Source organism: Chiloscyllium punctatum, chromosome 2, assembly GCF_047496795.1.
Source record: "Chiloscyllium punctatum isolate Juve2018m chromosome 2, sChiPun1.3, whole genome shotgun sequence".
Taxonomy (NCBI): Eukaryota; Metazoa; Chordata; class Chondrichthyes; order Orectolobiformes; family Hemiscylliidae; genus Chiloscyllium; species Chiloscyllium punctatum.
This window is the reverse complement of record NC_092740.1, coordinates 98,223,613-98,367,791: the sequence shown is the minus strand read 5'-3', so window position 1 is coordinate 98,367,791 and position 144,179 is coordinate 98,223,613. Positions and strand designations below refer to the sequence as shown.

Below are 144,179 nucleotides of genomic sequence, written 5' to 3'. Positions count from 1 at the left end.
ATCATGCAATACTTCATGCCAACAGCAGTTGTGGAGTTTGAACACTGTTAATTTAGAGTTCTAGCCAACAACAAGGTAAAGAAACTGTAGTTTGGTGATGTTGTACGTGAATTTGTTATTTAGCAACAGCGTAAGAAATGCAACAATGAAACTCAAAAATCATTCAATGTCAAGTTTGTAAGGATTGAATGGCAATACTTCTGATAATAGAATTATTCAGGATTGCTGTCAGTTCATAATAATGATGTGGAGGTTTCCTTCCCCAGTAAAAAGCAAAAGCAAAAGACTTAAGAATGTGAAATTTTTTGTCTTTATGTCCTTTCAATTTAATTGAAATTTTTTATGTCTTTTAATTTGATTGAACATCTCCCAATCAACTCCATAATCAAATGCTGGAATTAAGCCATATACATAAGCTAGCTAAGATTAACACCACAGAATTTGGGACACTATAATTAATCCTAACATTAATAGGTCAGGCAAGTGGAAAAATATACAGAAAACCCATCCAATTGATCTGTGCTTGCAAATATGTTTGTGGATGTCATGAGAAAACTATATCAATCCTGGCTACACTGCTCCCAATTTACATAGTACCCAAGAGTGAGGAGAATTCTTGAATGTTGGTTCTTCATAAGTATAAATCATTATGCCAATTTGGCTAACCTAATTTTTAATTATTATTGTTAACTAGATCTTAAATTGATGTTAGTTCTGTGAATAAAGGAGCCAGTTATTCTCTATTGTTATCCTCGTGTCTCTTTTTCATAGAAATGAAAAGGATCTGAAATCTGTATTTGTACTTTGAAACCATTCCTTTTTATTTAGAAATGAGGAATAAAATACTTGTTAAGATAAAAGACTCAGACTAGTTACCACGAACTCCAAACAGCATGCAGACCAAACAGAAATAATGGGTGGAATCTTCCCAGCTCTTGCGTAGTATGGGCAATAGCGAGAAATTTGGGAGAATGCAGCAAGAATTAAATAGAGAGAACCTTGGCATTGACAAAAAGTCTAATTACCCCCTTAAGGTTTCAAAAACTAAATAAGAATCTTACTAGTAACAGGTGAGGACTCCCTTTACGTTCATTAAAATCTCTGTGTTTGTTTATCTCATCTTGTATTGTAAAGCCCATATCATTTTTTAAAAACGTATTTTTCATTGTGAATTGAGGACTGAGGAAGGAATTGCTGTACTTTTAAAATGAAGTTACTAGAACTCATTGTAAGCTGTATTTACATAGTTGCTTTGCAAATTGTGGGGGAAGATGTAAGATGAGACATCCCGGCACTAAGGTGTATGCACAAAGTGAAATCCGGCCGGCATCAGGTTCCTGGGAATAGTGAGGACTGCAGATGCTGGAAGTCAGAATCGATAAAAAGTGGAGCTGGGATGGCACAGCAGGTCAGGCAACATCGGAGGAGAAGGAGAATTGATGTTTCGAATGACCTCAAACATTGACTTTCCTGCTCCTCCGATGCTGCATGACTTGTGGCATTAGGTTCCTGATTGGTTTGTCAAATTGTGAGTAGTCATGGATGCCAAAGGTCCTCAGCCTGGCGGCAACTCTCCGATTGATCCCTGATAGCTGAACAACTTCTGAGAATGAACAATATAATGAGAAACCTTCAGACCGAGGAAAGGGAGGTGATGTGTGAAAATATCTGAAGCTAAAGAAAACAAGTTGATTTCTCCCAACAGCTACAACATATATTTTCTACATCAACCAATTCAGAGATGTCATTACACATGGCTGGAGTGGGTTAGACTTGAACTAAGGCCTCCTGGCTCAAAGGTAGGGACAGTACCACTGTACCATTAGAATCCTTCCAACAGTTGCTGTAAGCTGTTGCTTTTAACCAATAAGTAAGACTTTAAAAATTGTGAACTGGTCACTTTGTACCTCCTATTAAAAAAATGAGAAATGGGGAGAAATTGGGGACAGCGTAGAGAGTAGAGTATAGTAGAACAGAGTAGGGCGACTTTGAGAGGGTGTTCAGATGGAGTGTAGCTATGGACAGCTAAAGTGTTGATTTAGTTGTTAAACAGTGACTAGGGTGATAGAATAAGCTGTATGTGTGAGGCAGTGCCAGCCATATTGAGGTTAGTGTGGCTTTCTGACTGCTGTGCCATTACATTGTCAGTGAACAACAATGCCTGATTCCTAATAATTGTCCAAATACATTTCACCCTTTCAAAGGTGGCACAAGCGTAAGTGATGCTGGTTTATCAGTGGATATCTGATATGTGGTGAGTTGTTCTGGGAATAGCAAATATTAAAATTGTACTAGAATCAGTCATGATGGATGCTAAAGGTGCAGGATTAAATAGGAGCATTTAATAAGATTTGATAAGAAGCCTCACTTGGCCTCACAGCAAGTAACCCTCCAAAAATATTGATGTAACTTTCACTTGTCCAAAAGAAAGTCCATGATATTCAGCCCATGGTACTAGTGTCAAACCATATTGTTGGGATAAAACCCTGAAGAGGTTATTTAAAGCTGAATTCCAGGAAACTGTTATCTGCAGTTCCAGGATATAAGTTAGAGCAATAAGTAGCTTAAACATAGTAAGGTGACTATTGACAACCTATGCATTGCGTACTTATGTTGCAGTGAGAGATAACTTCAGGAAAATCAAAACAAAACAAACTATGATCTATCAAACAAAGTTTCAGTCTGGGATATGACTTGTCCAGAAATAACATAATCTGAAATCATAACAGCACACTCCATGGCTAGTAATCATCGCCACCATTCAGCCATGGAAGTCAACATTAGGAAAACACAAGACTCACTATATGATTATCTCAGACTAACCCAGAAGACATTGCAGTACTTAACTACTACACCTTGGAGTCACCAGCACCTTAAATTGCAATGCCTTTACCAGGTCATTCTGTGCACAGTGACATACACCCATCATATTCATCAGCACAAGATGCATCTCAGGTCTTAAATGGACGGCCACAAACATGCCTTATCTTTTAGCGCTTTGCCATTTCATTCAGCTTTGCCTTTCCTTTTAGGCACTTAAAGAACGTTAGGCACCTTGTCAGGCTTGCACAACACTACATCAATGTCATCCCTACAGAATATGTTATGTCCTGGATTCTAAAGTGTTACTGGAGCTGTACATATCCAAACAAGTGAAGACTATTCCATCAGAATCCTGACTTGTGCTTTGTTGAAGGTGGAAAGGCTTTGGGAAATCAGGAGGTGAGTTACTTATTGCAAGATTTTTAGTTTCTCGCTTACTCCCAAATTGCTGAAGAAACTCAGCATGTCAGGCAGCATTAGTGGAGAGAAAGCAGAGTTAATGTCAGGTGACTTCACATCAGAACCTCCTGTTACCGAACCCCACACTGCCTTCTTACACCAGGACATGACAGCCATCTCTGCTACAGGACCTGACACACCTCTTCCATTCCAGGTCCAGACAACACTCTGCACCACTGCTGGATGGAACATCAAATATACCCCTCCAACTGAACCACACCCCAGACACATTTCCCCCATATCACAGGAACCACACTCCTTTCCCCTTCTTGACCATATACTTCTGACCAAACAATCCATCACATACCTGACACACTTCGCACATTGTGCCCTGGCAGTTCCTCCACATGCCACCTAAACTACCTGCCACCCTACCCACTTGCCACCCTCCCACTCCACATCTGACATCTTACTCAACTGGAACCCTACCAAACTGGCGTCCTACTCAGCTCACACCCTACCCACCTGGCATCTAATTCTCACACTTTCCAGACATACCAGAAACTGTCAAAGTAGTTGTTTGTTCTGCAGGTCATTAAAGTTACAGATTGGCCTGTGAAAAGAGGAAATGGGGGTGGAGATATGACTTGCCTGCTTGTTCACTAGCTGCACGACAGGAAACACTTTCATTTAAAGTGCACTCCACAGGTCTGCAGGATCAGTGACTGGGGTATCCTGCTGGAAATGTGGAGTTCTTTCTTTCAAAAAAATGTAGGAACAGAATGGCAATCTAACTATAATTGATATTCCTTGGAAATCTAGCCAAATTATTATTTTCCTCTCCTACTGCTTTCCCTTCTTGATCGTTCTTCATATTATTTCTGTGTTTCTTGACCCATCCTTAGATCTCATGGGTTAAAGCAGCCAGACTGTTGGCCTTATCATTCACCCAGGTTTGCCATATTCAGCACCTCTGGCACACCGCTATCACCTTGCTCTTCCACCAATTTACTTTCAGCAATTTGAAGGACGTGAGAATAAATCTTACAATCAAGTCACTCCATGAGGTCCCTCTATCCAACAGAATCTGCACTTATTTATAGAAGCTTAACTTTTACGCATTGGCTGCTGAATTTCTTACATGATACCAGTGATTACATTTTAAACATACTTAGTTGTAAAGCACTTTGAAATGTCATAGAGTCATAGAGATGTACAGCATGGAAAGAGACCCTTCGATCCAACCCATCCATGCCGACCACATATCCCAACCCAATCTAGTCCTACCTGCCAGCACCTGGCCCATATCTCTCCAAACCTTTCCTATTCATATACCCATCCAAATGCCTCTTTAATGTTGCAATTGTACCAGCCTCCACTACATCCTCTAGCAGCTCATTCCATACACACACCACCCTCTGTATGCAAAGGTTGCCCCTTAGATCTCTTTTATATCTTTCCCCTCTCACCCTAAACCTATGCCCTCTAGTTCTGGACTCCCTGACCCCAGGGAAAAGACTTTGTCTATTTATCCTATCCATGCCCCTCATAATTTTGTAAACTCTCTAAGGTCAACCCTCAGCCTCCAAAGCTCCAGGGACAACAGCCCCAGCCTGTTCAGCCTCTCCCTGTAGCTCAAATCATCCAACCCTGACAACATCCTTGTAAATCTTTTCTGAACCCTTTCAAGTTTCACAACAGCTTTCCAATAGGAAGGAGACCAGAATTGCACACAATATTCCAACAGTGGCCTAACCAATGACCTGTACAGTGGCAACATGACCTCCCAACTCCTGTACTCAATACTCTGACCAATAAAGGAAAGCATACCAAACGCATTCTTCACTATCCTATATACCTGTGACTCCACTTTCAAGGAGCTATGAACCTGCACTCCAAGGTCTCTTTGTTCAGCAACATTCCCTAGGACCTTGCTATTAAGTATATAAGTCCTGCTAAGATTTGCTTTCCCAAAATGCAGCCCCTCTCATTTATCTGAATTAAACTCCATCTGTCACTTCTCAGCCCATTGGCCCATCTGGTCAAGATCCTGTTGTAACCTGAGGTAACCCTCTTCACTGTCTACTACTCCTCCAATTTTGGTGTCGTCTGAAAACTTACCAACTGTACCTCTTATGCTCGCATCCAAATCATTTGTGTAAATGACAAAAAGTAGAGGACCCAGCACCGATCCTTGTGGCACTCCACTGGTCACAGGCCTCCAATCTGAAAAACAACCCTCCACCATCACCTCTGAGTTCTACCTTTGAGCCAGTTCTGTATCCAAATAGTTAGTTCTCCTTGTATTCTATGAGATCTAACCTTGCTAATCAGTCTCCCATGGGGAACCTGTCCTGTGGTCATGAAAGCTATTATATATAAAATGAGGTTTTTTTTATTAATCATTGCCAGTAATGCAAAAAGGCAAAGATGAACTTATAATTAAACATGATATCCCATTTATACTGATTTTTTTTAAGTTCCAGATCCCTCCACCAAAACAGTCCTCTGTTGATTTTAATCGTTTTCTGGCTAAGGATTTTATCCCCCTCTGCTGGTGTATTAAATATTTTCTTTTTTTAGTGCATTATTTCACATGCATCCTACTAGATCTTGATTTGATATGGTTTGGCATGATGGATGGTAGCTATGATGTCACAAAGGGAAATATGTTATTTGCCACAAGATTTGAATGAGTTGTGTCAATGATACTTCCTAAATTGAGCCCTTTTTATTGATAACATTTAATAAAATTAAATTTGATATTAAGAAGGCAATGTGAGGATAAAGGAATGAATACTTAAAAACTTAATTCTTTTTTAATCTTAGTATTTAAAATTGAACTTAACCAGCTTTACAACTGTTGCAGTAAGACTGAAACAATTGAAAATCCTAAAGTATAAGAAAAACTCTTTCATAAATTGCCTATCACAATTTAGCAACTTGAGGCTGAGAAAGAAAGAACTGCAAATTCTTGGAAACTGAAAGAATAGAAATTCCTGGAGAAGGTCAGCTGGTCAGGAGTATCTCATTTAGTCATAGAGTCACACAGCACTGAAACAGACTCTTCAGTCCAACTCATCCATGCCAACCACATATCCCAAACTTAACTAGTCCCATTTGTCTGCATTTGGTCCAAATCGATCTAAACCTTTCCTATGCATTTACCTGTCCATATGTCTTTTAACTGTTGTAATTGTACCCACCTCTACCACTATTTCTAACAGTTCATTCAATACATGCACAACTCTTCATGTGAAAACGTTGCCCCTCAGGTCTCTTTTATCTTCTGTTGCCCCTTTCATCTTTAAGCTATGGTCTCTCATTTTGGACTCCCCTACCCTTGGGACAAGACCTTGGCTATTCACTTTATCTCTGCCCCTCATGATTTTATGAACCTCTATAAGGTCACACCGTAGCCTCCGATACTCGAGGGGAAAATGTCCCAGCCTATCCAGTCTCTCCTTATAACTCAAACCTTCAGTCCTGGCACCATCCTAGTAAATTTCTTTCTGCACCCATCTAACTTAACAACATCCTTTCTAAAACAGGGTGACCACATTGTACACAGTATTCTAAAATGTGTGCTTACCAATGGCTTGTACAGCGGCAACATAAAGTCCTAACTCCCATTCCAATGTTCTGACAAAGCAGAGTTATTATTTCAGATTGAGTGACCCTTCTTCAGATGCTGGCAGACCTACTGAGTATCTCCAGCATTTTCTGTTTTTGTTTGAACTTGAGGCCAGAATTATTATTTTTAATTCACTCATGGAATATGCGCACTGATGTCTGGTCCAGCATTTATAACCAATCCCTAGTTGCCCTTGAAAAGGTGGTGGTGAGCTGCCTTCTTGAACGGCTGGCGTCCACGTATGGTAGGTAGACCCAAGAAAGGAACTTTCTGTTGGTGGCTTGTCCATGTGCCTGCTCCCTTGTCCTTCTAGATGGTAATGGGTCATGGGTTTGGAAGGTGCTGTTTAAAGAATCCTGGTGAAATTCGGCAGTGTTTATTGTCAATCATTGTTCTGTGTGGTGAAATTTTCTAAGATCAAGATCATTGATGGAGAATTTCACGCAGCAGGAGGCTGAGCATAAAGTCACATCAGCAAAGTGATTTTTACATTGATTGACTTCCGTTTGGGTTGCATGTGAGGGCTTTGAAACACTCACCTCAAAAATTACCTGTAGATGCACTTGAAGAATATGCAGACACCCTCGCCCAAAATATGTAGATAATAATCAATAAGTACATTTAAAGATATAGTAAATGTTATAAAAAGAAATGTATAAAAGTCAAAAAGAATTCTATCAATAAAAATAACATACATGTATACTTTGCCCTCAAAGCAGTAAAATATCACCAGTTGCTTCATAACTGTGCTATCAAGTAAAGTTTGATATTGAGTTTTATAAGGCAAAGGCCTGACAAATTGCAGTATTTTATAATTTTAGCTCTTTTCTTCATTCAATCCCAGATCAGGAGTACCTCTTACATGATCCTTTTCAATATCAGATAAAGAAAGACAGGCCCCAAAAGAACGGAGATACTTCACTTCAGTACCAAATAGATATTGTAGTTAATTGGAAATGTTAACTCTGGGTGGAATCTTCCCAGCCCCTCAGAAGCATGGGCAATGTTGTGAAATTTGGAAGTATATGGCAAGAATGAAAATATTAGATTCTCAATGCTGATTATCCCGTTAAAGTTTCAATGACTAGATATGTACCTTAGCAGTAAACAGTGAGGAACTGGGGTGCAGGGATTTGTACCTCAATATTAGCTAATCTCATCTCACTTCTATGCAGTTTGCAATTCTTTTCAGTACCAGTGAGAAAACAGATGGCACCAATTTCTAACTTAAAAGTTTGAGCACTTATTGTGTGAAAACATGGACCCTTATACTCAATGGTGTGTTTTGTGGCTGATGGGAGGTGTGGGACAAGGAAATAGTTTTCCCAAAACAGTTATGATATCCTAATGTACTTGCATGGCAAGATTTGCACTGCATATCTCTGCCTAAGGTGTAAACCTAAGGGTCCATGGAGGGACATTTCAAGGCCTTCCTTCTGGGAGGCCTCCATACCATACTGTATCACAGTCTATAATACAGCTTCATTTTTGTTTCATACAGCTGCTCATAACTCACATCTAATAAGATGTTCTTTGTCTGAAATTCCCCGCAAAAGCTCATTGCACCCAACCCAAACCCATGGCCACTTCCATCTAGAAGGACAAGGGCAGCAGATATATGGGAGTACCACTACATTCAAGTTCCCCTCCAAGCCACTCACTATCCTGACTTGTAAATATATTGCCTTTCCTTCATTCTTGCTGGGTCAAATTCCTGGAACTCCCTCCCTAATGGCATTGTGGGTCAACTCATAGCAAGTGAACTGCAGCGATTCAAGAAGGCCACCTTCTCAAGAGCAACAAGGGATGACCAATAAATGCTGGACAACCAGCAATGCCCACATCCCACAAATGAATGAGGAAAACAATTCAAATGGAGTCGTAAGAAGACTTCCCGGAGAAACATGAGTTTTAGAAGCGTCACAAGCCCAAGAACAACAGCAACCTCTAGTGGAGATTCAACATGTTCTACATAAAGAAACTGCAGTTGAAGATCCTCTTAGGATCTGGTGGAGGTTAGAAGTCCAAGAGTTTACCAACCTCACTATCACTTCCTCAAGATGATCCAAAGTCAGTTCAGGCACAGACTGAGGATACTCCAGGACAGCATGACAAAACTAATGGAGCAGGTCTTGTGCTCTAAAGAGGTGGCCATCACATCCTGGAGGACAGCAGCACTGCATTCCGAGCATCCACCAGCCACCTGTGTGGAACTCCCCAATCTCCAACCGCAAACATATCGAGAATATTATAAACTCATTTTGTCCAATATCACATCACTTCATCACTTTTCTCTGTGTCAAGATCAATGCTACAGCCTGGGCAGTGGGATTTGCAAACACCATTGGTTTCCCCCAGGCACTATACACTATGCCCATGTCATATTGAGAGTGCTTAAATCTTTTTCTTTGGTGTAGTCAGCAGAACTTGATAGCACAAGCATCATGCCATGGCAGACCAGGCTGAAAAGTGCCTGCAGACGTGGAGTAAATAATGGAGCAGTTGAAACTGGCAATGACTTTAAGAAAGGCTGAAGTTGCTCCAGGATCTGAAGGTTTAGATATTAGCAGAGGAAATGGAACCTTAAGGCCAAAACCAGGCACAGGCTGAAACTGTTTCATGATGCCACACTTCTGGATTCCAGGATCCCAGATTGACCATGAACAGTCCTAAGACCAAGAAAGAAGCTGCCAGCAGGAGGTGACTGTTACCACAGTTGAGTAGACCTGAGGCTGTAGAGGCAAGCGCAACAGGGCACTACACAGCGAGCGCAGATCCATTCTTTGCTGTCCGATCTCCATCGTAAACTTTGCAGCTGATATGCCCTGGGATCGCTCCAAAGAGATGTTAGAATTGGCACAAAACCGGCTATACTAAACAAGACTGCATTCAGCAACCACAGCCATCACTGCTGTCAGGCTCAGAGACTTCATGCAATGCAATGGCTTTTCCTTCTGAACTTACAATAAACTAGGTGGACTCTCACTGAGAGCCAGGAACGGAACAAGGTTTTTTGTTCTATAAGGAGCACAAAATGTGTCAAGGTAGAAGCATTGTGCATAACTGACACAGGAGGGGACGTGAAAACTGTGACTCATCAGTTTTCCATAATCATCTTTCTGAGTGGCGTGAGCTGATTGATATTTCTTTCTGCATCCAGGTCTAAGCTTCGTAGAGGTCAGACATCCCTTATCATAGCTGTATCAAACTCTTTATATTTGTCCTCAATGGAATAGCCTTGGACTTCTGGTAATTTGTGAGCAGCTCAATACCCATGGTGTTGGACCTGAACGTGTTAAGAGATATCTGGACATCCTTGGAAAGCGTATATGGTAATTTCTATGAGCAGGTCATTGGTTAGCACATCGGAGTCAAGGGAGCCTTTGACCTTGTTCTGTATATTTAATGTGCATAAGCCCAAGACTTTAGATTAGAGTGGTGCTGGAAAAGCACAGCGGGTCCGGCAGCATCCGAGGAGCAGGAAAATCGACAGTTCAGGCAAAAGCTCTTCATCAGAATGGAGGCAGGGAGCCTCCAGGGTGGAGAGGTAAATGGTGGGGGGGGGCGGTGGGTAGGCTGGGAAGAAGGTAGCAAAGAGTACAATAGTTGAATGGGTGGGGATGGATGTGATAGGTCAGAGGGGAGGGTGGTGGAAGGTAGCAAAGAGTACAATAGTTGAATGGGTGGGGATGGATGTTATAGGTCAGAGGGGACCTGGAGGAAGGTAGCAAAGAGTACAATAGGTGAATGGGGTGGGGATGGAGGTGATCGGTCAGAGGGGAGGGTGGAGTGGATAGGTAGGAAGGGTGATTAGCAGGTAGGACAAGTCATGAGGACAGTGCTGAGCTGGAAGGTTGGAACTGGGGTAAGGTTGGGGGGAGGGGAAATGAGGAAACTGGTGAAATCCACATTGATGCCCTGGGGTTGAAGTGTTCTTGAGGCAGAAGATAAGGCGTTCTTCCTCCAGGCATTGAGCAGTGAGGGAGCAGTGGTGGACGAGGCTCAGGACCTGCATGTCCTCGGCAGAGTGGGAGGGGGAGTTGAAATGTTGGGCCACAGGTGGTGGGGTTAATTGGTGCGGGTGTCCTGGAAATGTTCCCTAAAGCGCTCTGCGAGGAGGCGTCCAGTCTCCCCAACGTAGAGGAGACCGCATCGGGAGCAACGGATACAATAAATGACATTGGTGGATGTGCAGGTAAAATTTTGATGGATGTGGAAGGCTCCTTTGGGGCCTTCGATGGAGGTGAGGGAGGAGGTGTGGGCACAGGTTTTACAATTCCTGCGGAGTCAGGGGAGGGTGGGTTGTTGGGGGGACGTGGACCTGACCAGGTAGTCACGGAGGGAACGGTCTTTGTGGAAAGCGGAAAGGGATGCGGAGGGAATATATCTGGTGGTGGTGGGGTCTGTTTGGAGGTGGCAGAAATGTCGACGGCTGATGCAGTTAATGCAAAGGTTGGTAGGGTGGAAGGTGAGCACCAGGGGCGTTCTGTCCTTGTTACGGTTGGAGGGGTGGGGTTTGAGGGCAGAGGGGCGGGATGTGATGAGATGCATTGGAGGGCATCTTCAACCATGTGGGAAGGGAAATTGCAGTCTCTAAAGAAGGAGACCATCTGGTGTGTTCTGTGGTGGAACTGGTCCTCCTGGGAGCAGATACGGTGCAGGCGGAGGAATTGGGAATACAAGATGGCATTTTTGCAGGAGGTAGGGTGGGAAGAGGTGTAATCCAGGTAGCTGTGGGAGTCGGTGGGTTTGTAAAAAATGTCAGTGTCAAGTCAGTCATCATTAATGGAGATGGAGAGGTCCAGGAAGGGGAGGGAGGTGTCAGAGATGGTCCAGGTGAATTTAAGGTCGGGGTGGAATGTGTTGGTGAAGTTGATGAACTGCTCAACCTCCTTGCGGGAGCACGAGGTAGCGCCAATGCAGTCATCAATGTAGCGGAGGAAGAGGTGGGAAGTGGTGCCAAAGTAACTACGGAAGATGGACTGTTCTACATAGCCGACAAAGAGACAGGCATAGCTGGGGCCCATACGGGTGCCCATGGCTACCCCTTTGGTCTGGAGGAAATGGGAGGATTCGAAGGAGAAATTGTTAAGGGTGAGGACCAGTTCAGCCAAATGAATGAGAGTGTCAGTGGAAGAGTACTCTTGGGGACGTTGGGAGAGGAAGAAACGGAGGGCTTGGAGGCCCTGGTCATGGTGGATGGAGGTGTAGAGGGATTGGATGCCCATAGTGAAGATGAGGCATTGGGGGCCGGCGAAACAGAAGTCTTGGAGGAGGTGGAGGGCATGGGTGGTGTCTCAAACGTATGTGGAGAGTTCCTGGACTGGGGGGGATAGGATTGTATCGAGGTAGGTGGAGATGAGTTCAGTGGGGTAGGAGCAGGCTGAGACAATGTGTCGACTGGGGTGATCAGGCTTGTGGATCTTGGGAAGGAGGTAGAATCAGGTGGTGCGGGGTTCCTGGACTACGAGGTTGGAAGCTGTGGGTGGGGATCTGCTGAGGTGATGAGGTTGTGTATGGTCTGGGAGATGATGGTTTGGTGATGGGGGATGGGATCATGGTCAAGGGGGCAATAGGAGGAGGTGTCTTTGAGTTGGCGTCTGGCTTCATGTGGCGTAGAGGTCAGTGCGCCAAACTACCACTGCACCGCCTTTATCCACTGATTTGATGGTGAGGTTGGGAGTGGAGTAGAGGGAGTGTAGGGCTGCGCGTTGTGAGGGTGAGAGATTGGAGTGGAGGGGTAGAGGCAGTTTGAGGCAGTTAATGTCGCAGTTGGAGAGATTGAAGCTGGGTAATAGGCCAGTGCGGGGTGTCCAGTTGGATGGAGTGTTTTGGAGGTGAGTGAAGGGGTCCTTGGAAGGTGGCCGGGAGTCCTGATTATAAAAGTAAGCTCACAGGCAGAGGCGGCGGAAGCAGTGTTCGACATCACGACGTATATTAAATTCATTGATGCGTGAGTGGAGTGCGATAAAGGTAAGCCCTTTGCTGAGGACTGATCATTCGTCCTCAATGAGGGGGAGGTCTAGTGGGATGGTGAAAACTCGGCAGGGCTGGGAGCTAGGAACTGGTGTCAGTGTGGAGCTGGGAGTGGGGGTGGAGCCTGTAACTGGAGTCGGCTTGGCGGTTGGGGGAATAGGGGTGGAGCCATGAGCAGAGGTGGTGTTCCCCTCAGGGTTCTGGGGGGCAGGGATGGTGACAGTGGGACCTGTGGGGAGGCGTGTCAGCAGATGCAGGTGAGTGTTGTTGGTGGGGGCAAAAATGGTGGTGAACACAGCAGTGGAGGGGACGGAAGTCTCTGAGCATGTGATGTCAGCGATGACGTGAGGGGCGGAAGTGACGTCACATGTGGCGCATGAGGAATTGTGATTGGCAGAAGTGGCTGTGGAAGTGGCCATGATGGGAGCGGAAGTGATGTCATCGATTGGCATGGGGATGGTAGCTCGGATGCTGCCTGACCTGCTGTGCTTTTCCAGCACCACTCTAATCTAAACTCTAGTTTCCAGCATCTGCAGTCCTCACTTTTGCCTGAGCCCAAGACTGTTTGAATAGCAGGGAATTAGACTGTTCTTTTCTATGGTCACTCCATCACCGTTGTTGAAGGCTCATTCCAGCAGTCTCTAACCGGTCAACATCTAGTTTGCTAAATCATCATGTGTCACATGTAGCTGAGCTCCCACATTCATATCTCTGAGACTCAGCCTCATCAGTTTGGGATAAAAAGGTACATAACTACATAGATTGCCAATTTTAGTGGAAAAGATGTTTATCTCCAAACAAAAGTTCTCAAAAATGTCCATAAACCTCAACCATGTAAATAGTGAACCAACTGGAGGACACATCTCTAACTTGATCTCAAGGATGGACATTAAGAGTTGAAGGAGACCCAGAGGAGGCAGCTTGTTTCTCCTCTCAAAAAAGACAGAACTTTTCAGTATAGCCAGTGTGTGACCTGGTAAATCATAAAATTGCAACTAAAATTACCACTCAATAAAGATTGGTTACAACCAGATCCTATCCTATCACTGGGAAGAAGTCCAGGACTACCAGCAGAAAACTTTAGAGTAAGACATCATCTGAGAGTTTCAAATTCAAACCTGTCCACCATAGTCTTTGTGAGAAAGAAAGACTGAAAGCTGAAGATCTGTGTTGATTATCAGGCAGTTAATGCCAAGACTCCTAAGATGCTGACCCTCTACCTAGGATTGAGGAAACATTGCAAATTCTTAAAGGTACTAACCATTTCTGTGTCTTAATTTGGCCCACAGATATAAACAGCTTTTCAACAATGAGCAAGCACTTTGCAAATACACAAGAATGCTATATGCCACCCTCATAGGCCATTGCTTGTTCTAAATTCTTGTTCCTCCTTGTCTATGTGGATGACATACTCATCTTTGACTCAACATTAGAGAAGACCCTTACAGGACTAGTCATTGTATTCCTGATACTGGATTAGTGGTGCTGGAAGAGCACAGCAGTTCAGACAGCATCCAACGAGCAGCGAAATCGACGTTTCGGGCAAAAGCCCTTCATCAGGAATACAGGCAGTGAGCCTGAAGCATGGAGAGATAAGCTAGAGGAGGGTGGGAGTGGGGAGAGAGTAGCATAGAGTTGCAGTGGGAGAGGGACTCCCTGAGATTCTTGTAGAGAGAGGAGGAAAACTTCTTCAAGGCAGGCATCCTTGCAAGAGGATTCTTGGAGAGAGGAGGAAAACTTCTTCAAGGCAGGCATCCTTGCAAGAGGATTCTTGTGGAGAGAGGAGGAAAACTTCTTCAAGGCAGGCATCCTTGCAAGAGGATTCTTGTAGAGAGAGGATTGTATTCCTGATGAAGGGCTTTTGCCCGAAACGTCGATTTTCCTGCTCCTCTGATGCTGCCTGACCTGCTGTGCTTTTCCAGCACCACCCTAATGTAGACATTGTCTTAGTCTGCTTGTTGCAGTTTAACTTGAAAGTTAAACCTGAGAAGAGTCAACTTGTTTGAACAAAATGACAGTTCCATGGGCACTTTGTTACCAAGTAAGACACTACTCCTGATGAAGAAAAATCAAAGTGGTAGAGGAGTGGCCTCAATTTAAGAGTGAGAGAGAATGCCAAGGGTTCGTTGGTCTGGCCCATTACTGTAGGTGGTACATGCAAGGCTGTACACAGTTCATTGCTCCATTCCACAATTTGTTGAGAAAATCAGAGAATATCACAGTTGAGGTTGGGGAAGGGTGTACAATGTGTGATAATTCATTAAGTATCACAGGACGTTGGACCCCAACAGGTGAAGAATCATTTTACACAGAGGCAGAGATCGCTCTATCAAATTCAACATGACTCGCACTTAGCCAAAAAATGGTAAAATTCTGTTCTCTGTCTTCTACAAGATTTAATAATATCTAATGATTACCTGTGTATGTTGGGCTACAGAGACAAAAGCAAACTTTTAAAATATGTAATGAAATGAAAATAAGACACATGTAGACAAGAGCAATCAACAAATGACACAGATTGTTGAGGATCTTACAATTCTCTTAAAGAAAGGCTGAGACAACAACCCATCATCCTTTTGAGACATTACACTGAATTGCAAGTATAATTTTGGCATATTTGCTAGAATTATTTCTTCATGTTGGTGTAAAGATAAAATTTAAATAGAACTTGAATTTCATATCTGTTTTTAATTACCATATACTCCGTGACATACTACTTGCTACTACCATATAATTAAGAATTGATTCTTATGAGAAGGACTCATGAGTTAGTATTGAAAAGTTGGAATATTGTATTTAATTCCTCAAGAACCCATAAACAGATAACAAGTGCCAGAAAATTACCATTACCAACAAGTATGAATATAACCATCACCCTTTAATATTCTATCACACTGAATCCCCCACTATCATGATCCTGTGGGCTACCATCAATCAGAAATTGAACTGGATGAGCGATATAAATACTATGGTTACAAGAACAGATCAGGACTAGGAATTCTGACAAGTATAACTCATCTTCTATCTGACCAATGCTTGCCCTCCATCTCTAAGGCACAAGTCCAGTCTATTGATGGAATAGTACATGGCAGTTAACACATAGGAACACCACCACCTGCAAGTTCCCTACTAAGCCTGACTTGGAATTATATTATATTTTTTTCACTACTTCTTAGTCAAAATTCTGTAACTCCCTCTCTAATAGCACAATTCATGTAACAAGATTAAATGGGACCACAGCAGATCAGGAAGGCAGCTCAGCACCTCCTTTTCCAAGGCAATTAAGAATGGAAATAAATGGGAAATTAATGCCAACCTAACCAAAAATACCCACATTCCACATCCAATTATCCCTTGTATACGGTTAAGTTCAATGAAGCCTGTTATCTCTGTGTAGATTTGATCTTATGACAGAAACTAGGACCATTGTTGTTATGTAATTATATCCCATACCATGCAGTGTAACTACTACATGAGTCATCAGAGCACCTCTAATTGTATGGCATCTCTGCAAGTGCCATTTAAAAATATTTTTTGAAATAATGTGGCTATGGGGATAGGGTTGGGAGCTGGCTCTGAGTGGAATGTTCTTTAGAGTGTCAGTGCAGACTCGATGCACTGAATGGCCTCATTCCATACTGTAGGGATTCTATGATTCAATGAGTTTCACACCAGTGTGAGGACCGCCTCCATATTTAATAGTGGAGATAAACATTGCTAGAAGAAGCAATGTTTAATTTAATTACTTTAAACTTATAGCAATGCTTAAATTCTGGACTATCATGTAATCATTTCCATGTTCTTCAGTATAATAATAATTTACTCCATTCATTGCCAATGCCATTAACACAGGCATTATGATATGTATTAATTCCAGTGAAAATTGAGTATTACAAATCCCACCATGCATTTCTAGTAATATAAATAGATTTTAGCATTCATATGAACATGAAGGTTTTCCTAGTTTTAACAGCATTCTGCTTTTACATGTTTATTAAGAATGCTTGAATTAATTCACCAAATTCACACGTATGCTTGTATCATGCTCTCAATGCAATTTATAAAAGACGAGCTGAACACTGTTGCAAATTTGAGTGAAAGAATTAAATTTTTGTATTTATTATATCTCAAACTTTCTCATATCCAATCACACAGAAGCAAATTTACAATCTCATACAAGGTTTATAGGAACCTTCTGGAACAGAACAATTAAGTAGGTTAAAAATAAAGGCGATAAGCTGAAGATGTCTGCAGATCTGATTATCAGCTAAATCTACCACCCACTTTACTTTTTAATGACACAGCATTTTCCATTGATTTTCATTGTCACTTAGACAATATATTTAGAAACACAGTCGTCAGTTTTTTTTAATGTATATATTGCAATATGGTTTCAAAGGATAATCTATTCTGCAGCATCAGTTCTGGCAACTATATATGTACTAATCTGAGGTGCTTCCACCCAACTGGATTTGTCCTGGGGCATTTTTATAGTTTAAAAACAATTGCTTAAGATTAACATCCATTCATGAATGTGATTTATGCACATGTATAAGGAGGAGTTCAGCTGCAATGCTTTAATATTACACATTTACAAAGATTTTATTTGTTTTTGTATAGGCCTTTCGGCCCTCCATGTTGAGCCGACCTGTCATACCAATCTGAAGCCCATCTAACCTACACTATTCCATGTCCGTCCATATGCTTGTCCAATGACGACTTAAGTGTACTTAAAGTTGGCTAATCTACTATCGTTGCAGGCAAAGCATTCCATACCCTTACTGCTCTCTGAGTAAAGAAACTACCTCTGACATCTGTCCTATATTTATCACCCCTCAATTTAAAGCTATGCCCCCTCGTGCTCGCCGTCACCATACTTGGAAAAAGGCTCTCCCTGTCCACCCTATCTAACCCTCTGATTGTCTTATATGTCTCTATTAAGTCACCTCTCAACCTTCTTCTCTCCAACGAAAACAGCCTCAAGTCCCTTAGCCTTTCCTCGTAAGACCTTCCCTCCATACCAGGCAACATTCTAGTAAATCTCCTCTGCACCCTTTCCAAAGCTTCCACATCCTTCTTATAATGCAGTGACCAGAACTGTACACAATACTCCAAGTGCAGCCGCACCAGAGTTTTGTACAGCCGTAGCATAACCTCAATGTTCTGGAACTCGATCCCTCTATGAATAAAAGCTAAAATACTGTATGCCTTCTTAACAACCCTGTCAACCTGGGTGGCAACTTTCAAGGATCTGTGTACCTGGAGACAGATCTCTCTGCTCATCTACACTACCAAGAATCTTACCATTAGCCCAGTACTTTGCATTCTGGTTACTCCAATCAAAGTGAATCACCTCACACTTGTCCGCATTAAACTCCATTTGCCAACTCTCAGCCCAGCTCTGCAGCTTATTTATGTTTCTCTGTAACCTACAACATCCTTCGTCACTATCCACAACTCCACCGACCTTAGTATCATCTGCAAATTTACTAACCCCACCCTTCTACGCCTTCATCCAGGTCGTTTATAAAAATGACGAACAGCTGTGGACCCAACACTGACCCTTGCGATACACCACTAGTAACTGGACTCCAGGATTAACATTTCCCATCAACCACCACCCTCTGTCTTCTTTCAGCAAGCCAATTACTGATCCAAACTGCTATATCTCCCACAATCCCATTCTTCCGCATTTTGTACAATAACCTACTGTGGGGAACCTTATCGAACGCCTTGCTGAAATCCATATACACCACATCAACCAGTTTACTCTCATCTACCTGTTTGGTCACCTTCTCAAAGAACTCAATAAGGTTTGTGAGGCACGACCTACCCTTCACAAAACCGTGCTGACTATCCCTAATCAAATTATTCTTTTCAGATGATTATAAATCCTATCTCTTATAACGTTTTCCATCACTTTACCAACAACTGAAGTAAGGCTCACTGGTCTATAATTACCAGGGTTGTCTCTACTTCCCTTCTTGAACAGGGGAACCACAGTTGCTATCCTCCAGTCTTCTGGCACTATTCCTGTAGACAATAGTGATTTAAAGATCAATGCCAAAGGCTTGGCAATCTCCTCCTGGCTTCCCAGAGGATCCTATGATAAATCCCATCCGGCCCTGGGGACTTATCTATGTCATTATGTATTAGTTTTGACTCTTTAAGAATAATGTTGATTGTGGTGAACATTGGCAACTGTGGCATTGAAGTTACAAAAAACCATTGATATATAACTTACAAATCACCAGCCAAAGGCTGGATAGTGACAAGGTCCTGCTTTATGCTAGCGCAGAATCTTTCATTATCAAAAAAGCTGTGACCTTAAGACAGAGGGAAGATATATAATGAAGCAGATAAAGATGCTTGAGTCAAAGACACTTCTGAACAGAAACTTAATTTAAATCAGGAGAGCTGGTGCAGTACATGGAGTCATAGGATCATAGAGCTGTACAGCATGGAAACAGACCCTTCCATCCAATTCATCCATGCTGACCAGAAATTCTGACATAATCTAATCCCATTTGCCAGCATTTGACCCATATCACTCCAAACCTTTCCTATTCATAGACCCATCCAGGTATGAATGGATATATGAATAGCCTGTTGTTGTATTTGTACCAGCCTCCACCACGTCCTCTGAAAGCTCATTCTATGCAGGCACCATCCTCTGTGTCAACAAAGTTACCCTTTAGGACTCTTCTAAATCATTCCTGTCTCACCTTAAACCTATGTGCTCTAGTTCTAGACTCTCCCGCCCTGGGAAAAAGACATTGGCTATTCATCCTATCTATGCCCCTCATTATTTTATAAACTTCTGTAAGGTCACCTCTCAGCCTCTGATGCTTCAGGGAAAGTAGCTTCAGGCTCTTCAGCCTCTGCTACAATTCAAACACTCCAACCCTGGCAATATCCATGTAATTCTTTTCTGAACCCTTTCAAGTTTCACATCATCCTTCCTAGAGCAAGAAGACCAGAATTTGCAGTATTCCAAAAGTGGCCTAACCAAAGTTTTTTACAGCCACAACATGACCTCCTTACTCCTATACTCAATGACCAATAAAGGCAAACATACCAAACTCCACCTTCACTATCCTATCTACCTGGGACTCAACTTTCAAGGAACCTTGAACCTGCACTCCAAGGTCTTTTTGTTCAGCAAATCTCCCCAGGACCTTACCATTAAGTGTGCAAGTCCTTCCATGATTTGCCTTTTCAAAATAAAGCACTTCACATTTATCTAAATTAAATTCCATCTGTCACTCCTCAGCCCATTGACCCATCTGATCAAGGTCCCTTTGTACTCTGAGGTAGCCTTCTTCGCTACTACACGACCAGTTTTGGTGTCATCCGCAAACTTACTAAACATAACCTCTATGTTCACATTCAAATAACTTATATAAATGATGAAAAGCAGTGAACCCAGCACCATCCTTATGGCACACCACTGGTCACAGGTCTCCAGTCTGAAAAGCAAACCTCTACCACCACCCTCTGTCTCCTACCCTCATCTAGTTCTGTATCCAAATGGCTAGTTCTCCCTGCATACTTGCCACCACATTGGATGTGTGCAACACAGAACAATACCCAAAAACCTCAATACCATTGTCACAGTAACAATTACTAAGACTAGCATTGTATTCTAGATGTATTAATGGAATTGAAATTCCACCCACTGCTGTATTAGATTTGGAGCTCATATCCACAGGACATTAGTGTGACTCTTTGGATTACTAGCCCAATAACATTACCACTACACCACTATCTCTCCTGAGATACAGTCCACTACTACAGGACCTGTGCTCAAAGCTGTGTTTGTGCATAAAGATTTCCACAAATAATATGGTATAGTCTAGTTGAATGGAGCATTGCACAACCAAGTGATCAGACTCTTCCTTATCAATGCCAAGGACAAGTAGAGGTTCAGCACCTTATGATACTTGATGTTAGGAGAGAGTTGGTTTACTTTATTATCACTTGTTGGGAATGAGGTCCAAATTGTTTTCCCACTAACGTATCCCTTTGCATTTCGCTCCTCCACTTTTTACATAATATTTGAATCTACTTTTCTTGTCTGCTATCCTTGCCTGAAGGCATTTCCTCCTTATTAGGGTATAACATAATAAGCAACAACTGACTTTTAGTTTCTTTCTGATCATTGATTTTTTACTGCATATTAATAGCAAGCAGTTTAACTGTAGAAAGCATTACAATCAATTCTATTTTAATCCAACATTTTTGCATGTACACTTTCACCCACAGATTGATGGATAACAGTCAGTTAATGGATGATCAAAGAATAGATACAAGTACATTCTAAATGCTGACCATTGTTTACATGATAGAATTCTTTCTTTTCATAAGGTGAAGTTTATGTACTCTTTCTCTATCTTGGCAGGTGTTGGCACAGTATTCCATATTAAGTTCACCTATGTTATTCAATTGCTTGTATATTTCTATAAGACCCACCTTTCATTTACTTCTTTCAAAGGTTAAAGAGCCACAGTTCCTCCAATCTTTCTATACTGTCTTCATTTATTGCGAATGCAGACTTTGGATACAGCAGATTAATCAATTGTTGAATGAATTATCCATAATTAATTTACATTTTATCAAATTAACCATTGATTTCTTAAAAAGTAAGAGATCTATTTGTTCTTGGATTGTTAACAATATTGCCACAACCATTTTTATTCTCAATCACAAGTGACCCTGAGTACTTGTGACGTATTTATCGTGTTGTATTTATTTATTATTGAACATCCAAAATGAAGACTGTTCTACACAGCATCCATGAGATCATATCCAGAGTACTGTGTACAGTTTTGTGCTTATCATTTAGAAAATATATTTGAAGCAGTTCAGAGAAGATTCATTTGACTGTGATGGGAAGACTGACCTGTATCCATTGAAGTTTAGAAGAACATGGGTGATCTTATTGAGCTATGGAAATTCTGAGAAGGTTTCTGGTCAGCATGGACCAAAGGGTCTATTTCCATGCTGTACATCTCTATGACTCTATGACTTGATAAAGTCGATGTTGAATGCATGCTTCTCTTTGTGAGAGACTGAAGCTAGGGGACTCTTGAAAACAAGGGGTGGTCGATTTTGTTTCTCCTCTCAGACGATTATGAGTGTTCGGAATTCTCTTCCCTAGAGTAAAATGTAGCAGAGTCATTGAATATTTTTAAGGCACAAGTAGATATATTCTTGGCTAACTAGGGAGCCAGAGACAATCAGGGTTAGATGAGAATGTGTAGTTGAGACCACACTCAAGTCAGCCAAGATCTTATTGAATAGCAAAATGCGCTCATGAGGAAAATGGCCCACTCTTGCTCCTAATTCAAAAGTTCATGCATATGTTCATATGAAATCTTCCATTCTACATTCTTTAGCATGTATGAAACTCCAGACCCACAGCAATATGATTTATTCATAACAGCTGTCTGAAATCATGCATAATTACCATGTAGTAACAAATGCTTTCCTTGCCAGTAATATCCACAACCTGGGAGTGGGATTTGTCATGGGAAATGCGGGATTTTGGTGATGGGGTGGGTCAGGGTGGGGTGCTTTTTGAAGGATTGGTGACGACTCAATGGGCTGAATGGCCTGCTTCCGCACTGTAGGGATTCTATAATTTCTATAACTCTAAAACTGATGAAAATCTTAACATCACAGAGGCCTTGTGGAAAAAGGAGATAATATTCCTGTCAGATGATTCCCTGAGCAGACTGTCAAAGTCATTTACAAGAATTTTCAAACAATGATGAGAAGTCCTTCCCTGTCAGATCCTTTTTATATGCCTGGAATCTCAACCTCTCTGCATGTTTCCCTTGAGGAGTCTATGGTGAGGACATGATCATTACCCATATCCCTCTGAAATGTATCTTTGCAAAGAAGGTCTGGAGAGATGGGGAAATGGTTTTTGTTGACAATCTGAGCATCTCCTTGATGCAGGACTTTGTGTTTTATAGGCTGTTTCCAGGCCACATAAAAGTAATATTAATTGCAGCTTAAGGATCATCAACTCAGTAAAAGATATTTTTTAGATTGGCAAAAACTTGTTGTATCTTCCAGTGCAAGGAGTCATCCCTGACTACACTCCAAATGTGGTCTGACCCAAGATTTATAGAAATGTAGCATCACTTCCTTGCTTTTACACACTAGTCTATGAATGTGCTAGACTAGCACATTCATAGACTAGTGTGTAAAAGCAAGGAAGTGATGCTACATTTCTATAAATCTTGGGTCAGACCACATTTGGAGTGTAGTGATCAGTTCTGGCCACCTTGTTTAAGGAAGCATGTTAAAGCTGTGGAGAGAGTTTAAAGGAGATTTACTAAAATGATACTAGGAATGAAGGTTTTTCGATCCAAGGTAAGTTAAGAAACATTAGACTTATTCACCTTGGATCACACAAGCTTAAGAGGTGACGTTTTTGCGATGTTCAAAATTATGAAGAACTTTGACAGGATAAAGAGGGATATTCTGTTTCCACCAGTTAGTATATCAATATGTAGGGGGTCACAATTTCAAGATTGTCAGCAAAAGAGCTAGCATTGAGGAGAAATGTCTTTATGCAGAAAATTGTTAAGATTTGGACTATGCTGCCTGGGACAGTGGTGGAGGTGGATTCCATAGGAGTTTTCAAAAAGGAGACCTGGATGCATATTTGAAAGTGATGACATTATGGCTATGGGACAGGGTTGGAGAATTGGACTAGCTGGGTAGCTCTTTTGGGAGTCAGTAAAGACATGATGGGCCCAATGGCCTCTTTCTGTACAAATCATTCTGCTATAATGTGACAGCTGTGTTCCTCTGCGACTTCACACAGCAGAAAATCACGCTATGGAAAACCACCTTGGAAAATCATGCTGTAGAAGATCGCTAAGAAAATTGCTATACCGATTCAGTGGAAAGTTTGCTTTATCCAAACAACATCCACAGCTCATCAGTTTCGTTATAGCAAATTCACACTGATGAAACATGTGTTATAGCAGAACGACCGGTACTGTAAATTTCCACTATTCCAAGGTCCTGATGGACACTTGCTTCAGGCAGCTGTCACAGAGGCACAATAAGAAGGTAACTGTTTAAGACTTTTCAACCATGGTATATCAAGGGGCAGGAAACTGTGGAGAACCCGTTGGTCTATATGCATGAATGAACGTATGAGTGATTTGTAAAAAAGGTTTTGAACAAAAAGTTAAATGTCAGTCAGATGGATCAGATGTGAAAGATGTTATAAACTGCAAGATAGCCTTGGACTTCACCCTCCCTCAACAATAATTTACTTATTTTGTCCTGATATCTATTTCAGAATCATGAATAATTTTTTTCCAATATGAGCATCAGCTGGATTAATTGTATAACAACTGCAAATATAAATCCATTTATCTCTTGAGAATAGACTTGTACTGGTGTGAATAAATTGATTTGAATAAATTTCACTGCACAGATCTAAGATAATAGTTAGTGTATAAATGTTATGAGTGGTTATACCCTTCTACCTGTTGTAAGGACTACATGTTATAATTGCAAATATAACAAGAAAATTGAAGGTTGAATTAGATTCTTTTTTGAAGGATAAGTAGAACTGAGTGATTCTGTCTGGCTTTGATACTTTTGGGATGTGGGATCATGTTCAAATAACAACTGAAATCGGTGAGTGGCAAAAATAGCCTCTTTATTCAGCAATCACAGCACAAGTTGGAGGTGGCAACAGAATCCCAAAATACAGTTCTTATAAAAGCCCCTTGATACACAGTTCTTATATATCATTACTACAGTGTTACATTTTTCACCTATAGTACACAAAAGTTTGAAGGGCTTCTGTCCTGGAAGAAAAATGTGCTAACTGCTGGCTGCTACTTCTGATAGGATGTCAGTCCAGATTGCTCGCATACTTAGAGGTGTTAGTTCTTTTGACTTTAAATTAGTATATGTTAGTTAAAATAGTAGGCCTTTTTCTCTAAATAAGTTAGAAACCATTCTAAAAGAATAAAGAATATTAAACTGATTACTGCAGCTGTGTGGTGAGATTTATTTACTATTTGCCGGTATCACTTTCATTCATTCACGCAAATGCTGCCAAGTCAGTTAGTTTCTTAAAGGGATAATGGCCCATTTAAAAGGTATTTAACAGGTAATGTTTTGTGGACACTTGTTGGGGATGGTACTGTTCTGTATGCTAAGTTAAACACTGTTTGTAAAAGTGGTTAATAAAGTGTGGAAATGCAGTGATGGGTTTGAAAGGATTGTTCTTAAACTTGGATATAACAGAATTGTGGTTTTGTAAATGATTAAAAGAAACTATGTTGTAGTAAATAACGGGTTACTAAAGGGTTATGAATGAATGAATGGGAACCCAGTTATAATGAATATAGCGAGCTGGTGAGTGAGTTAATAAAGATGGCCTATGATACAACATCAGGGCAGTGGGGTGGCTAGCACTGCTACCTCACAGCACCAGGGTCCCAGGTTCAATTCCAGCCTTGAGCAATTGTCTGTGTGAAGTTTGCACATTCGCCCCTTGTCTGCATGGGTTTCCTCCCACAATCCAAAGATGTGCAGGGCAGGTGAATTGGCCATTCTAAATTGTGTGGGTTACTGTGCAGGGCTAGTCGTTCATCTGTTGATGCACTCACTCATGTAAGATAGTTAATCCTTTTTGCTACATTTAAAAGTGGTACAAGCCTCACACAAATTGCTGTTCTGTCAGGTCAGCCAGAAAAGCCTGTTTTTTCAAATTGCATGAACGGAGATCTAAATGGTCATTTTCACAAAGAAACAATTTATCAAGGTTTTGTGTTTCCTTTTTTTTTGCTTTATCCATTCCATAAATTGTATTTGAGTTTCCCCATTAATAACACAGTTTCAGGACAAAAGAAAACTCAGCAATCTTTATTTTAAATTCATTCACAGGGTATGGGAGTTGCTGGTAAGTCCAGCATTTACTGGACATCTCCAATTGCCATCTTCTGGAGTTGCTTCCTCAGCGATATAGAGAAGAGTCAAGATTCAGTCCAGAGTAATAGCTTAAACCTGCATTTAATAATCTGATTTTGCCATGTTAGAAGATAAAGTTGTCATAATAAATAAGTTTTTGTTATTTTTTATTAATGAAACCTGGTGAGTTTCTAATATCTTAGATTGTGGTCGCAGCTAGGCATTAATAATCCAAGAGATTAATTAACTTGGTCATACTTCATATTTGTGACAACTTGTGTAACGGAGCGACTTAATTTCTAGGATACTATTTCACCAGGGAAACACATTACTTTTTCCTTTCAAATATAGATTGCTAGCCTTTGTTTTTTCTTCTTTGAATTTCCAGCACTGCTCTTTTTTTTAAGAAATCTATTATAATAACAGCCGTTCATCTACTCTTAAACAGTTAATGATGTAACTTTTAAAGTGTCGGTTATTTGTAACATATTAGTGACTGTATTTAAAAACAATTAACTTCATGCATGATGATCTGGAATATCCAGAGTGCTTAATGCAGCACTAGAGATTTTCTTTCACTTTATATAACAATTCTTTTGAGGAAAAAATAATCATTCTACATTTGGCATGAAACTAGTTAACACAGATTTTCTTCTCCTGATCTATTCAAGTTTTCAGCAAAGTAATTGTTTCAAGAATCTGCATCGGTACACAAATGTCATGTCATGCCCAGTGGAGCTGGTTTTGAATGGTTACTGGGCATATTTGCTTGGGAGAGGATGCTGTTGTTGAATCACTTTTCTTGCAACAGAATTTCGAGGATTTTGCAAACGCACCATTAATGGTACTACTACATTTTTTAGATCTGCCCGATATAGGTTATTCAAGCATCAAAAGCATGTTGGAGCACAGCGTCACTGCTACTTGGTAAACTACCTGATTTTAGTTCACACCAAACGTTAAGTAGATTGAAGCAATGATGAATTTTACTATGTGTTTGTCTTCACTAACAGTAGACTCACAACATCTGAACAGTGGTTCATGTTCTCCAGGATCTTGCCACTGATCTTAATCCATTTGTTTTTGCTGGGGTTGGATTTTGTTGTAAATACTCTTTACAAAAAGACATGCATTTTCCAGTTGTTTGTGAAAAGCTCACGTTCTTCTTTGATTCAGAAGGAGTTAAAAAAAAGACGTTACTTTGAGTAGACACTTGATTCATTTAACTCAACAGACAAACTTTTGATTTTAATCTTTAAGCCACTTTATTGAACAGTAACATAAAATATACAAAGCAGATAAGTTAGGAACAAGTTCACCTAGTTAAATGGTTATGTCACAATTTATTTCCTTCCATATAATAACAGAAACACTGAACATGCTTACTATCCCCAATGAATGAGTTGACTTGCATTGTAAAGCTGCTCCAATACATTCAGTCAGAAATCACAGCATTTAATTTTTCATCTTAATATAATGCTTTTATGACCTGCCTGCAGAAGATATGATTTTTTTGGTGTGATCTCATGTTTGAATGTCTAAGTCCCTCTTCCACTCTGCTTGCCTCACAAATCAATAAGCAATCAATCAATTGGGTTCCAACACAAAGGAGCTGTCTTTCTGAATGCCAAGGAAATTAAGTTAAGTTTTATATTTAGCATGGGACTTGTACTTTTTGTCAGAGAACATATATTTTAAAAATAAAAGCTTGATAATACACAATTTACAGAGAAACAACTTAAAAGTAACCCTTTTCTAATTTCTTCCTGTGGAAAAAAAATATCAGGCGCTCCAGAAACACTTCACTTAACCTTTCTATTTTCCACTTCGGTTTTCCACATCATATTTATTTGTATTATAAGCTTCAGTTTTGTCATGACTACTTTTAATCTCTACTCATCCTAAAAGTTCATATTTGTGTAGATTATGTTCTAGTTCTACAATCCAATTAAAGATTAGTCAGTATTGTGCCTAACCTTGTACCTCAAAATAGATTAAGATCTGCAATATTCTTGAGTTTGCACACACGTCTTATTCAAAGTTCTGAAAAGAACATTATGACAGCAGATTAAAAGCAGGCCAATTTTAAAATGATAGCGATATACACTACCTTACTATTCAAATCATAGAACCCTTACAAGTGTGGAAACAGGCCATTTGGCCCTATGGATCCACACCGACCCTCCAAAGAGCATCCCACCCAGAGCCATGCCCCTATCCTATCCCTGCATTTCCTATGGCTTCCACCTTGCTTGAATATTATGGGCAATTTAGCATGGTCAATCCACCTAACTTGCACATTTTTGGACTTTGGGAGGAAACTGGAGCACCTAGCAGAAACCCACAGACATGGGGAGAACATGCAAGCTCCGAGGGCAGAATTGAATGCAGTCCCTGGTGCTTGAGGCACCGTGCTGCTGATCATAGAACACAGAACATCACAGCAAAGTACAGGCCCTTCGGCCCTTGATTGTTCCACAGCTCAATCTGAAACCTCTCTATCCTACACTATTCAATTTTCATTCATATGTTTATCCAACGCCCTTAAGGTTGGCGAGTCTACTACTGTTGCAGGCAGTGCATTCCACACCCTACTACTCTGAGTAAAGAAACTACCTCCAACATCTGTCCTATATCCATCACCCCTCAATTTAAAGCTGTTCCCTCGTGCCAACCATTATCATCTGGAAAAAAAGGCTCTCACTGTCCATCCACTGATATATCTTATATGTTACAATTAAGTCACCTCTCAACCTTCTTCTCTCGAACAAAAAAACAGCCTCAAGTCCCTCAAGCCTTTCCCTCCATACCAGGCAACATCCTAGTAAATCTCCTCTGAACCCTTTCCAAAGCTTTCACACACTTCCTATAATGCAGTGACCAGAATTGTACGCAATATTCCAAGTGTGGCCGTACCAGAGTTTTGTACAGCAGCAGAATGACCTTGTGGTTCTAAAACTCTCCTTCTACCAATAAAGCTAACGCACCATACGCCTTCTTAACAACCCTATCAACCTGGGTGACAACTTTCAGGGATCTATGTAAAAGATCTCTCTGCTCATCTATATACCAAGAATCTTACTATTAGCCCAGTACTCTGCATTCCTGTTGCTCCTTCCATCAATTTAACAAAAACTCAAAAACAAAATATTAGGATTAAAATGTCTTTAATTGAAAAAAGGTTACATAGCTATGCAGTACAAATATTTGCCTATTTTTATAATGCATACATTTGAACAGTCTGCAAAATGATTACAATTGCATAGTTTGTTCGATTTGGTTATAGAGCTTTATTTTAAATAAGAATATACATGGAAAGCTAGCGTTTCCCTTTGTTTCAAAACTATGCTTCAACATTAAAAATTACATTCAAATGTCACTAGTATTCACTATAATCTATTTCATGTCAGCTTTCAATCAACTGAAAAGTTTTGGAAAATTTCTGCCACCTCGATCCAGTTCCTGAAGCATGCCATGCCATGATCTCGTATCTGTTTACGACCTTTGTCAGTGATGACATCCCCATTCTGTTTTACAATCACCAGTTTTGGAATAGCTGTTATGCAGTATTTCTTCTTCAATTCTCTGACACAGGGAAAAAAAAATTATCAATTAAGCAGGTAACAAAGCAACCTCTTTATAATTTTCTTTGCTGTCACTTCTACCTTCTAACCTATTTTGAAAACACCACAACTTTTAATTTGTGCTTTCCTTTATGATTGATCAGCCATACTTGAACAGCTCTAAGAAAGCTGTCAAAGAGCTAGTAACATTGAAACAAGATGTCTTTAAGGAGCAAGTACAGAACCAACTGGTTAAGTTGAGGAGATTAAAGAAAAGGTATAATCACACTTCTGAAGACTTCAAATAGTGAATGAGGGATTAAAAGTAAGAGTAACAGATTGAGGCACAGAAAAGTGAAGAAGAAATCTGCAGGGAAATCAGGTGAAATGAAATTTAACAACACTGTTTTGAAAATTTCAATAACCCAGTAGCCACACCTCAACCTGTCTTTAATATTAAGAGTTTGCCTTTTGTCTGGATTCCTTCACCAAATGAGTTTCTTACATTTACCTAACACATCCCTTTATCATTTTGATTAGATCACGCATACTCCATATAATTCCAAAGAATACAAGTCACGTTTGTAACACCTAGGCTTTAAACCTCAATATTCTCTTAGCAATTCAGCATTTAATCCCCTTTAATAGATGCGAGGTGCTTCATTTTGGGAAAGCAAATCTTAGCAGGACTTATACACTGAATGGTAAGGTCCTAGGGAGTGTTGCTGAACACAGAGACCCTGGAGTGCAGGTTCATAGCAGGAAAGTAGAGCCACAGGTAGATTGGAGAGTCAAGGCGACATTTGGTATGCTTTCCTTCATTGGTAAGGAGTATTGTGTAGATGATTGGAAGGCTGTACAGGACATTGGTTAGGCCACTTTTGGAATGGGTATATGAATAGAAAGGGTTTGGAGCGATATGGGCCAGGTGCTGGCAGGTGGAACTAGATTGGGTTGGGATATCTGGTCAGCATGGATGAGTTGAACCGAAGGGTCTGTTTCTGTGCTGTACAGCTCTATACTCTAAGTCTAATACATTTGTCCTGAGGTTTGGTGTAGTACATAGTCTCTCTTTAGTCAATCTAGACAGAGTCTGGCAAAGGCTCTGTCAAACATATATGAAGTGAAACTTAAGCAAAATGTCTTGACGTTTCAGTTTCAACTCCTTACAAAAATGATTAATATTCTACCGGATTTTCAGATTGTTCTTCATGCCTAAGCAAATTGTATTTTCCTGCAGCTCACCATTTGCTTTTATTATCTACCTACATGGATACTCAGATGTTTTTGTTTCTCTAATTTTGTCACCCACTAACTCAAATATATTCATATTCATCTCATTGTGGGTTGCTCATCAGCATTCACAGCAACATTTCATGGGTGGATTTACAACTGGATGGCCATCTTGCTGCTACACTCTCTCATTTATCCCTGCTAAGGCAGGCAACTATACATTGTGTAGGTAGAACAATGCATATACTAGTGACTAGTTTCTCTTGTAGATCTGGAGTGGGACTTAAATGTGATGCCACATGGTCCAGTCAGATGTTCTACCACTCTAGCCACTATACAACAGTCATTACATTAGAAAAGTACTTAATTGGTGTAACGTACTTTAGTCATAAAAGATGCTCTACAAATACAATTATTTTCTTTTTGTACAACCTTCTGTACTTAGTATTATTGGCTAAGTGTCATTTGTAAAATTCAATGTAACTGCCTATTCTTTTATCTAAATTATGAAAAAATATGGTGAAAAGCTACAACTCTGACACAAATCCTCAATAATCAGTACTTGCTATATCGTGCCAAAGAATATTTCCTTTACCCCTACTTCTGTTTTATGCTATTGAACCTCTTGCATGGAATCCTTGTAAATACATTTTGGAAGTTCAGATGGTCATGATCCACAGTCAATTCCTTATGCATTCAACTACTTTAGTCTGACAAGACCTGACCCTTTCATTCCAATTCTTTAATCAGTTCATGCTTTTCCAAGTGCTTAGTTAATGTGTCTTTGCTGATTGTGAGTGGATGTGAATGAATGCTGGGATTGTTCCTTAAAATGTTCAGATTAACTAATTTGGTTACAGGAGATTATCTAAACAAAGTGGGCAATATGTTCTGTCTCCATGTATTACAATAATAATTCAAAAGTAACTTGCTGTAAAATTCTTGCACACACAGTTTGCAGTGTTATAGAATGCTCTAATAAATATTTCTTTTTAGAAGGCAGGTCAAAGGCATTGTAAGATAAAAAAAGACTGAAGTAGTGGCCAGTGATCATCAATTAATTAGTTAATTCCAATAATTAAATAATTATTGAAAGCATGTAGGGAGAGATTGAAATTTAGTTTTTATGTAAAAAGAGTTGCTAGGGTACCTAACACATGACAGTAAAAGCAGTTTGATGAATTACAAATTTTAACGAAAACTGAGTCAATTGTTACCCATGAAAATCAGTACGATAGCAAAATAAGCAAAGGATGATGCAAGGAAATTCTAAGGTCAAGGGAGTGTGTATTTAGTCTCTTTTGTAGACATTCCAGAGGTTGTAACCATACACTGCTTCTTAAGTGTCAGGATTGGGGACATCTGGATTGGACGGAAGAAGCTGCCAGAGATCATGTTATTTTTGGGAACCAATTACATGGTGAGGTAGTTGTAGAACACAATGGTTGCATTCTTGTGCAACCCGTATTACAGAAAAATCCCATTTTAGAAACAGTGCTTAAGTGCTGGTGATGTAATCGCTTTACAGCCAACACACATTTTAAAAGTTCATGCTTTAGAAATAGTGTCCCCAGTTCATCAATCACATTACAGCAAATTTGCATTAAAGAAACGTGCATTACAGCATTACGACCTATACAGATGTAGATCCAATCTATGACACTGATTTCCATTTAATTTCCACGGGGGTGAAAGAAATATTTAAAGATCAGAACTTTAACAGGCAATTAAAAAAGGAGGTTAAGAAAATCCTCAATGTTGCCAGCGGTATTAAGAACAAAACCAATGAATCATTTTTGGTTAGAAAACAGTTTATTTCTTGTCTCAAGTATCTACCATGTCTTAGTGGTAATCCTCATGCCCAACTCAGGTGGTTGTGATTTGAGCACATAATTCCACCTGGCACCTCAGCATAATGCTGAAGGAGTGCTGCACTGATGGAGGTGCCATCTTTCAGATAATTAAATAATTATTGAAAGCATGCAGGGAGAGATTGAGATTCAGTTTTTATGTAAAAAGAGTTGCTAGGGTACCTAACACATGGCAGTAAAAGTAGTTTCCATAAAAGCTTTAAGGATTTGCAAGAAAAAACATTAAATTTTCAGGAAATGAAACTAAGTAGATAGTTCTTTCAGGGGGCTGACAGATGCAATGAACCAAATGCATATTTTTGCACAGTAAGGTCAAAGATCGTAGAAATAACCGAATTATATTCATTTTCTATTATATTAGATTCAAAAACCATTATTGAAATCATCTTATTCATCATTCTCTTTAGAAATAATTTTACTTAAGAGTCAGTGTGGATTGTTAATTGTATAAATTAAGATTAAATGCATGAGCGGGGGAGTGTGCTGCAATCATTGGATAGTATATGAGCACATAAAGATAAATCAGCGGTTGGGTTTAGAGTTAGGAGCTGTACATTTACAATATTTCACTTTGTAAATACATTTATCACTGTGTAAAGATGCACCTGTCTCTTTCACAAATGAGCTGGAAGAAGCTTAATATGGATTACATTAAACCTCACCACCACTGTCAATCACTTATCCATCGAGAAAGTTCACCTGGATTCTTGCCCCCATCAGCAATAAGATAAAACGACAGTTTTTCAAAATTATTAACAAATTACCCCATTTACAGATTTATCATTTCAGGTTTCAGGTGAAAATGGGTTATTGAAATCACTACTCTTGTAGTTTTCTTTCCCCTCTCTGAACTAGTCGCCAATAGTTTGACACGCTTTCTCTCCTGATTTCCTCTCTTATATCAGAGCTATTCAAATGACACTTCACAGCTCTGAAATACAAGATAAACCTAAAGGATAGGAGGAAAAAAGAAGGCAGACTTGCATTTAAGTAGTCCTTTTAATTATCACTGGACATCTCAAAGCACTTTACTGTCATTGTGTACTTTTAAAGTGTAGTTACTGTTGTAATATAGAAAATCAGAAGAATGTAATGCCCTCATGAATAAGTAGGCAGATACAAACATGCAATTGCAACACAACTTAATGTAAGGTATGTAACATGTAAACTTAGAGTGGGTGTGAAATTATGTTAGATAAAATTCAAACTAGAAATTTGATTATTAGAAAATTCAAATTGTATTTCTGTGTCTTGGTTTCTCCTAGCCATCTTTACACCAAGGTGTTGCCACTAAATTCCACCTTTACTTGAGGAAAATCACCTATGCAGTCAATAGTATAGCTGAAATCAAACTCTGCTTATACGAGAAGCCCGCCTCCCTCTCAGTCAATGTATGTTAAGTTACTTAAATACTCAGTATGGCAATTTATCACAGTAAGTGAAAACACTAAATCCAGTGTACTTGTACCTTTCATTACTCTCCTAAAACAATTTTGCTGATAAATGTGTACATGTGTTAAGTGTGAATCAAAAGTTACAAAATAATTTAGAAAGTTACTTGACACAGATTTTAAAATAGTCTTATTAATTAAATCCGAAATGAATGTCAGGATGAAAACACATCTATGAAATACCTTTAGGATAGGCTAGGGTTCTGACTGATACTTCAGGAAAACATTTCTAAAAAATGTAGATTAGAATCAATCTGAACATTATGGCAAGGGCAGTCTCACACAGGGCATCTCACACCTTAAAATTTATTATCTGGGCTGACATGACACCAATTGTTAAAGTTCACTTGAGAATGTAACTTGAACAAAGTTCTGCAATTTACATATGAAAGAATTGAAATCTACATGTTCATTCTAGAAGGCAGCAAACTTCACAAACAATCCAGGTCTTTTTCAATACATAATTTCAGTTACATCACACTGTAAACTTTTGCTACAAATTCTGTGTCTTAGGATCTTATACACCATAACCACTTGATGAAGGAACAGCGCTGCGAAATCTAGTGCTTCCAAATAAACCTGTTGGGTTATAATCTGATGTTTGTGATTTTTAACTTTGCACACCCCAGTCCAACACTGGCATCTCCAAATACAACAAAATTCTTCAGCAGGAATAACCATCTCAATTCTAGATGAAAGAACTGATGTGTATCTGCTTTGTGATATAATTAAGAATTATAAAATAACACTTCAAAAATGCCAAATTCTAATGTGATACCTAATCTCTTAAGCGTAGGAAGATTTGTTTCAATGAAGATCATCAGTCAATAAGAGAAGCAATCCATCTCTGCTTGACCTTCAACAGTGTACTATCACTGAATCTCCCAATATCAATATCGTAGGGTCACCATTGAACTGGACCAGCCACACAAATACAGTAGCTACAATGGTCAGTGACTGGAAATTCTGCAGCAAATAACTCCCCAAAGTTCCCAAAGCCTCTCCACCACCAGAAGGCACAAGTCAGGAGTGTAATGAAATACTTGCCATTGTCTGGATGAGTGCAGCCTCAGCAATACTTAAGGTTGACACCATCAAGAGCAAAGCAGTCCACCTGATAGCTCCCCATCTTCCACATTCAACAATCACTTTATCAACCACTAGTACAAAGAAGCAGCAGTGAATACCATTTTGATGATGTAGCAACTCGCCAAGACTCTTACAGCAGCAGCAGCTTCTAAATTATGACCACTGCTGCCTAAAGAAAAGAACAGCACGTGTATGGGAACACTACCAAATGTAAATTCTTCTCCAAGTCATTCCTTCATGCTGTTCAATCCTAGAACTCCATCCCTTAACAGCACTGTGGTTATACCCGTACCTATGGATTGCAGTGATGCAAGGTGGCAGCTTAGTGTCACCTTCACCGGGACACTTACGGAGAGGCAATAAATTCAGCACTAGCTAGTGATGGCGACATCCTGTGAATAAATTTTAAAAACTCAAAGCTTTCATTTATGTATGTCACAGTACCCTTTCTACAGAAGATTAAATGAATTGTGTGGAGTCCATAATCAAACACATATGATTTGCAATATTATCTATAATATGCATTTGTTGAAGAGTTTTCTAAAGACATTTGTACTTTTAGTAGTTGTGGAAATTTTGTTCCAGAGAAATCTAGCAAAATCTCAAAAAAAAATTATGAGCAATTTAGTTGGTGCTACGAAAATATTTTTTATCGTACTTGGAGCCAAAACAGCTTCAATATCTAGAGATAGAAAGATAATTACCTGGAAACATGCAAATCGCTTCAGAAATCCGGCTGGATTAAGTTAGGGTCAGAGTTTTTCTCGACTTTCGCGATTTACATTGTTGCTTTGTGCTTGCATTGATTGAATAGTGACACAAAGTAATGGAAGAAGTGCATTACTCGCCGGTAGCTCAACACAGATTGCCCATCATGTCTTCAGGTTCGCCATGCCCGTCAAAGAACTACTCTTTCACCAGCTACAGGACAGGCAGAGATACTAAAATACAAGTTCTCTTGATCATCTCTCGACAGAAGCGGCATTGTCAGGGATCTAGTGATATGGGCATTTCCCAGTGACTGCGTGGGGGTGTCTAAGGATGGACATATTTAGGGGTTTTTTCCCCCACATATCTCCCCCCCAACCTCATATATTGCTCCTCCTTTAACATTAACTGTACTTACAGTTTGTACATATCATGCCAGGGCAGTGCCAGCCAGTCTCCGTGCATCGCTCCCATGTAGTTTACCATGTCATCTTCGCTCTTGTCTGAAGACACAAAGACAACCTCGAACTGCGCCGCGGGCTCGCTCTCCTGGACTAGCTCGGTGTAAAACTCACACAGCAGCGGTGTGAAATCACGACACGGTGGACACCAGCCCCCCGAAAAATAGATACCCACAACTTTATTTTTCAAGGCCTCCTCCGGATCCACCTCCTCCCCGTCTTTATTCACCAACGTATGACCCACGAACACCTCCACCATCCCTCCCCGCCGACAAAATATTAAACGCGAACAGCCACCGCAGTCGATCCAACCGCCGCTCTCGAGACCCGCGCGGCTCTGTGGGAAGGCAGGGGCTTCAGATAGCCCCACCCCCTTCTCCGTATTACCCTTGTCCAAAACGTCATCTTGCCCCGCCTCCGGTGCCGCCTAACTGTCGGTCCAGGGATTGCTGCGCGTGAGGTGTTACCGTCTATTGGAGAGCGTTCTTTCTATTGGCTAAGCATCTCAGATCGGAATCGGCGAGGTCCTGTTTATTCCGGTTTCTGTGGTTGATAGCTATTGTCTAATTAGACTATTGGTCTCAACAGATTGTGGAACATTCTGTTCACTCTGAACGCTGGAGATTTGGAATAGAATCAAACAAAAAAATGCTGGAGAAACTCAACATGACTGGCAGCATGTGTCGAAACAAGCGTTAATATGTCAAATTGAAAATTACTCGACTAAAGGGGTCTGGAAAAGTAAACTGTTTTATGTTATAAGAGGGAGGAGGAGGCAGTGATACTGTAGATATAAAAAGGTGCTACAGGAAAAAGCAAACAGATTGTTGATGGTAATTGAAAAGTGATATAGATGCAAAGGTGTTAAGAGGAGAAAATAGGTCAGCCCTGCAATCAAGGCAAGTGGAGGGTTATCAAAATAGAGATCATTTCACTGTAGTTGTTGAAATGACTCCATAAAGGCTGGTATCTGGTCACCAAGTTACCCTCTATTGACACGGGCAAATTAGATTAGATTCCCTACAGTGTGGAAACAGGCCCTTCGGCCCAACAAGTCCACACCGACCCTCCGAAGAGTAACCCACCCAGACCTATTTCCCTCTGACTCATGCATCTAACACTATGGGCAATTTAGCGTGGCCAATTCACCTTACCTGCACATCTTTGAATTGTGGGAGGAAACTGGAGCACCTGGAGAAAACCCACACAGACACAGGGAGAACATGCAAGTTCCACACAGACATGTCGCCCAAGGCTGGAATCGAACCTGGGACCCTGGTGCTGTACATGACACTGATCCAGCTAACTCAGAGTGAACACTACTCCTGTGTATTTTTTTCTCTATTTTACAGAACCTCTGACACTACCGCCCCCATGTTGTGTGTGTGCAGGTGTGAGATACAGTGAAAGACGCAAGGTGCACTAATCTTTATTCAGTTTCCACCACCAGGAAGAAAAGAAACACCCAAGTGGCCTGTGACAAGCAGTGCTCTTCACATCAAAGGGCAATGCTGCGTGATCAAACAGTGAAGGGGAGGGCAGGAATTAAATCAAAACACTCCTTTTTTTTCAGAGTGAACAGAACCTTTGATATGCCTGTTTATTTTTTCTTTTTTCTTCCATTACCTCCACACTACCGCCTAACTGTGGTAGTGCTTATTTTTTCCCCAGCACCCATATGTGTAGCAGGTGTGAGACACAGTGAAAGACACAAGGTGCACAAATCTTTATTCAAATTTCAACCACCAGGAAGAAAGGAAACACCTGATTGGACAGGCCCTTCTCATCAAAGAGCAATGTTGCGTGATCAAACAGTGAAGGGGAGGGCAGGGATTAAATCAAAACACTCATGTTTTTTTTCTCATAGTGAAGATGCCCCAATGTAACAGTGACCGTAATATGAATGAATTTTACATGCGGTTTGAGGGAGAGAGGAATGGGCCCAAAACTATTTGTGTTAATTTAAATAAACGTAATTTTGTGAGGATGAAAGCAATGCTGGCTACAGCTTTTGGCAAATACATTAAAGGAGATGTAAATATAAATGCAGTGGCAGACATTTAAGCTGATATTTCAAAATATACAGAATAAATATATTCTATTAAGTAAGAAAAATTCAAGGAGATGGGCCCAGCATCCATAGTTAACTAGAAATGCTCATGTTAAAAAAATTAAAGGAAAAGTGTACAATTACACAAATATAGGTGGAAGGTCAGAAGATTGAGCAGAAATTCAAAGCAGCAAAGGTTAACAAAAAAAATTAATAACGAGGGGAAAATTGAAATAAAGTGAGGACTGCAGCGGCTGGAGGTCTGAGTCAAAAATGGTGACATTGATAAAGCACAGCAAGTCAAGTAGCGTCTGAGGAGCAGGAGATCAACATTTCAGGTATAAGCCCTTCATCAGAAATGTGGAGGGAGAAAGGGGGCTCAGAGATAAATCGTAGGGTGGGTTTGGGGGTGGGAGAATGGGGAGTAGCTAGAAGATTGATAGGTAGATGCAGGTGGAGGGGTGGAAGTGATAGGTCGGAGTGGAGTGGATAAGTGGGAAGGAAAATGGACAAGGAGGACAGTTCAAGAGGGCAGTGCCAAGTTGAAGGGTTGTATCTGGGATAAGGAGGGGAGATAAAGAAAATTGAAGTATGAAAGAAAGCTAGCCAGGAATATGAAAACAGATAGAGAAGAGTTTCTATACATATTTAAAGAGCGAACAAAGTGAGAATTGGTCTCAATGAAAGTGAGTTTGGAGAATTACTAATGGAAAATAAGGAAATGATGGATGAACTGAACAGCCATTTTGCATTTCCTTTCAATATAAACTGCCAATGCTAGAAGTATATCAGGAAATAGAAGAGAGAGAAATTCAGGAAAATCACAGTAACCAGAAAAAGGATGTTGTGCAAATTATTGAAGCTGTGTGATTTTATGTTCTCGGGGCTTGATGGACTTCAACCTAAGCAGGTAAAGAAAGTGTTGAGTGAGACTGGTAATCCATTAGTTTTTATTTTCCAAAACTCACATGATTTGAGGATGGTCCCATTCGCTTGGAAAATGGCAAATGAAGATCCTTTATTCAAAAAGGGTGTGAGACAGAAAACATGAAACTATAGGTTGAAATAATTCTAGAGTATTCCATCACCAAATCATCCTTTATTTACATGTGGAAAGTACTTGACCTTGATCCAACCCTCCCAGAGCCAGCTCTCAAAGTGAACAGAACCTCTGACACTCTTATTATTTTTTCTTCTTTTCCCTTTTTTCTTTTTTCTCCACACTACTGCCCCACTGCAGTAGTGCTTATTTTTTCCCCAGCACCCATGTAGTGTGTGTGCGGGTGTGAGACACAGTGAAAGACACAAGGTGCACAAATCTTTATTCAAATTAACACCACCAGGAAGAAAGGAAACACCCGAGTGGCCGGTGACAGGCAGTGCCCTTCTCATCAAAGAGCAATGCTGCATGATCAAACAGTGAAGGGGAGGGCAGGGATTAAATCAAAACACTCCTGTTTATTTATTTTTTCTTTACCCCCCTTTTTACCCCCACACTACCGCCTAACTGCAGTAGTGCTTACTTTTCCCCAACATCCATGTTGTGTTTGTGCGGGTGTGAGACACAGTGAAAGACACAAGGTGCACAAATCTTTATTCAAATTAACACCACCAGGAAGAAAGGAAACACCCGAGTGGCCAGTGACAAGCAGTGCCCTTCTCATCAAAGAGCAATGCTGCATGATCAAACAGTGAAGGGGAGGGCAGGGATTAAATCAAAACACTCCTGTTTATTTATTTTTTCTTTACCCCCCTTTTTACCCCCACACTACCGCCTAACTGCAGTAGTGCTTACTTTTCCCCAACACCCATGTTGTGTTTGTGCAGGTGTGAGACACAGTGAAAGACACAAAATGCACGAATCTTTATTCAAATTTCCACCAAGAAAAGAAACACCCGAGTGGCCTGTGACAAGCAGTGCCCTTCACATCAAAGGGCAATGCTGTGTGATCAAACAGTGAAGGGGAGGGCAGGGATTAAATCAAAATAGAGTTGGAGGGGGAAATAATGCACTCCACTCTCTGCAGCACCCACCTCTCCCTGAACAACTCCGGGGATTTGGTGGATACCGCGTGCTCCTTTTCCAGAGACACCCAGACTCGAACGTAACCGCGGAAGAGGGGCAGGCAGTCGGCTCTAACATACTCCTGTTTATAATATTGAGGCAGCTGGGTTTTTCTGACAATCGACGATGGTTTAATTAGATTAGATTAGATTCCCTACAGTTCCCTTCAGGCCAACCAGCTCACAATGACCCTCTGAAGAGTAACCCATCCAGACCCATTTCCCTCTGACTAATGCACCTAACACTATGGGCAATTTAACGTGACCAATTCACCTGACCTGCACATCTTTGGACTGTGGGAGGAAACTGGAGCACCCGGAGGAAATCCACGCAGACATGGGGAGAATGTGCAAACTCCACACAGACAGTCGCCTGAGGCTGGAATCGAACCTGGGTGCCTCATGCTGTGAGGCAGCAGTGCTAACCACTGTGCCACCGTGCTGCCCCTTTTTTTCTTTATTTTCTTTTATTCTTTTTTTTCTTTTTTACCCCCACACTACTGCCTAACTGCAGTAGTGCTTATTTCAGCCCCCATGCTGTGTGTGTGCAGATGTGAGACACAGTGAAAACACAAGGTGCACAAATCTTTATTCAGTTTCCACCACCAGGGAAAAAAGAAACACCCAAGTGGCCAGTGACAAGCAGTGCCCTTCAATGCTGTGTGATCAAACAGCGAAGGGGAGGGCAGGGATTAAATCAAAGTAGAGTTGGAGGGGGAAATAATACACTCCACTCCCTGCGGTGCCCACCTCTCCCTGAACAACTCCAGGGTGTTGGTGTCCACCATGTGCTCCTTTTCCAGAGACACCCGCACTCTAACGTAACCACGGAAGAGGGGCAGGCAGTCGGCCTTAACACACTCCTGTTTATTTTTTTTTCCTTACCACCACACTACTGCCTAACTGCGGTAGTGCTTATTTTTTCCCCAGCACGCATGTTGTGTGTATGTGGGTGTGAGACACAGTGAAAGACACAAGGTGCACAAATCTTTATTCAGTTTCCACAACCAGGAAGAAAGGAAACACCCGAGTGGCCTGTGACAAACAGTGCCCTTCACACCAAAGGGCAATGCTGTGTGATCAAACAGTGAAGGAGGGAAGGGATTAAATCAAAATAGAGTTGGATGTGGAAATAATGCACTCCACTTCCTGCGGCGTCCACCTCTCCCTGAACAACTTCAGGGTGTTGGTGGATACGCGTGTTCCTTCTCCAAGGACACCCGGGCTCTAATGTAACCGCGGAAGAGGGGATGGCCCTAACACACTCCTGTTTATATTTTTCTTTTTCTATGCACACCATGCAGCACCCACGCAGATGTTCAGTCCCTATAGAGGCCTGGTCCTCCACAGAGAAACAGGCCCACTCACAGGAACATAGTACATTGTGAAAGTGCAGTTAACTCAAAGGGGTTTGGTCCACTCCTGAAGGCAGAGTCCACACCACACATGCAGATGTTCAGTCTTCACAGAGGCCTGGTCCATCCACAAAGGACCAAGCCCACTCATGGGAACACAGTACATTTTAAAAGGTGCAGTTAACTCATAGGGGTTTGGTCGACTCTCGAAAGCAGGGTCCACTCCCAAACTCCAGGATGCAGCAAACGCTCACCTCCAAGCACTCACACAGGTGTTCAGCCTTTACAGAGGCCTAGTCACCCACAAAGGGCCAGAACTACCAACAGGAACAAGTCATCTGGGAAGATGTATTTTCTCACAAGGGCTCAGTCCAAAAAAGTGAAAACACATGCAAAAAACAAAGAGAACCAGAGTGCAAGGGCTAAGCCCTGCCACAATATCAGCATAGTCTTTTTCCCAAAGTAAAAGGAAAAAGTAATACACAGGCCATATCCAGTGAAACAACAGTACCCTAATGAGGACAGAATTACAGCTGGAACACACTAACAATGTAGATCAGCCAGTTTAGAAATCAGTCATCAATAAAAAAGAAATACAAGTTATTTTATACAACTGGCTATATATTTCAGGATGCTGGAAAATACTCCTCGGATGCTGCCTGAACTGCTGTGCTTTTCCAGCACCACTAATCCAGAATCTGGTTTCCAGCATCTGCAGTCATTGTTTTTACCTATATATTTCTGGAATCAGGCTCCCCAAAAGAAGACAGAAACCAACAGCAGCAGGACACACTGAATGTGGGCAGCCAGCTCAGAGTCATTCCCCTCCCTAACATAAAATGGAGAGTCCTTCACACTCTTCCAGCTCCCTCAGAGTCAGCTTTTAGAGTGAACAGCACCACTAATACTCCTGTTTAATTTTTTTTTCTTTTTTTCAGGATGATTGACACTCCTCTTTTAAAATTTTTTTTTCTTTTAAAACCGCCACACTACCGCCTAACTGCAGTAGTGCTTATTTTTTTCCCCAGCACCCATGGTGTGTGTGTGCAGGTGTGAGACACAGTGAGAGACACAAGGTGCACAAATCTTTATTCAAATTTCCACCAAGAAAAGAAACACCCGAGTGGCCTGTGACAAGCAGTGCCCTTGACATCAAAGGGCAATGCTGTGTGATCAAACAGTGAGGGGGATGGTAGGGAGTAAATCAAAATAGAGCTGGAGGGTAAAAAATGCACTCCACTCCCTGCGGCACCCACCTCTCCCTGAACAACTCCAGGGTGTTGGTGGAGACCGCGTGCTCCTTCTCCAAGGACACACGGGCTCTAACGTAACCGCAGAAGAGGGGCAGGCAGTCGGCCCTAACACACTCCTGTTTATTTTTTACACTGGTCCAGCTCCGAGTGAACAGAACCTATGATGCACTCCTGTTTATTTTTCTATTTTTACCCCCACACTACCACCTAACTGCGGTAGTACTTATTTATTTGCCAGCACCAATGTTGTGTGCATGCAAGTGTGAGAGACAGTGAAAAGTCCGGTTTAATTTTTTTTCTTTTCTTTCTATTATTTTATCCCCACACTACCACCTAACAGCAGTAATGCTTATTCTCCCTTGTGTGTGTGCAGGTGACACACCTGTTTTTTTTTAAAACCCCCACACTACCACCTAACTGTGGTAGTGCTTATTTTATCCCCAGCACCCATGGCGTGTGTGTGTAGGTGTGAGACACAGTGCGAGACACAAAGTGCACGAATCTTTATTCAATTTCCACCACCAGGAAGATAGGAAAACACCGAATGGCCAGTGACAAGCAGACACTCCTGTTTAAATTTTTTCATTTTTTAAAGTTTTTATTTTTTTTTCTTTCTTTGTGGCCAGTGACAAGCACTGCCCCAAAAGTCCTGTTTATTTCTTTTTTTTAACCCCCATACTACCACCTAACTGCGGTAGTGCTTATTTTTTCCCCAGCACCCATGGTGTGTGTGTGTAGATGTGAGACACAGTGAAAGACACAAAGTGCACGAATGTTTATTCAATTGCCACCACCAGCAAGATAGGAAAACACCCAAGTGGCCAGTGACAAGCAGACACTCCTGTTTATTTTTTTTTTAGGCCCCAAACCTTTCTGACCCTGTTCTTTTTTTCACCCGAGTGGCCAGTGACAAGCACTGCCCTTTCTCTTTCTTATTTTTTTTTCTTTTTGTACACTACCGCCTAACTGCGGTAGTGCTTATATTTGTCCCAGCACCCATGGTGTGTGTGTGCAGGTGCGAGACACAGTGAGAGACACAAAGTGCACGAATCTTTATTCAATTTCCACCACCAGGAAGATAGGAAAACACCCGAGTGGCCAGTGACAAGCACTGCCCTTCACATCAAAGGGCAATTTGATGGACATCAAATGTCCATCAAAGGACATCAACAGGCTACTGACCCTGTTTTTTTTTCTTTTTTACTGACAGTAACACACTGACTATAACACCAAAACTCCCCTTTTTAAAAAAATTAACCCCCACACTACCACCTAACTGCGGTAGTGCTTATTTTTTCCCCCAGCATCCATGGTGTGTGTGTAGGTGTGAGACACAGTGAAAAGACACAAAGTGCACGAATCTTTATTCAATTGCCACCACCAGCAAGATAGGAAAACACCCGAGTGGCCAGTGACGAGCAGACACTCATGTTTAATTTTTTTTTTGCTGTGTGATCAATCACTCCTGTTTTTTTTTTCCTTTTTCTCCTTAACCCCAATACTACCGCCTAACTGCAGTAGTGCTTATTTTTTCCCCAGCACCCATGGTGTGTGTGTGTGTGCAGGTGTGAAACACAGTGAAAGACACAAAGTGCTTTATTCAATTGCCACCACCAGGAAAATAGGAAAACACCCGAGTGGCCAGTGACAAGCAGACACTCCTGTTTAAATCTGTCAGCCAGGACTTCCTGATCGGATCAGATTAACAGCCCCATTCAGGGAGCTCATATTTTATAATGGTTACTTGGCTGATCTCATATGGATCATTTTACACCTTCCCCTCAAAGGCTTGGGATGTAAGCTTTTTTCCTTGTCGCTTGTCTTGGAGCCTTTTTGCACCAAGTCTAGTTCCTCTGACTCTGTGTCAGATATGGGTGGTGCGTAAGCCATCTCTTACACCTGGAACATCTTCAAATTTCATCTTCAGGTGGCAATGGCATCAAGGGTGCAATATCTGCTCAGGTTTCTTCAATGCTTGGAAGAGGGGGAGAACACGAGTTCAGCCAGCTTTACTGGATGTTCTGAGGGGCTGGTTATGATTTGCTCCTGTCCCATTAGCAATGTTGCAGTTTCGTGAAGGACACCCCACACCATTTTTATGTATAAGTCCTCTATGCAAGGGACTGGGTATATTACCAGCTGCAAAAAGCATTTTTCCTTTTGGATGAAATCTCCACAAATGCAAACTGACCCATTCCACAAACTGTGCTGGTTTGAGGATTCCTTCACCTTCCAGCCTCCTGCTTTCTGTGTGTACTTTTGCACATAAGATAAACAGCACTTACAGATTCATGACATTGCTTCTTGGCCTCTTTGACAGTCCCTGTACTTTCCTGAAAAACTTCTGGGTATTTAATTAAAACTTCACTCAGCCAGCCTTTTTCCATTGAAAAATGTTAAGTCAGTCAAGTTGAATCCTTCTCAATCAATTTCATCCCAGCAAGCTTGGGCTCAAGCATTTTACTACATCAGTGGTAACTAAACCAGCAGCTTCTCATTAGAGACCAGAACTGAAGTTGTACACTCCAGCTGTAGGGGTTCCCTGGTATAGGTTCGCAGCCTGGCCAAGACCTTATTCAAATTGAATGGTTGGAGTCCAGAGTGAATTTTGATGTAAAGACTGGTTCTGCAATCGCTGATACAGACCTCCATTTAACCAGACGTTGATTTTGATTGGTTCTGATTTGGATGATGTTAATCAATTTACCTGTTCAACTGTTTGCCCTCTCCTGGGTACCAGCCTATGAGTTGTCTTACTTAATTCAGGCCTAGTGGGACTCTTTTGCTATCTTGACTCCACATGACAGCAGCAACTACAATGGCCTACCGGCCCGGATCCTCGAGACAATTTCAACTGTTTAGCCTATGCTTGGCTTTGCTTTGAGGTTTTGCTGTGGGCTGACGTAGAGTCCCTCTGTTTATGATATTAGATTAGATTAGTTTAGATTACTTACAGTATGGAAATAGGCCCTTCGGCCCAACAAGTCCACACCAACCCGCCAAAGCGCAACCCACCCAGACGCATTCCCCTACATTTACCCCTGTCCCTAACACTACGGGCAATTTAGCATGGCCAATTCACATAACCTGCACATTTTTGGACTGTGGGAGGAAACCGGAGCACCCGGAGGAAACCCACGAAGACATGGGGAGAATGTGAAAACTCCACACATATCAGCATATGGGATTATATCTTGCTTCTTTTCTGACGATACCAAAGCAAGTTATGATCTGTATTTTAATTTTTTGTTTGCAAGCAGTTCAACAGGACAGTCACCACAGTGAATTACAAAAAGCAGGCAGAGACAGTTCCTTCTATGACAGTCTTCCATTTTGTGAGATGATGGTTGGACCTATGATGGCCAATGTGTAAAATATTGCTTGATGTACTCTGACACAGCAGTAAGCCAAACCTGTTCTAGAGGAAGGCAATTGAGTAAGGTGGTAGGTTAGCCCTTTTTTTTTGTCTGGGGACTTTCTTCAGCCAGTTGAACTTTCTATGTCTCCTCATCTCCTCTAATGTTCCTCTCATTAGTCAGCCTCCAGAAATCTCCTCGTTATTCTTATTGATTTCTGCTATCTTTTGTCTCTTATTTGGTGATGTCTTTATGGCAGTGATACAGACTTTCATTTCATCCCTCAGCAGGACTTTTGATATGTTGGATCTATTCAAGGAACTTGGTTGAGCCAGCTCCAATATTACTAAATGAATAGTGAGCATATGCTGATGGAATTAGCATACTCAATGGGCCGAAGAACCTCTTCAATGATGTATGACTATTTAATTCTGAGATAGCAAAGGTTGAAATTGTTGAGCCTTTTCTCTTGCCTACATATTTTGTCCAAATCTTATGACTCTCGAGGGATATGCTGATGATAAGGCTTGGTAGATTCATAATTGGATGTACCAGGTTAGGTTTCTTTTGTTTCACACTCTCTTACTCAGCTTGGACATACCAGCTGCAACTTTAAACAATGGACATACTGATTTCTGCATCGAAGTGACAGATTTCTGGTAATTGTAGAATCTAGGTATGTGAATTGTTAGTGATCACCAGCCTCACTTTGTAATCTACCAACTATCAACAATGACAATTATTTCCCCGATACTAATTGTCAAGCCAAACATTTTAAATGTTCAAATATCTATCCATTTGCTGTTAAAAGAGTTTCTCAAAGTAAAATGCTCAATATTTCATCAGCCGAGTGCAACTCTGTTAAGGACTTGGTGCTCATTTGGATCTGAAATGAGCAAGGATGAACAGCTTTCACTCAGTTCTGCTCCAAGATGCTAGACATGATTATGGCAGCAATAAGAAAATATGCCAAAGAATTTGTGCAGAGCACAGAACTGCAGATCTCAAAGAACTCCAATGTTGCCATATCATGACTGACTTTACCTATTCATGTTGCCTTGTAAAAAGTGGAGATCATATTGAGCAACTTCTGTGCACGGCCAATTTTCTTTGAGTTGATTTATATTAACACGTACCTCAGTATAGTGAAAAGTTTTCTTGTGTATGCATAACAGGCAGATCTTACCGTACAAAGTGCATTAGGATAATACAACAGAGCGAAGAGTACAACTTTACAGCTGCAGAAAAGTGCAGAGAGAGTGAAATCAACATTAAATTTAAAATGTGAGAGGTCTATTCAGAAGTGTGATAACAGCAGGGAAGAAGCTATTCTTGAATCTGTTGGCTCTTCTGCCCAACGAAAAAGGTTGAAAAGAGATTATAACTGGGCTGGCAGCGAGAAGTATAGATGGAGTCAATGGATGGAAGGTTGGCTTGTGTAATGGACTGGGCTGTGTTCACAATTCTCACTAGGTTCTTCTGGTCCTGGGGAGAACAGTTGCTACATAAATCCATGATGCATCCAAAAAGAATGTTTTCCGAGGTGCACCTATAAAAAATGGTAAGTCTTTATGGACATGCCGAATTTTCTTAGCATGTTGAGGAAGGAGACATGTTGTTGTGCTTTTTTGACTATATCATCAACATGGGTAGACCAGGACAGATTGTTGGTGATCATCACTCCTAGGAACTTGATGATCCTAATCCTCTCCACCTCAGCACCATTGATGTAGACAGGGACGTGTCTTCCACCTTGCTTTTTGAAATCAATGAACAGTGACTTTGAGGCTGAGATTATCATCTTTATACCATGCTATCAAATATTCCCTTTTCTGAATTCTGTTTTGCCATTGTTTGAGATCCAGCCTACAGCAGTAGTAGCATCAGCAAACTTGTAGATGGAGTTAGTATGGAATTTTGCCACATTGTCATGTGTGTATCAGGAGTCTAGCGGGACTGAGAATGCACCTTTGCAAGGTGTCGATGTTGAGGATTATTGTGGAGGAGGTGTTGTTGCCTATTCTCACTGATTGCAGTTTATAGGTCAGGAAGTCAACGATCCAGTTGCAGAGAGTGGAGCAGCAACCTCAATCTCAGAGTTTGGAGATTAGCTTGGTTGAAGTTATGGTATTGAAGGTGGAGCTGTAGTTATAAGTAGGAGCCTGACATGGATATCCTTGTTATCCATATTTTCTAGGGGTTAGTGTAGAGTCAGGGAGATAGCATCTTCAATGGACCTGTTGTGATGGTAAGCAAATTGCAAGGGATCAAGGCAGGATGTGCAGCTGAAGTTGAGGTGAGCCATGACTAACCTCTCGAAGCACTTCATAAATATGGAGGTCAGAGCCACCAGGCAGTAGTTATTGAGACATGCTGCATGAGTTAGTAGACTACCTGTGCTCACTTAATACTTTGATGAGAACAAAGACAATATTTATTCAAATACTGTGACTTACTGTTGTAGATTCCTCATGAAGGAAAACATCCTTTCAGCATCCACTCTCAGCATAATATGTATTTCAATAAGATCAGACATTATTCACTGACTATAGGCCCAGCCTTACTTCATAAGTCAGTTCCTTTTCATTCCAGGAATTTACAGTGAATCTTTTCTGAACTGTTTGCCCAATGCAAGTACATCCTTGTTGAGACCAAAAATGTCCTCCGTCCTCCAGATGTGTTCTATTTTAAACAGGATTTTCCTTTTATCCACTTTACAATAATGATCAACATTTCATTTACAATCATACATTATTGCTTTTGGGTTTGCACAATGAACTCAAGTACATGCTAACTTTATGGTCAGATTTTTGAGCCCTGCCAAGGTCAGGAATGGAATCTATAATCATCAATACCACCTGGCATAAAATACTGCAACTAGCTGTCATGCTGATTTTCCAACACTACTCCTGATGTTGATCATTTTGCTCGAAGTGAGTTTGGAGCAATTAGGACTTGCCTGCTTCACAAGCTATCTATGATATTTTCAGACGATGTCAGATATATTGCTTGGAAATGAGCACCCAACAATGCACAGTTGCTGAACTTGCAGTATGCAGAGCTCTGCAATCTCTTACCAATATGGTTTATTCTTCCTGTCAAAATGGACACTTGCAACTTTTCCCATTCTGCACTACATTTGCCAGTTCTGGGCATGCTAAATTGCTCATAGGTGTTCAGGGATGTGTGGGTTAGGTGCATTAGTCAGGGGTAAACGCACAGTAATAGGGTAGGGGAATAGGTCTGGGTGGGTTATTTTTTGGAGTGTTGGTGTGGACTTGTTGGGCCAAATGGACTGTTTCCACACTGAAGAGATTCTATTCTAGTGAATGATTGTGGACAATCGAACAAACTGGAGGGGCAGAGGTATAGAAAGATCATTAAAAGATACAAAACTGAAGCATTTGCAGTCATCTTCAGCTAGAAAGATGGCTGCATCGGTCCACTCCAGCCTTTTCCTGATGTCCCCAGGATCACATATGTCAGTCGTCAGGTTATTAAGTTCACTCCAGTTGATTTCAAGGTGCTGTTGAATGCACTGGACACAGACAAGGCTACAGGTTCTGACAACACCTTGACGGTGATACTGAGGGCATGCCACATTTCTCTCTAACCCATTCCAGTGCAAAACAACACTGGCATCTCTTCAAAAAAGTGGAATATTGAATAGATCATGTACGAAAGGATATACAGGGATTATATTTCACCCCAAAAGACAAGCAGAATGTACAAAACTCTGATTCAAGTAATGGAAATCGTGATTTCTCATAGGATCAGTATCTCCACAAATAAGTGTGATGCTACAAACTGATCAACTAAATGATGAATTACTCCAATGAGAAAAATTTCCAGCTAAGTATTTTAAGTAAAATTCATGTTATCTAGCACCAAGGCAACTAAAATGCTCCATCAACATGAAACTCCTCAATGGCCATAAACCATTTACACTTTAAGATTTAAAACCACTCATTTATTGTTTCCCAAGTCGTGTAACTTTCTCCTTTACACAACAATGCCTGAGCTGTTCATAAAAAGCAATACACTGTAACCAACCAGGAAACGATCCAAAGGAATAACTCAGTATTTGTTTTCACATCAGGCTTTCCCGTTTATTAACAGAAACTTAGTTATTGAGTTCTCTATGAAACTTCATAAAGCATGTACCTTGTTGTCTATAACTATCAGCCCTTTTTAAGGAAGAACTCAAATGCATCCCTACATAGGTCAATGAACATGAAACCATGTGGCATATGGGTAGACATCGGCCATTCAATCCATTAAGACTGTTTTGTCATTCATTGAAATTATGTCGATCTGATGATCCTCAACTCCACTTTCCTTCCTTTTCCCATTAACCTGTATCCGCCCTTGTTGATTAAAAGTCTGTCTATCTCAGCCTTTTCTTCTACTTCTACAGTTTTTGCTGTATTGATAACTTCCTAATGGCAGTTATGGTTAATTATCACAGCATCAGCTGTTCCCCATGCATACCAGATAACACAAGTGTTGCTGTATTTGTAAATGCAGCAGTACTGAATGTGTCGCATCTTACACTTACTATTCATTACAGGTCTTGTTAACACCGATGTTCTTGCCAATTGTGTTCTAGTTCAATAAGAATTATGAAAACAGTGGTTAAAAATGTGTTTCATACTCATTTAAACTGCACAGAAATTTATTTTATTTGTTTAAAGTTTATACAACAAAATTATAAAAAACCTTACATACGTAAACAGATTTTTAAGATGTGAAATGTTTATAGATCTAATGGCATACAGCAACATGATCTACAATGTCTATACATTTGAAAATTTGCTGAACTCCAGAAGCAAACATCAACATTGCATTTTAACTATACATGTACCATAAACTGTTACGCTGGGTTTTCTTTAAAAAGCATTGTAATTATTGAAGGACCATACATTTTGTAACTGCTTTCCAATGGTGATATTTTCCCCCCTTACTCAAGAATATTTCAAAAATGCAGTAACGTGGCAATAGTGGGCTTTGTTTTTCAATAGCAAGTCAAATCATGAGGTCCATTATCAAGTTCCCTCCTACATATATTTCTATTATGCCACCATCTGAACTAAGTTAACTGTATTGTATTACAAATGCCAGATCTACAAGAGAAAAAGCAACGGCTCAAGGCACAAGTGTCAATAAATTTTGTGCGTTTTACTTTAGTAACAAAAGGCCCCTTTTTGCTTAAAAGCTCCAATAAGTACAATTTCAAATCTGTATCTTTACCAAACCTGGCACAGACATTTTTAAAAAAATGTTCAGATTACAGATTACAAGAGGGGTGGGGATAAGTGTTTAAAAAAAAGGTAAACCTAGCTTTATCACATTTAGTAATTGACTATGAAGAATTTTCTATTTCCCCACCACTCTGAGAAAAGGAAAAAGTATGGTCCCTTTTAAGACATAAGCCACCACAATTGACACTGTTCTAAAATCAGTGCATTTCTTCCTAGCTAACAATCAGACGATACAATAAGCAAGCAGGCAACCTAAAATAAAGTGTTACATGCAATGCAGATTATGTGAAATGGGTCTAACATTAGAACATGCAGAAAACACATTAGTTTTTTTTAAAAGAAACACACTACAGAAGCCATACTTCACACACAGTAGTTATTCAACCCAAGTTAAATGATCAACTATTTTTAATACATATCCAAGATTGTGTCATTTACAACCGCAAGCCCCAAGGATAATTTGATAAAGCAATATTGGAGCCCCCCAACCCCCCAAAACTTCTACCAAGATCATGAGAGCATTGCATTCATATCTATAAGAAATTCTGTTTGAAGTTCAATTTGTTAATTTGGTATTCTCTGCCCAATTTATGTTTCTGCAGAAAGATCTAAAATATAAAGTCACATTTGGCTCAACTACAAATAAGGATGTGATTTAAAATCTTCTTGCAAACCTTACTCTAGAAACATTTACAAATTGACAAATCTTGCAGAAATTCTGCCAATACTGAGTTGCAGATCTGATGAATTGGTTTAAACTCCCTGTTAACAATGCAGAGATTTACCTGGGTTAGAAGTGCTTCATAATACAGCATCAAGGGGCTATTTCCTAGCAGAAGTTATTTAAAAAAGAACACAGTAACCTGCCTTTGGCTGCCCACGTTGGAATACTGGAGGAATACAGTACCTGCATGTAGTCATTTTCCGATTAAACATCAGTGATGCATTCAAATTGTTGTCTGGCACACCACATTTCGGTATAAGTCATCAGATAAAGAAATACAAATTAAATAAATAAAGTAAAAATATGAACAGATAATGATTTTGTCTTTAAAAGAATCCTTAGTATCATAATTCTTGAAATCCAGGTTCAGAATTCGTTTCCAAAAACTACCTCACATAAAAGTAGAGTTTTTACAAGTCAGCATTCTACCATAAACTCTTGAAAATCAGTCGGTTTAGCTGCAAGTAAAGATCAAGGCAGCTCAAGGAATACACACATTAAAGATTTGTCTAAGAGAAATAACTGAAGTTTAAAACCTAGTGATACAAAAGTGTTTTGTTTTAATTGTTACATTAGTTGAGTGTTCTAGAGTTCAGTATTAGAATTAAGAGCAGGAGCACAAGTAAATCACTCTTGAATTGCAATTACTGGGCTAGTGCATTAAAGAACTTCAAAAATAATATTTAAAACAGTATCATTTACATAAGAAATACACTGTATTATGAATTAACTATGCAGGCAGGTGTTCACAGGACTATATGCAGTCAATTAAGAACAATGGTTTAGATTAGTGAAGAATGCACAAAAGGTTAAAAATCACATCTCGTTCCATATCAAAGGAGCAGCAACAAAGATGAAAGTTTCATGTGAAGGTCTCTCGAAACTGAAATTTAAAACAGATCCACCACAAAGTTACGCTCACAATAAATGTGAAACGTTTTATACGCAATGATAATCAAATTATTTGAAGGGTATAATTTAGAATTCCGAATGACTGCATGCACATATGCACTATATGGTATGGTGTAGAATTAAATGGATGGGGAAAGCCCCAGTTTATTCAGCTAGTTAGGGACAACTGCAATGTTTGCACCACCATGTGGAAGGAGGTCTCAATCAATAAAAAAATGGACAAATGAAAATACAGAAACATTTTCACTCTGTTCATTACACAGGGGCTCTTCTATCTGTATACTGATATTATGTCTCTTTGCAATACTGCAATATTTAGATTCACAAACATTAAATCATTCACTTCGGGGAGGTGTTTTCTACCAATGCCTGTAGAATCATATCCCAGTGTAAATCACTGATATCAGAGAGACTGAAGAAACATCAGGCATCATGGTGGTGGTGGAGGAATTGAATAAGTTATGATCTATTAACCATTGAGAAAGAAACATTTGTATAAAATTATACACTTAAAGTTTTCACTTCCTTCATGTCATGAAATCAGAAGTGCTGTTATATTTTAATGGGGCTACACACCTGTTGTTATAAAGTTATGGTATAGTTTGATATTCCATCTATAATGGTGTGAAATGCATATGATACCAAAAGACCTAATAAGGAACAATGTTCTAAATCATTTCTAAATTCCAAGTCAGGTGACTTCCATCAGAACTGTAAACATGCTTTGTTTGTTCTGGTTATAAAAAAAATCCTTGTTTGAAAGGTATAACCAGCAGCATTTGGAGATACAGATGGTGTCATGTGGATTGCCAATCTACTCACTTACTCCCAATGATATCTACAAACAGCAGTTTTGTGAACATTGATTTTATTGATGTTATTGAATGGAAGTTCTTATAGCTCTGTGATAGATTTTAGTTTTATAGATTACTGACACGTATCTTTATAGATTTAATAGACAAGTAGCTTAGGGATGTTAATGGACGCTTTTGAAGAAAATTTTATCTTTGTCAGTTTATATGTAATTTTGCACAATGCATCTTGAAAGTGAAGTATTATACTTAATTTGATCAATATTCACTCCACAACCAAATCAGCTTGATTCATTTTAGGAATTACTTCAGCCACATTACACAGTTCATGTTACTAAGTTTACTCAGAGGAAACAGTCAGAACTAAAATATTATAATCAACTGAATGTGTCTCTTCTTTGCACAAATGATGTACTTTTCTCAAGGTGGATGCAAATATCACTATAAAAAAATGCCAGCCAAGGTAAAAGAAGAATAATTTGGCAAGTATAATGTATGAAGTAATAACATGCACATTTCAGACACCTTCTCATAAAGTTCCACAGAATAAGATCATATGATATTTGAATTTATACTGTCCACAAAAAGGTGGACACAAAATTGTTGGGATTGTTGGAAAAACCCAACTGGTTCACTAATGTCCTTTAGGGAAGGAAACCAACTGTCTGTGTCAAGTCAGGCTTATATGCAACCCAACAACATAGTTAATTCAGCCTACTAGGAAGTGAACTTTGAAGCAACTTGTTTGTATCAGACTGCTCAGGTTCACCATACACACAGCAGCAGTTCAAAAACAAAGCACGCCTCGCTACTAGGGACAGATAATAAATGTTGGTCTTGCCAGCAACGCCCATACCCAAGAAGGAATTTTAGAAGAATCATTTTTGTATTAGGAGAACTATGGTAATTATTACAAATAGTATAGCGACTATTTTTCCAGAGACTTTCACAACTTATTCTTCATCCCTGTTCCTCTCCTATATTGGTGAAGTTCACATATATAATTTCACCTTTCGTATACATACTTTCACTACATAACTAAAATAAAGAAATTTACCTAAGCTCCTTTCTTTAAAAAAAAAGTTTAAGAAAAATGTTCAAGTGCAGTTCCTTTAATATGTATGGCTCATTGCAGTTTTATCAAGATCAAAAAGGTATTTTATAATATCTTAATAAATTTGCAGCTTTCTTCAAGATCAAACAAGATGTACTTGATTTCAGAAAAAGACCTAGTTGTCAAAAGAGAGATCAACACAGAAATATACTATAAGACTGAATAGTGTCTAATCCTTTTTTTTATTTTTCAATTCAGAAAGTTCGATTATAACTGGTCTTTTGCTGATACATTTTCTCATTCCATTTCCAGACCCTAATTTAGGTTTGTATCTTGAAGCCCTATTGTTTCCCATGGGTGACAAAGTACCCTGGAAACCTAGTTCCCTTATTCTAAAATACTGGTTTTAGATTGTTTCTTCTGCAAGTAACCCTCTTGCATTCAAACCATCATAAATGGTAACATTAGTAGAACCATTTGGCTGATTCAAACTTGTTTTATTTGTTGTCAATGGCAGAGATTGTGAAATCACAATAGCTTACTGGGCTTTTAGAAGCCTAATCTATCAAAGTCCGCATTTGGTAATAGTCCATATGTTGGCCAATATGGCCTTTCCACTATGAAGTGTGTCTAAGAAGTTTTTACCAAATCATAGACATAAATGTGGAAATCATCATCAAACTTGATAAAATACACAGATGGTTTTGCCTCTACTTGATGGATGACCATGCCAGTCCTCTTTGAGCCATCTTCTTTGGCATATTCGACTTGTTTACCCACCAAGCTGTCTACGACTTCTCCTGGCTCTCTCTCAGCTGGCGGAGAATCATTATCTGTGCAATTAGAAAATTACCTAAACATCAGCAAAGCTACAAGTGTACTGAATGCCACTACCTCTTCTTTCAGAGGATATTGCAAATATACTTTCAACAGGAAACCCTTAAACCTCAACAAGATCTGTGTTCAATTACATTTTTTGGCTGTTTGAAATCAATAACTGATGTTATAGTGTGCAGCAGGTAACTAATTTTAAAGTCTATAAAGCTTTCTTTTTAGTGGATGAAGTGTACTAATTATAAAAGGAAGTCAATGTAGAGAATATGCAGTTTAATTTATACTATTATGGGCATATTCAGCAAACATCTCATGGCCAATGATGTCTGCTACCGTAAAAGAAACCAAATTTACAGAGGGGCAACATTTGGGTCTAGTGATCATGATTCTATTTGTTTCACAATAGTTATGGAAAAGGATAAACCTCCCTTAAAAAATAAAGTCTTTAACTGGAGTAAGTCAAATTTTACTTGTATGAGATAAGAATGTTCAAAAATTGATTGGAGTAAACTGCTCATGAGTATAGGAACATGTGAAAATGGGGTGACCTTCAAAAGTGTGATAATGAGAGTGAGTTGTATGTTGCTGTTCAGTGAAAGGTGAGGCTGGTAGGATTACAGAACAATGGATGAATGAAGATACTGAGTTTCTAATCAAGAATAAAAAAAACATATATTAGATATAAACAACTGGGTTCAAATAAATTTCTTGAACAGTATAAAGGAGGAAATCAGGAAGTCAAAGTGAGAATATGAGATAGCCTTGACAAATAAGGTTAAGGATAATCAAGAGATTCTACAAGTACATCAGGAGCAATAGGGCAATTAGACAGACAGTAGTAACCCTTAAAGATCAAAGAGGTCGTTTTTGTGTTGAACCTCACGTGATAGAAGAATAACAAAATGAATATTTTGCATCAGTTCCTTTTTTTTTAACTGTGGATAAAGAAATGAAGGCTAGAGAACTCGGGGAAATAAAAATTGAGGTTTTGAAAACAGTTCACATTACAGAAGAGGATGTACTGGAAGTTTTAGAAAATATATAGGTGGATAAATCTCCAGGATGTGATCTAGTGCATACCATGACTTTGAGGGAAGTTAGGGAGGAAATTGCAGGGCCCCTTACAGAAATATTTGTATCATCTATTAATACTGGCGAGGTGACAAATGATGGGGAGTGGCCAATGTTGTGCCTTTGTTTAAGAAGGGATGGAAGGAGAAGCCTGGGAATTATGGACCTGTATGTCTGGCTTCGGTGGTGGGTAAGTTGTTGGAAGTTATACTGAACGATAGGACTTCAATGCATTTGGAGAGGCAAGGAATGATTAAGATAGCATGGCTTTGTGCAAGGGAAATCATATCTCACAAATTTGATTGACTTTTATTTAGGGAAGTAACCAAGAAGATTGATGAGGGCAAAGCGGTAGCCATTGTTTACTTAAAGACTTTAGTAAAGCCCTTGGCAAGTCTCCGCATGGTAGACTAATTAGTAAAGTTAGATCACATGGGTTTCAAGGTGAGCTTGACAATGGATACAAAATTGGCTTAATGACAGATGAGTGTGTGAGGGTGGGGGCTGTTTTTCAACTGGTTCCACAAGGATCGGTGCTGGGTCAACTTTTGTTTGTCATTTGTATATAAATGATTTGGATGAGAATATACAATAGTAAGTTTGCAGATGCCACCAAGTTTGGTGGTATAGTGGACAGTGAAGAAGGTTATCTAAGAATTGGATCGATGAAAAGTGGCAAATGGAGTTTATTTGGATAAATGAGAGATATTGCATTTTGGTAAAAGAAGCAAAGGCAGGATTTATACAATTAAAAGTAGTGCCTTCAGTGCTATTGTAGAACAGAGTGACTCAGGGGATCAGGTACATAATTCTTTGAAGTTTGCATTACATACAGATAAGGATTGTTAAGAATGCATTTAGTATGCTTGCCTTCATTGCTCAGACCTTTGAGAATAGAAATTGTACATGATGTCAGTGAGGCCTATTCTGGAGTACTATCTCCAAGTTCTGGTCTCCCTGCTGTACAGAGGATGTTATTAAACTAGAGAGGGTTCAGAAACGATTCACCAGGATGGTGCCAGGAATGGAGGGTTTGAATTATAAGGAGGGGCTGGATAGGCAGTGACTTTTTTCACTGGAATGTAGGAGGGTGAGGTGTAACCTTATACAGGACTATAAAATCATGAGGGGTACAGATAAGGTGAATGGCATAGGTCTTTTCCCCAGCCTGGGAATATTTTTAAGGGGAGGGGCAAAAACTTTAAAGACATGAGGGGTAATTCTTTTTACACAGAATGGTTCATTTGTGGAATGAACTTTCAGAGGAAATTTAAAAGACATTTAGATAAGTACATGAATAAGAAGTGTTTGGAGGGATGTGGGCCAAGCACAGGCAGGTGGTACTAGTTCAGTTTGGGATTATGGTTGGTATGGTTGACTGGTTGGACCAAAGGGTCTATTTCAGTGCTGTATGACTCTAACTCAAAACTTGACTCAATTTTAATAGCACAGAAATATCCAATTGTTCTTCACTTCAGAGTTCCCTTCACAAAACCCCGGTAGTTCAGTTGCCTTCCAACATAGAGCTTACTTATTTCTCTCCTTCACACATACTCATTGACTCAATTTCTCTGCCTGGTCCCTTTAGACTCCTCTTCTGTCAATCTTGAGCTGTTCAGTGTGATCTAGGAAAACCCTTGCAACTGCCTCCACTAATACTTGTTGGCAGAATTACATGTAATTTAAAAAGACAAATGTGGCAACCCACGAGAACTTGCGTGCCTGAATGATATATTGTCCTATTCACCAGTATAAACAATGCTTACAATAAATATTTATCAGATCATTTCTTAATGATGAGCTGCTGTGGAAATAAAAAATGGTGGATTATGTATATAGTCACCTTATTGAGATAGCTGTAAAGTTCAAGCAATACCCCTAGTCCAGATTCGAATTTGCACAGATCTCATGCTACATTCCAAAGTCTCTGTACAAATGCATCATTACTTCACCAATATAAAACTAAAGTAACTTCTATGATTACTGTATAAAACACAATTGTCTCTATTAAAAAAGTTCCCTTGCACCTACTTGAATCAGGCATAATACGTAAATCTCCTTCTCTGTAGTCTTCTAGAAGTTGGTACATGTACAAGACAGGATCCTTTTCATAGGTAATGTAAAACCACGTGTTCATGATTGGAGCACGTGCAAGCACCATTCCCCGCCACTCATCTTTAGCTCCATCATCATCTTTTTCAAACATGTGCTCAACCGCTTTGCCTATCATCATTTCTGCCAGATCCACATCACTGATTCGAGATACAGCTGGAAACAAAAGAAAGTGCACATGCAGAAAGTACTTTGTAATTTTAAGTAATTAATATAATTAATTAGGACATAAAATATCCCTTCTATTAGGACAATGAAAACTTAGATTTTGTGATCTTAAAACCATACTTTCACTTACAAACTCTATCTGGAAGGACCCGAAATCCTAAGACCCTTTCATCTTTGTGAAGTTCAAGTCCATATACACAGTCAAATCCATCATATTTGATAAGGTAAAGTGCAGGATTTACTGGTACTTGATCCAGAACTGTGCCTTTCCACTGCGTTATTCCACCCTGTTCCTTCCATCCATGCTCAATTCTGCAACCTACAATGTTCCGTCGTGAATGAGAAACTGTCTTGCTTGGCCCCACATTACTACGATGTTTCCTGCACAAAAGAAATTTCATAACTTAGAAACATTAAGCAACAGCTTAAATCAAAATACTTCCATACAATGTCATAAAATAACAGCTGTTAAAATAAAATAGCTGCTTAAAGGGTTCTTGTGGCATTGTTAATGTCACTATCTCTGAGCCAGGAAACCTGGGTTGGCATCTACTCCAGAGGTAAATAATAATGACTCTGAATAAGAAGATGAGAAAAGGTCTAGAGCAACCATATAATCTTTGGTACAATTGAAAGATTAAGAAAAAGTGTAAGAACACAAATTCATGCAATTTCACCACTGCTAAAATAGCTAGTAATCAAGCAATCAAACCATTTAAGTAAATATCAGGCAAAAGATAGCTTAAGCAATTGAAACTTCAAGGTAGCACAGGAAAACCATAATAGAAATTTGAAGACAGAAATATTTTGATTCTTAAGATTGCGACTTCATTAAGACTTAGCATTGGGTCCCTTTGTGGACATTCACTCAGCATAAATGAAGCCTTTCAATGCCACATTTGTAATGTAGATTGTGCAATTTATATAAATTTAAGTTAATGCAAGTTTAGGTTTTTGAATTTTGAATAGTGACATATGGGTTTTTCTGTCAGAAGAGTTAACAATCAACATGTAGGTATTTCTGTAGCCATGGCAATTGCTTTTAAAACAGTTTGAGGCGGCAGATTACAGAACTAATGGCTTTTTAATTTTACATTAGAGGAGTTAGGCCAAGCAAGATAATTAATTGTGCATCAAGGCTTCTGTTAGGGAACTTATGTGTTTTCTAGCTTAGAGAAACAATAATAGCTGGGGAGAAAAAATATCTTTTTAGTTTTCAGTATGTGGTAGATCTGCAGAAACCCTGGATGAAGATGGATGTATAAAGTTATGCTGCCAAGAAGGGGAAGAAGACCATAAAACTAGATAATCTTAGATTAAGGTGTTGAGTGATAGCCCTACACCAGGAGTGTTTGATAAAATCTTGAAGAAGCTATTTGATGAGAATAAGAACGAAAGTCTTAAAGTGGATCTTTCACACAATCAGATTTTCCAGATAAGGAGTTGAAGTCACAATTAACTTAGATCTATCAAAGTATTAGATAAAAAAAAATGTAATGTACAAGGATGATTTTGGGGATCTGTAGAAAGATATTTTAGGGATCTATAAAGGAGATTATGGGATTAATGGGATTATATTTTTAAATCAAGTGTTTCAAAACCGTTAAAATCATATTCAGTAAATTTTATCATGTAAATAACTTAGACAATTCTATTTTATCTTAATTTTTATAAAAGTTTTGTTTTAAATTGTTAAAACCAAATCTGCAGTATAAAGCACTTACATTTCGTAAGACACCATCTCCTTAAAACCACACCAAAACAAAATGTGATCGATCAAACCAGATTTCAGTCTGGGATGACTAATATCATCAACTGGGACAATACTACAATCTATCCATAGGCAACGAAGGATACTAACTCAACAAAACACAGATATACTTTCTTGTAAACTCAAATAAATTTTAAAAAAAATTCACTCTAAAGTTCGTTTTTAAACCTGTTGCCTTCATCACTGCAGACCATCCATGCAGCAGTTTTCTACCCCAATATGCTACTTTAACTAATTGAATTGTGTTCTGTAAAGATTTATAAGGGATCCTCTGATTTTCCATTAAGTGTCTAATCAGTGAAGAGATTCAACTCTTGAAATGCAGAGCCACCATGGCTGAGCCAGAATCTGTCTTCAACACACTGCCTCGGGAGTGCCATTTCTGGGTGACTCTGACTGGGACTGTAAACCAGAGAATACGCAGAGCACTAGAAACACTCCTGCCATTCAACTGAAGTCAGGCAGCATCTGCACGGTGAATGTTTCAGATCTTATGAATCTGAAATATATTAATTCTGCCTCTCAGGATTTTGTGTCTTATGCCTTCCTACGAGTAGTTGATTTTATTTTATTTATTGTAGTCACAAGTACCAAAGTAGTGAAAAGCTTTGTATTGCAAGCTTGGTGCACATGTTCAAGTTTCATACCTCTTGCCTGTTGGAAGAGGTTGTAGGAGAGCATTATCAGAATGGATGGGATCTTTGATGATGTTGGCAGCCTTTCCATGGCAAAGATAAATGTAAATGGAGTAAGTGGATGAAATTGGTTTCTGTGATGGTCTGGGCTGTACACACAGCCTTCTGTTGTTTCTTATGGTCCTGGCCAGAGCAGTTGCTGTAGCAGGCTGTTATGCATCAGGATAGAATGCTTTGTATGGTGCATCTGTAAACGTTGGTGAGGGTTCTTATGATCATGCCGAATTTCCTAAGCCACCTGAGAAAGAGGTGTTGTTACGCCTTCTTGACCGTCACATTTACATGGCAAATCCATGATAGGTTGTTGGTTATCATCACTCCTAGAACTTGATGCTCTCAACTCTCTGCACCTCAGTTCCATTGATGTAGATAGGGACTGTTTTCTTTCTTTCTTCCTGAAGTCAATGATCAGCTGTTTTGTTTTGCCAACAGTAAGAGATTATTATCATTATACCATGACAGCAAGCTCTCTATCTCCTTTCAGTATTCTGCCTCATCATTGTGGTGGTGTTCCTACCATGGTGGTGTTATCAGCAAACTTGTTCATTCGGAATTTGGCTACAGTTGTGGGTATACAGGGAGTACAGTAGGGGGCCAAAAACACCGACTGCAGTGTGGGTCAAGAAGGTGAGGATACAGTTAGAGGGTGGAGTCCCCGTATATCGCTTTCTTTGGATTGACTCTTAGGACGATCAATCTGACATCTGCTGCGATGACGGAGGGAATAGGTATATCTGGGGCTGTCAGAGCAGGTGAAACTGTACCGCTGGGCTTCTGCTCGAACCAAGCATAGAGAGGGATGCATTTTTAATCGCCATCTTGATCAAATCTGCATTTTGTATAACAATGCATTTATCCAATCTGAATTCCAGAGGAAGTAATTACTGTTTTATCAGCTGTTGCATTGTTTTGGTACTTTGGAGAAACCCCTTGAATTTTGTTAAATTTTGCTTTATTCTTGCAATGATACCATTTGACTTACGTATGTTTGAAATTTGAATGTTAATTCAATCTTCATTCCTATCAAATTGATGACAATATGGTTGTGTGTCCTCTGAAATGGTCTAGCAAGCCATTCAGTTGTATCAAACTATCACAGGAAAACAAAATGAATTAAAGCCAGTCCAACCAGCTGGCACTGATACAAGCACAGGAAACAAATGTGCACCATGCCCTATTGACTTTGCAAAGTGCTTATCATTAACATCTAGAGACTTTTATCAAATTTGACAGCACTGGCCCATAGCCTGGTCAAACAACAGCTTAACAGAATCATACTCACAAATCATATCTCACAAACAAAGTCCAGGCCCTTCAACTAGTCCTGCTCATGTCTTGTAACATTAGCATAACAGACCCACAGACGTGGTGACACAGCAGAATACAGCGATGAGGGAATCGTACCATGAATCTCCAATATGACTCCTGACCCTATAAGTCTCATGGCATCAGGCCCATGACACTTAACTAAATGTTCTGCTATCCTCCAAACACATGATGAAAAAGAGACAATAACTCACCCCATAGTTTTCCAACCCTCATTGTTTACCTTTATGAGCACCCTTGTGGCTTCACTGCTTCCCATACCAATGTGCATTTTTGGAGTGTGATGAGATAATTTTTGATGGTCAAACCATTTTTTTCTTGCCTCCTCCAACATTTTTGCTACTATTAAGTGAAGTGTTCTAATAATGTATATTTAAACCCGCTATAATCTTTCTCCTGATCCCAGTGTCCTGCAGGTTAATCATCAATTCTTGAAGACTCCAATATAATTCTTGAGAGTTGGCAAGCCCACCGAACTCCAAATTTTACAACTGTTTTCGTAGACACACCTGTGATTACTTTTCTTCTTCATCATATTGCCAGAGACACTAGGAAGACCTAAAAAACAAAAGAGTAATGGAATCATGTTGCTGAATCACATTGACATGTCATCACTTGCCAAAATGCACAGCTAATCAGCTATCATTGAGAATCTCAAAGACTATTATGGATGATCTAACAAAGGGATGGCCATTGAAGAAATGCTCAACTCAAGAATAAGATTTTTTTTTAATCCTGTGCCTTTCTTTTGTTGATATAATTTTCAAGTAATTTAGGGTCTCATGAGGTTGAGTAATGATCATACTTCAATGTTTGGACTGATCACATAAATTAAATATTGGTTTCAATTTCAGAAAGCTTAAAGGAGAGAATCTGTGTGTTGGCTAGCTACTGCTTCAATGGACACTCTGCAGACATAATATTTAGTGTGTGGAAGTAGTAGTTTGTGTTGTGGGTTCTGAAAACTTCAACTTTTTATTGGCTGTGTGGAATCTCTATACAGAATATTAAATGATGTGAAAAATAATCAGTGAATCTTGGCTTTGTATAAACACATTTCACCATTTACATTATGAACAAAAGTAAATCTTCAAGATGGAAGATGCAAAGAAATTAAGGCTGTAAGAGCTGCTCCTTTTTGAGGTATTTTAGGTGGTGGAGCGATTTCCTTGAATTCCAGAGGAAGTAATTACTGTTTTATCAGCTGTTGCATTGTTTTGGTACTTTGGAGAAAAACAATCAAAACAACAGCACTTTAAAGAGGAAGAGAGCCAAAGCAGTGATCACAAGGGAAGTGTAGAGAGGGAAAGAAAAAGAAACCTACACTGCTGTCTAACACAACAGTGAATCTGCACAGCTACTGCCTTTGCTGTTTGAGTTCAAGTACTTCTGGACATTGGAGTGCGTCTAAGAAAAATGAACAAACAGCAAAAATCTCAGCTGACTTGGAGGAACCTGTGAGGGAGCGCTCACAGCATGCGAGCAAAGAAGTGCATTTTTTTTTAAGTGTAACCTCGACATAGTCTGGGACTACCACAATGTTAAGGGTTTAGATGGAGAGGAATTTGTTAAGTGTGTACAAGATAATTTTCTGATTCAGTCCATGGATGTACTTACTAATGAAGGTACAAAACTTGACCTACTCTTGGGAAATAAAGCAGGGCAAGTGACTGAGGTGTCGACGGGGGTGCACTTTGGGGCCAGCGACCATAATTCTATTAGTTTTAAAATAGTGATGGCAAAGGATAGACCAGATCTAAAAGTTAAAATTCTAAATTGGAGGAAGGCCAGTTTTGATTTTATTCGGCAAGAACTTTCAAAAGTTGATTAGAGGCGGATGTTCGCAGGTAAAGGGATGGCTGGAAAACAGGATGCCTTCAAAAATGATACAGCGAGAGTCTAGAGACAGCATGTTCCTGTTAGGGTGAAAGGCTAGTAGGTGTATGGAATGCTGGATGACTAGAGAAATTGAGGTTTTGGTAAGAAAAAAAGGAGCATACATCAGGTACAGACTGCAGAGATCGAGCGTATCCTCAGAAGTGTATAAAACGCAGTGCGAGTATAGTTACAAGGGAAATTAGAAGTGCAAAAAGGGAACATGAGATAGCTTTGCCAAACAAAGTTAAGGAAAATTCAGAGGGATTTTCCAAATACATTAAGGACAGAAGGGAAACTAGGGAGAAAATAAGACCCCTCAAAGATTAGCGAGGCAGCCTATGTGTGGAACTGCAGTGATGGAGGAAGATACTAAATGAGTATTTTGCATTAGTGTTTGCATCAGTGCTGTTGACATTAGTCAGAGAGACAGAAAAGCCTGAAAGTCTAATATCTTACTCTCTAAGTTAGGAAACACTCTTCATCAAAGGTACCTTTTCATATGAAACATACTCACTGTAAAAAGAAAGACAATGACCCAGGGAGATTCTTAGCTGGAAAAGGAAAGACACAGAATACAACAGCAACTGTGTGGTTTTGAAATTAAGTTGATGTAAGTTTAATAAGCATCTCATTGGAACAGCATATTGTTACACAGTTGGAAGCAGATAGTAAGCAGTTACGAGAAAGGGGGTTTAGAGTTGTGAATAGTTGTTGTTTAATATTCACTTTTAGAGTAAAAAATAAATTGATGTAATTTTCTTTAAATAGTGGAACTTGTGAGCTCTCTGTCACTCATATTTTAACAGATTACGAGGTGAGGTGAGCTCTTCTAGGTGTTTAGTTTAATTAACAGAGGGGTTCACCTTTGTGTCGTAGCACAACGGCACTTTTAAAAAGGAAAAAGAGAGACAAAGCAGTGACTACATGAGAAGTGGAACAATGAAACAAATGGAGAAGTCAACCGGCACAGCATTCTGACCCAGCAGTGAACCTTCACTGTTGAGTGCCTCTACAGTTTAGTTTCAAGTATCGCTGGATATTAGAAAAAATAAATGAAAAGTGAAATCCACAGCTGACCTTGGAAGAACCTGTGTGGAGGAGCTCAAGGGAAGGAAGCAGGTAAGTGGCTAGTTTTAAAGTATAACCTTACTGATTTTGTTTTTTGTAAATCTACAATGGTGAGTAGAGTGGTTTCTTTTTTGACTATATGTATTTATTAAGATCTGTCTCTTGATTAAACTTTCCCTGGAGCATTGGAGACTGAGGGTTACCTTATAGAAGTTTATAAAATCATGAAAAGCATGGTAAGGGTGAATAGACAAGGTCATTTCCCCAAGGTGGGGGAGTCTAAAACTACAGGTCACAGGTTTAAGATAAGAGAGGAAAGATTTAAAAGGGACCTCAGGGACAACCATTTCACACATGTATGGAATAAGCTGCCAGAGGAGTTGGTGGAGGCTGGTACAACTGCAACATTTAAGAGACATCTGGATAGGTTTATGAATAGGAGGGGTTTACAGGGAATTCAGCCAAATGTTGGCAAATGGGACTAGATTTATTTAGGATACAGGTCATTCTGCTATAAAGCACGTTTCGTTAATTCGAATGTGCTGTAACATGATTGATGAATTGGGGGTACTGGTTGTAACTTGATTCCAGCCCCATTAGTTTAAATGGTGCTGCTGTTACGGAATTTACTTATAACACAGGCTTGCATGAGAATGGAACTACTGCATTTTAGCAGAACCGATCGAATTTGGTTGGCATGGATGAGTTGGACCAAAAGGTCTGGTTGCATGCTGTACAGCTCTAGGACTCTAAACTTTAAATAATCAATTAAAATAGGTTATGTCATGTTTTGCTGTCCTTTAATAATCATATTTAAGCAAAGTTGTTCTTCATTTTAAGACTTTCTACAATGGCTGTGCTTACCTTAAATGCAACTAATATAAAGTGTTCATTTTTAAATATTTTATTAATTTTATGTCAAATGTGAAAGCAAACAAATTCAATTTGGTTTGTCAATATACAACAGTGGACCAAAAATAATGGCTCCAATCTGCTGGTCAACATCAATGTTGCATGCATTGCCAAAGATTTCTTTAAGATTTCTTTAACCTCAACATTTTGCAAGCATACAGCAGGGACTTCCGAGCCTAGCTAATGCATCGGAGAATCAACGCAGACATTGATCAACAAGTCCATGAAGCATGAGAATAGACAAACAAAGAGGGCACCCCCGTGCAACTATCGGTACAACAAAGACATTCTGCCTACCACATAATTCATCAATGTTGCTTATGAACTTTAATGCCAGCATGACACCAGGAATGTAGATTGCAAATCCCACAAGTCGCTAAACAAATCACACGCTCCCTCAGTTGTTTGTAATAAGTAGATTACATACTGTACCCAAATAGTAACTCAACTACTTATAAAAGCTAAACTGAAATGTATATTGTTAGACAGACTTGGACAGGATAGGAAGGTGGGCAAAGAAGTGGCAGATACAATTCAATGTGGGGAAAAGTGGGAGGTACTACTTTGGTACTTCCTACTTTGGTAGGAAGAAGAGAGGCGTACACTATTTTCTAAATGAGAAAGGCTTTGGAAATCTATGGCACATAGGGACTTTGAAATCCTAGTTCAGGATTCTCTTAATGTTAGGATGCAGGATCAAGGGGCCATTAGGGAGACAAATACATTCATTTCAAGAGGGATAGAATACAACAACATGGAAGTACTGCGAATGCTGTATAAGGATTTGGTCAGACTGCATTTGGAATATCGTAACCAGTGTGAGCCCCAAATCCAAAGAAGGATGTACTGGTGTTGCAGGGGCCAATTTTAAATGCACCTTTTCCAAGTTAAATGTATTAATTATAGAACTTTTTGTATAGTACAAAACCAGTGTTTTATTTCCATACTTCCAGCAGAACCTTCTACCCACTGTAAATTGTTATGATTAGATTAGATTAGATTCCCTACAGTGTGGAAACAGGCCCTTCGGCCCAACCAGTCCACACCAACCCTCCGAAGAGTAACCCACCCAGACCCATTTCCCTCTGACTAATGGACCTATCACGATGGGCAACTTAGCATGGCCAATTCACCTGACCTCCGGAGGAAACTGGAGCACCCAGGGAAAACCCACGCAGACACGGGGAGAATGTGCAAACTCCACACAGACAGTTGCCTGAGGCTGGAATCAAACCTGGGACCCTGGTGATGTGAAGCAGCAGTGCTAACCACTAAGCCACCGTGCTAACATATTCATCTGTGTGAACACATACTTATGATGAAGCAATAACTCATTTACAAGTCTGAATTGAGACAAAATCATTTTTGACTGGTTGGGATGAAAAGCTCAATCACTGTACCGTTAGTGCAACAGATCAAGTTATACTAAAATCATATTGCAAATACATTTTTTAAAAAAATGTACACAGTCATTGATGAAGCCACAATTGTAATGCTATTTGCTACTCAAACCATACGCCTACCAGGGCAGGATTAAAGATGATCTAAGTAATTGCAAAGCAATTCAATAGGGCATATACAGCAAAACCAGTTGACTTGATAGGGGATGTATTTTTCATCTACAGTCCAATTTTTAAAAAATTTAGAAATTTGTTGGAAATACAAACAAAATCAAACATATCCTTCAGTTTTAACATCCTTACCTGCTGCATCAATTGATAACCTCTGACTGGATCGCTTCCCAAATGGGGTCTTCATTCATCTGGATAGGTAGCTCACTTTTGGTTAGATAAAACTTAAATGGTGCCAACAGTGTGATGTACAGGCCCCAACCAATGTAGAGAGCTGCTGTAGTGACACCCAGTAATAATATTAAGAGTTACATGGAACCAGACTTAGTGTGCACAGATCCAAGGGTCCTGTTAAAAAAAACATAGTAGAACTGTTGATCGAAAACACATCTGATTGTCAAAACATATATTAACAAATTCCACGCACAACTTAAAGACCACGTACTTCTTTCATATACAAAATTCAGTCCGAACCATGTTGCCATAAAGCATCACTTCAGCTCAACGGCCAGTGAACTGCAAAAGCATTAATCACAATTGATACCAGTATTCCTGAATTCATTTTTTTCTTAAATTATACTTTTATGAATACTTTTCAAGCATGATTAACCTTAATGTCAGAATGACCCGTGGCCTGAAAATCTCAAGAACTTAAAAACATTCCTTCTTGGGTCTTCTCTGGTTTGCTGCCAGGTCCCCCTCAGACCTTTCTTGGGAGTATCCCTAAATTGCAGTTTCAGAAAACTGTGGCAGCAAGCCAAGAGAACACCCTATTAGTTTAGTCATACGAATGTTGGATCTGTTCTCTATTTTGCAGATTCCTACTCCAGCCCTCAGACAAAAATATTCAGGAGTCCCAACAGAACACAAATGGGCTGCAATTTCTTTACCCCGAATGTTTGCTCCGAGGAAATAGCTATCTTTAGTATGCCTCTATATTTTCTTCTTGTCCAGCTCAGTACAAGTGGTGGTGAAAAAAATTCATGACCTATTTCAGGCCACGTGGTAAATTCAGTACCTTCTTTGCATTGATGTTAATGAAATATGCACTGAATTGCTGGAAAGAAATCACAGTTAAGCTAACAACTATCATTTAATCAGCTCTATGCAACATACCAAACTAATCAAAACGTTTACAAGATCATGGGTCTAAATGAAAGTGGTGAGTTGGATCTAAAATTACCTCAGTCGCAGAGGGCTACATTGACACGTTTTTGCAACCGAAAAGCTGTTTTCAGGGGCTTCTGCAGATCTGTTTGGAAACCCTTGCTGTTTGGGAACGTGTCAATGTTTTTGAGTGAAACACAGATGTGCAGATTAAGTAGTTTGCTGATGAAATGAAAACTGACTGTGTCACAGTTCTAATGAGAAGGGTGCGCTGGAAACTGAGCTCCATCACTCCTCAAGCAGTCACAAATGTATAAACAACCAAATGAAATCAACAAAATTGGTAACTGGAGTGACTTTGACTGCTATCTAGAACAGAATAAATTCATACCAAAACAAACTTATCCATTAATAAATGGATATGGGCGGCACGGTGGCACAGTGGTTAGCCCTACTGACCACTGCTGCCTCACAGTGCCGGAGACCCGGGTTCAATTCCTGCCTCAGGTGACTGTCTGTGTGGGTTTCCTCCGGGTGCTCTGGTTTCCTCCCACAGTCCAAATATGTGCAGGTTAGGTGAATTGACCATGCTAAACTGCCCGTAGCGCTAAATGCAGGAGTAAACGTAGGGGAATGGGTCTGGTTGGTGGGTCAGTGTGGACTTGATGGGCCGAAGGGCCTGTTTCCACACTAAGTAATCTATTCTAAGTAAAAGTAATCTAATCTAAGTAAATGGTAAAACTGATTAATTATTACTATGCAAACTTACAATATATCTCTTATATTCCTAATATGCACACAATCATTCACATTACACTTTGCAGAAATATCATGGGTGGAAAGTATAGGTATGAAAGGAATGAATAATATGGATTAAGAGTCAAAACCACAAGGGTGGATTGAGGTGACTTCCTCATAGATTCTTTGGAGTTTGGTATGATATCATATTGTTGTCAACTGCTGATCTGTAGAGAAGATCCTTAATTTGGTAGCCAATCATGATTTGCACTGAAGTGGAGAGAGAGAGAGAGAGAGAGAGAGAGAGAGAGAGAGAGAGAGAGAGAGAGAGAGAGAGAGAGAGAGAGAGAGAGAGAGAGAGAGAAAGAAAGAAAGAAAGAAAGAAAGAAAGAGAGAGAGAGAAAGAAAAAGAGAGAGAGAAAGAGAGAGAGAAAGAAAGAAAGAAAGAAAGAAAGAAAGAAAGAAAGAAAGAAAAAGAAAGAAAGAAAGAAAAGAGGAAAAGAAAGAAAGAAAGAAAGAAAGAAAGAAAGAAAGAAAGAAAGAAAGAAAGAAAGAAAGAAAGGAAAAGAAAGAAAGAAAGGAAAAGAAAGAAAGAAAGAAAGAAAGAAAGAAAGAAAGAAAGAAAGAAAGAAAGAAAGAAAGAAAGAAAGAGAAAGAAAAAGAGAGAGAGAAAGAAAAAGAGAGAGAGAGAGAAAGAGAGAGAGAGAGAGAGAGAGAAGGGAGAAAGAAAGAAAGAAAGAAAGAAAGAAAGAAAGAAAGAGAGAGAGAGAGAGAGAGAGAGAGAGGGAGAGAGGGAGAGAAAGAAAGAAAGAGAAAAAGAAAGAAAGAAAGAAAAAGAGAGAGAGAAGGAAAGAAGGAAAGAAAGGAATAGGGAAGGAAGGAAGGAATAGGGAAAGAAGAGGGAAGGAATAGGGAAGGAAGGAAGGAGAGAAGGAATAGGGAAGGAAGGTAGGAAGGAAGAAAAGAAAAAACGAGAGAAAAGAAAGACCCATCTTCATTTGATTTGACTTCGATTTTATCACATGTACTCAAGTACAAAAGTACAATGAAAAGTGCATAATGTCGCCACACAAGGCGCCATCTTAAATACAAGTACCTAGATGCAGAATCTCAAGAACAAGATAGAAAGAAAGAAGTTGAAAGTTAAACACTGCAGTAATTATAGTACAGTTTAAAACATGCTACAGTAAATAAGTTACACATTGTGGACTTTTTTAGTTTTAAGTAGAAAAATCAAAAAGCTGAAAGTTCAAACATTACAGTTTTTCTTAAGTGCTTAGCCATGGTGGGACCGCACTTCAAGTAGACACCTCAAGACTGGAAGTCCATGCTGAGGCCACTGAGTGATCACCACGGCGGGTCTGCACGGAGTCCGGAAGCTGAGAGGAGAATGAAGAGAGAAAGAATAAAAACAAAAAAAAAGACAAAAAGAGAAAAGGAAAACGGACAGAGCGGATGAGCTCTATCTGAAGCATCCTACTCCGCTGCTGCCTGCAAATCCGTAGTCTTCGTTTGCATTCTTTCTGAATGTCTGAGTTCAACTGCCCCTTCAGTCTATGATAAGCAACCACTCAAAATTCAAACAGCTTTCATTAGGCAGCTTTTCAATCTAAAAAAGCACCGGGTCACAACTCATCTGCCAGAAGTCTCAATCCAGCTGCTGTGTTATGATACCAGCAGGCAGCCAAATCAAATCAACCTTTTGCAATATAGTAAAATTAAAACCTTCATTAGTCACTCCAATAGTTCTTAACCAGACTTTTGAATAACCAATCCCAGACTTGGTGAATAATTAATTCCAGATACCGTTTTTGTGTCTTAAACAATAGACTTTATATATTAAATATATAATAAAACAGAAAAAAATACTAAAGTAATCTAATGTCGTCTATGCTTTAAACCTGAAATATTTGTTTACAGCCCCCAATCAATCAAAAGACAGACATACAAACAAAGTTAAGGAATACAGAAACAAAAATAGCAAGACTGGCCAGATCACTTAAATGGTTTTCTTGGTGTATTGATTCAGAGGCATAGATATGAGCTCATTGGTTGCATTCCTTGAGATATTGATCAGAAGTACCTTTTCAGTTCATTCAGATAAAAAGACCACAATACTTTCAACTCTCTGGGCTTTCAAAAGCTGGCAAGGGACTTTAGTAAGGGAGTTTTCAAAACCTTCATCAAAATCTTCCTGCTGTCTCATCAGAGCCAAAGCCCTTCTCCCTCAGAAAACACAATTCAAACCACAACTCCAAACCCGGTCCATCCCTTTTTGAAGGGTCTCAATTACCTTTCAACATCTGTCTTTTGCTTGAGTACATGGTCTCTCTCAGACTTGATAGGACCATTCCCAGTTAATAAGTTTCGTTAATAGTCAACCCCAACAATCTGTTTAAGCACAATGTTCTTCCCAGGGTTGCTGTCTGTTGGGAACAGTTTTGATCAAGAATTAGCCTGCAATTAGCCTCCAAGTTTGGCTTCACCAACAAATTAAAGATTGTTTGTCTGTTCCTTTTCTCCAAAGGCTGGTTACCAAAATTCAAAAGGTCATCTTCAGCTCACAATTCCCAATTCATAGCCCCAAACCAGAATATATATTTTAAAAAAGTGAAAAATCAGCAAGATTTCTTACAGTGTCCAAATTTCTATTTTCTATTCCAAGAAAATGTAGTCTTCGTACATTTTATATGTATAAATAGACAGACATCAAGGGACATTTTGTATCTTCTGCAGACTGTAAAAATGCCCAATTTTAAATTCTCTGCATACTTGATCATCTGTAAAACTCCTACGGTTCAGGGTTGGACAGCAGCAAGAACTAGATACATTTTGCTTGCCTTGACTTGTGGGAATCATATCGTAGGAATTTTGTTTTCAAAAAATAATACTGGCAGACAAGGAGTAAACCAGCTTGACAGAAGTTTTAACAAGATTCTTTATCCTAATCTTTTTTCCCCAGAGCGGGAGAGAAAATTGAGACTGCTGAATTCAAATAATGTTGTTCATTTATAAACAAAAAGTTCCAACATAGTATTTTTCTTCTCGAGACTATTATTTCTAGCTAAATAGATGTTTGGGTAAAAGGTCTATTAATGCTGTGTGCACACATCATAGTGAAAATCTGTCAATTTCATTTTTTGGGGGATGGGGGTGTCCTTCAATTACAGGGGCATTAATAAAAGTTTCAGTGGACATTATGTACACTTCATGCTTCAATATTTCTGACCTTCCTTGAGATTAAGTCTACCCAAAACGGTCAATCCAAACTGTAAACCTTCAAATCACGACTGGGTGCTTTATTGGGTATGTGATTTAAAACACCATTGAGGATTAGTGAACTTTAAAAAACTCACAACCCTTAAAAACTCAGTCACACACTAAGTTATAGTCTTGATGACAAATTACAACATGACACTAACTGCACATAAATCCAGTTATTCATATCTGTTCTTCATTCTTCTGCGCTTTGAAACCATTGAAATCAGGAATAGACAGCCCTCAAAAATGCTATTATAAACGTAGACTCCAGCATAATAAAGAATCAGTCAACTGCCCCTTCATTCTCTGATTAGAAGCACTGCAAGTGCAATGCTATTGTACGTGAATGAATGCTAAAGATGCACAGTATGGTGGCACAGTGGTTAGCACTGCTGCCTCACAGCGCCAGAGACCCGGGTTCAATTCCCGCCTCAGGCGACTGTGTGTGGAATTTGCACATTCTCCCCATGTCTGCGTGGGTTTCCTCCAGGTGCTCCGGTTTCCTTGCACAATCCAAAAATGTGCAGGTTAGGTGAATTTGCCATGCTAAGTTGCCTGTAGTGTTAGGTGAAGGGGTAAATGTAGGGGAATGGGTCTGGGTGGGTTGCACTTCGGCGGGTCGGTGTGGACTTGTTGGGCCGAAGGGCCTGTTTCCACACTGTAAGTAATCTAATCTAATCACAGCTACATCAGACACACTGTAAAACCGAGGCATCTAGCACTAGCATGATATTTTTGTGTTTAACAGCAACTCCAATACAAAGAACAAAGAAAGAACAAAGAAAATTTACAGCCCAGGAACAGGCCCATCGGCCCGCCAAGCCTGTGCAGATCCAAATTTACTTTCTAAACCTGTCGGTCAATTTCTAAGCATCTGTATCCCCCTACTCCCCACCTACTCATGCATTTATCCAGATGCATCTTAAATGATGCTACAGTGCCCGACTCTACCACCTCTACTGGCAACGCGTTCCCAATGCCCACCACCCTCTTTGTGAAATACTTGCCGCAAGTATCCCCCTTAAACTTTCCACCTCTCATTATTGAATCCTTCACCCTGGGAAAACGCTTGTCTCTATCCATCTGGTCTATACCCTTCATGATTTTGTAAACCGCAATCAGGTCCGCCCCCCCCCCCCCCACTTAATTTCCTTTTTTCTAGTGAAAATAAACCTAACCTACTCAACCTTTCTTCATAGCTAGCACCTTCCATACCAGGCAACATCCTCACAAACCTTCTCTGCACCTTCTCCAAAGCATCCACATCCTTTTGGTATTGTGGTGACCAGAACTGTACACAGTGTTCTAAATGCAGCCAAATCAATGTCTTGTACAATGTTAACATGACTTGCCAGTTCTTATATTCAATACTCCGTCCAATGGAGGCAAGCATACTATATGCCTTCTTGACCACTCTATCCAACTGTGCAGCAACCTTCAGGGTACAATGGACCTGCACTCCCAGATCTCTCTGCCCATCAACTTTTCCCAAGCCTCTTCTGTTCATTGTATAATTCGCTCTAGAATTAGTCTTCCCTTAATGCATCACCTCACATTTGTCTGGATTGAAATCCATCTGTTACTTTTCCGCCCAACTCTCCAGTCTATCGATATCCTCCTATATTCTCGGATAGTCCATTATGCTCTCTGTTACTCCACCAATCTTTGTGTCATCTGCAAACTTGCTGATCATACCAACAGTGCCCTCCTCCAAATCATTCATGTATAACAACAGTGGTCCCAACAATGACCCCTGTGGAACACCACTGGTCACCTTTCTCCATTTCAAGAAACTCCCTTCAACTACTACTCTGTCTCCTGTTGCTCAACCAGTTCTTTATCCACCTAGCTAGAACACCCTGCACACCATATGACTTCACTTTTTCCATTAGTCTACCATGGGGAACCTTATCAAACACCTTACTAAAGTCCATGTATATGACATCAATAGCCCTTCCTTCCTCTATTAATTTGGTCACTTCCTCGAAGAACTCTATTAAGTTGGTTGGGGGTGGGGTGAAGACGAGAAGTTGGAAGATGAAGTGGATGGCTTTCAACATTTATTATCAGTCACGGATTTGCATAGCAGCAACGCAGGGATGTACATTTTGAAACAATGGCTCAGATATTCTGATCAGAACTGGACAGAACCAGAAAGGGAGCTCCTGTTACAAACCTATTGAGGAAGCCTTGAATCCAGCAATGAAGAAAACTCTTTTAGACACCATGTACTCTTTATAGCAGCCAGTGTGCTTTGAGCTGCACATAGCCAGAACCCTCCAAAGTTTCCAACTTTAAGGGGCTTTTTCAGAGGGTTCCAGCACAAGGAAATTTCTTGTAGGAAGTTCCAAATTCTTAGGCAATTTCCATGGAGACGACTGCAATGGGAATTCCATGTGGTCCTGTCTCACAACTCTAGTCTGCATTGCTCCATTGACTCTGGCCATCAGAATTTCTGGGCCAATATATCATCGTTATATTGTGTGCATACAGAAAGATTACAAACACTAACAATGTTCAAAGTATACAGTACAGTGGTGCAAAGCTGGTCAGGCTTTGATTATATGCTTTTATTTATCATGCTAAGATTTTATGTGCTTTAGTAACATGTAAATCATATTCCACAGATCATGGCAATACAGGACACAGAAAACAAGTAAGATTAGACAGCATATTTCTGACATTAGTCGCTGTGATTTTCTTAAGGATGATTCTATGATGATGAAATAAATAATATTATGAGGACTCTGTCTCCTTAGCCAAAACATATTTTCCACACTTTGGATTTGTGCTTGGATGACTATTTAAAATGAGGACTATCAAATATTAAAATTTTGCAATATCTGACCAACACACAAAACACACTCATTCTAATTTAAAACACTATGTCACTATGTGCTCATTTTACACTCTATAATGTTAGTCTGCACCTTTGGGGAGAGTTTAATTGGACGAAACAATTGATTTCTCATACCTGTTCAAGTGGAGATACAGATTTCCATTTTACTTCCAGCTTTGTATCCTCAAGATAGTTAGGTACCCCAAGCACACATATTATGAGTAAAAGTGCAGTGGGACTCATTGTAACACAAGGCAAACTAATCTTAACCTTAACCTGAAATTGGCAGTAACATAATGAAAAGATCCACTTTATAATATAGGAATATATAGATGCAACATTCCATACCATCTTAAATTAGTTTTGTACTCAAAATGTTTAATTGTGGAATTACTAGTTCAAAATCAACTGAAGTCGCCTCTTCACAGTTTACGACTCAATTATGCAGGTGTATGTGCAAATAGATTTAACGACTTTTGAACAGGTTTAACAGATCACAACTTAAGGGAGATCTTAAACAATCTTATGCTCTGGAGGGCTATGAAGTTTCAACTGTTGAGTATGCTCAAGACTGAGATCAATAGATTTCTGATGCTCCAAACATAAGATGAGCAATGATCACACTGAATGACAGAGCAGGCTCTAAAGGGCTGAATAGCCAACTCTTAATGTTCAGGTGTTACCTTATTATTTCAATCTGACAACAGTTGTCATGGACTTCTGATTTCATAACTGAAATGTTTTTAGCATTCTGTCTTTTGACTTGTAAGATGGTTATCGTGTACAGCCTTATCTTTAGGATAAATGAGAAGGATGATGTGATCTGTGTTGGAGTCTACCTGACGAGAAAAGCTGGAAGTAATTAGTAAGAATCGCATAGAAAATTCAAATTGAGTTGGTGACCAGTGTTTAAATTCAAGGACAATCACAGCTATTGCCATATCCACAACCAAAAGACTTTAAATCTCCTTAAAGCCAAAGAGCTGATTTCAATATCAAGATTGTAAATACCTGTGCGAAACTCTGCTTGTTTGATTAAAAGAAATTAAATTCTTTTAATTTCACTAAAGATGAAATTAGTTAAAAATCATACAACACTAGGTTATAGTTCAAGAGATTTATTTGGAAGCACTAGCTTTCAGAATGTTGCTCCTTCATCAGATGATGATCATCACCTGATGAAGGACCAGTGAGCAGTGCTCTGAAAGCTAGTGCTTCCAAATAAACCTGTTGGACCAACACCTGGTGTTGCGAGATCTTTAACTTTGCCCACCCCACTCTAATACTGGCTTCTCTACATCACATCTAAGATGAAAAGCTGTTGTGGTCAGGTAATGAATGAAAGTTTCTTTTTGGACACAGGGCTAAGGTGTTTCTGGTTGCCATGGAGAAAGGGATAGGAGAAGCCATTTTAGGATCAGGTTACTGGCAGTTCAACCCAGGAATAGGAGAGATCAATTGCAGCTTTGTGATCTTTGTGTACTATACAAACAATCTGCAGTCGTGTCAAAAACAGAAATTGCTGGAAAAACTCAGCAGGTTTGGCTACATCATTAACTGTGCTTTTGTCTCTGCAGATGCTGCCAGACCTACTGAGATTTTTCAGCAATTTCTACTTTTATTTCTGATTTCCAGCACCTGCAGTCCTTTGTTCTTTTTTCTATAGTGCTATGTTGCCTGTCTTCATCAGGTTGACATCTCAAACCTTTTTTTGAGGGTGGGGAGGGAAGTGGAGCTATAATTAGCAGATGGTTTCCTTACCCAGGTAGGGCCTGATGCCTCAAGACATCACGGGATCCAGTATCAATGTTGAGGACTTCCCCAGGCAATTCTAAGTATACAACTGTGCCACCGCCTCAGATGGGTCTGTGGGTCTCAGTAAAGAGGATTTGGTAGGTTCATATGTGCTATTATCACTTCCAGTGCCTTGGTCAGTGCCAAATTGGCTGCCCAATCCCTTTTATCAGAATTTGTAGGATCTTGATACAACAAAGTGGCTTGTTTAGCCATTTCAGTGTCAACCACATCACTAGATCTGGAGTCACATGTAAGCCAGACCAGGGAAGAACAGAAGAATTTTCTTCCCTAAAGGACAGAAGTAAGGATAGTCATAGTGAAAAAGAGGAGGATAAAAAAAATTCAATGATACATTGTACACAATAACCCAAAGACATTGACTTTGTAGTGTTTGCTTTACTTGATTCTTTTGTGGTAAAATCCATTTGTTTTTAAATCATGGAATCTTGTGACTTATCCTTTCCCAACATAACTGGGAACTCAAATTTCTCTTCACACATTAATGGTGTCTCCCAGGATCTGAAGTGGAATTAGTTTTCTAATATTATATTTACTTTTTTTTAAAGAATGACACTTGTATGGAAGCATTAATTGCCCATTTCCACTTCCCGAAAGGGCAAATTGTTCAGTGTCATGACAAATATATGCCAAGAAACCAACTGGTTGGCATTTACTCCTCAGTATGAGTCGAAGAAAAGTTGCTTTGGTTGGCTCATGAGTCATTTTAAATCAGTTGGGTATTGCTGAAAATGGGAAACATTATAGAACCAGTGTGTTTATGCACTCATTAGAAAAAATGCAAACGTTTACCATAATTATGCTGCAGGACGAAAGATAGTTAGCAAGTCTACTCCACGGTAAAATCTTGGTGAATTGGAGGACTAAACTTCCTTAGCTTCTGGGGATTTTAAAAACAAAGTGTAAAGCATGAAGATATTCTTGTCCTGATGTCAGAGAACAGGCCAGTGTATGAATGTACATAAATTCAAGCAGTAAAAAAATTAGTCACAGTACATACTTGACCGATTATCTTAAATTAGTAGTTAGTGTAGATGCTAGTGCACTCAGGATTACTTAGTGTCAGCCTATTGCAAAATTCTAACAGACAGTGTGTTTTGGAATTCAAATGCTAAAAATTATATTAAAAAAGCTGAAATGTTATCAAAATATAGTTGCCATTTCCTTGCATGTTTTCTTGGAAAACTAGCATTTCACATTTGATTTTACCTTGGATGTAAGGTATAATTTAATCTACCAAACCAGTGTGCTCACTTATTACACCAACCAAAACATTTGTGTTATATGTCAGAAGAATATTTAACTTTTGAAAATAAATTTTAAGTGCCAATTTTTAACTGATCCATGCTACATGACTTCACATATCAAATTTAATTATTTATTCAAGCAATTCCAACAATTGTTGTAACACATTAGTAGTAGAAGTAAAGATAATGTTAAGACTTACTTTGCTGACTTTGCTTTCCAATCTCTTTGCTTTTTATCTAATTTTGACTATTTTCTGTCTTGTTAGGAAAGCAATTTGCTTTACAAGAGCCGTGAGATTTTGAAGAATATGTCCTGCAAACTATCTAAAAAGGTCAGAATGAAATTTTAATTTGAAAGCTATCCTGACAAGATGGAGTTGAATTGTGTGTAGTGTTTCAAAAGTACAGGTCTCAGCTAATAAAAAAAAAATTGTGACTTGTGTGTTTATTAAATCAAGTTCAACAGATTTTTAAAGGAAAAAATAATTCACAAGATGTGAGCATTTATTGCTTATCCCCAAATGCTTAGAGGGCAGTTAAGAGTCCACCATTCTAGAGTCGTATGTGGACCAGACTGGAAAAGGAATGCAGATTTCTTTCCCTAAAAGGACATTAGTGAACCAGATGGGATTTGTCAACAATGAACAGTTTCAAGGTTATCATTAGACTCTAAATTCCAGATTCTGTCTTTTTTTAAAAACTGAATTCAAACTCCTCCAGGAGTGATTTGAACTCAGGACCTGAAAACATGATTAGATTAGATTACATTACATTACAGTGTGGAAACAGGCCCTTCGGCCCAACAAGTCCACACCGACCCGCCAAAGCGCAACCCACCCATACCCCTACATTTACCCTTTACCTAACATTATGGGCAATTTAGAATGGCCAATTCACCTTACCTGCACATCTTTGGACTGTGGGAGGAAACCAGAGCGCCCGGAGGAAACCCACGCAGCCACAGGGAGAACGTGCAAACTCCACACAGTCAGTTGCCTGAGGCGGGAATTGAACCCGGGTCTCTGGTGCTGTGAGGCAGCAGTGCTAACCACTGTGCCACCGTGCCTCCCTGATCTGGGTCTCTATTACAGTAACATGGTGAATAAGATTTGTATAAAGACATTTTTTTTTCACTATCTTTAAAAACCTATTTGGGAAATTTGGCTCCAGACATTGCCCATGGATGACAAGCATTTTACTCAAGATCTAGTGTTTTGTTTAAGGTAAGACTGCAAGGTAAGTAGGTCGGGTGAAATGGTTTTCCTATGGTGAGTGGTTAGGATTTGAAAATCTGTAATCACCTCAGCATTGAGAAGACAAGGTCTCTTTGTTCAGCAACACTCCCTAGGACCTTACCATTAAGTGTCTAAGTCCTGCTAGGATTTGCTTTCCCAAAATGCAGCACCTCGCATTTATCTGAATTAAACTCCATCTGCCACTTCGCAGCCCATTGGCCCATCTGGTCCAGATCCTGTTGTGCACCTCCAATTTTGGTGTCATCTTCAAACTAACTAACTCGCATCCAAATCATTTATGTAAATGACAAAAAGTAGAGGGCCCAGCACCGATTCTTGTGGCACTCCACTGGTCACAGGCCTCCAGTCTGAAAAACAACCCTCCACCACCACCCTCTGTCTTCTACCTTTGAGCCAGTTCTGTATCCAAATGGCTAGTTCTCCCTCTATTCCATGAGATCTAACTTTGTTAATCAGTCTCCCATGGGGAACAATAGACAATAGACAATAGATGCAGGAGTAGGCCATTCTGCCCTTCGAGCCTGCACTGCCATTCAATATGATCATGGCTGATCATTCCTAATCAGTATCCTGTTCCAGCCTTATCTCCATACCCCTTGACTCCACTATCTTTAAGAGCTCTATCCAATTCTTTCTTAAAAGAATCCAGAGACTGGGCCTCCACTGCCCTCTGGGGCAGAGCATTCCACACAGCCACCACTCTCTGGGTGAAGTAGTTTCTCCTCATCTCTGTCCTAAATGGTCTACCCCGTATTTTTAAGTTGTGTCCTCTGGTTCGGCACTCCCCCATCAACGGAAATATGTTCCCTCCTGCCAGAGTGTCCAGTCCTTTCATAAGCCTATACGTTTCAATCAGATCCCCTCTCAGTCTTCTAAACTCAAGGGTATACAAGCCCAGTCGCTTCAGTCTTTCCGTGTAAGGCAATCCTGCCATTCCAGGAATTGACCTCGTGAACCTACGCTGCACTCCCTCAATAGCCAGAATGTCTTTCCTCAAATTTGGAGACCAGAACTGTACACAGTACTCCAGGTGTGGTCTCACCAGGGCCCTGTACAGCTGCAGAAGCACCTCTTTGCTTCTATACTCAATCCCTCTTGTTATGAAGGCCAGCATGCTATTAGCCTTCTTCACCTTGTCGAACGCCTTACTGAAGCCCATATAGATCACATCTACTGCTCTGCCTTCATCAATCTTCTTTGTTACTTCTTCAAAAACTTAATCAAGTTTGTGAGACATGATTTACCATGCACAAAACCATGCTGACTATCCCGAATCAGTCCTTGCCTTTCCAAATACATGTACATCCTGTCCCTCAGGACTCCCTCCAACAACTTGCCCACCACCGAGGTCAGGATCACTGGTCTATAGTTCCCTGGATTGTCTTTACCACCCTTCTTAAACAGTAGCACCACGTTTGCCAACCTCCAGTCTTCCAGCACCTCACCTGTGATTATCGATAATACAAATATCTCAGCAAGAGGCCCAGCAATCACTTTTCTAGCTTCCCAGTGAGTTCTAGGGTACACCTGATCAGGTCCTGTGGATTTATCCACCTTTAACCATTTCAAGACATCCAGCACTTCCTCCTCTTAAGTATACTCCTACTTTCTTTATACTCTAAGGATTCACTTGATCTATCCTGTCTGTACCTGACATATGCTTCCTTCTTTTTCTTAACCAAACCCTCAATTTCTTTAGTCATTGAGCATTACCAGCCTTCCTTTTCACCCTAACAGGAATATACTTTCTCTGGATTCTTGTTATCTCATTTCTGAAGGCTTCCCATTTTTCAGCCGTCCCTTTACCTGCGAACATCTGCCTCCAATCAGCTTTTGAAAGTTCTTGCCTAATACCGTCAAAATTGGCCTTTCTCCTATTTAAAACTTCAACTTTTAGATCTGGTCTATCCTTTTCCATCACTATTTTAAAACAAATAGAATTATGGTCGCTGGCCCCAAAGTGCTCCCCCACTGACACCTTAGTCACCTGCCCTGCCTTATTTCCCAAGTGTAGGTCAAGTTTTGCACCTTCTCTAGTAGGTACATTCACATACTGAATCAGAAATTGTCTTGTATACACTTAACAAATTCCTCCCCATCTAAACCTTTAGCACTATGGCATTTCCAGTCGATGTTCGGAAAGTTAAAGTCCCCATCATAACTACCCTATTATTCTTACAGATAGCTGAGATCTCCTTACAAGTTTGTTTCTCAATTTCCCTCTGACTATTGGGGGGTCTATAATACAACAATAAAGGTGATCATCCCTTTCTTATTTCTCAGTTCCACCCAAATAACTTCCCTGGACGTATTTCTGGGAATATCCTCCCTCAGCACAAATGTAATGCTATCCCTTATCAAAAATGCCCTCCTCCTCTTTTGCCTCTCTTTCTATCCTTCCTGTAGCATTTGCATCCTGGAACATTCAACTGCCAGTCGTGCCCTGAGCCATGTTTCTGAAATTGCTGTGATATCCCAGTCCCGTGTTCCTAACCATGCCCCGAGTTCATCTGCCTTCCCGGTTAGACTCCTTGCATTGAAATAAATGCAGTTTACTTTATTAGTTCTACCTTGCCCCTGCTTGCCCTGACTGTTTGACTCACTTCTGTTCTCAGCTGTACCCGTCTAACATCGATCTCTTTCCTCCCTAGGTCCCACCACCGCCCCCCCCCCCAGTTTAAATCTAGTTTAAGTCCTCCCAAGCAGTTCTAGCAAATCTCCCTGCCAGTATATTAGGCCCCTTCCAGTTTAGGTGCAATCTGTCCATCTTGTACAGGTCACTTCTACCCCAAAAGAGATTCCAATGATCCAAAAATGTGAATCCTTCTCCCATACACCAGCTCCTCAGACATGCATTCATCTGCTCTATCCTCCTATTCCTGCCCTCACTAGCTCGTAGCACTGGGAGTAATCCAGATATTACTACCCTTGAAGACCTCCTTTTTAAGTTTCTACCTATCTCTCTCTAATCTCCCTTCAGAGTCTTAACCTTTTCCCTTCCAATGTCGTTGGTTCCAATGTGGACAATGACCTCCTGCTGGCCCCTCTTCCCCGTGAAAACATTCTGCACCCTCTCTGAGACATCCTTGATCCTGGCACCAGGGAAACAACACACCATTCTGCTTTTTCTCTGCTGGCCACAGAAACGTCTGTCTGTACCTCGGACTACAAAATCCCCTAACTCAATTGATCACTTGGAAGCCAACATACCCCTCGTTGCATTAGAGCCAGTCTCAATACCAGAAACTTGCCTGTTTGTGCTAAGTTCCCCTGAGAATCCATCACCCCCTACATTTTCCAAAACAGTATACCTGCTCCAGCTGCCTACCTCTCTTACCCTTCCTGGAGTTAACCCATCTATGTGACTGTATCTGAGACTTTCCCCCTTTCTATAACTGCCATCCATCACGTCCTGTTGCTGTTGCAAATTCCTCATCGCTTCTATCTGTCTCTCCAACTGATCCACTCGATTTGATAAGATTCGCATCCAACAGCATTTATGGCAGATATAATCCGCAGTAACCCTTAAGCTCTCTTTAAACTCCCACATCTGACAAGAAGTACATATCACTGCAAAGGCCATTTTTGCTCCTTCACAATCTACAGACCCAGAAAATAACACCATCTTATTCCTCTACAAACATTGTCCAAGGTTAAATTAATAGCTATGGCTTATATTTTAAGTTTAATCAAGAGACTTATCTCCAACGTATAATCAAGAAAGAATCCACTGTAGCCAGTACTGCAGCCTCTCTCTTGGACAGACTTAAAACAATAATTAATTTATCTGATTCCGTGCTATGAACTTCGCCCAACAGTTCCTCCAAGATAAGTTGTGATTTTCACTTTTTGTTAATTTTCCCAGATGAACTCCGATGTCCAGCGATACACAAATTCAAACAGCAAAGGCACTAACTGTGCAGGTTTTCTCTCTCTCTCCTGCACTGCCCTCACCATGTGCTACCTTTGTCTGCTCTTCTCCCTCTTAAAGTGCTGTTGTTTTGACTTGTTTTTCCAAAGTTCCAAAACAATGCAACAGCATATAAAACAGTAATCGCTGCTCCTGGAATTTGAGGAAATCACCTCCAGCACCTGAAATACCTCAAAAAAGTAGCAGCTGTTACAGCCAGAAATGTTTCCTGTCCTCCATCTTGGATTACCCAGAATCCTTTGAATTCAATAAACAAAGATCTGGAATTAAGAGTCGACTGATGACAATGAAACCATTGTCTATTGTCAGAAAAACCCATCTGGTTCACTGATGTCCTTTAGGGAAGGAAATCCGCTATCCTTACCTGGTCTGGCCTACATGTGACTCCAGTGCCATAGCAATGAGGTGGACTCTTAACTACCCTCTGAAATGGCCTAGCAAGCCTCTCAGTTGTATCAATCGCTAGAAAGTCACAATAAAGAAATGAAACCGGATGGGCCACATGGCAACAACCTTGGAACCAGAAAAGACAACGGCAAAAACACAAGCAGCCCTTGTCGACCATGCAAAGTCCTCTTCTCCCTTTTAAACTGCTGTTGTTTTGACTTTTTTTTCCAAAGTTCCAAAACAATGCAACAGCATATAAAACAGTACTTGCTGCTCCTGGAATTCGAGGAAGTCACCTCCAACACCTAAAATACCTCAAAAAAAAGGAGCAGCTCTTACAGCCAGAAATGTTTCCCGTCCTCCATCTTGTGCAGGTCCATAGCTCCTTGAAAGTGGAGGCGCAGGTAAATAGGATAGTGAAGGCGGCGTTTGGTATGCTTTCCTTTATTGGTCAGAGTATTGAGTACAGGAGTTGGGAGGTCATGTTGCAGCTGTACAGGACATTGATGAGGCCACTATTGGAATATTGCGTGCAATTCTGGTCTCCTTCCTATCAGAAAGATGTTGTGAAACTTGAAAGGGTTCAGAAAAGAATTACAAGGATGTTGCCAGGGTTGGAGGATCTGAGCTACAGGGAGAGGCTGAACAGGCTGGGGCTGTTTTCCTTGCAGCGTCAGAGGCTGAGGGATGTCCTTATAGAGGTTTACAAAATTATGAGGGGCATGGATAGGATAAATAGACAAAATCTTTTCCCTGGGGTCGAGGAGTCCAGAACTAGAGGGCATAGGTTTAGGGTGAGAGGGGAAACATACAAAAGAAACCTAAGGGGCAACATGTTCACGCAGAAAGTGTTACGTGTATGGAATGAGCTGCCAGAGGATGTGGTGGAGGCTGGTACAATTGCAACATTGAAGAGGCATTTGGATGGGTATATGAATAGGAAGGGTTTGGAGGGATATGGGCCGGGTGCTGGTAGGTGGGACTAGATTGTGTTGGGATATCTGGTCGGCACGGACGGGTTGGACCGAAGGGTCTGTTTCCATGCTGTACATCTCTATGACTCTACGACCTGTTCAATGGAAGCATTTAAAACAGAATTGGGATGATTGTTGAAAAAGAAAAAAAGGTGAAGAGCTTTGGGGAAAAGGTAGGGCAGTAGTTCTAAATGCATTGGTCTCACAGAGGGCCATGAACATGAACAGCTGCATGGCTCTTGTTGGTACTGTAACCAATCTACCATACAATGAAGCAGATTATCCAGATGGCCATTTTTGGTGACTCCCAGGACATTTATGTTTGGAATGACTGCTTTGTACAATGTCTTCTGTAATCTTGATCCATGCGGACTACCACTTTTATATCTGCATCATAAATTGTACCTCAATATCTATTTCAGTTGTTGAGACAATCAATTCCATTCTTAATTTGCAATTCAGTATGCTTCATTATTACATAGTACACATTAATTTCACTTTTCTGTTGGTAAAGAATTTTCTACAATGGGAGGACTTCCTCACAATCTCAATAACTAAGTAATTTTATATTTGTACAAACAACATAACTGAACAATAATTCAAGAAGGTGACTCCGACTTCTCTACGACAACTGGGAGCAGACAAAAAGAAATCTGGCCTTGCCAGCAATGTCCACATGCTGGCATTTAAACACAATCTTCTCTTAAATATCTGAAACATTCATGAGAACTTATTTACTGTACCTCACGATCCCTCCCTATAAGTGACATGCAGAAGGGAGTCCTGTACAGCTCTCCTGGGTTTGCACTGTTCCATTTCATCATACGAAATGTCACAAAAGTAAAGCCAGAGGACTCATTATACATGCATTTTCTAATAAGTATGCATGACAGCTTACATATTAACTGTATTTGAAAGAGAGGACACCACTGGACTACTAATTCAAGGCAGAGACTAAACTTCTGGGATGTGGGTTCAAATCCCACCATAATTGGTGAAAACAATATTCAACAAGAGTCATGGAGTCACAAAAACAAACCCCTCAGTACAACTTGCCTATGGTAATCAGATATCTTAAATAAATCGAGTCCCATTTGCCAGCATTGGGCATGTATCCCTCTAAACCCTTCCTATACACATCCAGATGCCTTTTAAATGTTATAAATTTAAAAGGCAGCCTCCACCACTTCCTCTGGCAGTTCATTCTATATATGAACTACCATCTGCATGAAAAATTTGCCCCTTAGGTTGCTTTTAAATCTTTCCCCTCTCACCTTAAAATTATGCCCTCTACTTCTGGACTCCCCCACTCCAGGGAAAACCTTTTATCTGCTTACCCTATATCTATGCCACCCTCAATTTCATAAACCTCTGTAAGGTCACCTCTCAGCCTCTGACATCCCAGGGAAGATAGCCCCAATCTATTCAGCCCCTCTTTGTAGGTCAAACCCTCCAACCCTGGCAACATCCTTGTAAATTCTTCTCTGAACCCTTTCAAGTTTCACAACATCCTTCCTATAGTAGAGAGACCAGAATTGCATGCAATATTCCAAAAGTGGCCTAACCAATGTCCTGTACAGCTGCAACGTGACCTCCCAACTCCTGTACTCAATGCTCTGACCAATAAAGGAAAGCATACCAAACACCTCCTTCATTATCTTAACTACCTGCAACTCCACTTTCATGGAACTATGAACTTGCACTCCAAGGTCACCTTGTTCAGCTACACTTCCCAAGACCTGACCATTAAGTGTATAAGTCTCACCCTGATTTGTCTTTCCAAAATGCAGCACCTCACATTTATCTAAATGAAGTTCCATCTGCCACTCCTCAGCCCACTGGCCCATCTGATCAAGATCCCACTGTACTCTGGAGGTAACCACCTTCACTGTCGACTACACCTTCAATTTTGGTTTCACCTGTAAATTTAGTAAGTATACCTCCTATGTTCACATTCACATCATTTATATGAATAACAAACAGCAGTGGACCCAGCTTCAATCCTTGTGGTACACCACTGGTCACAGGCCTCCAGTCTGTAAAGCAATCCTCTGCCACCACCATCTTCTACCTTCTAGCCAGTTCTGTATCCAAATGGCTGCCCCTCACTTGTATTCCATGTGATCTCACCTTGCTAACCAGTCAACCATGGAGGAATGTTGTCGAATGTCTTAAGTCCATATAGATCACGCTTATTGCTCTATCCTCATCAATCCTCTTCATTATTTCTTCAAAAAACTCAATTAAAATAGTGAAAGACAATTTCCTACATACAAAGCCATATTTTCTATCCCTAATCAGTCCTTGCCTTTCCAAATACATGTAAATCCTGTCATTCAGGAATCCCTCCAATAACGTGCCCACCACCCATGTCACTGGTCCACAGTTTTTCCTTACCATCTTTCTTAAATAGTGGCACCATGTTAGCCAACCTCCAGTCTTCTGGCACCCCTTCTGTGACTATCAATGACAGAAATATCTCTGCAAAGGGACAAAACAATCATTTCCTTAGATTCCCAAAGAGTTCAGATAGGGTACACCTGATCTGGTCCCAGGGATTTATCTATTTAAAAAAAATTGAGAACTGGTTGCAGTAATAGTGATCACAAAACGTATTATCATAAAAATCTATGTGCTTCACCAATTCCCTTCAGGGAAGGAAGGCGACTGTCCTTATGGATCTGACCTACATGCAATTCCAGATCCATAGTAATGTCACTCTCTTAACTGACCACTGAAATGACCCAACAAGCTACTGGATACAAAAGCCATTAGGGTTGGGCAAATATTGACTTCAAGAGGGATGCCCACATACTTTCAAAAATAAATGAATGCAGGAAATCTATCAGAAGTTTTTTTGTTACCTCTAATTTTGAGTATTTCAAAGGCATGAATAAGGAATCACAAAGCTGGAGTACTGTGTGCAGCTGTGGTTCCTTTACCATTAAGATGACGTTATTGCCATTGAGGCAATGAAAGTTCACCGGACTTGTTGAAGGATGTCAGAGAGAATGAGGGGTGATCTAATTGAAAATTAGAAAATACTTCAAAGGGAGAGATGGGGCAAATGTAGTTAAGATTTTCACTTCTGGGACAGGGGGTGGAGAAAAGATGGATGATTTGCAGAGGAATCTGTATCACAAAGGCAGTTTGACAAGTGGTACTGGAGGGTTAAGTGTGATGGTTATGTCAGGGCAGAGCTGGGTGCCATCAGTTTACACATGTTACCCAAGCAATTATGTCACTGAGGGTCAATGTGTAAATAAGGGAGAGAAGGACAAGAATAGAAGCACAAGACTTCTGAATAAGAAAAAGATGCAGGTTTGGGGCCAGAAGTCAGTTGGGATTGTAGGTTGCCAAATGAGAAGGTGGAGGAAAAATAGCAAAAACAGCTGAATACATCAGCTTGACCTTCATGACTTGTACTATTTGGGCTGGAGTTGGATAGGGGAAGGGTAAGAAATTTAAAAAGGAGACTGCGTTAGTGAATAAAAGCAGCTTAAACTTGCAAAACCAGCACAGAACAGGATCTCTGCTCTCTGGGATTCCCAGAGTACAGCAGTACGTGATTTTTCCAGAGGAAACAAAATACAATTGTGCTTCATCTGGTCCAGCCCAATCTAGCTAACAATGGCTAAATGAACTCCATACTTAACAGATACTTTCATACCCATAAAGTCAAGAGTAAGGACAACACTAGAGGTAAAGCTTAAGCTTTTAATGGGGCTAATCCTACGTAGCCATGAGGGTGTTGGCGAGAAAATACAGAATCATTAGACAATCTGAAACTGCAGTTGTAAGTGGCATGATTTATTCTCAGGGTAGACACAAAAAGAAATGGAATAGAAAAGACGAAGATGAATAGATGGTGGTGAAGAATAAAAGGAAGTAGTCAGATGTAGTTTTTGAGGCTTGGGAACATCAAGATTGAGAAGCGATGCAAGATGAGAAGATCAGGCAGAGGACTCTGAAATAGGACAGGAATTGAGAGGTAAAGTAACCAAAAAGGAAAAATGAAAGATGGCTGTATTGTAGGCAGGGGAGAAGTCAAGAAAGAAAGGTTGAATTGTCGGTTCTTTACTGAATCAAGGCAAATCACATTTGTAACAAGTATTTCAAGACACTGATATTATAATTTTGGTTTCATCTTCCCCTAGCAGGTTGTTCACAGCCAGACCAATTTCCAGAAGCAAACTGCCCACCATTAGCCTTATCTTATGCCCTTATTCATCACCACCAATGTATCCAGGTTTAATAATTACAACAAATCATAGTAAACCATGAATGCAGGCAATATTCAGATATTCTCTTACTACCTCCTTTGCAGCCAAAACCTATTAGGAATCTCTTCTGGCTATGTTATATTGGGGATGATTCAAATCAAAGAGCCCACATTACCTCCAATGTACCAATGAACAGAAAAGACAGGAAATGTTCGAGCCCAAAAACGCACATTAATTGATTGTGAAAATGTCTTGGGGTCAGAATTTAAAACATTAATTATATTAACACAGTGCAATTTAAAATTTCCATCCACCAAGGCTGTCCTTGTTGCTGAGACCAGCACCAGACAGCAATTTCAAATTCAACCATCTCCATGGCACCAAATGAAATATAATAAAATATCCTTTTTGGGAGGGGAAATCCACAGTTTTATTAAATATGGAATTGAAAGCTTTACGGAGTTTTGAATCAGTGTTAACTTCAGCAATTGTAAATTTTTCCAAATAAACATTTGGATTTAATTTTGGGAACACTACGTCTATTATGATGACACAAGAGACAGACAGCTGAACCAAAACAGCCTTTCTACCTCTGTATTTCCAACACAGTAGAGCGTCCATGGAACCTTTTGATCAGGAACCAGCCTACAATTAACTTCCAGGGTTGGCCTCATGAATAAACAAAGGCTTGTGTGGTCTGTTTTCCTTTTAACATAAGCCGTTACCCACAGTCCAGAAGCCATCTTCAGCTCACAGTTCCCAGTTCATAGCTCCAAACCAAAAAAATTGATAAAGGAATAAAATTTTTAACATGAAAAATTGAGGAGGTTTCTAACACTATTTACTGTTGATGATGATATAGTAACCTAATATTTTTGCAAGCTCACTACTATATTGCTATTTTCTCCATTGTAAACAACTATAGTAAACCCTCTGTATCCATGAAATCACAAATTTGCTTATCTACACCAAAAAAAGGCAACTACAAAAATTAACATCTACAACCAAATGACCCGTATCCACAACATTTTAAATCATTTTAACAAGCTCTGTATTTGCGGATTTCATCTTTGACTGATTCATCATTCACAGGAGTGCCCAGGAAATTACTATTACCATATTGATAATAGAAATTGTCTGGGTGAACAAGTAATTTTACAGTTAAAGGCATGCCTTCACCCCAGTTCAGACAGTGACAGCAAAATGCTTGGAGAAATATATAATAACAGTGCGCAGTTGCACCAGCTTCACTACAAGTGTGGACAAAAAGAATTCACAATGAAAATATAAAAACAAAAGTATTTGTACTCAAGCACCTGTACCTAGATTTCTAAGCTGACATAGTTAGTGGCAACTTGCAAATTTTTCACTGTACTCATGTGAGTACATAGCAATAAAACTAATTCAGTATATTGAGAGAAGCCACAAAGATGACACAATATGTTCCAAGTTGTTTTATATACAGATATTCTACTGAAAATACATTAATGACTGCATTATGTCTACTTGACAGACAAATTAAATTGCGCAAGAAATTGGACAACTTCATTTTTGGCCACAGGGATCATGAAGCATGACTTCTCCACTCCAGTTCAAAAGGAAGTAAGCATATATAAACAGGTGTAGCTCCATACTGTACTATGTCCCAAATAGGCTCCCACCCTAGAATTGATGTCTGTAGCCTCTTGTGCACAGCTAAGGAGCATTCTGTGCAAAGCATGTCCTGCCCAAGCTGCAGAACAAGAGGTAATACAACATCTGCCCCCAAAGCTGCATATGCCACATGCAAGAAATAGGGTTTTATACATTTTATCTTGCACTGTGAATTTTACAACTGTGCCACTTAACTACTAATGTGAATGATTGTTTACCTTGATTAACTTAACCATTAACGATAACATATTGCATGAAGCTAAATTTATTGAAAACAAAAATTGGGGAGGCTCTGTGGTGCAGAGATATCATCCCTATTTCTGTGCTTAAGTCCCACTTTCTCTAGAGGGGTGCAGTAACATCTCTGAACAGGTTGATTAAAGAAGAGTAGGCCATTGGAACAATTCAGGAAGAATGAATGTAAGCAAGAAGAGATTCAGTCCATGTCCGCAAACATGTACAATCTGACAGTTAGAGACAGGAAGAATACAAGTAAATGTTTATTCTGTCTGCATACCTCATTGTTCTTTAGCAATCATGGTCTTCAGCTTAGCAAAGGTATTGCATGCTAATTTTGTTAACTATAATGCACAGTATAGCTACTGATTATGCATGAATGGTATACTGAAGGAAGTGTGGATGAAACATTAACAGCGAGTTGATGTAACCATGAATGGAGTATTGATCGTAATGATTGTACTACAAACTGTTAACCAACTGCTTTTACAAAATATCAGAGCTGAAATCCTGCATATGGGAGCTTCAGTCAGATGAAAAGAACTCTCCTAAAGGGCCCAGTATACAGATGTTAAGGTTCATTGAAGTGATATGAAATGGCCATTTATTGAACATTGCTGAAAATTCAAATTTTGTCAAAGATTTCCTTCTTGCACTCACAAGGGCAACTTTTGAGAACACCTATGTAAAGGGAAGTTGTAATTTAGCATTCAACGTTTTGAAAAATAACAAACAGAAAATGTGCATTGTGAACATTAAATTATACTGAAGCACCTCAAGAGTGGAACATAGTTCATGATTAAGTTTATTTTGACTGCACTTTGGATTTTTCAATTTGAGACAAATTGCTGAGAAGTGGCTTGCAATGACATGGAATGTGTACTGTAAATATCAAGACTGTTACAGTTGTATTGAGGCACCTAACACAGAACCTGCAGCATGGTGAGAAGTTTTTTTTTCACCTTCTGTAATTTAAAAGTCAAACATTTTAAAAATGTATTTTGACAAATGTTATTAAGAAAACATAGTCAAAAGGTATAGTAGGTAGTTAGTGAGGGAAGTTTGGTAAGATAGCACGAGAAAATTCACTTGGTATCGTTGAGAGATACATGCCATGGAACTCAACAAAATTGATGCTTTGTCAAAATTCAAGACTCAGTCCTTTATTATGAGTGAGATTGGATAAAGCCAGAATATGCATTTACAAAGTCAAATTACATTTACAAGCTATTGAAGTTTTTATTTTGAGAATGTAAGTAGTAAAATAAATAAGGGAGAACTAGGAGATGTGGACTACTTGGATTTTCAGAAAGCTTTTGATAAGATCGCGGAATCTCTACACTGCAGATAAAGGCCATTTAGCATGTCATGTCTGCATCAACTCTGAACAGCATCCAACCCAGATCCAGCTGCACCCCCCCCCCCCCCTCCCCCAACTCTATCCCCATAACCCCACCTAGCCTGTAAATCTCTTGGCACTATGGGGCAAATTGGTATGGCCAACCCACCTAATCTGCATATCTTTGAACTGTGGGGGAAACTGGAGAACCAGCAGAAACATAGGTAGGCATGGAGACAGTATGCAACCTCCACTCAAAAAGTCACCCAAGGCTAGAATTGAACCCAGGTCCCTCGGACTGTGAGGCAGCAGTGCTAACTACTGTCCCTCCAGCCTTCGTAAGAAGTTAGTGGGGAAAGTTAAAGCACATCAACTACATTAATATAATGGAATGGATCAAAAATTGATTTTGACATATAGGAAACACAGTGGGAACAAAAGGACCTTTTTCCAAGTGACAATGACTTGTGGAATTTTGCAAGGACCAATGCTTGGACCTCAGATATTCATGATTTAAATGATGACCTGGATGAGGGAACAAAATGCAACAAATAAAGAAGGTGCAGCAGAGGTTCATTAAGCTACTACCAGGAATTAAAGGACTGTCATATAAGGATAAATTGATTTGAATGGGTCTGTGTTCAATAGAGTTTGTAAGGATGAGAATATCTGATTCAAACATAAAATTCTAACAGGGATGGACAAATCAAGAAGTAGGGAAGATGATTTCCTTGGATAGGGAGTCTAAATCAGAGCAAGAGTCTCAGGATAAGGGGTAGACCATTCAGAATTGAAAAGTTTCTTCAGTTAAAACAGATCATGAATTTGTGGAATTCTGTGCCTCAGAAGGCTGCATTTTCCATTTTAAAAGGCATCAAGGTGCATAGAGAGAAAGTGAGAATATGGCTTTGAGATAGAGGATCATCAGTGATCACGCTCATGGACTGAGCAGGCTCAAAAGGGCCAAATGGCCTACTCCTGCTCCCAGCTATTTTTCAATGTTATTTTTGATGTTGGGTACTTGTGGAGTGCTCTTACCCAACATATAAAATCTTAACAAATGACCTGGGAAAGCATGAGTATGCTAAAGAGCCAAGATACATTAGAATTATTTCAATTCAAACTCTATCACTTACAGTAGATTAAAAAAAGGTTGGCTAATTTCCAAGAAACCAATTTCCAACCAGTTACTGGTCCCATCAGGGCAATGCCAAACAGAGCTTGCTTGCAGAGAGTGTTGCTTGATGTAACAGTCATAAGTGATCAGCAAATAATCAACATAAAGAAAGTTTCCTTTGGGAATTTTTCACACAAAACAGACTCATCTAAGTAAATCAAATTTCCAGATTTTGAAGGATTACAAATTGTTGCTTTCTCATTGATTTAAATGGATACATAAATGGTTAACATTACTGAACCAAGAAGCACTTATTTAACTCAGGAAGTTTAAAACAAGACTGATACAAAACCTCTGGTTTGACAATGCAAAGCAATCAGGGAACATTACAATACAACAGCAAGAAACATTCACGACAATACTTCATTTTAAAGAAATATGGAAATATATTGAACATTTCTTTATTCAATCCTTTCTTTAACATACATTAATATCAAAACTTTTGTTAATTAAACTATTAAATAACTTACATTTTCTTCTCCAAGGTTTTCCAGTTGACATGTTTAATTTGCCTATGTTATGTTGTGAAATGGAATTTGCCAACAGTTTTTAAACAATAAATCTTAAAGATTAAAAGGCACATTTTAATTAAGCTCAGTACATGCTGTAGAGGCCAAAATGAGAAGATGGTACATGGATTTTGGTGTTAAAAGTATCCATTATTATATTGAAATTAGGAGAACTTTTTAAAAAAAGTCAAAGATTACTTTATTTAGAAGATTGATCATTTTAGAACACGGACATTGTCCCAGTTGTCACGTGACAAGCATTTTTTGAACAAGAAGATTTTAGAGCAGGTGATTGAATATGGACTGGCCTGAAGCCTTCTCAGGTGAGATGAAAACTCTTAATAAAGTAATTTCTCTTTTTAGTTCACAGCGGCAGCAAGCAGGAAGCAAAAACCCAAGAAAGACCAGCAATAATGTTGTGCTAGTATTAAAAACGATGAAGACATGCACTGTCCTCTTCACGTATGTTCTGTAAGCCTTCTCTATTATTCAAGTAATCTAAAAAAATCTAATTTATGCTCAAATCTTAAATGGCACTTAACAAGGCCAAATATTTTCTCCTTCGAAGGATCTGTTACCATGCTGTATGACAATGAATTTATGAAAAAAGAAGTGAATCTTCAAGCATGTTCTAGGCAAAGTTATTTGTACTACAATTTAGTAACATTTCGTTCACTTGAAGTTTTTTCCAGTTTTTCTTAATTACAAGTCGGTTGGGGGAATTGAAATGGGCAGTGACTGCGAGGTCCGGTCGGTCCCTGCGGACCTGACCACGATGCTTGGTGAAACAGTTTCTACTTTCTTTTTCTGTTAGAACCCATATCCAACGTAGCATGAAATTGGCCACATTTTTCATTTGGTCTGACACTTACCTTCAATACAAGATTGAAGACAACCTGATCAAAGACATGCAGCCATCAGTAACTATAGCAGAAAGTGGAGATCCAGTGTCTTAAAAGGTAGTGTTTTCAGGCTTCCATTTTCATCATACCACAATTTCACAGGAATGCAGCTTTTTTGGTGGCGACTGATCTGTGCAAATAAAGTATTATGGAAATAACTATTATACACTTACACCATTAAAAAAAAGTGATGCGAGGAGATTAGAAATCTAAACTGAAAAATCAAGGCATTAGAATACTTAGTAACTTGGGTAAGTACAAGCAAAATGAAACATAATATTATGTCAGCGAATAACATCCATGCAAAGAACAGTAGTAAAAAAATTAATGGCTCTTTCCCCAAATGCGTGAAGCAATCATAATAAATGATTTAGATTTAATTAATATTAGAGACATGGCTACAAGATGAGCAAAGTCGAAAATCAATACTCCAAGGTACGCAACCTATCAAAAGAAAGGCAGAGTCAAAAACAGTATCAATCCTGACATTAAAAGGATGTCACAAGGTCAACAGCAAGAAAGGATGCTTGTTCAGAAGATCAGGATACAGAATCGACATGTTTATGAAAATGCTGATGGGCTTAGATAATAGATCTACAGTCTTAAGATCACAAGAAACTCTTACAGTTGGCTTCACTGTTTGACTGAATTTTAAGTAATAAATAGTATAAGTCTGTAATGAAGGCAATGTAATTATGAGTCAGCGATATTATAGCACAGAAACAGACTTGTTTGATCCAAATATCCCAAATAAATCTAGTCCCAGCATTTGGCACATATCCCTCTCAACTCTTCCTATTCATATACCCATCCAGATGCCTTTTAAATGTTGTAATTGAAGCTGCCTCCATTAGTTCCTCTGACAGCATGTTCCATTTATGCACGACCTTCTGCGTGAAAAAGTTGCCTAAGGTCCCTTTTAAATCTTTCCCCTCTCACCTTAAACTTATGCCCTCTAGTTTTGGGCTTCCCCCACCCCAGGACAGGATAGGCTAAATAGACCAGTAGTGAAAATAAATAGCAAAAACACAAGGAGCAAAACTGACAAATCCCTTGGACTACACCTTAACACAGGGGTGGGGAACCTTTTTTATATTGGAAGGCTACATTTTATTTAGCCAAGATCCTATTAGGCTGCATGCTGAGAATTTAACATATACAACAAAATATCATATTTGTGTCATCACATTTACTAATTTTAATTAAAGCTTGCTATTATAAGAGGACTTTAAACAAAATAAAAATTCAATAACATTTATTTGTTTGACAAAGTTAACAACAGAACTAATAATATGCAAACAACTTAGACAATAAACCATTTAATGACTTTTTTCTGTTCTGTTTATTGAGTGATCAGAAGCGAATATTTGGTTCAAACATCGTTTGATTGGTCCTCCAGGTGAATATCCATCATCTGAGATCTCAAGCACATTTTAATTTGTGTCACATATGAAACTATTGATGCACAATAGTAGGTTGTGCCAAAACAAAACAGCATTCGCTGAGCATGTTGATACGAATAGACTTCAGAATATTATCTGAGCTCAATCAATTCCATCTGTAAGTCCTCAGGTACTTTGGAGGCATCAACCAGGTGCGGTTGAAAGCTAGTTTCAGTCTGAAATCACGTTTCTCAAAATCTGCCAACCTTTCATTGTGAACTTTTCAATCAGTGAAGTCAAGAACAGCTGTGTATTCTTTCACTTAGTGATTTCCTTGTACCCTGTTCATTAATTACCTTCACCAGTTCAGGAAGGTTCAGATGAAAGTTCTGTTTGGGCAGAAAGAGTTTTGAAAAAGGTCAGCTTTTTCTGAAATGCCTGGAGTTTTGGCCATGTATCGTACATGGATTTACTTTACCTTGCAAAACAAATTCAGATCATTTTGCTTGACATTATATCACCCTAAAATGCATTTCTGTAGAAATTTTCTTTTGACGATTCACACATTTCATTCAGTTCCTCAAAAAGTCTTGTGATTCTTTTTTGCAAAGTTTTACAAGTATTCATCCTTATGACAATCGGACACTTCAGAATGATATGGCAACTCCACACTGAGTGTTTCACCATCAAGCAATTGGTATGATGCAATTGCTCGAATGGAGTGTAAAATACCTATAATTTTCTTTAATGTGTCACTTAAAACAAGATTTGGCACAGAGATTCTGTCAATGCAAAAGAAAATGAAAACAAATCAAAGTATCTGGGATCTGGCAATTTATTCGTAGTAATGCAATAAATCCTTCATGTTTTCTTTTTATGGAAGGTGCACCATCTATGCATCCACTTACTAAATTATACAAATTCAATTTGGCTTCATGACATTTTTCTTTGAAGATAGCGAAGTTGTTAATTCCATATGCCCTTGCCATAAGGATGCGCAAAGCCAGTAACTCCTCATGACAATGAAAATCTGCAGTTAGCACACAAATCAAAAATAACTTCTGCACTGAGTCAGTAATATCAGTGGATTCATCCAAGGCAACCGAATAATAAATATCTTCGCTTTGGCACACTGTATGAAGTTGTGCTGCTATATTGAGGGCTAATTCATGTTGCTGATCAGTTTTGGTCCTTCTTGAAAGAAGAAATTGTTTGTATTTATTAGCATTATCTGAATCTAGCCATCCTAAAACTTCAACAATGCATTATTTTATGATTTCCACATTGCTAAATAGTTTACCTCTTCTTCAAAGTATACATGCTACTTTATAAGTTGCTTCAGTGATATTTGTCCCTTGTCCAGCTATTGTTAAATACCTGCTGTTGCTTTTGATCTTTCACTTTCTCAAGTGCAGACATTCGGGGTTCTCCTTCCAACTGAGCATTTTTGTGATTCTTAGGAGTTGCATAATGCTGACATGCATTATATTTCTTCAGAGCAAAGACATCATTTTATCTTTCACAGCAACTATGTAATATTGCAATTCCTATTTTTCATTGAATACTGTGCTCTCTTCCTTTAATGCTCTTCTCTTTGTTTTTGACATGACTGGATTACCAGTAAAACATTTTAAAATGGTACACAAATTTAAAAAAGTTGGATTTTGTATTTGCAGACAGTTAGATGGAAGCCCACAACTAGTATCCTAAAAGGCCGCAGGTTTCCACCCCGCCCTAACATTTCAAAACAAATTGCACACCGCTGTATGCAGAGTTCTGGAACCCACATTATTGGAAGCAATGGGACAGCACTACAGATTTACCAGGAGGTTGCCTGGGCTGGAGAATTTTAGTTATGAAGAGAGAGTGGACAGACTTGTTTTTTTCCCTTGGAGCAGAGGAGTCTGAGGGGAAAACATGAATGAGGTATATAAAATTACATGAGCACTGACAAATTAAACAGGAATGGAATGTTCTCCTTGATAGAGGGATTAATGACCACAGGGTACAGATTAAAAGGAAGGGCAAAAGTTTTAGAGGAGATGCATGGGTGAAAAGGTTTCATTCCATGTAAGGGCTGTAGAGGCAGAAATCGTAATAATGTTTCAACTGGCATTTAGATGTGGACTTTTGATGCCAAGGTATACAAGGTCAAGTGCTGGAAAATGTAAATCAGAATGGATAGGTGTTTGATTTTGGCTGGTGCAGGCTCCAAGGGCCAAAGGGCCTTTTACTGTGCTGTGGTGCTCTATGATTATGAGATGGTGGATACACTGGTTTTAATTTTCTAAATCTCCCCAAGATCTAGAACTATCCCAAGGATTACAAGTTAATAAACACAACTGCCAATCAAGATAAAGTGTGCAATCAAAGGTTTACAGGCCAGTCAACCTAAAACTAGTAGTTAAGAAAATGCTGGAATATATTAAAAGAACATCTTTTCATACTGTTATCGCCTAACTATATAAACAGACAAAGTCAACTCGGTTCTATGAAGGAGAAATTGTATTTGCAAGGAGGTTAAGTAGTAGGGTTTATAATGGGAAGCCAATGGATGTAATATACATGAATTTCCAAGAGGCATATGGTAGGTGCCACAAAAAATGGCTAATAACGTGAAAAGAGCACCTGAAATCAGAGATATTGAATTAAAAAGACAGTGGAATGGATAGAACAGGAAAGCACAGAATGAGGATACATGGAGCTTTTTAAAACTGCTAGTCTTGTAACTCATCAATGCCACAAAGATCAGATTAGGTTAGATTAGATTAGATTCCCTACAGTGTGGAAACAGGCCGGCAGGAGTTTGTAGGTATAATTGAGGACACTGTACAGAGGTTCATTCCCAAGAAAAGAAAGATTAACCGGGGAGGGATTAGACAACATTGGCTGACAAAGGAAGTCAGGAAATGTATTAAAGAAAAAGAGAGATCCTATAAAGTGGCTAAGAACAGTGGGAAATCAGAAGATTGGGAAGGATACAAAAGCAAACAGAGGATAACAAAGAGTGTAATAAGAAATGAGAGGATCAAATATGAAGGTAGGCTAGCCGGTAATATTAGAAATAATAGTAAAAGTTTCTTTCAGTACATAAGAAACAAACGACAGGCAAAAGTAGACATTGGGCCACTTCAAACTGATGCAGGGAGCCTAGTGATGGGAGATAAGGAAATAGCAGGAGAACTTAACAAGTACTTTGCGTCAGTTTTCACAGTGGAAGACAGGAGTACTATCCCAAAAATTAAAGGGTGTCACGGGGCTGAGTTGAGTATGGTTGCCATTACGAAAGAGATAGTGCTAGAAAAGTTAAAAAGTCTTAAAATTGATAAATCTCCTGGCCCCGATGGGATACACCCTAGAGTTCTGAGAGAGGTTGCTGAGGAAATAGCAGAGGCATTGGTTGAGATCTTTCAAGAGTCACTGGAGTCAGGAAAGGTCCCGGACGATTGGAAGATGGCTGTAGTAACCCCCTTGTTCAAGAAAGGATCAAGGCAAAAGATGGAAAATTATAGGCCAATCAGCTTAACCTCGGTTGTTGGTAAAATTCTAGAATCCATCATTAAGGATGAGGTTTCTAAATTCTTGGAAGAGCAGAGTCTGATTAGAACAAGTCAACATGGATTTAGTAAAGGGAGGTCATGCCTGACAAACCTGTTGGAATTTTTTGAAGAGGTAACAAGTAGGTTAGACCAGGGGAACCCAGTGGATGTGGTCTATCTGGACTTTCAAAAGGCCTTTGATAAGGTGCCACACGGGAGACTGCTGAGCAAGGTGAGGGCCCATGGTGTTCGAGGTGAGCTGCTGGGATGGATTGAGGATTGGCTATCTAACAGAAGGCAGAGAGTTGGGATAAAAGGTTCTTTTTCAGAATGGCAGCCGGTGACGAGCGGTGTCCCGCAGGGTTCGGTGCTGGGGCCACAGCTGTTCGCATTATATATTAATGATTTGGATGAGGGAACCGGGGGCATTCTAGCGAAGTTTGCCGATGATACAAAGTTAGGTAGACAGGCAGGTAGTACTGAGGAAGTGGGGACGCTACAGAAGGATCTAGACAGGTTGGGAGAGTGGTCCAGGAAATGGCTGATGGAATTTAACGTGAGCAAGTGCGAGGTCTTGCACTTTGGCAAAAAGAATATAGGAATGGACTACTTTCTAAATGGTGAGAAACTTAATAAAGCCAAAGCACAAAGGGATCTGGGAGTGCTAGTCGAGGATTCTCTAAAGGTAAACATGCAGGTTGAGTCTGTGATTAAGAAAGCGAATGCAATGTTGTCTCTTATCTCAAGAGGGTTGGAATATAAAAGCAGAGATGTACTACTAAGACTTTATAAAGCTCTGGTTAGGCCCCATTTGGAGTACTGTGTCCAGTTTTGGTCCCCACACCTCAGGAAGGACATACTGGCACTGGAACGTGTCCAGTGGAGATTCACACGGATGATCCCTGGAATGACAGGTCTAGCATATGAGGAACGGCTGAGGATACTGGGATTGTATTCGTTGGAGTTTAGAAGATTAAGGGGAGATCTAATAGAGACGTACAAAATAATACATGGCTTTGAAAAGGTGGATGCTAGAAAATTGTTTCTGTTAGGCGAGGAGACTAGGACCCGTGGACACAGCCTTAGAATTAGAGGGGGTCATTTCAGAACGGAAATGCGGAGACATTTCTTCAGCCAGAGAGTGGTGGGCCTGTGGAATTCATTGCCACGGAGTGCAGTGGAAGCCGGGACGCTAAATGTCTTCAAGGCCGAGATTGATAGGTTCTTGTTGTCTAGAGGAATTAAGGGCTACGGGGAGAACGCTGGCAAGTGGAGCTGAAATGCGCATCAGCCATGATTGAATGGCGGAGTGGACTCGATGGGCCGAATGGCCTTACTTCCACTCCTATGTCTTATGGTCTAAGTCCACACCGACCCTCCAAAGAGCAACCACTCCCCTCCCCCCCAATCCATTCCCTATATTTATCCCTGACTAATGCACCTAACTATGGGCAATTTAGCTTTGCCCAATTCACATGACCTGCACATCTTTGGACTGTGGGAGAAAACTGGAGTACCCGACGGAAACCCACGCAGACACAGGGACAATGTGCAAACTCCACACTGACAGTCGCCTGAGGCAGGAACTGAACCCAGTCCCTGGTGCTGCGAGGCAGCAGTGCTAACCACTGAGCCACCGTGCCGCCCCTGGAGTCTCAGCTAATTATAACTTCTGTGAACAATTTGGATGGGAATATAAATTGAGAAGAGGATACCTATAGCTATAAAGAGGTACAGACAGGCTAAGTGAGCACGTCAAGTGGACAACAAGCAAAGGATATACAGTATAATGTGGTGGGGTGCGAAGTTACTCACTTTTGTAGTGAGAATCAAAATGTCAAATGTGGTTTTAAAAAGATGTGAAACCTATAAACTTGAAAATGAGTGTTCAGAAAGCCATGTATGCATTCTTAAAATGAACACAGAAAACATTCAGTTCAATTAGGAAGGCAAACCTTTATTTGCCTTCATATTTGCATTAATCATAAGAGGATTGGGGATATAAGATTAAAGAGGTCTTGCTATGATTGTAAAAGGGTTTTAGCGAAACCACAACTGGAGTACTACGTGCAGTGCTGGTCTCTTATCTAAAAGGTATTGTAGGGTTAAAGTCATTTATTGGTTCTTGTGAAGAGGTCTCTGAGAGTTTAAAACAATGTGAGGTGAATCTACTGAAATATGCAAGATTCTGGGGGCACCTGACAGACTAGAACTCAGATGTTGCTTTCCTTGGCTGACAGATTCAGAACACAGGTATAGTTGGAGAATAAGGGCATAAATCGTTTAGAGCAGAGATCAAGAGAAATAATTTCTCTCAGTGAATCTTTGGAACTGTGTACTCCACAACACTGAGAATGTCTCATTCTTGAGTTCTCAGGAAGACAGACAGGTTGCCGATCTCAAAACAGTCAAGGAATATGGGAAGCAGAAGGGCTGAAGATTAGTCACAAATAGAACGGAATATCAGTGCAGGTTCCAGGAGTTGTGTGGTCAACTCCTGGTCATATTTCTCACAGTATTACATAAATATTCCAGCATAGCACAGAAGACAAGTATTAGAAACAGCCTGCACAACAAGCTGACAGGCTCAACTTGAATCCTAATGAACAAATTTTTCAGCTCTGTTACTTAGGTCAATCTGTGCTCTCCTGGATGGTTACATTTACCTCTCCCAAAAATGAAAACAACATTAGGAACTGAAATCAATAAACACTAAAAGACTACCAGTTCCCACATATATCTTCTCCCACACACCACGATATCATATTCCAAGAAAGAATCCCTTGGTAAAGTTCAGGAAATGGCACATCTGCCATTCTAAAGTATCACCCACTGAAAACAACCTAGACCATCCATGTTTGCAATCAACTTCACAGCAGATTCTGTCTCATTATAAAAGAATAAGATCAAACGTCTCTAGCAAGAAAATTCTTGCCAGTCACCTAGTTTAAATGACACTAACTTTTTAGCCGTCAAATCACCATGGGTACAAGCTCAATAATTTTAGTTGTGGGGTAGTAAGATGTACTGCAAATGACCACTCCTGAGCGGTTTGGAAAAATTCTTCTAGGATGGAAAAATTCTTCTGGGAGCATTGCTGTTGCACACCTATTAAATCACAGAATCATTATAGTACAGAAGGAGGGCTGTTTGACCAATTACTTCTGCACTGGGTCTCTGAATGAAAAATTCAGAGTGAGATTCCCTAGCCTTCTTCTTATATTCCTGCACTTAGAGTCATAGAGATCTACAGCATGGAAACAGACCTTTCAGTCCATCCTGTCCATGCCGACTAGCTATCCCAACCCAATCTAGTCCCACCTACCAGCACCCAGCCCATATCCCTCCAAACCCTTCCTATTCTTATACCCATCCTAATGCCTTTTAAATGTTGCAACTGTACCAGTCTCCACCACTTCCTCTGGCAGCTCATTTCATACATGTACCAGTCTCTCTGTGAAAAAGTTGCCCCTTAAGTCCTTTTTATATCTTTCCCCTCTCACCCTAAACCTATGCCCTCTAGTTCTGGACTCCCCGACCCCAGGAAAAGACTTTGTCAATTTATCCTATCCATGCCCCTCATAATTTTGTAAACCTCTATAAAGTCACCCCTCAGCCTCCGATGCTCCAGGGAAAACAGCCCCAGCCTGTTCAGCCTCTCCCTGTAGCTCAGATCTTTTCTGAACCCTTTCAAGTTTCACAACATCTTTCTGATAGGAAGGAGACCAGAATTGCACATAATATTCCAATAGTGGCCTAACCAATGTCCTGTACAGCTGCAACATGACTTCCCAACTCCTGTACTCAGTACTCTGACCAATAAAGGAAAGCATACCAAATGCCTTCGTCACTATCCTATCTACCTGCAACTTCACTTTCAAGGAACTATGAACCTACACTCCAAGGTATCTTTGTTCAGCAACGCACCCTAGGACCTTACCATTAAGTGTATAAGTCCTACTAAGATTTGCTTTCCCAAAGTGTAGCACCTCGCATTTATCTGATTTAAACTCCATCTGCCACTTCTAGGCCGATTGGCCCATCTGATCAAGATCCTGTTGTAATCTAAAGTAACTTTATCTGCTATCCACTACACCTCCAATTTTGGTGTCACCTGCAAACTTACTAACTGTCCCTCTTATGCTCGCATCCAAATCATTTATATAAATGACAAAAAGTAAAGGACGCAGCACCACTCCTTGTGGCACTCCACTGGTCACAGGCCTCCAGTCTGAAAAACAACCCTCCACCACCACCCTCTGCCTTCTACCTTTGAGCCAGTTCTGTATCCAAATGACGAGTTCTCCCTGTATCCTGTGAGATCTAACCTTGCTAACCAGTCTCCCATGGAGAACCTTGTCGAATGCCTTACTGAAATCCATATACATCACATCTACCGCTCTGCCCTCATCAATCCTCTTTGCTACTTGTTCAAAAATCTCAGTCAAGTTTGTGAGACATGATTTCCCACGCACAAAACCATGCTGACTATCCCTAATCAGTCCTTGCCTTTCCAAATACATGTACATCCTGTCCCTCAGGATTCCCTCTGACAACTTGCCCACCACCAACATCAGGCTCACTGATGTATAGTTTCCCGGCTTGTCCTTACTATGCTTCTTAAAGAGTGGCACCACGTCAGCCAAGCTCCAGTCTTCCGGCATCTCACCTGTGACTATCGAAGATACAAACATCTCAGCAAACGGCCCAGCAATCACTTCGAGCTTCCCACAGAGTTCTCAGGTACACCTGATCAGATCCTGGGGATTTATCCACCTTTATGTGTTTCAAGACTTCCAGCACTTTCTCCTCTGTAATATGGGCATTTTGCAAGATGTCACCATCTATTTTGCCACTTTCTATATTTTGCATATCCTTTTCCACAGTAAATACTGATGCAAAATACTCGTTTGGTATCTCCCCCATTTTCTGTGGCTCCACACAAATGCCACCTTGCTGATCTTTGAGGGGTCCTATTCTCTCCCTAGTTACCCTTTTGTCCTTAATATATTTAAAAAAAAACCCTTTGGATTCTCCTTAAGTCTATTTGCCAAAGCTATTTCATGTCCCCTTTTTGCCCTCCTGATTTCCCTCTTAAGTATACTCCTACTGCCTTTATACTCTTCTAAGGATTCACTCGATCAATCCTGTCTATACTTTACATATGCTTCCTTCTTTTTCTGAACCAAATCCTCAATTTCTTTCGTCATCCAGCATTCCCTATACCTATCAACCTTTCCTTTCACCCTAACAGGAATATACTTTCTCTGGGCTTTCATTATGTCATTTCTGAAAGCTTCCCATTTTCCAGCCATCCCTTTACCTGCAAACATCTGGCCCCAATCAGCTTTTGAAAGTTCTTGCCTAATACCATCCAAATTGGCCTTTCTCCGATTTAGAACTTCAACTTGCAGATTTGGTCTATCCTTTTCCATCATTTTTAAAAATCTAATGGAATTATGGTCGCTGGCCCCAAAGTGCTCCCACACTGACACCTCAGTCACCTCCCCTGCCTTATTTTCGAAGAGTAGGTCAAGTTTTGCATCTTCTCTAGTCGGTACATCCACATACTGAATCAGAAAACTTTCTTGGACACACTGAACAAATTCCTCTCCATCTAAACCCTTAACACTATGGCAGTCCCAGTCTATGTTTGGAAAGTTAAAATCCCCTACCATAACCACCCTATTATTCTTACAGATAGCTGAGATTTTCTTACAAGTTTGTTTCTCAATTTCCCTCTGACTATTAGGAGGTCTATAATACAATCCCAATAAGGTGATCGTCCCTTTCTTACTTCTCAGTTCCACCCAAATAACTTCCCTGGATGTATTTCCGGGACTATCCTCCCTTAGCACAGCTGTAATGCTATCCCTTTTCAAAAATGCCACTCCCCCTCCTCTCTTGCCTCCCTTTCTATCCTTCCTGTAGCATTTGTATCCTGGAACATTAAGCTGCCAGTCCTGCCCATCCCTGAGCCATGTTTCTGTAATTGCTATGATATCCCAGTCCCATGTTCCTAACCATGCCCTGAGTTCATCTGCCTTCCCCGTTAGGCCCCCTGCATTGAAATAAATGCAGCTTAATTCATTAGTCCTACCTTGTCCCTGACTGTTTGACTCGCTTCTGTTCTCAACTGTACCAGTCTCAGATTGATGTTTTTCCTCACCATCTCCCTGGGTGCCACCACCACCCCTCCCCACCTTACTAATTTAAATCCTCCCAAGCAGTTCTAGCAAATTTCCATGCCAGTATATTAGTCCCTTTCCAGTTTAGGTGCAATCGGTCCTTCTTGTGCAGGTCACTTCTGCCCCAGAAGAGATTCCAATGATCCAAAAATGTGAATCCTTCTCCCATACACCAGCTCCTCAGACATGCATTCATCTGCTCTATCCTCCTATTCCGGCCCTCACTAGCTAGTAGCACCGGGAATAATCCAGTTTTTACTACTATCGAGGACCTCCTTTTTAAATTCCTGCCTAACTTTTGTAATCTTCCTTCAGAATCTCAACACTTTTCCTATGTCGTTGTTTCCAGTGTGGACAATGACCTCTTGCTGGCCCCTCTCTCCCTTGAGAACACTCTGCACCCTGTCTGAGACATCCTTGATCCTGGCACCAGGGAAGCAACACACCATTCTGCTTTTTCGCAGCGAGCCACAGAAACGTCTGTCTGTACCTTGGACTGGAGAGTCCCCTAACACAATTGATCTCTTGGAACCCGACGTACCCCTTGTTGCATTAGAGCCAGTCTCAATACCAGAAACTTGGCTGTTCGTGCTACGTTCCCCTGAGAATCCATCACGCCCTACATTTTACAAAACAGCATACTTGTTTCAAATGGGTACAGCCACAGAAGGATCCTGCACTAGCTGCCTACCTGTCTTACCTTTCCTGGAGTTGTCCCATCTGTGTGTCTGTATCTGAGACATCCCCCTCCCCCCATAACTGCCATCCATCACATACTGTTGCTGTTGCAAATTCCTCATTGCTTCTAACTGTCTCTCCAATCGATCCATTTGATCTGGTAAAATTCGCAACCAACAGCATTTATTGCAGATATAATCCGCAGTAACCCTTAAACTCTCTTTAAACATCTGATCAGAAGCGCAGATCACTCTACTCAAGGCCATTTTTGTTCCTTCACAATCTACAGACCCAGAAAATAATACGGTCTTATTCCTCTACAAAACACTGCCCCAAGTTAAATTGATAGTTATGGCTTATATTTTAAATTTAATCAAGAGACATATCTCAAAAAACATATAATTAAGAACCCACTCTACTCACTACTGCAGACTTTCTGTAGCTCTCACTTAAAAACAATACACTTATCTGCTTCTGTGCTGTGAACTTCACCCAAACAATTCCTACAAGATCAGTTGTGAATTTCACTTTGTTCATTTTCCCAGACACACTCCAATGTCCAGCGATACATGAATTCAAACAGAAAAGGCAGTAACTGTGCAGGTTCACTGCTCTGTCAGTTTCTCTCTCTCTCTCTCTCTCCTGCACTGACCTCACCATGTGCTTCCTTTGTTTGTACTTCTCCCTTTTAAAACTGCTGTTGTTTTGACCTTTTTTTCCAAAGTTCCAAAACAATGCAACAGCATATAAAACAGTAATTGCTGCTCCTGGAATTCGAGGAAATCACCTCCAACTCCTAAAATACCTCAGTTCAGAAAACAGTCTCATAATAAACCCTTTTAAATACTTCAGCTAGCTCCATCACATTTCAGCAGTGCACTGCACTCAGTGAGTGAAGTAGTTTTTTTTCCTCATGGCACTTTTGTTTGTTTTACCAATACTTTAAAACTTGCATCTTTTTGTTCTTGATTCTTTTGCAAATGGGCACAGTTTCTCACTATGCACACTAGCAAATCTCCTCTCCAAAGGAAGTGGCCCAAACTTCTCTAACCTATATGCGTAACTGAAGTCCCTCAGCTCTCAAAACATTCTCATCAATATTTGCTGCGTTTTCTCAAACGCCTTCACCTCCTTTCTAAACAGCAGTGCTCAGAATCAGATGCAATACTCCAGCTGATGCTAAGCTAATTCAAATTCGACATTACCCCCTTGCCTTTGTACTTTAGACCCCATTCATAAAGTCTAGAATAATGTATGTTTCATTAACTGCTTTCTCAACCTGTCCCAGCACCTTTAACGACCTATTCACATGTACATCCAGATGCCTCTAGTCAAGGCATCCAGTAGAATTGTGCCCTTCATTTTATATTTTGCTTATTTTATAACCATACTTTTATAGCAAATTGAATATCATCACTTGTCTGCTTTGAACTTTATTTTCCATCGAAATGTCTGCACACTGCACCAACTTGACTATGTTCTTTGAAGTGTTGTGTTACCCTCTTCACATTTTACTATGTTTTGAATTTTCATATTGTTGACAATTACTGAAATTAATTAATGTATACCCAGGTCAAATCTTTTACAATTAGAGAAAGCAATGGTCCCATATGGACTCTGAATCAATTCCACTGCAGACCTTTCTCCAGCCATAAGCATATCATTAACCACTACTGCCTCCTGTCACTAGGTCAATTTTGGATCAATGTTGCAACCATAACTTTTATTCTGTGAGCCACAATTTTGCTCAAGAGATTGCGTAACACTGTATCAAAAACCTTTAGCTAGTCAGCCTACAACACATCAGCCTTTTCATTCCAAAACACTCCAGTAACAGGCATGATTTTTCCTCAATAAACATAAAGTGACTTCATTTTATTTACATTTTTCCATATCACTACTAGTTGATCAAATAATAAATTATTATTTGTAATTTTTAGATGAATAAACTGTGTCTGCTGTGCTAATCTCTACACTTTTTTTGAATAAGGGGGTTATTTGCAAATCGCCACTCCTCTACAAGCACCTCACCAACTCCACATTCTCAGCCAGTCCTGGGAGCCCCAAAGATAGTCTATCCAATAATGCCATCAATTTTAAATGTTTCCAATGCACTGAATAACCTCTTTTTTCACCATAGCCTGGGTAACATCTTGCTTGGTAAGACAGCTGCAAAGTAATCATATATGTCAACTATGCCTCCTGCTTCCATGCATTTATCTTTTTTAGGCCTCTAATTTACCAATTCCAATTATTAGGGGGAATTATAAACAGCTCCCAATATTTTTTGCTCCCGTTTGTTGATTTAACCCAAACTGTTGCAATTTCCGGATTTTGTGCACCAAGTCCTCTTCTTCCACTATGTTCATCTATTCCTCTATCAGGGAAACACAACCTTTGCAAGTTGCTTTTTTTTTTCCAAAAAGTTGCATACCACCAAGAGAACAGTCCGAGCCTGATTGCGTGCAGGCTGACATAATAGAACAACTTCCCCATCCCATAGTACTGGGACCAGTGGACTGTGAAATAAAAATCCCCCGACGTGCCACATCATTTTTTCGGTTTATTCCTTTGCTAATTCATATATGCCTAAATGTCAGACCAGAGACTATTACTTTAAGGTTCTCGGTTTCAATTCGGACCACAAAACATAACGCTCTCTTAGATAAAAGTAGGAATGATGTTCTACAATGTTTTTACATCACCCCCCTCCCACTTCTGGTTCATCTAAATCCACAAACGTCTTTGACCATAGCACCAGTCAAACATGCAATCTTTGGAACTCTTGACTGCTATTACAGCAAACATTATTTAGTTTTCTTAGACAAAGTGTCAGGAATGCTAGATGACAAGTGAAATTGAAGTTCTGGTCAAGAATGAGAAGGAGCATATGTCCGGTATGGACAGCAGAGATCGAGTGAATCCTGAGAAGACTATAAAGGTAGTAGGAGCATACTTAAGAGGGAAATCAGAAGGGCAGAATGGGGACATGAGATAACTTTGGCAAATAGGGTTAAGAAGAATCCAAAAGGTGTTCTACAAATACATTAAGGACAAAAGGGCAACTAGGGAGAGGATAGGGCCCTTCAAAGACCAGCAAGGCCACCAACGTGTGGAATCTCAGAGGATGGGGGGAGTACTAAGAAGGAATTCTGCATCAGTATTTATTGTGGAAAAGCATAAAAGAGAGAGAATGTGGGGAAATAAATAGCAACATCTTGAAAAATGCCCACATTACAGAGGTGGTAGTGCTGGACATCTTAAAAACACAAAAGTGGATAAATCCCCAGATCCCTGTGGGAAGCTAGGCAAACGATTGCTGGGCTAGATTTATTTAGGATATCTAGTCACTATGGATGAGTTGGACAGATGGGTCTGCTTCCACACTGTGTAATTCTGGCTTTAATTCCTTTGCCACCAAGTTATTCTTTACTCCTCTATTCGATTGGGTTTCTGCACAAATGGATTACCCACTGACTGCTAGTTCTCATCCACATCAGGTTGCAACTACCACGTGCTTGTCACATCTCCTGCCCAGACAGTTCACCAAATATCAAGTCCTACTTATCTAAGTGGTGCGAGTGCCTTCTGAATTAGAGTGCTCAGAACTCTACTCCTCTCGACTTACAATGTCTGCAACGCTAACTCCAGCTCAACCACCCCAAACAAAGCATTAATTTGACATGTTTCCTACTTCCAAGTGCAAAGCCCCTTCTGGTGCCTAATCAACTCTGCTCCTTTTACCACCATGTTACTATTGAAATACCTCGAGAAGACTTGGGATTCCCCCTTACATTGGCTACCAGTCTTTTGTCATAATCCCTCTACATCTTGGATAAGTGAATGCTCTCTTCTGAACCTTGTGTATTCGTCTTGCTTCTCAATGGGTGGCACGGTGGCTTAGTGATTAGCACTGCTGCCTCACAGAGACAGGGACCAGGTTTGGTTCCAGCCTCGGGCAACTATCAGTGTGGAGTTTGCACATTCTCCCAGTGTCTGCATGGGTTTCATCCGGGTGCTCCGTTTTCCCTCCACGATCCAAAAATATGCAGGTTAGGTGAATTGGCTGTGCTAAACTGCCCATAGTGTTCAGTGATGCCTAGGTTAGTTGCATGAATCAGGAGTAAATATTAGGGGAATAGGTCTGGGTGGGTTACTCTTCGGAGGATTAGCGTCGACTTGTTGGGCCAACAGGCCTGTTTCCACACTGTAGGAATTCTATATTTAAACATTATATTTTCTACCTCATTGCAGCCTTTATTTTAATTTCTATCTCCTTTGTCACTCAGAGCTCTCTGGATTTATTTATTCTCCCTTTCCTTACTGAAGAAATGTACCTTGACTGTATCCAAAACCACTTGCTGTTTGAAGGTAGCCCAAGGCTCAGCTACAGTGTTCCCAATCAACTTTTTGTTCTTGTTTCTTGCCCAGCTCTATTCTGCCACAGTGAAATCAGCTCTCTCCTGGTTAAATTATTCTTCCTCCAGATTGTTCATTGTCCTTTTCCATTGTCATCCTAAATTTTACAATGCAATGATCATAGTCTCCTCAATGTTGCCCCACTGACACAATCTATTTGGCCATTCCTATTTCTAAGAACTAAGTCCAATATCGCTAACTGGACTTGACAAACTGCTTTCAGCTTTGCTCCCAAACACAATCTAGATAAATTTGCACCTGTAGTTAGTGTGTCAGACTGAAAATGCCTTATTTATTCCAACTCTTAGCTTTGAGCATTTTAGCATTTTATCCCCAACGCCATGAGCCCTCAATTTGCTTCGATGGACACTTTGTCAAAGGCTCTCAAAAGTCCATAAATAACTGGCTCAGCTTTAAATGACACTATTAGTGACAAATTCAAAACAAAACTGACATTGTTGACACTGGCCATGATTTTCTAACAGCCTTGTTAACACCTCTTTAACAACATATTTCAGCATTTGGCCAACAGATGTCAGGCTAACTGAGCTCTCGTTCCCTATTTTTCTTTCCCCTACTTTCCTGAATATCTGCTCTGCATTTACACTCCACTGGGACTACTTCAGAATATACAAAAGTTTGGAAAATAATAAGTGCACTCACCATCTTTGCAACTACCTTCTTTAGAATCTCAAGAATTAGGAAATAAGGTTCGGGGATTTGATGACTTTTAACTCCAATATAATACTTTTAAAAATTGTATTAATGGCAGTGTAGAGATGTACCAATGTCAGTATCATTCTCCTTTACCCTGACTCGTTACTATTATTGGTGGGGTTTTTTTTTGACAGTCATCAGTTCCTTATTCTCACATCACAGCATCTAAAGAGGTTTGTGTTTGCTTTGGTTATTCTTTCTTTTCACATAACCACAGAAGCACCTACTACCAGATTACATATTTCTCACTGTTTTAGTTCCAGCCTATCTTTTCCCCTAGCTGTTTCTAAAACTCTTCCAATCCTTCAGTCTATCACTATCCTTTCAAATATCAAATGCCTCTTTCAAACAAATGACATTACCCTTAATTTCTTCTCGTCAGGTACTGACTAACACTGTTCCCAGAATTTGTTTTTCAACGGAACATATTTTGATTTAAAGAAAAATTCAAAATTCTCAAATGTTTCCCACTGCTCATTTACCCAATTTATTTTCCCCCTGTCAACCTTGGCCAGCTCGTCTCCAAGCATATCAGACTCTCTCAGTAAAAAAAAAGTGAGAAAATTTTACCCTACCATGATTCTCTGACCTATAGAATCCTTTACAGAAATTAATTCTACTGTAATACATAATACAAAATGTACAGAGCTTTATCACTGGTGGGTTCAACATTTTTCCAAGGGAACTCTCCTGCATGCATTCTATGAACTCATCTTGCACACTAATCTTTGCTAATTTTGTGCGTTTAGTCGATAAAACTAAGATTCAACATGCACTATTACAAGCTCCTATTACTTCTTGATTAAATGAACTGTACAATGGTATAACTACAGTTAGGGTTCTTAACACCTGCACTTTCTGCTCCTAGTTATTCCTCATCTTCATTCATACTAATCTTACGTCCAAGATCCTTTGTCACTACTGTGTTTATGCCATTCTTTATTATCAGGGCTGCCTCCTTTCCATTTCCAGTCTGTCTTTTTCAACAGTCAAGCACCCTGGAATACTTATTTGCGAACTGCAGGCACTTGGCCACACCACCTCTACAATAGTTACTACAACAAATTTTTTTTATCTCTATGTGTGTTATTAGTTTATGCATCCTCTTACAAATGCTTTATGCACTCAGGTAAAGCATCTTTTAAAAACATTATTCTCTGCTTGGACCTTATTTGCTAATTCCTATGGCTAAATTCGGTCCCTCGTGGACATGCTTTGCTTCATCATCATCTGTGTTCTGTTAAAGGCAAATGTTTTAGTCATCGTAGTCTCTCTCTATTGCTCTAACTTGCAGTTAGATTTTTTTTCATTTGGCAATAACTTGACTTCCAAGCCATCCAAAATCATATTCTCTTCCTTCCTTTCTCCTTGAAATGTTCCCTCCATAACATTGTAAACAATGTTACTTCATTGTTAAAATGTGGCCTACCCATATTCTTTGACTTTTTATAACTATGTTCAACAAACTTCTTTATGCATTCTTCATTATATGTTCTTTTTCTGTGCAGCAGATCCTTTCCACTCTCCTGTAAACACACATTTCAATGCCATTTAGCAGATTGGTTGGAACTGTCCATAAGATTCACATCTCTGATCAATATAAACACTACACATTGAAGAACAGTCACTGGACTCAAACCATCAAGTCTGCTGTCTGTCACGCTGAGTTTCTCCAGCAGTTTCTATCTTTGAGTTGTTGATTCAAATATGGATGGGAAAAAACTGTGGCTGTAACAGCTGCTCCTTTTTAACATATTCTAGGTGATGGAGGAGATTTCCTCAAATTCCAGGCGCAGCAATTACTGTTTTATAAACTGTTGCATTGTTTTGGAACTTTGGGAGAAAAAAGATCAAAACAATGGCACTTTAAAAAGGAGGAAGACAGACAAAGGCAGAGACCACAAAAGCCCTTCATCAGGCTTTTGCCCAAAACGTTGATTCTCCTGCTCCTCGGATGCTGCCTGACCTGCTGTGCTTTTCCAGCACCATACGCTCAACAACAGTGAATCTACAGAGTTACTGCCTTTGCTGTTTGAGTTCAAGTATCTCTGGACATCGGAGTGTATTTAGGAAAAATTAGCAAACACGGAAATGCACAGCTGACCTTGAAGGTACCTGCGTGGGAGATCTCACAGCACAGGAGCATATAAGGGCATGGTTTAAGTGTAACCTTGCTGTAAATTTGCAATAGTGAGTCCAGTGGATTCTTTTTTGATTAAATGTTTTATCGAGATCAGTCTCCTGATTAAAATTTAAAAATATAAAACATAAGTATCTAAGTTAGTCTACAGCAATTTTTTTTAACAGTAGTAGGACGGTGTTATTTTCTGGCTCTGTACATTGTTAAGGAGCTAAGATGGCCTTTAGTAGAGTGACGTGTTCTTCTTGTTAGATGTGGGAGATAAGGCAGAATTTCCACGTTCCTGATGATTATGTCTGCAGGAAGTGTCTTTGGTTGCAAATCCTGTCAGATCACATGGATCGGTTTGAGCAGCAGTTAGAGGCAATAAGGAATTTACAGGAGCTGGGGTATGATGAAGGGAGAAAAAACACAGACAGGTCAGGTAGATGGGATACCTCCAGGAAAGGTAGACGAGGGAGGCAGGTAGTGCAGCAGTCTCCTGTGACCATTCCCATCTCAAACAAGAATGCTGTTTTGGAAAATGTGGGGGTGGGGTGGTGTGATGGACTCTCAGGGGAATGTAGCACAAACAGCCAAGTTGCTGGTACTGAGAAAGGCTCTAATGTAACAACGGGTATGTCAGGTTCCAAGTGATCAACTGTGATTGGGGACTCTCTAGTCAGAGGCTCAGAGAGGTTTCTGCGGCTGGCAGCAAGAAATCAGACTAGTGTGTTGCCTCTCTGGTGCCAGGATAAAGGATATCTCAGAGAGTGCAGAATGTTCTCAAAGGGGAGAGGGACCAGCAGGAGTTCATTGTACAGACTGAACTCATGAAATAGGAAGGGAAAAGAATGCGATCCTCAAAGCAGAATATAGAAAGTTAGGCAGGAATTTAAAAAGGTGACCCTTGAGGATAGTAATACCTGGATTACTCCCGATGCTACGAGCTAGTAAAAGGTAGGAATAGGATAGAGCAGATGAATGCATGGCTGAGGAGCTGATGCAGGGGAGAGGGGTTCACATTTTTGGATCATTGGAATCTCTTCTGAGATAAAAGTGACCTGTTTAAAAAGGACAGATTGCACCCGAATTGGAAGGGGACTAATATACTAGCAGAGAGATTTGCCAGAGTTGCTTGGAAGGATTTAAACTAGCAAGGTGGGGAGGTGGGACTAGGAAGGTGGCAAGGAAATAAATCAACCTGAGACTGGAACAGTTGGGAAAAGGAACAAGTAAAACAGTCAGGGCAAGCAGGAACAAAGCAGAGAATGAGGCAGACTGATAAATTAAACTGCATTTATTTCAATGCAAGAAGCCTAACAGGGAAGGCAGATGAACTCAGGGCATGGTTAGGAACATGGGACTGGGATATCATAGCAATTACAGAAACATGGCTCAGGGATGAACAGGACTGGTAGCTTAATGTTCCAGATAACAAATGCTGCAGGAAGGATAGAAAGGGAGGCAAGAGAGGTGGGGAGTCGCATTTTTGGTAAAGAATAGCATTACGGCTGTTCTTAGGGAGGTTGTTCCTGAGAGTATATCCAGGGATGTTATTTTGGTGGACCTGGGAAATAAGAAAAGGGATGATCACCTTATTGGGATCGTATTATAAACCCCGTAATATTCAGAGGGAAGTTGAGAAACAAACTTGTAGATCTCAATGATCCGTAAGAATAATAGGGTGGTTATGATAGGGGAGTTTAACTTTCCAAACATAGACTGGGACTGCCATAGTGTTAAAGGTTTAGACGGAGAGGAATTTGTTAAGTGTGCACAAATCCGTGGATGTACCTACTAGAGAAGGTGCAAAACCTGACCTACTTTTGGGAAATAAGACAGGGCAGATGACTGAGGTGTCATTGGGGAGGCACTTTGGTGCCAGCGGCTACAATGCTATTAGTTTTAAAATAGCAATGGAAAAGGGTAGACCAGATCTAAAAGTTGAAGTTCTAAATTGGAGGAGAGCCAATTTTGACGGTATTAGGCAAGAACTTTCAAAAGGTTGATTGGGGGCAAATGGAAAGCCTTCAAAAATGTGATGAGAGTCCAGAGACATCATATTCCTGTTAGGGTGAAAGGCAAGGCTGATATGTGCAGGGAATGCTCAATGACTAGAGAAATTGAAGTTTTGCTTAAGAGAAAGGAAACATATGTCACATAGATAGCAGAGATCAGTTGAATCCTTAGAATATAAAGGCAGTAGGAGTATACTTAAGAGGGAAATCAGGAGAGCATAAAGATGACATGAAATAGCTTTGACAAATCGAGTTAAGGAGAGTCCAAAGGGATTCTGTAAATACATTAAGAATAAAAAGGTAACTAGGGAGAGAATAGGGCCCCTCAAAGATCAGCAAGGCAGTCTATGTGTGGAATTGTAGGAGATGGGGTAAGATACTAAATAAACAATTTGCATCAATGTTTACCGTGGAGAAGGTTATGGAAGATATAAAATGTGGTGAAATAGATGGTGTTATCTTGAAAAATGTCCATAATACAGAGGAGATGGTGTTGGATGTCTTAAAATAGATGAAAGGTGGATAAATCCCCAGAACCTCATCAGGTGTACCCTAGAACTCGATGCAAAGCTAGGAAAGAGATTTGTGGGCCTCATGCGGAGATATGTGTATCATCGATAATCCCAGGTAAGGTGACAGAAGACTGGAATTTGATTAATGTCATGCCACTATTTAAGAAAGGTCGTAAGGAAAAGCCAAGATACTATACACCAGAAAAAGTGGTAATATGTGGAATTCATGGTGAGAAGAGTAACATTTCACTTCCACTGGAGAGGTGTTCCATTGGAGAGTCTGGTGAGACATGAAGAAGTGATGGCAGGAGAAAGGGAAATTCTCAGTTCTCAAAAATGCAGCTTATCCTCAGGAATGATATAGCTGGATCACAGGTGGGAGTAATACCTGCTGTATCACTCAGACAACCGAGATGTTAAAGGAAGCTTTTTCTGCGATTTTTCCTGAATGTGGAGTAACAAAGTCAAAACCACAGGTTTAAACAGGAGGAGAAATCAAGGAATAAAAATAAGCAAGTCGAATTTCAATTACCAGAAACTACGTTTGATGAAACGATTGAGAAAAAAAACAGAACAGGTGGAGTCAAAGTGGATATTTTTAGTTGAGAGAAGCGAGTTGAACTGCAACAGGAAGAGGAAAAAAATAAAGCAATTGTATCAAAATGCAAACACAGAAGAAGATTATAAGTTTATCCCAGAATGTTACTATCTTAAAAATTAAGTCTTGATGATGAAATGGAGACCATTACACATTCAAGTGGATGAAAAATAGGCAAAGGTTCATCACGTTGTGATATTAATGGTTTACAGAAAGGTGGTGTTCCAGGTGGCACATGAGTTACAGGTGGCGATCATTTGGGAGGAAGGAAAATTCAAGCTAAAATACAAAAATATTTTTATTGGCCAGAACTGGCTAAGGAAGTGGTTGAATTTTGCCAGACATGTCACATGTCAAGTAATCGAATCAAATCTGGAACACAGGGCCTTAAATTAAGCCTAGACATGATCTCCTCGATATGTTTTGAAGGGGTATGGTCTGGTCTGGTCCACAATACCATAAAGAATCAGTTTGTTTGCTCTGTCCTCCTTTGCGTGAGCTGCTGTTCCAAGTTCTATCCTCAACTTCAGCTCACAGCTCAAACCAACAGTTAGAAAATAAAGAAACACTAATGGCCTCAATACTGTAATCACAAGTGATTACAATAACTGCAAACAGAGGATTACTGGCCAATTTTAGCAAAACATTCAAAATTAATGTGGACAGGAGACAATGAGATTACTCCACCAAGGACAGTCTACAATATTTAGTTACACATTTTCAAAAATAGTGCTAGGCCAATTACTTTGGAAAGTTGATAAAAAATGCAGAATTCAACTTGAATTCCTGTGGGTTACCATACATTAAAGTATAGCTATTTCAAAATGTGTCAGACTGGAATAATTGGAGGAAGCCTCCAGCAATGTATTTAATTCACACCACAACAATTTACCCAGTTTCAATAGCTACTGTAGGTTCAAAGTAACGCACTGAAACCAGTTAAGTTTGATGTAAGTTGCACATGTCTTCTAGCCAAAGCTTGACACAAGCTCAACATGCTATAAAGCCAAGTGGCAGCAGTACAGATTTTTTTCACATTGCCTGTTATGATTGGACAGTATTTTAAATAAAATATTGGTTAAAAAAGTATTCACTGTCAGAGTGTTCAACAATAGCTCATAGTTATATAGCATCTTTGATATAGCAACATTTAATAAGCTACAGGAACATTTAAATCAACAAACTTTCTACCAAACCATAAACAAATATTGGGGCTAATGACCAAAACTTGACAAGCACTGAGGTTTCAATAACTGCCCTTGAAGAAGAAAATGAATGGAGACTGAGAAGATAATTCCAGGGCCTTGGCAGCTGGAAACATGGTCTTATTAACATCTCCTAATGAGTAACAGAAAGGACTACTCCAAACACACACAAAAAATTAGTGTATCTAGTAATGCAAGAAAACAGACATGACTAACTTAATACTACAAGGGTAGTACTACTGATGGGTAGAAACACAGTTCCCTTTTGCTTCTTAAATATAAGAGTTTACATTCCAAGATCTTGAGAATTTACTGACTTCTTCTGGGAACAAATCAAGTTAACCACAACTCTGCAGAACTCACTTTAGATTATGGGCGGCACAGTGGTACAGTGGTTAGCACTGCTGCCTCACAGCTCCAGAGACCCGGGTTCAATTCCCGCCTCAGGCGACTGACTGTGTGGAGTTTGCACATTCTCCCCGTGTCTGCGTGGGTTTCCTCCGGGTGCTCCGGTTTCCTCCCACAGTCCAAAGATGTGCAGGTCAGGTGAATTGGCCATGCTAAATTGCCCGTAATGTTAGGTAAGGGGTAGATGTAGGGGTATGGGTGGGTTGCGCTTCGGCGGGGCGGTGTGGACTTGTTGGGCTGAAGGGCCTGTTTCCACACTGTAAGTAATCTAATCTAATTTCTCTTTGATATTCTAGCGATCCTCGGCGGTACAGAATTAACTTTTGCCAAAACAACCTTTTAAATTTCCTTTAAGACCTTAAGTGTGGTCTCTCAGCTCAAGCTTGGCCTCTATTGCCTTCTTGAGGAGTGATATGAAAAGAAAATAGAAAATGTCCTGCGGTTCCAATAGTCTTCTGCATCTCATCCTTATTTAGACATACTACTTTCCCTCAGTCTGTTCTCAAGTAAGTGGGCCAAATGGCTTCCTTCTGAACTTTAACTATTCTACGGTTCCATATACAACAGATTTTGTTCAAATTTTGCTTGATCACCACATATTAAGGAAATGAAACAATGACATCTACACAAAGTCAAAGTTGCTCTTTAAAAGTTTCTCCTGCCTGCTAAATTGTATATTTCATTGAGCTGCTTGAACAACAGTGAGCTACAGAAAACCTATTGACTAGTAATAGTCCAATGCAATTTCTCTTGATTATTTTCCCAATAATCACTAGACCAGTTTTCACAAGTCACCTTTGTTTCTGAGTTAGCTATATCATTATTGCACAAACTGCAACCATATTAAAAGACACAGGATACAGGTTCATATGGGAATTGTGTAATCTCAATCTGGAGACAAATTATTTCCTCCACAAGGGAGAAGGAGGAAATGAATGGTAAGGGATCAACTTGTGTTGCTATTGGCAGCTGGTCCCAAGTTGTCTACCTGCCTATCCTCATCACAGAATCATAAGAAGAGACCAAAAGGTCTCAAGTAAAGTACCAATTGAAAAATAAATCCATCCGGACAGTGGAGTTATTAAGTACATTTTCAAGAACCAATACTGGCCCTAAACATTGTAAATTGCACAATATTTCATCCACTCATTTCTAAAACATTTCATGTTTGCTGTCTGGCAGTCTTCAATCTGTACTGGTGTCTAGTGTGCATACCTACAAGATTTACTGGCTCTCAATACACGAATACAACATCCATGGATAAAGTCTATACTAGATAGAACATAGAACATAGAAGAATACAGCGCAGTACAGACCCTTCGGCCCTCGATGTTGCGCCGATCAAAGCCCACCTAACTTACACTAACCCACTATCCTCCATATACCTATCCAATGCCCGCTTAAATACCCATAAAGAGGGAGAGTCCACTACTGCTACTGGCAGGGCATTCCATGAACTTACGACTCGCTGAGTGAAGAACCTACCCCTAACATCAGTCCTATATCTACCCCCCCTTAATTTAAAGCTATGCCCCCTTGTAATAGCTGACTCCATACGTGGAAAAAGGTTCTCACTGTCAACCCTATCTAACCCCCTAATCATCTTGTACACCTCTATCAAGTCACCCCTAAACCTTCTTTTCTCCAATGAAAACAACCCCAAGTGCCTCAGCCTTTCCTCATAGGATCTTCCTACCATAACAGGCAACATCCTGGCAAACTTCCTCTGCACCCATTCCAGTGCCTCCACATCCTTCCTATAGTATGGCGACCAAAACTGCACACAATATTCCAGATGCGGCCGCACCAGAGTCTTATACAACTGCAGCATGACCTCAGGACTCCGGAACTCAATTCCTCTACCAATAAAGGCCAGTACGCCATATGCCTTCTTCACTGCACTATTTACCTGGGTGGCAACTTTCAGAGATCTGTGTATATGGACACCAAGATCCCTCTGCTCTTCCACACTACCAAGTATCCGACCATTAGCCCAGTACCCCATCTTTTTGTTACTCTTACCAAAGTGAATCACCTCACACTTAGCTACATTGAACTCCATTTGCCACCTTTCTGCCCAGCTCTGCAGCTTCTCTATATCCCGCTGTAACCTGACACATCCTTCCTCACTGTCTACAACTCCTCTGACTTTCGTATCATCCGCAAACTTGCTCACCCAACCTTCTAACCCTTCCTCCAGGTCATTTATAAAAATGACAAACAGCAATGGTCCCAAAACAGATCCTTGCGGAACACCGCTAGTGACGGCACTCCAAGATGAACCTTTGCCATCAACTACAACCCTCTGTCTTCTTCCAGCCAGCCAATTCCTAATCCAAACCTCCAACTCACCCTCAATGCCATATCTCTGTATTTTCTGCAGTAGCCTACCATGGGGGAACTTATCAAACGCCTTACTAAAATCCATATATACCACATCTACCGCTTTCCCCTCATCTACCTCCTTAGTCACCTTCTCAAAGAATTCAATAAGGTTTGTGAGGCACGACCTGCCCTTCACAAAACCATGCTGACTATCCTTGATCACATTATTCTTATCCAGATGTGCATAAATCCTATCCCTTACAATTCTCTCTAAGACTTTGCCCACAACAGAAGTGAGACTCACTGGCCTATAGTTACTAGGATTATCCCTACTCCCCTTCTTGAACAAGGGAACCACGTTTGCTAGCCTCCAGTCCTCTGGCACTACTCCTGTAGACAAAGAGGACACAAAAATCAAGGCCAATGGCTCTGCAATCTCCTCCCTTGCTTCCCAGAGAATCCTAGGATAAATGCCATCAGGCCCAGGGGACTTATCTATTTTCACCCTTGCCAGAATTTCCAACACCTCTTCTCTACATATCTCAAAGCCATCCATTCTACTTATTCGTGCCTCAGTATTCATATCGACAACAATGTCCTGTTCCTGAATGAATACTGACGAAAAGTATTCATTCAGTGCCTCCCCAATCTCTTCAGCCTCCACACGCAACTTCCCATTACTATCCTTGATTGGACCTATTCCTACCCTAGTCATTCTTTTATTCCTAACATACCTATAGAAAGCCTTAGGGTTTTCCCTAATCCTACCAACTAAGGACCTTTCATGTCCCCTCCTTGCTGCTCTTAGCTCTCTCTTCAGGTCCTTCCGGGCTACCTTATAACTCTCAATCACCCCTATTGAACCTTCATGCCTCATCTTTACAAAGGCCGCCCTCTTCCATTTAACAAGGGATTCCAATTCCTTATTAAACCACGGCTCCCTCACACGAACCTTTCCTCCCTGCCTGATAGGTACGTACTTATCAAGGACACTCAATAGTTGCTCCTTGAACAAGTTCCACATATCAATTACGCTCTTGCCTTGGAATCTACTTTTCCAATCCACACATCCTAAGTCATGCCTCACCGCATCATAATTTCCCTGCCCCCAGCTATAACTCTTGCCCTGTAGTACACACTTATCCCTCTCCATCACTAGAGTAAAAATCACCGAATTGTGGTCACTGTCCCCAAAGTGCTCACCTACCTCTAGTTCTAATACCTGGCCTGGTTCGTTACCCAGAACCAAATCCAGTATGGCCTCACCTCTTGTTGGCTTATCTACATATTGTGTCAGGAAACTCTCCTGCACACATTGGACAAACACTGACCCATCTAACGAACTTGAACTATAGCTTTCCCAATCAATATCAGGAAAGTTAAAGTCCCCCATAACAACCACCCTATTACTGTCACTCTTCTCCTGAATCATCTTCGCAATCCTTTCTTCAACGATTCTAGGACTATTAGGAGGCCTGTAAAAGACTCCTAACAGGGTGACCTCACCTCTCCTATTCCTAAGCTCAACCCAAACTACCTAAGATGGCAAATCTTCGTCCAGATATACTCCATTACAACTAATCCTGCTAAATATTTCTCCCACAGGCAAATGACAAACATCTTTCAAAGTAGTGAACAAATTGATCAATCTTCAATACAAAATACTTCAAGATGCTTTCACAAAATAAATTTGTAGTGTCGAACAATGAAATATTGAATGTTATTTACAAGATCTCTAGAATCCATGCAATTTTCATCACTTGCCTGACTCCTTACTTACTCATGAAATAGCTGGGTTATCCATCAGCTGTGCTTTAAGGCTTCTGTAAACAAAGTTGCTCAATAAACAACAATTCAATAACCTATTAAAATCTGCATAAAAAACGTAATAGCGCATCATCACTTACCAGGTGCTGCATTTTGAAAAAGCAAGTCAGAGCAGGACTTATACACTTAATGGGAGAAAGTGAGTACTGCAGATGCTGGAGACCAGAGTTGAATGGTAAGGTCCTGGGGAGTGTTGCTGAACAGAGAGACCTTGGAGTATAGGTTCATATTTCCTTGAAAGTACAGTCTCAGGTAGATAGGATAGTGAAAAGAATGTTTGTTATGCTTTCCTAAATTAGTGAGAGCATTGAGTATAGGAGTTGGGAGGTCACGTTGCAGCTGTACAGGACATTGGTTAGGCCACTTTTGAAATATTGTGTGCAATTCTAGTCTCCTTCCTATTGGAAGGATGTTGTGAAACTTGAAAAAGGTTCAGAAAAGTTTTAAGGATGTTGACAGGGTTGGAGGATTTGAGCTACAGGGGGAGGGTGAATAGGTTGGGAATTTTTACCCCTCAATCTCTGACACTCCAGGGAAATGTCAAAGGTTTATAGGGGCTTATAAAATCACGAGGGGCATGGATAGGATAAATAGACAAGGTCTTTTCCCTGGGGTGGGGGAGTCCAGAACCAGGGGGCATAGGTTTAGGGTGAGGTGGGAAAAATTTAAAAGGGACCTAAGGGGCAATTTTTTTCACACAGAGGGTGGTGCGTGTATGGAAGGAGCTGCCACAGGAAGACATGGAGGCTGGTACAATTAAAACATTTAAAAGGCATCTGGATGGGAATATGAATAGAAAGGGTTTAGAGGGATATAGGCTAAGTGTTGGCCAATGGGACTAGATTAGGTTAGGATATCTGATTGACATGGACAAGTTGGACCAAAAAGGTTTGTTTCCATGCCATACGTTTCCATGACTCTAAAGCATGAAACCTATCACAGCTGGATGGGAAATTCTCATAGCCATTCTAAACTAATCCCATCTGCAGATAGTCTGTATCCCTCTATTCTCTGCGTATTCAGGTGTCTGTCAAAATGCCTCTTAAACATTTGCTATTGTACCTGCTTCTAACATATCCCCTGGCAATGTATTCCAGGCACCTTGTGCCCTTTGTGCAAAAAAGAAATTGTCTCGCATATTTCCTTTAAACTATCCCCTCCTAGTATTTGATGTCTTTATTCTGAGAAAAAGATTCTATTTATGCCTCTCATAATTTTATATACTTCTATCAGTTCACCCCTCAGCTTCAATACTCTGGCGAAAACAATCCAACCCCGCCTAGCTAAAAATAGCTAATACACTATAATCTAGGTAATATTCTGGTAAAACTCTTTTGAACTCTCCCTAAAGCCCCACATCCTTCCTATAGGATAGTGGACAGAACTGCACATAAAACTCAAAATATGACCTAATTATAGTTTTGCACAAATGCAACATGACTCGCCAACTTTCATATTCAAATGTCCCAACCAATGAAGGTAAGCATGTACAGAGGAACTTCAATTATCCAAATATTAAATATCCAATTATTGGATTATTCGAAGCAGATCTAGAGGTCCCTATAGAAACATTACATCAAAGAGCTGTTCCAACCCTGATCGTGTCTTTTGTTTACAATGATTAAAAACAATCTTGGTTCACTGAAATGCTGCTGAGAACAGTCCTGGGCATCGAGGGGAGCCCAGACACATCTCCAAATGACTGACCTCCCACCCGCTCTCCCTCTCCCCACACTTTCATTGGAGTTCTACACAGGGGTGAACCCTAAACCTTTCTTCCCCAGATAATTGCTCTAACAGTGTCCTATATAGGGTGGAGGTAGAACTTGTCAAAAAATTGCAATTAAAAAGTTGTGTGTGCGCACGTGTGCAATATTTGGAGACTTATCCCACAAAGGCAACAGCATTCTTACTGTTGGTTCTACTCTGGCTGCCCCGGAGAGGGAGGGGGGCTGATGAGGGCAGGGGCAGACTGGGGCGGGGGCAGGGATATGGATGGTGGGGGTGCAGGCAATGATGGGCAGGTTGGAGGGCAGAGGGTAGTGGCGTTGGGGGCCACATGATGTGCTGCTGCCTAGTCTCCTGAACGGAAAGGCATTGAATGTATTAACTGAATAATCAATTATCCAAACGAAATAGTGCCCACCTATCTCGTTTGGATAATTCCTCTGTACCTCCTTTTCCACTTACACAGAACTGTGGACCCTTGTACTGCAAAATCTCTTGGCCATTTGCTATATGCTTTCCTCTTGTATTTGACATCCCAAAATTTGACAACCTAACACTGTGTCTGGATTAAACTCGATCTGCCATTTTTCTGTCCAATTTTCCAAACCATCCATATCTTGCTGCATCCTTTCACAATCTTCCTCACTATCCACAGCTTCACCAATTTATGACTTTTGCAAAATTAATAATCTGATCATCCACATTTTTATGCAATTCACTTTTTAAAAAAATATTACTAACAACAGAGGTCCCAGTGCCAAAATGCCATTCTTTCTAGTTGTGCACCTTAACTCAATCTTCAGAATATTATGTCAAACACAACAGCTTGGCTTTAATACAGTGGTCATCTTTAAACCAATCTTTGTATTTTATGCCAATTTGTAGAGACTTTTGCAGTGGCACTGCAAATGTAAGGTACTGAAATTATTTCAGGCAAAGCTTCACAAGTATCAAACGGAAACATGAACAGAAGGACAGGTTGAAATTAAGTAAAGGTAAGAAAACAAACACAAACAGTGGACCATAAACAGTAGTATAGATAGATCTACAGGTTTGAATGGCCTGACTCCATGCTGCAAAATCCCACATTAATTATTAGAAAAATGATCAATTTTACTTCAGATCTATTGCTGTATCAATAACAAAAAATGAGGAGTCAACTTACTGACACTACAACATAGGACTGCATGTGTGCCAACCAGCGTCAACAGCATGGATTAGACACAGAGTAATCACAGGAGAAAGTGAGGACTGCAGATGCTGGAGAAGTCAGAGTCAAAAAGGGTGTCACTGTAAAAGCACAGCAGGTCAGGCAGCATCAGAGGAGGAGAATCAACATTTTGGGCATACCCTTCATCGGGAATGTGGAGAGGCAAGGGGGCTAACAGATAAACAGGGTGGGGGGGGGGATGCGTCTGGGGGCAACGTAGGAGGGAAGGTGAGAAGTGGATGCAGGTGGGGGTGTAATAGTGATAGGTTGATGGGAAGGGTGCAGCGGATCAATGGGAAGGAAGATGGACAGTTAGGACAGGTCAAGAGGGCAGTACAGAGTTGGAGGGTTTGACCTGGGATGAGATGGGGGGAGGGAAGATTTGGAAACTGGTGAAGTCAATGTTGATGCAGTGTGATTGAAGTGTCCCAAGGAAGATGATGAGGTGTTCTTCCTCCAGTTGACAGGTGGCTTTGATTTGGCGGCAGAGGTGGTCCAAGACTTGCATATCCTTGGGGGAGTGGGAGGGGGAGTTGAAGTGGTCTTCCCATTTCAGGGACCGCAAGCTCATCTGCCAGATGATCAACAAAGCCCTCCAGTGCATCACTTTCATTTCTCATACCTCTGTCCTCAAACCCCACACCTCCAACTGCAACAATGGTCCTCAACGTCTACCCCACTAATCTCCAGATACAGCGCATTATCCTCTGCCATTTCCACCACATTCAGTCAGACCCCACCTAACGATATGTTTCTCTCCCCACCCCTATCTGCTTTCCACTGAGACCATTCCCTCAGTGACTCCCCTGTTGTTAGGTCTACACCACCCACCAACCACCCTTCACATTAGCACTTTCCCTTGCCACCACACGAGGTGTAAACCCTGTGCCCACATTTCCCCCCTCCTCTCCATCCAAGGCCCCAAAGGATCTTTTGTTTTTTTTTCACATCCAGTAGAGATTTTCCTGTATAACCATGCAACTCATCCACTGCGTCAGTTGTTCTCGACTTGGTCTCCTCTACATCGGGCAGGCAGGATGCCAACTCTCGGAGCATTTCAGGGAATATCTCTGGGATGCTCGCATCAAACAACCCCACTGCCCTGTGACAGACTACTTAAATTCCCCCTCCCGCAAGGGTATGCAAGTCCTAGGCCTCCTCTACCTCCAGCCAACTGGAGGAAGAATGCCACATCTTCCACCTTGGCAACCTTCAACCACATGGCATCAACACAGACTTTAACAATTTCCAAATCTCCCTTGCCCCCACCATATCCCAGATACAACCCAGCATCACCCTCTTGATCTGTCCTACCTGTTCATCTTCCTTCCCACCTATACATTCCACCCTCTCCACTGACAGATTACCTGCATCGATCTATCACTTTCCCAGCAATCTTCCCCCTAGCCTCACCATTTATCTCAATGCTCTTCCCTCTCCACATTCCTGATGAAGGGCTTATGCCCAAAATGTTGATTCTCCTGCTTCTCGGATGCTGCCTGACCTGGTTGTGCTTTTCCACTGCCACATAATTCAATGCAAAGTAATTCCAAAAATAACAGGTCTGATTAAGGTTCTACAATGCTGCCATATCTAGCCATGAATGGAGCACGATAATTAAAAATGCACTGATGGACGCTGTGCCACAAAATATCCCACTCTCAAAAATGGGGGAGACCATAGCATCGGTGCAAGGGCCAGCATATTCAGCTAGCAATGTCAAATAGATGATACATCTTGGCCTCCTCCTGAGGTCAACAGTGTCACAGATACCAGATTCCAATCAATTTGACTCACGCTATGTGATAACAAGCAATGGTTGAAAGCAGTGAATGATGCAAAGACTTCCAGAAATGATAACATTCCAGCAAAAGTGCTGGAGACTAACGGCCCAGAACTAGCTGCACTGCTAGGGAAGCTGTTTCAGTACAGTTATAACATTGTCTGGTAAATGGCAATGTGGAAGATTACCCAGCTATGTCCTGCAAACAAAAAGGAGGTCAAATCCAAACCAGACAATTACCACCCCGTCGTCTACTCTGGATTATCATTAAAAAGTGAAGGAAGGTGTCATTCACAGTGGAATTAGGCAGGACAGGTTTCACAATAACTTGCTGATTGATGTCCAGTTTGGATTCTACCCAGGCCACAACTCCTAACCAAATTACAACCTTCATCTAAATATAAACAGAAGAGCTGATCTCAAATGGAAATAAGGAGTGGCTACACTTGACATCAACAAAGTCTTAGGAGAACTTTGGCTTCAAGAAGCAAAACTGGAATCAATGGGAACTTAGGAGAAAACCTTCTGCGAGTTGAGAATCATACCTAGCACAAAATAAAACTGGTTGTGTTTAGAGGTCAATCCTCACCCAAAAGGATATCACTGCAAGAGTTCTCTGGATAGTGTCCACAGCCCAACCACCTTCAATAGTTTCAATTACCTTTCCTCCATCACAAGGTCGGAAGTAGGAATATTTGCTGACAACTGCACAACATGCAGTACTATATCCTGTCTGTATGCTTCAAGGGTGATGGCAGAATAGCCATATCGCATACAAACTCTTTAGCTCAGGAGTCCAGAGCTCATCTACTCCATCTTTTTTTTTGTTAGATTAGATTTCCTACAGTTTGGAAGCAGACCCTTCGGCCCAACAAGTCCACAACGACCCTCCGAAGAGTAACCCACCCAGACCCATTCCCCATATTCACCCCTGACTACTAATACACCGAACACTGCGCGCAATTTAGCATGGCCAATTCACCTGACCTGCACATCTTTGGATTGTGGGAGGAAACTGGAGCGCCCGGAGGAAACCCATGCAGACATGGGAAGAATGTACAAACTCCCACAGACAGACAGACAGACAGACAGACAAGGCAGAAATCAAACCTGGATCCCTAGCTAAGAGGCAGCAGTGCTAACCACTGAGCCGCCGTGCCGCCCTGTCTGTCTCCATTTGGTTTTAGCTATCTTTTTCCTTTCTCTGCTTTTTTTAAAAAAAGTTTCCAGTTATTATAGTTATTATCAACATTCATCTTATCTTCTTTTAACAACTTCGAAGGAAGGCTTCTCAAAGCCATGCACTGAGGTGGTTTCCAGCAATCCAGCATGGCAGTCTGCTGGTGTGGTGGTCTTGTTCCAGAGCGAAGGCCTCATCCTCTTTGGCACTGGCTTCCAGGTATTCCAAAAGCCGGCAGGCGGTCTCATCCAGGGGATGGTGACAGTCTTAGTCCAGCTCGGCAGTCCTCTTCAGCGGAGGCTTCTAGTCCAGTATTCTAGTGGTCTGGCATGGCGGACTCATCCCAGTGTGGCAGTCCTGTCCCAGCATGGCAGTTTCATCCTGGCTGCTGCTTCCAGATATTCCACTGTTCTCTATTTGGTTTTGCCAAAGCCCAGGCGCTAATAACTGAACTGTGATGTACTTGACCTTAATTTTATTTTAATTATGTATGACTTCTGTCATTAATATAGGCACCATTGTTGGGTGACTTACAAAACTTTTACATGTAAAAGTACATTGTTAATAAACTTCTATTCAATTCTATCCAAATTAAGCAAGACCACAACAACATTCCTGGTTGTACTAAGCTGCATGTAACATTCGCCACACCAGTGATAGGCATTGAGCTTCTCAAATGACAGCATCTAACCATTGCCATTTTGATATTCATTACGATCATCATCTCCTCCACCATCAACATTCTGGGGGTTACCGATGTCTAGAAATAGAACTGAACTAGTTATATAAATAACATGGCTAATCGTACAGGTCATAAGTTAGGAATCCATCAGCAAGTAACTCACTTGACTCTTCAAAGCCTGTCCATGATTTACAAACCAATAGTCAGGATTCAAATGAATACTTGTCATTTGCCTGGATGAGTCAAGAGTGTGGTGCTGGAAAAGTACAGAAGGTCAGGCAGCATCCAAGGAGCAGGAGAATTGACATTTCGGCTATAAGCCCTTCAGCAGTATCATAGCTGGGTCGAGTCGCTCTTATCAAAATGAATGTTCTGCCTCGCTTATTGTACTCTTTGCAGATACTCCCTTTGCTCTTTCCTAGGCAAATGTTTCAGAAATTAAATAGCTGGTTAGTTTTTTTTATTTGGAGTTATAAGTGTCCCCTTACTAAGCTTGCGAAACTGCAACTGCCCCAGAGATTGGGGGGAAGTGGACCTCCCGGACATTAGACAATGCCAACTGAGCTCCCTCCTATCTTTTGTAAGTGACTGGGCCTGTGGGAACTCAGTGTCGACATGGTTGGACATTGAGGACTCCCAGACAAAGTGTCCCTTATCAACCTGTTATTTTTAGACAAAATGAGGACAGTTGCGGAACATTGCCATAATCCAATAGTTACTACAACTGCCAAGGCATGGAGGGCAATGAGGCAGATAGAGGGTAATATGTCTACAACATCTTTTCTTACTCCCATAGTTGGCATGCTGGGTTTCCGGCCAGGGCCAATGGATCCCAGCTTTAAACATTGGGCAGATAGGGGAGTTTCTTGTTTGGACGATCTGTTTGAAGGTGAAACATTGATGTTGTTTGATCAAGTAACTTGGAAATATGGACTGTTCAGTAGAGATCTCTTCTGTTTCCTTCAGATTAGAGATTTCACCCGAAAGGAGATCACGCTTTTGACGGAGTGTTATGGATCTGATACAGAAAAGAGGGTGCTTCAGGTTAAGAGCACTCTTTCAGTGAGTACCAGCTATCATTTGTTGTCTGGGTGACGTAGAGCATCTATGTGAGGTCTGGAAGAGAAGCAAGGAGTCGAGATCACTTTGGAGACATGGGAGGACATTTGTGAGAATTTAAGAAAGATTTTGATATGTAATAGGTTCCATGCTATGCAGATAAAAGATTCTTCATAGCTCATCTGGCCCTAGATCATCTTGTGAAAATTAAGCAGGGAGCATCTTCAATGTACCCCAAATGTAAAATAAATACAGGTACCCTTACTCATTGTTTGTACTCCTGCCATAGGCTCAGTGTGTATTGGAATGCTGTGGCAGGAGTAATAGAGGGGGTCTTGGAGACTGATGTCAAGGTGGACCTGGTCTCTTTGCTCCTGGGTTTGCCGAATTTACCTCACTTAGATGTACATAGGAGAAAGCTTTTTAACATCCTCACTTTTTGTGCGAGGAAGAACATTCTGGTTCACTAACATCCTTTAGTAAAGGAAATCTGTCATTCTTACCTGGTCTGGCCTACATAGGAGTCAAGACCCACTGCAATGTGACTGTCTCTGTGCACAGTAAATCCTGGCCTAGCTAGGATGCTGCATACATCCTTTGAACTGACATTAAAAAAAACTATAATTCCAACTTCTAATGACTGGTGACATCAATTAAATCTTAAGCCAAAGCTTTGAATGTGCTCTCACCTTCATTCATCCCAATTTAAACAGAATAACCTGCTTACATCAGGTTTTCGGCAGGATGTTACGAATACACCCCACCCCACCCCAAACAAACAAAAAAACACACACACACCCCTCAGAAGTGGAATGAATAGAGAGTGTCAAGCTCCTGGGAGTGGTCATCAACAACAAGCTTTCTTGGACTCTTCATGTGGATGCACTGGTTACAAAGGCCCAACAATGTCTCTTCTTCCTCAGGCAGCTGAGAAAATTTGGCATGACAGCAAATACCCTTGCTAACTTTTATAGGTGCTGGATTAGTGGTGCTGCAAGAGCACAGCAGTTCAGGCAGCATCCAAGGAGCTTCGAAATCGACGTTTTGGGCAAAAGCCCTTCATCAGGAATAAAGGCTGTGAGCCTGAAGCATTGAGAGATAAGCTAGAGGAGGGTGGGGTAGGGAGAAAGTAGCATAGAGTACAATGGGTGAGTGGGGGAGGGGATGAAGGTGATAGGTCAAGGAGGAGAGGGTGGAGTGGATAGGTGGAAAAGGAGATAGGCAGATAGGACAAGTCCAGTCAAGTCATGGGAACAGTGCTGAGCTGGAAGTTTGGAACTAGGGTGAGGTGGGGGAAGGGGAAATGAGGAAACTGTTGAAGTCCACATTGATGCCCTGGGGTTGAAGTGTTTCAAGGTAGCAGATAAGGCGTTCTTCCTCCAGGCGTCTGGTGGTGACGGAGCGGCGGTGAAGGAGGCCCAGGACCTCCATGTCCTTGGCAGAGTGGGAGGGGGAGTTGAAATGTTGGGCCACTGGGCAGTGTGGTTGATTGGTGCGGGTGTCCCGGAGATGTTCCCTAAAGCGCTCTGCTAGAAGGTGCCCAGTCTCCCCAACGTAGAGGAAACTGCATCAGGAGCAACGGATACAATAAATGATATTAGTGGATGTGCAAGTAAAGCTTTGATGGATGTGGAAGGCTCCTTTAGGGCCTTGGATAGAGGTGAGGGAGGAGGTGTGGGCGCAGGTTTTACAGTTCCTGCGGTGGCAGGAAAAAGTGCCAGGATGGGAGGGTGGCTTGTTGGGGGGCGTGGACCTGACCAGGTAGTCACGGAGGGAACGGTCTTTGCGGAAGGCGGAAAGGGGTGGGGAGGGAAATATATCCCTGGTGGTGGGGTCTGTTTGGAGGTGGCGGAAATGTCGGTGGATGATTTGGTTTATGCGAAGGTTGGTGGGTGGAAGGTGAGCACCAGGGGCGTTCTGTCCTTGTTACGGTTGGAGGGGTGGGGTCTGAGGGTGGAGGTGCGGGATGTAGACGAGATGCGTTGGAAGGGCATCTTGAACGACGTGGGAAGGGAAATTGCGGTCTCTAAAGAAGGAGGCCATCTGGTGTGTTCTGTGGTGGAACTGGTCCTCCTGGGGGCAGATCTGGCGGAGGCGGAGGAATTGGGAATATGGGATGGCATTTTTGCAAGAGGTAGGGTGGGAAGAAGTGTAATCCAGGTAGCTGTGGGACTCGGCGTGGGTTGGTAAAAAAAGTCAGTGTCAAGTTGGTCATCATTAATGGAAATGGAGAGGTCCAGGAGAGGGAGGTGTCAGAGATGGTCCAGGTAAATTTCAGGTCAGGGTGGAATGTGTTGGTGAAGTTGATGAATTGCTCAACCTCCTCGCAGGAGCACGAGGTGGCGCCAATGCAGTCATCAATGTAGTGGAGGAAGAGGTGGGGAGTGGTGCCGGTGTAATTACGGAAGATCAACTGTTCTACGTAGCCAACAAAGAGACAGGCATAGCTGGGGCCCATACGTGTGCCCATGGCTACTCCTTTGGTCTGGAGGAAGTGGGAGGATTCAAAGGAGAAATTGTTAAGGGTAAGGACCAGCTCAGCCAAACGAATGAGAGTGTCGGAGGAAGGGTACTGTTGGGGACGTCTGGAGAGGAAAAAATGGAGGGCTTGGAAGCCATGGTCATGGCGGATGTAGGTGTAGAGGGATTGGATATCCATGGTGAAGATGAGGCGTTGGGGGCCGGGGAAACGGAAGTCTTGGAGGAGGTGGAGGGCGTGGGTGGTGTCTCGAAAGTATGTGGGCAGTTCCTGGACTAGGGGGGATAGGACAGCGTCGAGGTAGGTAGAGGTGAGTTCAGTGGGGCAGGAGCATGCTGAGACAATGGGTCGGCCAGGGTGGTCAGGCTTGTGGATCTTGGGAAGGAGGTGCCATCGAGAGCATTCTGTCTGGATGTATCACTACCTGGTATGGCAACTGTACCATTCAAGATCAGAGATGGTTACAGAGCGTGGTCAACTTGACCCAGACAATCTCAAAGGCCAACCTCCCACCTATAGAGTTTAGATCAGAGTGGTGCTGGAAAAGCACAGCAGGTCAGGCAGCATCAGAGCAGGGAAATCAACGTTTTGGGCAAAAGCCCTTCATCAGGAATGGAGGTAGGGAGCCTCCAGGGTGGACAGATCCCATCTATAGAATCCATCTACCAGGTCCACTTTCAAGGAAAGGCTGCCAGTCTCAAAGATCCATCCCACCTTGGCAATGCTTTTCTACAAGCTCTACCATCGGGAGAAGGAACAGAAGCCTAAACACATGCACCAGGAAGTTTCTAAACAGTTTCTACCTTACTGTTGTTAGAATACTGAATGGACTCTCAAACTCTTAACATTCAACCTGTACCTGTGTTTTGGTTTTTGCTGCTGTTTACCTATTATTTACTTATCTATGCTATTTAACTGTGTTATCTGCCTATGTTGCTTGCAAGACAAAGCTTTTCACTGTGCCTCGATACACGTGACAATCAATTCAATTCCTTCTCTAACTTTAGTCAAATACTTTGCTGCTGTCTACTTTCTACCATTCGTTGCATTTGATTCATCTGTTATATTTCTGCCTTAGACTTTCTTATCCCCTCCATTCCTGCTTTGTGAAGCTTTAAAATATTTGCCTGTTATTTTAGCACCTTCATTAATTTCATTTATGAATTCTTCCTTTCTCCATGCATCCATTTGTTACACCACTTAAAAACTGGTCTGATTGGACTTTTCAGGTGTTAATTGTTTTTTTATGATGAATACAGACAAAGTAATAACTTTCACCAACCTCTGCCAGAAATCAATAAGAAAGCACGAAAAGACATGCCAGCTATTAAAAAAAATACAAAGAACCTAATTGGTTTAAGTAATTCAGAGCTAACATGAACTATGTGCAATGACAACATAGGGACTACAATCAGGTTTGTGCAATGAGGCAATGGTTAGATAAGCTGATGCAGTAATGTTCATTTAGAGGTAAGCATTAGCCAGGGTACGAAAAAGGAATTTTTCGTTTTCCATCAAAAATACAATGACTATCTGCACTATAGGTGAATGCAAAGTGGATATAACTGGATTCAGTTTAATGCTTCATCATTACCAATTCTGACTGTTTGTACACTGTACCCTCCTCCCCGCAACCTGGAGTTGATTGGGCCAAATTTTGTGACTCACTTCCAGTTTTGACAATCGATTAGCTGATTCTGAATTAAGAATCACAAAGACGTAGAGACGCACAGCATGGAAACCGACCTTTCAATCCAACCCATCCATGCTAATCTAAAAGAGGTTTACAAAATTATGAGAGGCATGGATATGATAAATAGACAAACTCTTTTCCCCAGGGGTTGGGAAGTCCAGAACTAGAGGGTATAGGTTTAGGTTCAGAGGGGAAAAACATAAAAGAGACCTAAGGGACAACCTTTTCATGCAGAGGGTGGTACATGTGGGAATGAGCTGTCAGAGGAAATGGTGGCTAGTACGACTGCAAAATTCAAAAACCATTTGGATTGGTCTATGATTAGGAAGGGTTTGGAGGGATATGGGCTGGGTGCTGGCAAGTGGGACTAGATATTTGGTTGGCATGGATGGGTTGGACCGAAGGGTCTGTTTCCGTGCTGTACATCTCCATGACTTTTTGCAAGGTTTGTAGCTCAGGTTGAGGTTTAGGGTGTAGGTTTGCTTGCAGAGCTGTAGGTTTGATATCTAGATGTTTCATTACCTGGCGAGGTAACATCATCAGTGGCGAGCTCCAAGTGAAGCAAAGCTGTTGTCTCTTGCTTTCTATTTTTATCTTTCTCCTGGATGGGGTTCCTGGGGTTTGGTGGTAATGTAATTTCCTGTTCGTTTCCGGAGGGGTTGATAAAGGGCATCTAGATCTATATGTTTGTTTATGGCGTTGTGGTTGGAGTGCCAGGCCTCTAGGAATTCTCTGGCATGTCTTTGCTTAGCATGTCCCAGGATAGATGTGTTGTCCCAGTTGAAATGGTGGTTTTTTTCATCCATGTGTAGGGCTACGAGGGAGAGAGGGTCGTGTCTTTTTGTGGCTAGCTGGTGTTAGTGTATCCTAGTGGCTAACTTTCTTCCTGTTTGCCCTACGTAGTGTTTGTGGCAGTCCTTGCATGGAATTTTGTAGATGACGTTGGTTTTGTCCATGGGTTGTACTGGGTCTTTTAAGTTTGTTAGTTTTTCTTTGAGAGTGTTGGTGGGTTTGTGTGCTACTAGGATTCCGAGGGGTCTTAGTAGTCTGGCTGCCATTTCTGAAACTTCTTTGATATATGGTAAGGTGGTTAGGGTTTCTGGCTGTGTTTGGTCTGCTTGTCGTGGTTTGTTCTTGAGGAATCTGTGCACTGTATTTTTTGAGTATCCGTTTTTCTTGAATACGTTGTATAGGTGGTTCTCCTCTGTTTTCCGAAGTTGGTCTGTGCTGCAATGTGTGGTGGCTCGTTGGAATAGTGTTCTGATACAGCTTTGTTTGTGTGTGTTGGGATGGTTGCTGGTGCAGTTAAGTATTTGGTCAGTGTTTGTCGGTTTTCTGTATACTCAGGTTTGTAGTCCTCCATTGTCCTTTCTTTCGACTGTGATGTCCAGGAATGCGAGTTTATTGTCGGTTTCTTCCTCCCTGGTGAACTTTATGCCTGTGAGGGTGTTGTTGATGATGTTAAATGTCTCTTCTATCTTGTTTCGTTTTGCGATGACAAAGGTGTCACCTATGAAGTGGACCCAGATTTTTGGTTCGATGGTTGGTAGGGCTGTTTGTTCTAGTCTTTGCATTACTGCTTCTGCTATGAATCCTGATAGCGGCGATCCACAAACCAGGAGCCCCCCTCAGACCTATAGTCTCACTACCCGGAACACCAACTTACAGACTGGCCAAAGAACTACACGCAAGACTGAAATACCTAGTAGAAGAGTCACAGCACTCCATCCACTCCACCCAGGAATTCCTAAAAATCATCCAAAACACCAAAATAGAGGAAGACGAAACAATGATCTCATTCGACGTAACAGCACTGTTCACCTCCATCAACATCGACCTGGCAAAGGAAACACTTACCACACTTTCAGAAGGGACCATCATACACACCCCAACCACCAATCACTTTGCCAATGAAATCATCATGAAGCTAGTGGACCTGTGCCTCACCACCCACTTCACTTTCAACAACATAGTCTACAAACAAACCAACGGCACACCCATGGGATCTCCGCCATCAGGATTCATAGCAGAAGCAGTAGTAATGCAAAGGCTAGAACAAACAGCCCTACCAAAAATCTGGGTCCGCTACGTAGATGACACCTTTGTCAGCACAAAACAAAACAAGATAGAAGAGACATTTAACATCATCAACAACACCCTCACAGGCATAAAGTTCACCAAGGAGGAAGAAACCGACAACAAACTCGCATTCCTGGACGTCACAGTCGAAAGAAAGGATAACGGAGAACTACAAACCTGCATATACAGAAAACCAACAAACACTGACCAAATACGTAACTACACCAGCAACCATCCCAACACACACAAACAAAGCTGTATCAGAACACTATTCCAACGAGCCACCACACACTGCAGCACAGACGAACTTCGGAAAACAGAGGAGAACCACCTATACAACGTATTCAAGAGGAACGAATACTCAAAAAATACAGTGCACAGAATTCCTCAAGAACAAACCACGACAAGCAGACCAAACACAGCCAGAAACCCTAACCACCTTACCATACATCAAAGAAGTTTCAGGAATGACTGTCAGACTACTAAGACCCCTCGGAATCCTAGTAGCACACAAACCCACCAACACTCTCAAACAAAAACTAACAAACTTAAAAGACCCAGTACAACCCATGGACAAAACCAACGTCGTCTACAAAATTCCATGCAAGGACTGCCACAAACAGTACGTAGGACAAACGGGAAGAAAGTTAGCCACCAGGATACACGAACACCTGCAAGCCACAAAAAGACATGACCCTCTCTCCCTCGTAGCCCTACACACGAATGGAAAAAAACCATTTCAACTGGGACAGGCTAAGCAAAGACATGCCAGAGAATTCCTAGAGGCCTGGCACTTCAACCATAAACAAACACATAGATCTAAATGACATCTATCAACCCCTCAGAAAATGAACAGGAAATAACATCACCACAAAACCCCAGGAACCCCATCCAGGAGAAAGATATAAATAGAAAGCAGGAGACAACAGCTTCGCTTCACTTGGAGGTCGCCACTCATGATGGTACTTAGCCAGGTAATGAAACATCTGGATATCAAACCTACAGCTCTGCGAGCAAACCTACACCCTAAATCTCCATGACTCTCTGATTCTTAATATCAGAATCATCTAATCAATTGTCAAAATTGGAAGTGAGTCACAAAATGTGGCTCAATTAACTCCAGGTTGGGGAAGAGGGTAGAGGGTACAAACAGTCAGAATTGATAATCACTGTTATTGAAAACAAACAAGTAACTGTCAAGCATGAAATGGATCAAGCCCGATTGTCATGCTCCTTACCTTGACTCAAAAATGAAGAATGATGAAGTCATGCACAGTAGCAGATAACCATAAAACCATATTCTTGTGTGTTAAGGCCTAAGACAGGAAATTGGAAAGATGTATCAATAATGTTTATGAATTTTAAAAAGACATTTAGTAATATAATATTAACCATATAGTTGGAATTATGCAGAACCTTAAGTACATTTTGATGGTTATGCTGGTAAGCAATGCTGTATCTGTGACAGTATCTTGTTTTAAGGCTACCTAATCTGCTTACTGTCCAGATAATTATTTTTCTCCCAGATGAAAAGTTGTAAAAGAGAACTAAATTTCAATAGAAAACTAAATGTATGAGATTCTTAAACAACAATGAATTATGATCTTTAAATAGCTCTGATATGAAAGCACAAATTACCTGACATTAGAATAAACGGTGGAAGGTGAAGCAAACCCTGTTAATCCGCGCCATGTCCACCACATGTGGCTATTACTGATTTACATGTTTAAATTATGCACCAATGTTTATGTTTACGTGTCACAAGGGAGTTTATTTAGTCCTGGGTCGGTTTGTTGGCAGAAACGGTGTAGATGGTACCTCTCCATACACGTCTTGCACAATGACATCATACTCAATGTATTTACTAAATTTTCAATTAAACACTATGAAAGCAGCTCAAAAATTAAGTAAATATTTTGAACATATACGTAAAAATACAAAATATTTAAACCTGCATTTGAGTGCTGAATGCAGAATTTGCATTCATAATAACAACTTCACAATAAACAGAAATAAAATCCAGCGGACTTAGTACCAATTTTTATTTCAAATCAAATCTTCACGAGTATTGATTTCTCTAAGTTTATATAAATTTTAATGTCTCTCGACAGGAACAAAACCATCCTCCTTCAATGACAGTGAACCTCAATGACAGCACAGATGGGGGAGGGAGACGAGGCGGTGGAAAAGCAGAAAACAGACAAGCAAAACAAAACCTTGAGAGGTTAGATATCTTAGTAGCTAAAAACGCAGCTCTACTTGCAGAAAAGTCCCTGGATGTTTGCAGTTTGGGATGAGGAAAAGAGTCAGATGTCTGAAATCACAGCAGCAGTGTAGCAGCCATGATGCAGGTTAGCAATGCCGCATTATTTGTCTGCACGAGCAGCATTAGAATCAGGAGAGCCCGGGCTCGCATTTCAACCATCGCTCGCGCTCGAACAAAGGATCCGGAGCCGCCCTCCCTCCCTTTCTCTGTCCTTCTCTCACACTCACTCACTCACTCATTCCTCTTCACTCCACTCCTCACCTCTTCCCTCTCCCCTCCTATCCCCTTCCTCCCTTCCCTCTCTCCCTTCCTTCCTTTTCACTCCACTCCTTCACACACTCACTTCATCCCCCACTTGTGCTGCCTCTTTCTTCTCTGTTATTCTCTGCTCCCCGTTACCTCACCCTGTGTCGCTGTTCGCATTATTCAGTTAGCACCAAAAAAAAACCCCTTTACCTTCGTTTTATATATATATTTGCATATATACACATGTAGATCTAGGTATGGACAAAATCAGAGACTGTGTCACCCGCGCCCACAAAACACTACGGCAACGTCTCACACAGTTACACACTGCAGGAACGACGACGCGAACACTCATTCGCCTCCTGCCAGATAGTGAGCTCTAACACGATTCCGCCTCGGTCCGTAACGGTCAGGTAACGTCGCGTAGGGCCGACTTCCTGCCAGAAAGTGTTCCTCCTGATTTTCTGTACAGCAGCGAGGAAACAGAGCACTGCTGGCCTACCCTTCACTGACATTATGCAGATACAAGAGGCTGTATTGTAAAGAGACTCAACTATTCTCATTCCCTCCCCTGCATTGTACGCAGGCGCGCCAGTTTAAAGCTCCCGGGTTTCTTTTGTTCTCATTTGAACCTAGAAGATGGCTGTGAAAACAAGTTTTGGGAACATACTTCAAGGATATTTTGTGTCAGCCTCAATGTTTTAAATGAGGCATGTGGGTCTACCATAATTCCCTTGGCCAGTTTATTTAACTGGATAAATTAATTTTGGAACAGTAATATATGATTTTATTCGTGCAAAGCGATGCATCACAAAAGTGAAAACCTTATTTACAAATCAGACCAGATACTTAGGTAGTATAACATAATATGCATTCACAAAGCACCTCACGTTATAAAATACGCCATAATGCTACAAAGCAAAACTTGACACTCTACCCTTAGTTGAGAGTGTGGTGCTGGAAAAGCACAGCAGGTTAGGCAGCATCCGAGGAGCAGGAACATCGACGTTTTGGGCCGTAGCCCTTCACCGCCCTGAGGTCCAGTGACCAAAAGCTTGATCAAAGAGGTAGGTTTTAATGAGCGTTTAAAATGAAGAAAGTGAAGTGGAAATGTTTAGACATGCCCCAGAGCTTGGGGTCTAGGTATCTGATGGCAAATTCATCGATAATGGGGTGATTAAAGACAGGGGTGCTCAGTAAGGCAGAAGTAGAGAAGTGCAGATATCTTGCAGAGGTGTAGAGTCATTGAGTCATAGTTATATAGCACAGAAACAGACCCTTTGGTCCAACTTGTCCATGCTGACCAGATATCCTAAATTGATCTAATCCCACTTGCCAGCATTTAGCCCATATCACTCAAAACCCATTCAATTCATTTATTCTTCCAGATGCTTTTACATGTTATAAGTAATCATACACACCTTCACCACTTCCTCTGGCAATTCAGTCCATACATGGACCAGCCTATGTGTGAAAATGTTTCTCCTTACATCTCTTTTGAATCTTTTCCCTCTCACCTTAAATCCATACCCTTGTTTTGGGCTCCACTATCCAGGGGAAAAAAAATGACTATCCACTCTATCCATATCCATCATGATTTCTGCAGGGAAGATAGTCCAAGCTGATTCAGCCTCTTGCTTTAGCTCAAACCCTCCAACCCTAGCAACGTCCTTGTAACTCTTTTCTGAGCCCTTTCAAGTTTACAACATCTTTGGGAGACCAGATTGAACAGTGTTCCAAAAGTGGCCTAACCAATGTCCTGTATAGATGCAACATGACCTCCCAACTCATATACTCAATACACTGACTAATAAAGGCAAGTGCAATATATGCCTTCTTCACTACCCTGCCTATGTGTGACTCTACTGTAGGGCCTATGTAGAGATGATTAGAGGAATTTGAAACTATGGTGAATTGGATTTGGTGTGAGATGGGACACAATCATCAGAATTTTTTAGGAGTTCACGTTTACAGAAGATTGAACATGGCAGACTGGCCAGAAGTATTTTAGAATCATCAAGTCTACAGATGATGGTTTCAGCAGGGTTACACGTGAAATGTCGACTTCCTGACATCCTGATGCTGCCTGGCCTGCAGTGTTCTTCCAGCCTCCTGCCTGAAAACGTAAGGGCCATCCCGTGACGCACAAAGTTCAAATAGGAGAGGCTGCCCTGACCAAGCACGTGGACTGCGGCTGTTAACCTGGTCCAATCATGGAGTCCTGGCTGACAGATATATAGAGAAGTGGCAAGGGTTCTGCTCACTCTAGGAGTGTATGGTTCTGTAGGAGTGTGTCTGTGAGTCTGTGTCTGTAGGAGTGTCTGTGTGTGCACGTCTGTGTGAGAGTGTGTGTGTGTGTGTATTTAGTGCATGGGTTACCTGTAGTGTGACATGAACCCAAGATCCCGATTGAGGCCATCCCCACAGGTACTGAACTTGGCTACTCTGAGATAGCTGGATCAGTGTCATGTACTATGCACAAATAAATAGTGACCTGTTTATGGGATACCAGGCTTTGTGAAGTTATTTCAGTAACATTTTTATTCATGTAACTTTTCTTGCTAATTTTTTTAATGTCATGGTTTTTTTGTTGGTAACTTTTTAAATGTAATGGGTTTTAACCCATTGGGTAATGTTTTGGAGATGCTGGTGTTGGATTGGAGTGGACAAAGTTAAGAATCACACAACACCAGGTTACAGTCCAACAGGTTTATTTGGAAGCACTAGCTTTTGGAGCGCCGCACCTCCAGCAGGTGGTTGTGGAGTATAAGATTCTAAGACACAGAATTTATAGCATAAGTTTACAGTGTGATGTCACTGAAATTATATATTAAAAAAGATCTGGATTGTTTGTTAAGTCTCTCATCTTTTAGATGACCATGAACTTTAACAATTGGTGTCATGTCAGCCCAGATAATGCATTGAAGGTATGAGCTGCCCTGTGTGAGACTGACTGCCTGTGCCACAGTGGTCAGACTGATTCTAATCTAAAAAAAAATTGATTTACAGAATCTTACATGGATTCATGCAGTTTTAGAGCAAAGTAAAAATGTAATTCTGCAAGTACAAATTCACCCCATAAACTTGTGTGTGTGGGGGTGGTGGGGGGAGGGGGGGGGGGGGACTTACGAGTATGTCAGAGAGTGTGTGTATGTGTGTGAGTGTAAAGGGGTGTAAGTCTGTGAGACAGTGCGTGTAAAAGTCTGGGAGCATATGTGTAAGAGTATGAGAGGGGTCTGCGTGAGTATATGGTTCTATAGGAGTGTGTTTGTGAGTGTGTGTCTGTGAGAGAGTGTGTGTGTATTTAGTGCATGGGTTACCTGTAGTGTGACATGAACCCAAGATCCCGATTGAGGCCATCCTCACGGTACTGAACTTGGCTATTAGCCTCTGCTCGGCCACTTTTCGTTGTTACCTGTCCCGAAGTCCATCTTGGAAGACAGTCACCCGAAGGTCCGAGGTTGAACCGTTGCAGTGTTCTCCGACTGGGAGGGAGCACTCCTGTCTGTTGATTGTTGTGCGATGTCCATTCATTTGTTGCCGTAGCTTCTGCATGGTCTTGCATCAGGGCATCCTTGCCTGCAGCATATGCGATACCTTATCACAGTAGTTGCTGCAAGGTGTGTCAGAATGTTGACACAGATACCACCATTATGCATGGGGACATCTCCCACCATGTACGTGGCAGGTACTCATGCGATGCAGCCAACGTTGTCTATCCCTTACGCTGCAGGCAAGGATGCCCTGAGGCATGGCACATTGGCAAGAGCAAAAAAAGGCCACGGCAACATATGAATGGACACTGCACAACAATTAATAGACAGGAGTGTTC

At 40.6% G+C, this 144,179-nt stretch overlaps 2 protein-coding genes across 3 annotated transcripts; both read right to left on the bottom strand.

The window, feature by feature from the left end:
• Positions 1 to 28,936: 28,936 nt before the first annotated feature.
• On the bottom strand, positions 28,937 to 36,519 carry nxnl2 (nucleoredoxin like 2). Its single transcript, XM_072586276.1, has 2 exons — positions 36,120 to 36,519; positions 28,937 to 29,371 (listed from the first exon to the last, which is right to left on the bottom strand). The coding sequence occupies exons 1-2, from the start codon at positions 36,419 to 36,421 to the stop codon at positions 29,200 to 29,202; spliced, it is 474 nt and encodes a 157-aa protein (XP_072442377.1). The 5' UTR covers positions 36,422 to 36,519; the 3' UTR covers positions 28,937 to 29,199.
• A 14,385-nt stretch (positions 36,520 to 50,904) lies between these two features.
• Positions 50,905 to 140,857, bottom strand: LOC140486972 (spindlin-W). 2 transcript variants are annotated; one of them, XM_072586262.1, is made up of 9 exons: positions 140,558 to 140,857; positions 139,074 to 139,151; positions 95,975 to 96,134; positions 68,855 to 68,925; positions 68,542 to 68,757; positions 63,490 to 63,538; positions 59,319 to 59,569; positions 58,940 to 59,176; positions 50,905 to 55,836 (listed from the first exon to the last, which is right to left on the bottom strand). In XM_072586262.1, the coding sequence occupies exons 5-9, from the start codon at positions 68,594 to 68,596 to the stop codon at positions 55,634 to 55,636; spliced, it is 795 nt and encodes a 264-aa protein (XP_072442363.1). In that variant the 5' UTR covers positions 68,597 to 68,757; positions 68,855 to 68,925; positions 95,975 to 96,134; positions 139,074 to 139,151; positions 140,558 to 140,857; the 3' UTR covers positions 50,905 to 55,633. The 2 variants fall into 2 exon arrangements, with proteins under 2 accessions (XP_072442363.1, XP_072442355.1); XM_072586254.1 differs by lacking the exon at positions 68,855 to 68,925.
• Positions 140,858 to 144,179: the final 3,322 nt, after the last annotated feature.

Coding starts and splice junctions, on each gene's coding strand:
- nxnl2 (XM_072586276.1), bottom strand. CDS start 36,421: ATGGTGGAGGTGTTCGTGGGTCATACGTTGGTGAATAAAGACGGGGAG. Junction 29,372..36,119: donor TGGCATGATATGTACAAACT/GTAAGTACAGTT, acceptor TCCCTGTGTCAG/AGAATTGAAGAAGAAATACT.
- LOC140486972 (XM_072586262.1), bottom strand. CDS start 68,596: ATGAAGACCCCATTTGGGAAGCGATCCAGTCAGAGGTTATCAATTGAT. Junction 59,570..63,489: donor AAGAAGAAAAGTAATCACAG/GTGTGTCTACGA, acceptor TCTTTTGTGCAG/GAAACATCGTAGTAATGTGG. Junction 55,837..58,939: donor ACGTATTATGCCTGATTCAA/GTAGGTGCAAGG, acceptor CTAATTGCACAG/ATAATGATTCTCCGCCAGCT.